A 121,896-nucleotide genomic window follows, 5' to 3' on the forward strand; every position below is an offset into this window, starting at 1 on the left:
TCATCTCTCTTGTTGGGGTACCATAAAATTGTTTTCATTGTAATTTTACTATTGCTGTGAATCATAATTAAATATATAATATCCAAGATATCTGATATACGACCCATAGGTTGACAATCATTGCTTTAATTTCATAAACTTCAGAATCCTACAAAAGCTAATCCTTCTGTTGTGTTAATAAATATTTTGAAGGAAATTAAATATTATCAAATGTCTTCTGTTCTCTCTTATAATCCATTTATTAACATTTCCTTATCTTTCATATTTCTACATGTCACTATCTCAAAAACAAAAAAGAAAATCAAGAATCCACTCTATCCATATCTGATGTTGAGATCTGATGCTTTCAAGCCCTATTTGTATCCACACCCTGGCATCTTTCAAAATTAGAATTGTTCATACATGATAAGCTTTAATGAACAGTACTAAAATTATAACTTCAGTGCAACTTTTAAAATATATATTCATTCGTATTTTATGTGTTGTGTTTTGTCTCCACGTACATATGTACACCACTTGCTGCAGTGCCCTATGGAGGACAGAAGAGGGACATGAGTGTCCTGGGACTGGAGTTACAGAGATTGTGAGTCAACACAGGGGTGGGTGGCTAGGACCTAAACCAGATACTACATAGGCAACAAATGTTCTTAACTATTAAGCAATTGCTACAGTTCCTTCAGTGCATTTGCCAACTAAAATATTTTATTTTATATTTCACAAAATCTTAAAGGCCTAACATGAAAATTTATGTACAGTAACAAAAATTAAATTCAGGAACTTTAATTGTGCAATTCCCTTGTGGGTTTTAATTATTGACTGGAATTTTTATCACTACGTAATTCATCTAATGCTAGAAAGCCAAGCTTCAACTCAAAATATTACTGCTTATTTTTGAATCCAATCTCTGGTTGAAGTTCACTCTCAGACATGTCTGGTTATTGAAGATAGTTCATGACCCCTAACATCTCATGACCTTGGGATATCTTAACAGTTCTTACTTTATATTGCTTGGTGAACAAAATCATGAATAAAACTCTATCAAACTACTTTAAAAAAAGCTTTAATCTACTTATTTTTATTTTAAAACTCTGAGTTGATATCAACTTAAAATACCATTTAGAATAACCCATTTGGTGGTAAGAAATAGTTAATACCTTTGTTTTATTGCTATGGCAAAATCCTATTGCAAAATTGATAATTTAGAATATATTTTAGTTTCAGTTGCTATACAGACATTATAAATAACTCTTATCCATAAAGGCAAAGAATTTCAGAACAAATGTAATTTTGTTAGTTATCAATGTGTGTTTTTATTGTGTACTCAGGATGAACACATTAGTAATTACCAGGATTAGATTATAATTCCTTAAATATCCCATTTGAAATACCATGAGGATTATGTCAAAAGTTCATTTATTCAAACTCAGGAATGAGTTTCTTTTCTTTTTTTTTTTTTTTTTTTTTTCTGAATGTGACTTGAAAATGCCGCATTGCATGGACAGGAATCACAAACACTGCGGAGCGTGCCCCAGTCACGGTGCGGAATGCTGTGTCCTGAGAAAGGAGCAGACTTCTCATGAGAACACTGCAATGTCATTCCGGCTGCTCTCAGACCAGAGTGCAGGTGGTTCTACAAAGCATCCGCTTGAGGCTTTGTGTTTACACAGTTGCTGCTCCGGGATGGTATTGATTGGGGAGGCGACTAATAAAACAAGCAGTCTTGCTTTCATCTGTGAGCAGTTGGGGGCTTTGTGAAGACAGGAAAGTGGTTTTAATTAGGACATGTTCCCTTCATGTGTTTCACTTTTTAATTCTTTTTCCAACTTGACCATTCTGACTCACATCCTCCTTGTATTTCAGAATTTCAGTCCCTGCACAACCCCCAGATGCTATGAAGAGAAACAGTTCTGAGAAAGACATCCATCCCTCCTCTGTCCTCTGATGAAACCTGAACATCAGTCAATCCCGTGTCCATTCTTTTCCAGGACAATTCCTTTACGTATGTTTTGAAACTGTGTGGATCAAAGAATATCACTTTAAAATAAATTGAAATTTGGAGTGAAAGACAAGAAACATAATTTTAACCTGAGATGTTCACCCATTTTATATGACAGCCATGAATTCAGCAAAGCACAATGTACCATGATCATTACTACCAATTCCTCACAAACACACACACACACACACACACACACACACACACAAAATTTAGAAAATCTTTTTAAGTCCATCAGTTCATATTTTTGTATCTTGCCTATTTTCTATAACTTTGTCATTAATTTGTATTTTCATATTTTTATACTTTTCTGATTGCTCTCTATTTCTATTTTATTCCTTTTTAAACTTTCAAAAATGCATCATTTATTTTATAATTAATTTATATCCAAGAAAATTTAAACACAATATCCAGATCCTAGAGATAGACTCATCAGATAGCTATGTAGACTATTCTGTAAGGAAAAGGATGATATGTTTTTTCCAAGGAAACTAAAAAATGCTTAAGGTTTGGGAAAGTGTTAAAATCTGACCACATAAATCAGAACACAAGCTGGGCATCTAAGAGTTCTCAGTGAGGGATGTACACTGTAATAGGGTTGATGTGATTACAAAAATGACAACTAGATAGGTAAGAAAGCAATTAGCACATAATTGCTGTATCATTTGGCTCAAATAGAAGACAAGTCTTTCATTTATCATTCATTTACAGTGTAGTAGGAACCTCAAGCCAAAGACAAAATTCATTTTGATAGAACTGAAGCTATCTAGATCTCAAATATTTTAAGTATAATATAGTTTGTATAATGGGGTTCAATTAATCTAAAAGAGCGTGATCGAAGTTGTGGGGAAAACAGAGAAGAGAGTATTTCCTTGGATTACAAAGTGCAGTCCTTGTTCAATACATACCTTTAGCTCAAAGGGCAAACATTCGCAGCCACCAGCTGAGGCTCCCCTACAAAACTCAGTGTTGTCTCAAGTGTGCAGAGCCCTGCTTCAGATGTTTGGTTTGTGTGCTTAATTTGAAAGCTGGGAACACAGAAGGGGAAGGTTTTGGAAGGACATATTAAAGGAGGGGGATAGTAGCTTTTAAGCAAAATATAGGCAAAGAAGTAGAATACAGGTGGCAGAAAGGCGTAAGCAAGGAAAACCCCCAAAATAGAATAATACCTTATGAGTTATTCATCAGGGGGGTCTTCCAAATAACACAGGTTATTGGCATTGTGCACTATAACTACACAATAAGACCCTATTGCTGACAACACCACAGACTTTGGGTATAGGGCATAACGAAACCATTCTCAAATGAACTAAGAAACTTCCTCCCTGCTTGCTAGCCTCCATAGCTCTGGAAGTTGCTGATGAAGATGCTCATGGAGAAAAGACATCAACAGTCTCACCTCATGCTAGACCCTATACGCTGCAATATCTACCCAGCAGGCAATGTTTTTATGGGGTGACTGTTTCTGGTTGGATTTGAGGCTTTTCAATAAAAAGTTATTTCATGCCTGGTACTGTAGAAAGCTCATCATTAGGGAGATCATAGACCCAGCTTAGAACCTGCTATTGTTATTTTTCTAAATGATCATGTTGTCAAATTGCCTTCCAAATATTTATGTTTATGACCACAGATCTGGACTGCTCTCAACTTTGGTCAGAAAAAATTCCCTTTGGCAGTGAATAGCAGTAATGCAGAGAGGTATAGCTGGTCAAAGTGTTGAGAAAAAGAGAAAGTGCAGTGCTCAGCTCTAAGTGGAACATTTACCTTAGTACCATCACTGCCAATGCTCAGAAAACATTGAAGAAAAAGATGCTGAATGTATATAAGATCTAGTGAATGGTGAGGAGTGTGAAATGCTGACTCTGGGACATGGCAGGACTGTTACAACCATGAAGTCACAATACCTGTGGTAGCCTTTACAAGACCTAAATAAGATCAAGTCAAGCCAACAAATTCCAAGAGTAGAAAATCTCCAGACCTGCCTGAGGAGCGGTTGGTGATAGAAAGTAATTGGGAGAGAGACAATCACTCTTTTTTGTTTAGTTGGATGTTTTCATCTTTGCTTTATTTCAACAGATTCTATTTATATATCTTCGTGCATGTTCATACATAAATTGTACATACATACATGCATGCATGTGAATGTGCTCAGGTATGTAACAAATAGAAAGAAATACAAAAAAAATGAGTCTATCCACTTGACAAGGGCCATGGGAGGCATTTAAAAGAGGTTAACTGGGAGGGGGCTTAACTGGGAGGGGGCTTGTAGGAGGAAAGAAAGAGGTGATGTAATTCTATTTCAATTCAAAAAATAAAACAAAATATAACTGAGAGAGAAAGAGAGAATCATTCTTTATTGAGAATTTGACCACTGGCAGGTTTTCTGTGTTCTAGTTAATGGCCCCACATGTATGCATACATGAACATATCTAACTGACTTGGTGCCCTAGTTTTTAAAAGAAAAAAACATGAAATTGTGGATTTGTATATGTGACAAGCTGAAGAGAAGACATGGGGTGTTATGATCAGATTTCTTCATGTGTACATATGAAATTCGCAAAAAGAAATTCTCTGTTCAGGACAACAGGCACGAGGGTTTAACTTGCTCTGTAGCCAATCCTGCAGCGTCTGAAGGATGAGGAACCTCATTAAACTGAATTATCATGTTGATTCCAGAACCAGACCGGCAATTCAACTTTGAAAATTGCTGATGAGCCTAGTGACTTTGATCAAATCACTGTAACTTGTGGTTCTTCTCCAAAACAGAGAAAAAGAGTTATCTCATAGTATTGAACAAACTAAATGAGTTAATAATACATGGGGAGAGGACCTGTAAGGGCTAAGATCCTGGCTCCAGCCTCTACCCAGGGTCCTAAAGGTGAAACGCTTCTCAGAAGCAAAGGAGGAGGATGTGAAAGGTCTTTATGGCAACTTCACACACAACTGAGGACCATGCTCTTCATTGCATGTGCTCCTTATTGCTCTGTTTCTACTCTAATAATCCTGTCCTACTTCTAACTTCTCCATGCTCTTCTTCTAGCTTCTTCTTCTCCTACAGGAGCTTTGAAGCAATAAGGAGCTGAGCGACTCACCAGGACAACACAAAGGTCCAAGGTCATAGGAGCAAAATCTTGACCAGACCTGGGTGGAGGAGGGGGTGCGCAGTGCCCAATGACAACTTTGAGACTTTGAGACACAGATCCATTGTTAGTAGACTGACAAGTGAGGAATTGGCGTCCTTTTTCTTAGTAACCTTGCTTGGACATCTGTGACTCTGACCTTGTGTAAGCTGTAAAGTTTTCTTTTTACAAAAAGCCTTTCATCTAGTTGAACTAGTTCTGAGGTGAAAATGAACTAGTTGTGTGTAGTTAGCAAGGCAGGCTTTTAGGTGTCTGTAGTCCCCGTGGGGAAAAAAAATATCTAGTTATGAAGCATGTCCCAGTATATGTTCTATATATTGAAACTATATAGCTAAGTAAAAATTATCTGTTTGTCAAAGGTTGTACAGTGCATATAAGGAAAATACCTACTTTTCCCCACTCACAGTCCTCTTGCATCTGTGACTTGGCTAGAAATCACTTTTTATGTATATTTAATTTTCCTAGCTCCTTCTTAAAGGATGGGACCTGGACAGTCACTTCCCCATCGATGCAGGAGTTTTGACTGACTTGCTCTACTGCAGGCTCAATGACTTCCATTGAGTCCATGAGCAAAATATCCACAAAATGTCAAGAAGTCATTGAGAAATCACCACGTTTTGTCTAAATGACTAATCAGAAAAGCCACATACAAATAAAGAGTTTTATAATACATTTCTGGTTCTGAATATCTAACTTGTATTTCTAATGATAGATTAGATAGACAGATGATAGATAGATAGATGATAGACTATCAGCATCTTTTAATATTTACACAAAAATCTTGTAGAAGCAAAAGGCTGCTTATTTTTGATAATGAGAAAACTACATTTTTTTTATTTTTTTAGAGTTTTTAATACTCAAACACAGAAGTCTGCTTCATTTCAGCTCCTTTACTGCCAAGCCAGGGGGAAGGGACTGTTTCAGCTTCTCGGCTTTCTCCTTGTCTGTGATGACCAGGGTGTAAAGGTACCTGCTGCAGCGAACCTTGAACTTCACATTATCCTTGTTCTTCTTGATCTTGACAGATTTGGCATCCTTCCGCCAGGCCGTGAGCAGGAAGTCCTTGATTTCCTCAATTTTCCGAGGCATGGCGACAGGCGCTCGGCGCTGGAGACCGTACCTCGGATTTAACCCCCTTCCCCGACTACCCCAAAGACTCCGAGAAAACTACATTTTACCTTTACTTTGTAGTCAACATATGAATCAGAAGGCATGGAACAGCTAGTGAATGATAACCAAATGACTGGCGGCTCAGCACAAACTCTGGCTTCTAAGTTTTATCAGTAGGAGAAGAGCTGACTGCTTCCAACAGAGGATTTCATGTGTTTGCAGTTTTTTAAAAAGCAAATTAGAAGTGTGTTTCTAGCCTATTTACTCATTTATTCTAAAGTCTTAGACTCTGATAGATATTTCTCCCTTGATTAATTCAGGGACAATCTCATTTCTTCTTATGTCTCAAGTTGTTCAGAAGCCTTACTTGACCCCATTGGCACAGTGTGAAGGATCTGGCGCCTCCACTTCTAAAGACCTTGATTCGGAAGAAGTACGTTACTCATCTCCTTATGTTCCGTTATCCAAAACTGACCCAACAGTTTACTTCTAACCATCGAGAAGCAGACGCACAGAAGTCAGCTGTTTGTTCACGGCTAGCGCAACACTCTCATTTACTTGACACTAAATACAATCATATTCAGTGATAAATAAATGACAAAGTTAGATGGGAAGATGAGAGTTTTCATTTATTCATGGTGGTAAAGAACAATATCGTGTGTAAAATCCCTAAACTAAAAAAATGTGAAGAGACCTCTTGCTCAAAAGATTACCTTGAAAAGAAAATGTATATTAGATTATCCTAGTATTTGCTATATAAAAGGGGGCTGCAATTATATGCATGTGTACCTCAAAAAGAAAGCAAAATTTTGAAAATAGGAAAAGGAATTCAAAATATAGGAAATTGTGCTTGACTCTATGAACTTTAGGCAAAATAATTAGAAAATTTTAATATTTTTCGGAATTTTAAAAGAATACTTTATCAATTCTTTTAGGTTTTTACTTAAGACACTCAGTGCATATTATTATCACCTCTCTTGTTTATGTTTTATATTGCTTCAGAGTCTGGAAGTCTGTGTCCCAAAGACATCTTGTTTCGTTACTTTACTCAGAATACACTCTGAATGCACCTGTTTGATTGCTACTGCTAAACAGTGGTTATTTTTATGAGAAGGTTGTTCTATTAATTTATATTTTATTTTATTATTTTAAGACATCATGGAATATCAGGGTGTCTTTGAAAGAGACTGAACTTTTCTCAGTTCTATTGTGCTTAACTTGCGTGTTCAAGGAACTCATTGTCCACCAAAGTCAGCCCATGCCACAGGCTCCTGGGTTCTTGTCCCACAAATTCAAGGAAGAAATTCAAATAAGCCACAGAGAGTGAATTTTTTTTAAAGAAAAAAAAAGAGTTATTATATATATATATATATATATATATATATATATATATATATAGAGAGAGAGAGAGAGAGAGAGAGAGAGAGAGAGAGAGAAGCTTAAGAGAGAGAAAAGAAAGCATAGCTTTTGTTTAGTAGGAGAGGTCATGGAGAGTTGGAGACCACTGAATGCCACTGCTGTGTAATTACCAAGTTAGTAGGTGGAGGAAGAGACCAGGGCAGGGATGGGTTGCTCAGATCAGTCTTCATCTTAGGTGTGGAGATCCTCCAGTTTCCGGTCATGTCCTTGGTATGGTTTCCAGGAAGTGGATATTATATTAGGGCAAAGTGATAAAAGAAAAACAGAACCCCCTTCTAACATCCCCAGTCTCTGGCCATGTTTGTACTAGAGATACTGTTGGCTTAGGCACTTCCAGCATCTCCAGTCTCTCCCTAGGACAAGGCTATATAGACAGTCACTTTTCATCAAGAAAGAAACTGGTCAATTTTCTTTAAAATCATTTTTACTGTAAGCTTTCTAGCCAATTTCTACCAAGTGATGCCATCATGGAGCCCAGGCTGGCCTCAAACCTGCTATGTAGGGAAAGGTGATTGCTGCAATATCTCAAGTGCAACGATGACAGATGTGCATCTCCAATCTCTGGTTTATATCCTGCCAATGTTGAATCTAGAGCTGTCTGCATGCCACTCTACCAACTAAGCTCCATTCTAGGAGGAAATAACACAGTCAAGTTGGTGGTTGGCTCTTTGAAAAATTTATTTTCCTCTCAACAACAACAAAAATATTTTAAAAGAAGAATTTTAGCAATAGATACATGAAATTTCATTTCAATTATTTATCAGTTAGAATAAACAACATTGCCCTATTATGTGGAGAAAATGCTTTGGACTCTGATACATTAGCATCAGTGACAAGCTACCTGCAACACTTAGAAGCAAGTTGCCTTCGACCTAGTCTTCAAGCCAAGTGTCTTGACTTTGCATAAACTTCCCATAGTTCATACTCAGCTTTGAAATCCTAACTCAAAAAGATCCCAGCAGTGGTACTGTAGCTATAAATCAACAGAAAATAAAACTTAAAGGAATGTTCATGCATAGTTGGACAGTTTAAATTATTAAAGTAGATAAAAAGAATGTAGAACATATTTCAAAAGTCCACTGCGGGGGGAAAACAATCTTATCTAGAGCCTTTGTTTGTTTTCTCTACTCATTTCAAAACTCTGCCTGAAATATCAAGAAAACATTCTCAAGAGAGAATGGGAAATATGTAATATTTGAGCTAAAATAGTTTGCCCAGAATACATGACTTCCTTTGCTGTTGCAGTAGTTCAGTAGATTTTCACAAAGTCACTACCTAAGTCACCCAGGAAATGAGAGAATTTCCACAGAAATAGCACGCAAAGTTTACATAAGAAACAACTTTTGAGAACCAGTTGGGGAGCAGCCAGCTCCTTCTTCATCCGCAATGGTTAGGACTACAGTCTCACTCCGCTCTGCCCTTTCCTGTAAGGCTGTGGAACCAACTGCACACCATCTGTAAGAGGATGCATAAAGCATCTATCATTCGTCGGTGACCAAAGTACTCAGAGTGGTCTAAAGAGATCTAAGAAGACAAAAGTGGTACACAAATAGTTAGGTTTGCAATTTTCTCTCATCCCAGCCTGCACTCATGGGTCCACACATATACAATCACTTGTTCTCATACTCAAGGCTTCATTCTTTTTTGACACCAGCTCACAACATCTCTAATTGGCTTTCCCAGGAGTAATAGAGCAGTGTGTTATGAAATTATAACACTAAATATAAATAAAATATAACAGCACATAAATAAGTCTAGTGACCCACCTCAGTTGTTATTCAGCCCGCACTGCTCTTAGCAGAAAATGTTGTAATACTATATAAAAATCTTAAGTTATGATCTTTAAAAGTGAACTTTAACAAATTTTGGGAACCAGTTTTGGAGAAACCTGATACTTAAAGATAGATTACATCTCTACTTATATTCAAAGATTTCTCTTACAACCAGTGTTTCAGAAATCATTGCCACAAATACCTAGGTGCCCTACCTTTCAGTCTCTATCAGAGCAATAATTTTGCTAAATGTTACACACCATGCACACCATGCTATGACACTGTCAATTTCTATACCTGATTCATGGGTGGCAATCTTCAGGCCATGAAAAGTTAGCATTATTTAAAGTCTTTGTTGATTTATTGGCTTCCAAGACACCTCATGAGGAAATTAGTGTTGCCTGAACTTTTAATTATTCAGAATCATATTGATTGTGAGCAGAAACCAAATGTAGTGCCTGTGTTATTTTAAGTAACAAGCTTACAATTCTGTGAGCAATAAAGACGAATCCATGAGGAGCCTAGGAAGGAACTCATTTTAAAAAGTCCTAGATGTCACTTCTAATCAGAAGTGACCCTCTCATGGTTGCTTGCAGTTAGCTAACTCAATAGCTGCTGATCTGAGAGATTTTCTTGACTGGCTATAGCTAGAGCTTCCAGAGTTTAAAAAATCAATACCCATTTTCTAAAGGGCAAGTAGGTTGGGTTGAGAGATATGTGAAGAGTTTGATTCAAACACCACTAAAATGCCAGATTTCCAAAGTAAGAATAATATCCAACATTTTAAAGATTGCTTATTATATGCCAGACCTTTAAAACATGTTCTCTAGCACAAATTACCTTAAGTTATTTGAATTTACAGATAAAGGGAAGAAAACTCTCATCTAGTGATGAAACTCTTCTTGGTTAAATTTTTTCACAAACAGAACCACACTCACATATACACTCTGATTTCAACACTCCCACAGCTGAGCATAAAGTGCTCGGCCTTTTTCCTCATCACTGAATGAAAACCACATGTAGTCAATCAACAGGGTCCATCCTCCATAGCAGTGGTTCCCAATCTTCCCAATGTTATGACCCTTTAGTGTAGTTTCTCATGCTGTGGTGACCCCCCCCCCAGCCATGACATTATCTTTATTCTTACTTCATGACTGTATTTTTGCTACTATTATAAACCGTAATGTAAGCATTTTTGGAGTGAAAAGTTTGTCAAAGGAGTCGCAACCCACAGGTTGAGAAACTATAGTATGTGTTTTCAACTTCAGGCCCAAATAACAAAGTAGACACACAGAAAAGCAGTCTATCACAAACTAAAAGGTATTCTAAATTATCTATCAAAATTGATCATTTTTAATAACAACAAAATATAGTTTCAGATTTTAGGATGTCAGTATTTCCTTTAACATTTCCATTCATTACATCCTAGTCCACAAATATATGTCTTCAAATAAGGCTGGTAATTTTGGTCCTGTCTGTAGTCCATCTCTCTTTGAAAATTATAATGTGCCACAATCAACGTTATGGTTGATGACTTAAAGATATTCAATATATTCAGTATTTGCGTCCTACAGTTACAGAAGGACAACTGCCATTATTGTATTTTGTTTTATGCTCTTTGTTTTTTCAGTTTCCATTTGTTTAGTTCAACTTTATTTATGTTGTGCTGTTCACTATAAAGGCCAAGCCATCTACAGACTACATATGTAAGAACTAAGCATTACATCAAAAGTACTTCCTAAAATTCCAGGTCTGTCACAATGAGAAAGGAAATTACCACTGTAAGAAAATTTTTGTACTAGATCAAGGCTCTTAGAGGCTAGGACTTGGGAAGCAAATGAGTGAATAAAAACCAGGAAACAGTATGAACTAATAGATATGTTGAATACATAGCAAGTGTCAAATCTACAGTTTATGAACAAGTAACCCAGTGCATGTCAGCTATGCCTCCATAGAGCCATGTAAAGAAAGAATAAATCGGGAAGTTGAAAAGGAAATAAAAGACAGAGGCAGAAAAAGGAGTAGATGCTTCATTTCCTGAAGAAAAAGCAAATATGACTTAGATGAGGAACAAAACCAGTAAATGCCCAAATACATGTTCACTGTGCTCTAAAAAGCAGAGATGGAAATTTAAGAGAAATGAGTTAGGCTCAAAGAAGTAAGATCTTTGGCTTTCCTCCAAATTAAATAGAATAGAAATCCACATTAATGAGCCCGTTTGTGATGAACTGGGGCAAATCTTGTGATTTGTGTGAGCTCGCTCACCAACTTCATTATCTTAATGTAATATACAGTGAAAATATCGCCAACCACAATTACAGTTAAAATGGAAATGCTCTGGCCATCTGTCTGAACCTCTGAAACCTGTATCATGCCTCATGGTATAATTTAGCTTGGAAAACTATGCAAAAAACAGTCCTTACTCTGGGATAGAATCTGTATTGGTCATAATGTAAAGATTAAAAACTAGCAGAAAATATTTATTCTTCTGTAGGTTTTAACATAATTGGAATATTTTCTTCCCTGGAATCTTAATATCTTCCACAGACTTCTATCCATCTCTTTTCACTAAATAGAACACCAACAGACAACAAGACAAGAGAAAAATGAAAACAAAAGGGATTTTGACTAAAAGAAAACATGAGCATTATCTAAGGAGCAAAGAACCGGATTCCAAACATTTCGGTGTCCTTAATTCATAACAGGACATTCTCATCTGTGAAAGTAATACATATTGTTTTTATCAGCTCCCTTCTGTCTCTTTGAGTCTCTATTTAGCTACATGCCTAGGAAACAGAATTTGTAATCCAAATTTGCTTGGCCAAGCTAAGCCTCTAGTTAAAATATTCTCTTTGTTTTTATACTGGTATGAATGTAAGACAGTTTCTATCATTTGCTCTCACACACTGTACACTAAACTTCAAGATCTCAAGTGTCAACAACAACTTGTGTGTTGTGTGATTTTTTTTTTGCCAGTGGAGAATGAGAATGAATTAGAAATAGTCCTGGCATGCGTGTATCATTATTGGTGGGTGAGATCTGATATGGTATATTTGGTAAATTATCACTGCCTTTGTTTGCAGAGCGTTTTCCAGTCATTCCATCATCTAAGACCCTGAGATGCTTAGATATCCCTGAGAATCCAGCAACTTATGTGCCAGTGGGCAGCAGACTGGGAACTCCAAGTCTTTGCTCCCACACGTCACCAGCATCTTTGCTAGTTACTAAATATTCATAACAATACCACTAATTATTATGTGAGTTTCTTTTTAAGTGCCCTAGAAGACCAGAAAGTATGGTGACTAGTTCTCACTCTGAAGACAAGCAATTGAGACTCACTCTTATAATCTGTCTCCTTATTTTTATTGCTCCAATAACAATAAAAAAGCTGCAAGTGTGTTTGTCTGTCTTTAGAAATACAGGTGAAGACAAAAGTCTCTGCTCAGAAGGCCGAGGCTGTGGCCTTCATCTGCAACCAACAGTTCTGTCTCTATAAGAACCAGTTCAACTGACTCCTGGCATTGGAGTCTCTGCTCACTTTGAAAGAAGACAGCCATTATCCTAGTAGTGCTTCATTATTATGATTGACACCATGACCAATTTGGGGAAGAAAGACTTTATTTGGCCTTCCCATCAGTTGATAATGGATGAAAGTCAGGGAAGGAAGTATGAAGGAATGCTGCTTACTGGATTGCTCCCCACGGCTTGCTCAGCCTTACACAACCCCAAACCACCTACCCATAAGTGATACCATACACAGTGGGCTGGGCCTTTTCACATTAACTACTTGCCAAGAAAATGCTCCACAAATGTACACATAACCATTTCTGATAGAGACAATGCTTGAGATTCAGCTTCCTTTCTTCTTTTTTTTTTTCAGATATGTTTAGGTTTGTGTAAAGTTAACAAAACTAGCTAGACAGCTATGCATTTGAATGATTGTAGATGAGCATGAATACATTTCAAAAATGTTTTCAAAAAAATGTTTTCAAACACAGTGATGGCTGGAGTCAATTCTAAAAAATTGCAGTTGAACTCAGATTGCAATTGACAGTGATCTTTTTCATTCTGATGTACTTACCTGTACTTAGAGATGACAATAAAAAGACAAGATCTTAATCAAACATTCTTCCTAGGAGGAGACTTTATAGACGTCCATGCACTTTGTACCCTCTATATGTACTTTGGGATATGAAAACAACATAGGCAGAATTTTAAACAAAAAAGGGACAATACTTGAAGCCTGATCCTTAAAAGCTCTGCTGGATAGGAGAATCTACTGCGAAAAAATAAACCATACTTTACACAGTATTAAAATGATAGTTGCTTAAAATGTCTGCAATTATATAGGATTCAGAAGGGCCACCCCCCACTGTGTTCCACTCAAATGAATGGAATGCACATGGTTAAATTACCACCTGCAGCGTGTGTGAGCGGACAGTGTACGCAGCTGTCACTGTAGCCCTGTAATTATGAAAGTATCTTTCCACTGTTGTACAATTAGCAGGCCCTATCTTTCTTTCTCCCACTAGATAATGTTTTTGCTGGTATCAAGAGCACATGACCTCCTCTACTTGTTAAGGTACTTGTGTCTCAATTGAAAATAACCAATCTAGAGGGTGGGGCTCTCACGTCTTCAACATCATTTGAAGGGCGCTTTTAAAACATTTTTATAAAAATAGAGAAGACTGCCTGTCTTGTTTCAGTTACCTCAGTAAACTCCAACTTGGATCTTGCCTCTCTCCCTATCTTACAGCTCCTTAATTCTTTGCACTACAAAAGTAACAACAACAAAAAAACTTTCTGTCTATGGTTTAGTACTTACCTTTGACCTCTGATCTACTTTTGATACTGAAAAATTTTCTCCAGGACTAATTGCCATCATTCCTTTCATCTTCAGGCTTCAAATTGTCATCTTCTAACCATAGCAATCCTGAACTCCCAATAGCTGTAGTTGCCAGACACTGGGTCTGGCAGGAGTCAGTCCTGGGTGAGGGCAGGGCTTAGGGAGTCCACCTCTTCCTTGGCCAACTAGTGACTTAGGATAGAGAGCAGGAGGCAGTGTTTGAAGTATCTACTGGTGACCCTCCCAGACTCTAGAACAAATGTGTGGTGACACAGATGCCCTGACTGAATTTAATGGGTCAAAAAAAAAAAAAGGTTAAGAATGTAGGAAAGGCATTTGTAAGAAAGAAAGGAGACTGACAGGGATGGAGGGAGAAAAGAGAGCTTGAGGGTGAGAAGAGTCAGAACCCATAGATGAAATTGTCAAACAACAAATTTAACTAATAAAATCAGCAAATCTGCACAATATAAAAGTGAGGATCAGATGCAAAAATTTGGTAAGTATGACAAAAATTAACCTAGAAGCTATTAAACTTTAAAAAATTGAAACAATTTAAGATTACTGAGAACTGGAAGGTAAATCAAAGCTTAGATTATTCTGATTAAATCATGATAACAAAACCAAAAACACAGTTGGGCGGTGGTGGCTCAAGCCTTTAATCCTAGCACTCAGGAGACAGAGACAGGTGCATCTCTCTGAGTTTGAGGCTAACCTGATCTACAAGAGTTAGTTCCAGAACAGCCAGAGCTGATACACAGAGAAACCCTGTCTCAAACACACACACACACAAAGAAAAACAAACAAACAAAAAAAACCTCCTAGAGCTTTGCCTATGTCATCAGACACCTAGCCCCAAAAGTAAGTGCTGACTGAAGCATGGACTACAGACCCTCCCACTGTGGGAACAGAGGTGGGCATTTTGCTAAATAAATAAAGTAGCTTGTGTAGTACTTGCTTCATTACTGTTAATATACTTCTATTTAGAGTCTGGAATATACTAATTTCATTAAATATTTAGCATATATATGAATATATAACATTTATAGTAAACCAAGAAGAGTCATCTGGGGCACTGGCATCCAGTAAATTAAATATTTAAAGTGAGAAAAGTTCTAGAAAAAAGTAAATTTCAGAAGTTAAACATCACACTTGTATTTCTGTAGCAAGTTTGTCATTAGAAGGCACCAATAAATAAATATCATTTATGCTTTCAAATATGCTTCTTCCTAGTTCTGAAAGAAATACAAGTACTATATGCAAATTTAAGAGACTTGTCATTATTTTACAATTTCACCAAAAATGTTCTACCACTTTTTTGTCATAGACAAAAGACAAATATTTTCAAAATTACTGGAGGAAAAATACAGGCTGTTTTAGGCTTTTATGGGGGAAACAAACAAGCAAAGCAAAAAAAAATGACTCTTAAAAATTTAAGGGGATCAGGGATCAGCATGATGGTTGAATTGTTGTCAAGCCTGATGTCCTGGTCCACACAGAAAAAAAAAAAAAAAAAAAAAAACCACTCCTGAAAGTTGTTCTCTGCCCTCTACATGTAAACTGTAGTATCACATCTGCCTGCACCCAAGGCACACACACACACACATGAACATACACATGCATACTAAATAGTATAGACATAAATGTTAAATATGGCTGTCTGAATGAGAAATGCCCCCATAGGCTCATGCATTTGAACACTTGTCCCCTTGTTGGTGACACTGCTTAAGGTTATTTAAGTGCTAGGATGTGAACCTTGCTGAAGGACTCATGTCATATGGGGCAGGCTCTGAGAGTTTACAGCCTCCTCACACTTCCAGCGCTCCCTCTCTGCTTCCTGTGTGCACTTGAGACGTGATTTCTCACGTTCCTGCTCCTGCTGCCTAGCCTTCCCCATTTATGGACATCTTGCCCTCTGGAACCATAAACCAAAGCAAACTCTTCTACAAGCTGCTTTTGCTCATGATATGTCATTACAGTAACAAAGAAAGTAATTGATGCAATAAATGAATGTAGTTTTTAAGGAGCATGTTTTCGTGTTGCTTCAGAGAAGAATGTCATAGATTTAGGACACAGAAATTTGACATGCGGTGTGTACCTAAAAATGGCTAACTTGTCACAATTAGATGACAGGTCTCTGCATATGTGACAGTCCTCGGTTCTCAGTGGTTTATCCCTATTACAACAATATAAGACACATGATTAGTATCCTGACTTTTAGATGAAGACTCTGTGATTCAAGGTCACTTAGTAATTCTCACAAATCAAATAACTAGAGTTTCAGGAAGGAACTGCATGCAGTGCCTGACTTCTGGCATTCTTTCCATTCATTAGATCATAGAATATTGAAGCCTTACCTCAAGCTGGCTCAGTCAAGACTGTTTTTTGTTGGGTTTTTTTCATTTATTCTTTGAGAATTTCATGTTCACTGCATTTTGATCACATTCACTTCCTACTGCTTCTTTGTAAGTCCTTTCAGACATCCCACCATATCCCCATCTCAACTTCATGTCCTTTTGGTTTTTATTTTTTACTACCAAATGAGTCCAACTAATGCCTTCCTATATTGGGTATGGACAATCTATGGGGGGCACACCCTGAAGAGAATTGACTCTCTTTTCCCTGATAGGCATCCATCAACTGCCACTAGCTCCTCAGCTAAAGGGCACGTGGTGAGGAAGCCCTTACCTATCCCATGCCTATATTGACTGTGTTGATCTTTTGAAGGTCTTGTGCTGGCAGTTACAGCCACTGTGAGTTCATGCAATGGACTTCCATGCCCAAAATACACTGTTTTGGAGCTGTCCTCCCCAACCTCTAGCTCTTAAAATCTTTCTACCCCTTCTTCTGTGATGTTCTCTGAGTCTTGGCAGTAAAAGGTATGATGCATATTTTCTCTGTATTTTGACAGGTTGTGTGTCTCTATTAACTATCACCAATACTTCAAAGCAAGACTTCTTTGATAAGAGCAGAAAGATGCTCTGAACTATAGGTATAAAGACAAATATTTGGAAGGTAGTTCAATACATTCCGCAAAATAATAGTATAAATTCTCCCCATAGGCCCAAGCTCTGTTTCTTGGCCAGGTTTTTTCTTGGCCAGTACTTTTGCCTTCTTTCTACTGGTCTTTTATAAATTTGCACTCCTTAATCAGTGCCTGATTGGTACTCTTCAGCCCTGATACCACTTCTTAAGATGCAGTCAGCTCTGGTCTTTGCAACCCCTGAGCCAGTGAGGAATTTTTACTGAACACACAGGAAAAATGCCTTAGTGCAAACAAGCCTGAGTCTAAAGGCTACACCTAAGTTACAAAAATGTCAACTTTGACTTCAAGAGTCTGTCACTCTGACACTTGGGTCTCTGCTTCTGTGCTCACTTCACTTTCAGTCCTGCAGTGTCTTCAAAACTGTAATGTGGGTGCTTGTAATTCTACGGTTTAACTTACATTTTAAAAGCTTGAAAAGGTAATAAAATGTGCTTGTCTTTCTGACTTCCTCAGCAGTTTAGATAATGTAACTTTTCCTAAAATGATGAAACAGTCCTTCGATGAACCAAGTCTGATCATTGAGTTCCTCCAGGACGGGAGTATCAAAATATCAGGAGTGTCAGAACAGTAAATGACTCAGAATGAGAAATGTTGCCATGTCTGAGACAGCATAATCTCACCTGTCATTTTAGACAGTCTAAGAATATGGAAAGTTAATGTATTAAATGTAATATATCATACTTTATGTAACAACACATTTGAACTATTTTCATTTCAAGGTATTATTGACATAATTTATATTAAAATATTTTTCATTTTAGTTAAATTTGGAATTTAATTTCAAACCCCATTGTGTTTATTCTACAGTATAATCATAAGTTAAATAAAAATACTCTTCTTCAGGCTGAGGAGGTGACATAGCAAGTAAAGTGCTTGTGTCAGGGAGGACAGATCTGAGTTCAGATCCCTCAGAAATCACACAAGGCCAAAAGCTAAAACACCTGTCTATAATCTAAGCACTCCTGTGACAAGATGGGAGGCAGGTGGAGACAGAAGTTTTGCAGAAGCCCTTGGTCATTTAACCTGTGATATGCAGCAGCAAATACAAAGGCATTCTCTCAAACAAGAAGCAAGGTCTGTCCTTTGACCTCTATATATGCAAACAATGTGGCACAAAGGTACACATGAGTGCATGCACGCGCACACACACACACACACACACACACACACACACACACACACCAGACCCACACAGTTTTAAGAATCAACCTTCAGTCATGCTTGCTTCATTTAAGGTGCTATATTGCAAGGAGGGCCCACTTGTTTATCCCAGCCTCCCCCAAAATAACTACACCAAAATTGTATTAATTAAATCACTGCTTGGCCCATTAGCTCTAGCTTCTTATTGGCTAACTCTCACATCTTGATTTAACCCATTTCTATTAATCTGTTTATCATCAGATAGCAGTGGCTTACCAGCAAATATTCAGCACTTCTGACCCTGGTAGCAGCTCCATAGCATCTCTCCAACTCTACCCTTCTTTGTCCCAGCATTCAGTTCTGTATTCCCTGCCTACCTTAGTTCTGCCCTATCAACAGACCCGAAGAAGTTTCTTTATTCACCAATGAAAGCAACACAAAGACAGAAGGACCTCCTACACCTGTGCTAATACTTCCTATTTCAGTGGGAAGTATTTGCTGTTGGCTCTAAGTAGCCAAGTTCAAAGATGCTAGAAGTTTTGCAATGAATAGCATGGCCTTGCCAAGAAGTCTTTCTCTAACCGGAAAGCACCAGTGAGATCACACTAGTGACATGAGAAAGAAAACAATGTCCGGATTTGCAGAGTTTGACAAGTGTATAATGTAAATGCTCCTTTCATGACTAATTTCAGCTTATTAAACTGACATTAAAAACACAGAGGGATAATAATTACTTGATTAGTGCAGTTCTCAGGATCTATAAATATATTTTATTACTTCAATATATACAATAAATTCATTGTGATGATTATTTTTGCCTGACAAAAAATGACCATGATAGGGAAAATCAAATTAAAGACTAATGTAGACTATTAGTTTCTATTTTAATTTTTATCAAGAGCTAGACTGTAGCAATAAAAAACTGATGCAAGTGTGCACATACATACATGTGTACATATTTGCCATAACAATAAAATAAAAATCACTGACAAATGCTCTGGAGGAAGAATTTTTTTGAAACAGAGTTATTTTCCCCTCGATTTCCTAGTACTGGCTTGAAACAAAACATGTTTCTCATTCTACAATATTCTCTTTTTATATAAAACTTTTCATTTTACCTTCAGATAGCATCTTGTAGAAGTTACCCTATTATCTATCTATAATCTAAAGCTCATAAATAGGAAGTATCTAAGTGCTATACATGAAAGGGGTTCTAATTTCAAAATATTAGGTGATTGTAAAAATACAATAAATGTGTAAATGTGTAAATATTTCAAGATTTCATGAAAAGAGTACCTGGTTACTTGATTTTCAAGTAAACTTATTTCTATTTAAAAATCTGAAGTATAACTGAAAAGCACTTATGGTAAAATAAAATGTAAAAATGGCTTAAAATACTTGAAAATGGAAACAAAACTCCTTGTAATGAGAACGTGGCAGCTTATCTTTTGAAATTACTTCTGAATTAAGAGAAATATATTTGGATTTTTTTATCACATTTGAAATATGTACATATTTTGAAATAGTGTTGTGATATTATAGTATTGCTCCTTTAAGAAGTTAAAAAATGCATTAAGGCTGAAATTCATTTCTAGTAGTGCCAAAATAAAGTACATGTGATTTTGAATCTCGAGAAGCAGGATTATCAAAAAAAAAATGGAAGCTTTAAAATTATGAAACAAAATACATGCCTTCATGGAAAAAGCACAAAACACGACATCTTAATGCCACCTATTGTTTAAAATGGGGTTGTGCATTAGAAATAACCCCCGAATTGCATACAAATAAATGGGCATTATAACTTGTAGTCACTCTAAGAATAGATATGCATACACTCAGATACACTCAAACCCTAGACACTTCCGAAAGGTTTATATAACTTAAATAATTTGTGCAATAAAAGGAGAAAATTGGACCTCCAGAGACTAAGAGCAAAATCAAACCATGGCAAAAAAAATCACCCTGTAAAACTTATCTTGGTGTCAACTTTAAATTAATGATCTTAAATATGTGTTACTTCGTTAAATAGCAACTTAGTTAGAAACCACACCTCCCCTATACCGACACCGGATTAAAGGGTCACAATTACACTCTAAGAGGAAAGTGTGATAGCCAAGCTTGCCACAAGATGGAGACATTTCACCATTAAAATGCAAATAAGCCCATCCTGGAGAATGGAAATTTCTCCCTTAAAATTGAAATGTGAAACAAATGCCTTTCCTTTCCACCCATAGTAAAGTGACTACTAGAACCCACATTATCAATCCTATTTTATGGCCAAATGTGCCAATTTAGACACATCATTTAGTTTAAGTGAAAACTTTTTAACATTTGTATAATCAATCTAAAATTCCAGTAGATGCGATTTACTAGCCATTGCTGAACACTGGGACAGTGAACTGCACTTTCCAGATCCCTACTAGACTGACACCACACTCAATGGCTTCCTCAAACACATCTATCCTGGTGGGATAATCCTACTGAACGCCTTCGGGACCACACAGCTGTTCTTGTCATCGAGACAGTAAACAGCTCAATGTTCTGTAGAAAGCTGATTATGTTACAGTAGAAATGCCTACAACAGACAGATAAGACATTCTCCTGACAGCTAGGGACATGTTCCATAAGAAACATCTCTGTTCGTGGTATGACTAACAAACAATTAATTCTCTCACACTTCTATCAAGTAAACAAACTTCTGTAATCCTGTAAAAAATATTCTTATATTTTTATAAATACAAGAATATATAAAATATATAGGAAATATATAAGATATATAAAAATAATCTTATATAGTGAGAATCACCTGGGTTAATCCCAGAGAATTTAAAAGAACAATTATAAACAAGATAAAAGAGTTCAAGGAGTTCAAAGAGAAGAGGATTAAACACCGGAACACTGGAGTACACTCAAAGAAGATAAAAAGAAACACATTTTTGAAGTCCAACAACCCAAACATAAGAATAAATAAAAACCAAGAAGACAAGTCATGATGTCAAAATGAATTCACTAAAGACATAGAAATGGCTGAAGAAAACTGAAGCAGAAATGAAGATAGAATTGAAAAATAAATATTTAATTAGAAAATACAGATTATGTCTTAACAGTAGAATGGGTTAAGTAGAAGATAGAATGTCATTAGAAACCAAAGCTAGAGTAGTTGAACCACTCATTTAAAGAGTATGATAAATTTTTCAAACACAGATGGGACAAATATGCAGAACGATGAGACAACACGAAAGAATAAACTTGGAAACTGTAAGCATAGAAGGAGAAGAATCCTAGGTTAATGGCATAGACCATTTCTTCAATAGGCTAATAAGAGAAAACATTCCCAAGTAAAAGAAATACATATCCATAAATGTAAAAGAAACACACAGAACACTAATAGACAAAGCCATGGGGAAACTCTCTATGGACTAATATAGCTAAACACTTATTATATAGAACAAAAAATGGGTATTGAGGGTTGAAAAAAATAGGCCATACTCATGCATAGGAAACCTTACCAGAAAAACAGCTGAATTCTCAGTGAAAGAGCTTTAAATGCCAGAGGAACCCAGAGTACATATGCCAACCTAGATTGCTTTACCCAGCAAAACTATTCACCATAGTTAAAACAAGAAAGAAAAGCTTTTCATGATACAGACAAGATGAAGTAATTTATATTCACCAAGCCAGTTTTACAGAGAATACTAGAAGGAGTACTTCTTGATGTAAAGAAGAAAAAGAGCAACAAAAGACTACAGCAAGAATGAAGATACATTTATTGAAAAATAATCTAGGACTAAGAACATAAAGAGCAAGGGGCAATTAAAACATACCCTTCAATAATAACTTGAAGTATCAACATCCTCAACTCCTAAGTGAAAGAACACAGGTTAGGGAAATTGATAAAGAAACAACAAAAGCTATCTTTATGCTATCTGCAAAAAACTCATCTTGCCATCCAGGATATACATCACTGTAGAGTTAAAGGATCAGGGGAAGTATTCCTGGTAAATGGAAGCAGGAAACAAGTAGGTGTCGTTACCATAATAGATGACCAATTAAGCTTCAAAATAATATTCATAAGAAGATATAAATAAGGATACGTGAATCTGGTTAAGAGAAAAATTAACCAAGAATACAGCTTGGCACAATTAATTTCATAAAAAGAATGTAACAAGTCTCCAAGATACAGACTATCCTCAGTTCTGTAAAAACTAAGTGATTTCAGTAGTTCACTTTCTCTAGCAAATAGGTCATCTGGAAAAAAAAAAGAATAGAGAGAGGTATTACTTCATTAAGTGCGCCTAACATATCAAATGAACCTAACATATATCTACAAAATATTCTACATAAGGACAAAAAAAATAGCAGCCTATTAAAGTTTCTTTAAAATAGACCATATATTGGGATACAAAACAAATGTCAACAAATGTAGAGGAACTGGTAACTTCACATATCTTATCTCTCTACATTGTAAAAACAAGGGGAAAAAAGTTTGAAATCAATAACAACTTAGGCCCTAGAAATTATACAAAGTCATGATGATTAAAGCACACAGTACTAAACAACAAAATGGGCCAAGGAAGAATTCAACAAGAAAATTTTGTTAAATACCCAGGGAAAAAAGGAAAATGAAAACGTAACTCATGTAACATGTGGGACACAGTCCTAAGAAGCAAGTGTATGGCACTAGAACCTTACATTCGAAACTCAGAAAATACAAATGTGTAGTTCTGCTTCTTCTTTGAGATCATTGGCTGCATTGGTCCATGAGGGTGGTATTAGGAATATTTTCTAACTTGATGCAAAATAATCCCAATCAAATCAAATAAGACCAAATTAAAAGATATCCATGTTTAACTGGACTCCTACATTCTCAGGTGGCCCCTAGGGGAACTGGAAAGCCACCAACCAGAGGACCACTGGCAGAAGAGAAAAAACCACGTGTTTATTTTGGGAGGAACAGTTTAAATAGCCTGGGAGAGTGGTCTTGACCTTTTCTGAGGAGGGGTCAAGGTTTGGTGGGCTACCTTGACCCTCCTCAGAGAGGGTTCAAGGTTCAAGGGGCACAGGGGCTGGACTTCTATAAATGGAGGCCGGAGACCGGGATTTACAGATGTAAGGAAAAGAAACGGGGAAGAGTATTCAAGACATTTGTGGGTACTAATGGAGACAGCTCTCCAGGAGAGAGACTTCGGTGAATCAGCTCAACTTTATTCCAGAGTATAATGAAAATATAGAATTGGGGAGACTTGGAACAAACCCTAATTTCCACTAAGTGGCATGCTCCTATCATGAGGCTTTGTGTGTAGCAGTAGGGTCCTATCAAAATGACCTGAGAGAGCACTTGCCTAACTACCTTATGGGTCAGCAGTAGAAGAGCATTTGCATCAAAGGTCACCCTTGAGATAAGTCAGGCATCCAAGGCCTAGAGATTTCCTCCAGATAAGGCTAGGTAGAAAGGAGGAAGCTTTTACTAGGGGGAGAGTGTCCTCCTTGTTGCTGAGTTTAGAGAAAGCTGCCAGATTATGGTAGACTACAGCCTCTGTTCAGTCAACAGTGCCTTCCAAAGCAGATAAGCAACATAATGCTGTAACTCAAGCAAATCAAACCCAATCCAGTAGCTGAGAAGAAAAACAAGCAAGCAGCAGCAGTAGAAAAGGAAGGCACAAATTAATAAAATAGAAACAGAAAGCAGACTTTTGTTGACTGGGGTAGTCAACAAACCTAAGAGCTGATTCTTTGAAAAAGAATGGAGGATTCTTAGCCAAATGAATCAAGAAAAAGAGCAAGAAAATGCAAATTAATAAAATCACAGAGGAACACTGAAACATTGAAACAAACACCAAAGAAATTCAGGGTTTAATGAGGGAATATTTAAAATCTACATTCAAAAATATAAAACAAAAGGACAAATTTCTAGATGCATCCAGATCACCAAAGTTGAATCAGTAAGAGGTCCACAGATTAATCATACTCATTAAAAAAAAAAATGAGGATAAAGAAACAGGGAAAAAAAATTTCAATGAAAAAAGCTTCAGTTTAAATGGATTCAAAGTGGAATTCTACCAGACTTTCAAAGGAAAGCTACAGCCAATAAGCAGCAAGTCATTCCAAAAAAATAGAAACAGAAGAAGCACTTTCAAACACTTTCTTCAAAGGCAGCATTACTCTAATCCCCAAGCTAGGTAAACACAGGAAAGGAAAGGAGAGAAGAGGGAGGAGAGGGGAAGGGGGGAAGGGAGGGGAGGGGAAAGGAGGGGAGGAGAGGAGAGGAGAGGAGAGGAGAGGAGAGGAGAGGAGAGGAGAGGAGAGGAGAGGAGAGGAGAGGAGAGGAGAAGGGAGGGAAGGGAAGAGATGGAAGGGGGGAAGGGAAGGGAAAAGAAGGGAAAGAAAAAGGAATGGAAAGGAAAGGAAGAGGGAGAGAGGGAAGGAGGGAAGAAAGGATAGAGGGAGGGAGGAGAGGAGAGAGGAAGGGAGGGAGAGAGAGAGGGAGGAAAGGAGGAAGGAAGGGGGGAGGGAAGGAGAAAGGGAGGGGGAAATCCCAAATAAAATCCCCATGATACTATAATAATATTTACAAAAATCAAACAAAAAAAGTTTATATGAGAGCACAAAAGACCTCTAAATGGCCAAAGCAATACAGAGCAAAAAGAATAATACTGGAGAAGTAACAATATCAGATTTCAATTTATGCTTATATTACAGCTATGGTTTAAAAACCAACCAACCAACTAAACAAAACAAAAACACATAAGCACACAAACAAAAAAAATCTGGTATTGACACAAAAGAAGACATACAGATCAATGGATCAAAAATAGAATACCCCTCCTTAATAAGAGTGCTCATAATAATAGTTTTTGATATTTGGAAAAGATAACAAGAATACACACCATCTTCAGCAAATGATGCTGGGAAAGCAGATATCTAAAGAAGAATTAAGTTAGATCTGTAACTATTCCTCTGCGCACACGTGTGCACACATGCACGCACGCGCGAACACACACACACAATCTAAATGGAAACAAATACCTCAGTCTGTAATCTGAAAAATTGAAATCTCTAGAACAAAGTGGAGATGCTGCCTTACAAGGTGTAGGTACCAGCAAGAGTTTTCTGAACAGCACTTTATTTACTCAAGAATTAAGGCCTAGCCGGGCGGTTGTGGCGCACGCCTTTAATCCCAGCACTTGGGAGGCAGAGGTAGGTGGATCTCTGTGAGTTCGAGACCAGCCTGGTCTACAAGAGCTAGTTCCAGGACGGGCTCCAAAACCACAGAGAAACCCTGTCTCGAAAAACCAAAAAAAAAAAAAAAGAAAAAAAAAAGAAGAAGAAGAATTAAGGCCAACAAATGGGAATACACAAAGCTAGAAATTTAGTTCAATAAAATAAACAATCAACCAGTGACAAGGAAGCCTATACAAAAATAGGGAGAATATTTGCTGACTATACCTCTGGTAGAGGATTAATATTCAGTAAACATAATGAACTGAAAAAGAAAAATGAATCCAGAAAACAATTTACCCAATAAAAAAAATAGGCCATAGTTATGACCAGAGAGTTCTCAGATGAAATAAAAATGGCTGAGAAATATCTTCAAATTTTCAAAATCCTTTGCAATCAGGGAAACATAAATTAAAACTATTTTGATAGTTCATCTTACCAGAGTTAGAATGGCTAAGATCAAATATATCAACTGACAGAAAATGCTGGCAAGAATGTGGGGAAAATAAAACTCTCATCACCTATTTTTTTAATTGAAAATTAGTTCAGGTACCATAGAAATTATTGTGGAGTATTCCAAAGGGAAAATAAACAAACAAAAAATTTAAAACAGATCTAATACATGATCCAGCTGTACTACTCGTTGATTTATAACCAAAAGACTTGATATCCTACAACAGAGATACTTGCATGACGATGTTGATTTTTGTTCTAGTAGAAATAGGTAGGAAATGCAAGGAGGCTAGATAACCATGATTCAACTGCTGGATGGATTATAAAAATGTCATCATATATAGAATGGAACTGTACTCAAACATAAAGGAAATGAAGTTGTGAAACTTGCAGGTAAATATTGGTACTAGAAAATATACAGAGTAAAGTAACCCAGACCCATAAATACAAACACTGCCTTTCTCTTTTACTTGAAGATACTAATTCTGAATGATTAGACTTGAGTATACAATACAGAATAACTGCAGGAGCCAGGAAAATGGAAAGGGAAAATGCTGGGAAATGTGAAAAAGGAGATCTGGAGAGAAGGTGATATAACACTGGAGAAACGGGGGAGGGGGGAGGGTAAAGGGGAAAAGTAGGAGGACTTAGCTGGAAGGGGATAGTGAAGAAAATACAGACGGGTGGGTGGAGTAGAGATACATAACGCTAAAGATGTTTGAAGAAGTCGTAGAGAAACATTATTTTACAAGCTTGCTTTAAAAATACATATAATACATACCACTTATGGTATTTTTGTTGGAGCGGCCTTTTTGTTAAAGTAGCTGCATATTTAGTCACAATGCCCCTATTAATAAGCCCCTCACCCAGAATCCTGCAAATAAATTCAATGTACTCATTGGTTAACTCAGCTTTACTTGGATGGAATCCTTCCTTTTTTTGTGATCAAAGCCCTATCTGGAATGAATAGACATTTGTATATGTCTCATCAGGAAGTCACATAACACTCTAGTAATCCTTCTTCTATTTTGAAATTCATGTATTTATTTTTCTCTATTATATTTTCCACATATGACAGAAAACACACGATACTTACCTTCCTTCTTTTATCTTATCATAACATATCCCCCGATCATACCCACTTTTCTACAAAGGACAGAATTCTATTTTCTTGTTACTAAATAATATTATATTACTTATGTTTGTATGTAATATTTTCTTTATCCATTCACATATTGAATAACAGGCTTATTTCACAGTTGATTTGTAAATAATTTCAGAATCACCATAGGCATGTCTACATCTCTTCTTTATGCTGATATTCTTTTGGCTACATACACTGATTATATGGTTGACTTAGTTTTAGTTTTGCAGGTTTTTTTTTTTTTTGAGAAACTGCTATGTTTTTACGGTGGCTATATTCATTTACATGCTTACCAACAGGGTTTCTTTTTTTTTTTTTTGTATCCTTGTTAACATTGTCGCTTTCACCTGTATTTTCCTAATAACCATTCTAGTTCAATGGGGTAACTCTGCTCAGTCCCCATGTCTTGCTCTGTGCAGCTGAAACACCTCTTGAACAAAATATGAGAAATGAGAAATGACTATTGGACTTTGGGGAATAAAGCTGCTTGTGTACCAGTGTGATGTCAAATGTCTTCATTCACTAATTGTAGAAGTCTTCAAAGGGCCAAGAGGGAAAATGAGCAAGGTCTAGACAAGCACGCAATCCCATGTCAATAATATCATTCGGGCACACAAAGACTGTAATATGGTCCTACTGAGCTAAGCCGTCTGAGGTTTTGTGAGACTGACCTGAGGATTCTGTAAATTGTGACAGACTTGAAATTGCAGGAATGTTCTAAAGCTGTTTGCTTTCCTTAGAGATATTAAAATTATTCACCACTTGATAAACCAAGAGAATGAGCAAAACATCCCTTACTGCTTCCCAGTAAGTCCTTCATTCCACATTTCCCAAGAAGAGAAAAAAACTGGGAATTCCAGGCACAGAAAAAACAAGGCAGGAATCAGAGAGTGGTGGAAGCCCCCTCAGCAAGCCAAGCACCTTTACAAACAATGATGACGACCTATCAGATCGCAAAATTTGAGTCAGAACCACCACTTTTCACATGAAACTACAAGAATCAGTTTCGCTGGTGTTAAAGCACATGTTCTGAGTTTGTTTTCAAAAGCAATATGATATATTTGCCAACAACAGTCACTTCCTAAATTCCGTGAGTAGCTTATCCATAAACAAAGGCAAATATGTGTTTATATATGATATTACACATAATGCTGGGGTTCATGGGGATAATAAACTAAAGTATTACATTGAAAAAGTCTTTTACTCTTTAGTTTACCCACATTGTGTCAGAAGTTCATAGCACTAAATGCCTAAAAAAAAAAAAAAAAAAAAAAAAAGAAGCTGGAAAAATCTCACACTAGTGAGTTAACAAAACACATGAAAACTCTAGAATAAAAAGAATCAAACTCACCCAGGAGGATTAGATAGCAGGAAATAATCAAATTGAGAGCTGAAATCAACAAAATAGAAACAAAGAAAACAATACAAAGAATCAATGAGACAAAGACATGGTTCTTCAAGAAAATCAACAAAAGAGACAAACATTTATTCAAACTAACCAAAAGAATATTCAAATTAACAAAATCAGAAATAAAAACAGGGATATAACAACAGACATGGAAGAAATCAAGAAAATCATCAGATCATACTGCTAAAACCTGTACTTCACAGAATTGGAAAACTGAAAGAAAATGGACAATTTTCTGGATAAATATCACTTACCAAAATTAAATCAAAACCAGATAAGCAAATTTAAGTAGACCTATAACTGCTAAAGAAATAGAAAAAGTCATCAAAAGTCTCCCAACCAAAAAAAAAAAGGACCAGATGATTTCAGTAAAGAATTCTATAAGATTTTCAAAGAAGAACTAATACCAATACTCCTCAAATTGTTCCACAAAATAGAAACAGAAAGAATATTGCCAAACTCTCTTTTTATGAGGCTACAATTACCCTGATATCTAAACCACACAAAGATATTACTAAAAAAAAGAATTACAGACCAGTCTCACTCATGAACATTGATGCAAAAATACTAAATAAAATCCAAGAACATGCAAAAAAAAATCCATCATGACAAGTAGGCTTCATCACAGAGATGCAGGGATCATTCAACATATGAAAATTTGTCATGGTAATCCACCATATAAACAAACTGAAAAAAAAATGATCATCTCAGGTGCTGAAAAAGCCTTTGACAAAATACAACATCCCTTCATGATAAAGGTCTTGAAGAGATCAGGGATACAAGGAACATACCTAAACATAATAAAGGCAATATACAGCAAGCCAACAGCCACAATCAAACTAAATGGAGAGAAATTCAAAGAGATCCCAGTGAAATCAGGAATAAGACAAAGTTGTCCATTCTCTCCATATCTATTCAATATAGTATTTGAGGTTCTAGCTAGAGCAAAAGACAACAAAAGGAGATCAAGGGGATACAAATCAGAAAAGAAGTCAAACTCTATTTGTTGATGATATGATAGTTTACATAAGCGACCCCAAAATTCTACCAAGGAACTTATACAACTCATAAACAATTCAGTAATGTAGCAGAATACAAGATAAACTCAAAAAATTAAGAAACCTTCTTTTACACAGATTATGATAAATGGGCTAAGAAAGAAATCAAAACAGTTCAGGATTTCAGGGTAAACTGACAATAGAGAGTGACTATACTGCAGGCTCATTCATCAGTGGCCTTGAAAGGAAGTGAATTTTCCCTGGTGGAATTAGTTTTTCTGCTTGTGTAGAAGAAAGAAGTAGTCAGAAGGAAAATACTCACGGGTTCCTGGGCAGTAGACAATGGCCTTCACTCTGGTCAGGGGACAAGAATAGAACGAATTTAAAGACAAACAAGTGCAAAGCTACATCACAGTTCTAGTGGGGAGAACGTGTGCATATTTTAAAAAAATTAACATCCCCCAGAGACTACGAGTCCTTGGAAGGGGAGTGGGCAGCTAAAAGGAGAAGATAAGCAATGAACATGAGCAAATGTCTTCATCAGCATCCAGACACTCATCATCGAAGACACAGTTAAGAAGTAGGCACAAGACAGAGATCGGGGCTCCATATAGACCCATAAGAGGAGAGTCCCATTCACAAGCTATGTATACTACTCTGTGTCTGAATATCTTTGTTTAACAGTAGGATGCAAGGTTGGCTGACTAGTGTGTGTGTGTGTGTGTGTGTGTGTGTGTGTGTGTGTGTGTGTGTTTAACAATTGTGTGTGGTGCCGCTTTTGAATCCATGGACTTCTGTATGATAGTTCAGTGCTTTACTAATGAATGGAATCCTCAGCACCCAGAACTTTCCCTTTTAGAATTTTTATTGCAAATAAACTTATAAAAACCTAAAATACTAGCTAGCTGTCTCTCTGTCTCTCATCAGGTAACAGTACAGACCATACATATGATAGACTCAAAGCAAATAGCCATATACAAACTCGGAAGATTTTCACTCTGATATCAACTGTCTAACAGTGTTTTGTTTAAGGATAGTTCTACAGTGCTTTTAATCATAAACACGCTGGCAACAAATGAGCAATTCCAAAATTCCTATGTGGAGTTGCAGAATAATATCACTTAAGTTATCAAAGACTGGCTCCTCTAACCTCAACCCACGTGAGTATCTTTTGTGAGTGGACACAACCTTATTTGAAATTGCTTGACATTTTCCATTGTTACAGCCCTTTCAGTACATCAGATTCACAGCTAATCTAGTCTGTTGTTGCTTAAAATATTTTAAAAACCTTTTCTCAGATTTGTCTGTTGCATGCATGTGTGTGTGGCTATACACACAATGTCTCAGAGCTGTCAGGAAAAAAAGATGTGGAATAAATGTAAGATTTATAACCAACAGAAAGTTTATAATGTAATATAGTAAAAGAACTCACGCTTATTAATAATCTTTAAAAATCCAGCATTAGATGTATGGTAGCAGAATAATGAAGTATTTGGGATACAGCATACTCAGAATTAAGCTCTTCATTAAAATGACAGTGCTTACACTGCATTTCTGGGTAGACTTTCAAGACTGTTATTAAATGTATAAAGAAAATTTGATTGGAACTGTTAATGCCCTTTTTATTATTATAGAAGATAAATGCTTTGTTAGAAATAAACTCATCTCATGCTTACTCTTTCAGCATACTAATTAATAGAACAGAAGTGTAGATTTGTTAATTAAAATAAGATACCTCAGGGAATTGAAATTAATTTGGTGTCCTACCAGACCGCCTTATATCAATCAATTTCCCAGATGTTTTGTTAGCATTATGTGAAAATAGATAAAGCCATTTTTTTCACAATGAGAAGGAACTTTCTATTTTAGACCAGTTACAATGCACAGGGTGGATTAATGTAGTTTTTCGTTAAGATTAATCTCCATGGGTGTGGCAAAGAATTCCAAATTTGCTTTCCGATATTATGTATGTAAGTCATTTGTTCAGCTGTGATCCCGTTTAATGGTTGCTGAAAGCAGTAACCATCTGCCAGATGTTCCCTGGCCTCTGTGAGAAGTGTTGAGGTGCTCATTTCTGCATCTATTGAGCACATGGCCAGGTCACCAGAAATACCACCACAATTTGCACCCTAATTAGCGATATCAAGCGCACATTGTGAGCTGCATTGTCATGGGCCATAGCTACCCTCCAAAGCTGGAAAAGTCTATTCAGACACAAATAGAACCGCCCCTGGGGGTCAGCGCTAGAAAACATGCCTCTCTGTGCAACACAGATTTCAGAAACAAATATTTTCTTTTTACTTGAGATTTTTTTTTTCTTTTTTCAATTCATGGTACAGAATATATTGCAGAACAAGGAATACTGACTTTGTAGTTCTCAATATTTTTAGGAGACAGGCCCTTCAGAAAGTCTGATTTAAAACTACACCCTTCTGCCTTAAATTTACCTTGCATAAACTGCCTCTTGCATCAGGGACAGTTACCTTTGTCTTAGCACAATTAAAAATTGTATTAAATATGATCAGTAACTTAACTGTGATACCTACATAGGGGAATATCAGACAAATGTTTTATTATAATATTAAACATAGTAAACATACACATGGTAAGAATTTCTTTCCTTCAATAAACTCTACATCACGTCTTTCATATTCAGAAAAGAATGGTGCATAACACACCATGCCCACCCCACACACACACATATACACACCACCACACACACCGCACACACACATATACAAAGCACGACACACAAACATACTACATATACCACACATTTATGGCACACACCTACACCTCACTTACTACACACAGATAACATACGTATCTATGCATACCATACATACACACCACACACACACATATTCGCCATATACCACACACATACACCATGCCACTCACTACACACATATAGATACACCACACACACAGAAACATAACTCACATCACACATATATTCACATACATCATTCACACACTACATACTACGCACATACCACATACTCAATTCACATACATACACCACACAGATCACACAAATACATATACACATCACACACACACACTCACATACACACCATACACACTATGCCATACACACTGTAGACCCTACCTACACACATTTACACACATGAATGGGGGAATCTCTGTAAGAAACGAGGCTCTCTGAGCAGTTCCTAGAAGCCCGTGAGTGTATTGCATTAGAGTCTAAACTCTCTGAGCAGATTTACAACTCTACCTTAGACAGGCACAAAACAGAGATTCAGATTGCTTGAAAATGCAGTTTATTGAGAAATTGTTGCTGTTGGCGATGCTAATGTATACTAAGAGAGTGTTGTGTAGGCTTAAAATTTATAAACGATTAATGATTTTAATGGGTAATAATTTATTCATTTTAATAAACATTTTATACAAATCTCAAAGCAAGGTTTATGAATTCATATCATGATTTGGAGGGGGATCAAAATTAAAGCCAGCATGTAGATTAGGTCCTTCAGGGAGAGAATATTTATTGATAGAATTGAAAAGAACATCAAAGATGTAGCAGAAGTAACATCACAATTAGAAGGCAAGAAAGACAAACCAGGAGAAAACAATGTCAAATATGCCAAAGGAGGAAGCTGTTTGAAAACAAAGGACTTGTCAACAGTCAAGGGCGGGGAGAGGCCCCGTGGATCAGGATTTCAAAGCACACTCGGTTTTGGCAAACAGAGGGTCTTGTTACCTTGGAAACAGCCATGTGAGAGGGATAGGCCTCTGAATTGCTGACTGGAAGGAAGCCTGAGGTCACTTCTCTACAGAGTGAATGGGTGGCAGGTGGGAATAGGAAGCAGAAAAGGCAAATATTGATATATATTTTAGGAAGCTGCTTTTGAAATGGAAGAAACAAAGGAGTTGGCATTGCCACTAACAGGAACACAAAGGGAGGCTGGGCTTCACATTTTCTTTCAAGTGATACTAAAATTCCTGCACAGAGCATTTCACATAGATTTAAGAACTTCCTCTCAAGGAGGGGAAGTCAATTAAACATTACAATGGATTACTACGTGTTCTTTGTAGACTTCCCCTCCTGGCTACATTCATCAAATTATTCCTTTCACAAAGCTCGAAGGTGAAGAGATAAACCAAAGGGCCCCTTTCGCTCCCCAAACAGCTATCATTTGTTGATTTTTCCTTAAACGACCTTTCTGAGAAGCATGTTACTGAAGCTACTGAGTCATTTTAAAAATTTTCTTGGGCGGAAAAATTAAACACCAGTCATATATAAGTCTCAATTCCATTTTCTTACCTTGAAATACTCGCGATCAAATTCTAATTCGATGTCCACATTTTCTTCCTTGCTATTTATTACTTTGTTTGTTTCTACCTAAGTCAATGAACTGTTTTCTGCTTTCTTTGGTCCACTAATTCATGTAACTGTAAATACTTTAAGGCCACGGGGGAAACCTTGGATAAAAATCTATGTGTTTATTATATATAATAATTTTTAAAACTTAGAAGTCTCAAGTATTTTTTCTCCTTAAATAAGCAGACTAGAGAATATGATAGGTTCTATCAGATGCGTAGGACCCACTTCCAAAACCATACTTTAGTTACAAACAAAAGCTGAAGCTGTTTTGTCTTGTATTGCTCTCTCACCCTTTCAAGGTTTCAGTGATAGCATGGCCCAGGTTTTTCATGTAAATGAATAATCAGGTTTCTAACTGTTGTGATCTTGCAGACACATAGATTATGCTTAGACACAGCATCTTCTTCAAAATGTAGCAATTGTACATGGAAATTATAATTGCTTATAAACTCCTCAGTGCTGTTCTGTCAATCCGCATAATAAAGCAGCCAAAAAGGGTGTTCAGAAGATAGAAAGGGCTGGCCTCAAGAAGTACCATGAATGTGATCTTTGACCTGGGAGATCCCAGGATACTCATCCTCCTTTTCACTCTCTGAAAAAACAGTTTGTGTCTGCTCACCTGCTTGCTTAATCTTCTGATTAGACACATGTTAATAGACACCTCTAGGTCTTCTAGGAGAAACAAGCTGATTGTTTTGTCATGTCTACCTAATAGTAAGGTCAGAAAGCTTTGTGCCATTGACACTTTAGGAGAAGCTCTGAATGCATACTGAGAAGTGGGTCGTGTAACTTTTAGTCTTCCTGGGCATTTGTCTTAAGAACATATTTAAAGCCAATGAAATCAACCATAACTCTCTGAAAAACACGGAGTTCCCAGTCTCAGCTCTGAATCCCACTAGAACTCTTGCCTTGTGGCTGGTGCCCACAGAGCACAGAGATTTTTCTTGGAAACTGAGGATTTAATAGGACACATTTGGAAAAACCATCTACTGAGTCTTGATAATATTTTTTCTCTCCTAACTTGTGTTATTTTATGGCCTACTTTCTATTGAATAGCCAACAAGAAACATGGTTGGTACCAAATTGTGTGGAAAATAATACGTATCATTAATAAAAGGGAAAATTTACCTTATTTTGCTATGATTAGCTAAATCAAGATAAATGGATCTCTAGTCCCTTAATACAGCAAAATCTGATGCAAAATATTCAGGTCTATTATGTTCTCCCTTTTTGTTTCCTTCTCCATACACAACACTTGACAGCCACGTACAGGCTTGTTTGACAAAAAAAAAAAAAAAAAAAAAAAAAAAAAAGTTTGTTATTTAAAAGCCTTAGTCTTGCCCCAAGACAATTTCTGTTATGCATTCAGCCAGACATACACAAATCCCAAATTGGAGCTTTAAAAAGGAATAAATAATTCTCAGAGTTGGAGTGTGAAACCTGCAGCTCGGTTTGAGTTTGAGGTCAGTTCCCATCTCCTGAATTGTATCCATGCTGCTTCTGAAGAAATGGGATGTAAATTCACAGAATCTTCATGTTGTTCTCCACCATAGCATTTCACTAAGAGATACCACACATAATACATCCAGGCAATATCCTTGTTTGGAATCCAGGTCTCCTTTGAGGCAGGGCCTTTCAGGCTGAGTGGTGCCCAGTGTTGTCATGAATACGGCGAGGCAGATTTTTGCATTAATTACAATGATCTTTCTAAGAGATGAAAATTTCTAGTTCTAAAAATGTCAGAAGAGTTTTTTTTTTTTCCAGGGCTTGAGGTGTTGGCTCTGTGTATAAAGTCCTTGGCGGTCGAGTATGAGGATCCGAGTTTGAATCATCAGACCCCATGGAAATGTCTGGTGTGTTTCTGGGCAGAGCAAACAGCTGTACCTGTCTGTCCAGCTGTGCTATGGACAGACAGAAGAACCCACAGAAGCTCCGGGACACGAGATTGTCTCAAGAAAGGTGGAAGGTGATGACTGACGCCAAGAGACCAACGTCCAAGTCATTGAACTCATCCTCTGATCTACAACTTGTGTTTTTACCCACATTTACACACAAAAAGTATGCACACACTTGCTCATACCCACACATGCTTGCGCATGCACACAAAAACATACTGTACATAAAAAAATGAAAAGAAAAATGTCATCTTTTGTCCCTAAAACCTAACGACATCCAGCTCTATGCCAGATAAGTGACCTCGTTTACTTCATGTTCTGGGACTTCGTACATCAATTTAAAGTTAATAGGAGACAGGAAGTGAAGGACAGAGGGCTACAGAAGCTAGTGTATATGTCTGTCATGATCTTTGTCCTCTTCACGCTCTCCAGAAAGCCAGTCACCTCTTCTTCTGGATCGTATGGTAATTTATGACATGCTCTCTGCTGAGAAACTGACTTCTGGACCAAGAAGTAATCTTTTTAGTTCCAACACTCCAACATTTATGAGCATCCACTTTATAATAAGCATCTCCAGTTTTCCCTGAGTCCTGGATGTGTACACACAGGCATGGAACCCAATGCCCTTTCTGGGAGGCAGACTGCACATTTTTGATATCTGATCCGTTAATGAAAGCCTCCTTCAGAGGAAGAGAGTAGCAACTGAGTCTTCTGAAGGGAGAAAGTTATGGGGAAGAAAATTCTCACAGGAAAAAAAAGACTCATTCCATGTGCTTCTGTTCCTCTTTAATTAGGAGAAGCAACCATATACCTTCTCTTTACAATGAAAAACATCACTCCCAATTGAAAAAAGCAAAAACAGTGATTTGAAGTTTATTCTAAGTGCTCAAGACAACAATGCCTAACCATACAGATATTGCAAAAATAAGTCATATCCTAACCCCATCACTAGGTCATTGTCTTCTTTACCCCTCCTTGAATAGATAGCAAGTATATTTCAAGATATTTTGAAAGTACATGCCTGATCAGAAGATTAAAGATGTTACAAAGTTCTAATATTATATCTAAATTATATCTAAATATTATAAATATCTGAAAATATTTATAATTTGGTCCTAATTTGATACTTCATTTATTTACTTAAATACTATTTAGTAACTAAAATATATTAGATTATCTATTTACTATTTAAGGAAATAATATTTTATTTGACTACATTTTAAAATAAAGAAAAATGTACAATTTCTTTTATGATTTTATGATTTCTATATACACACTTTCTATTGCTTACCCAGAGCAAGTCCTCTGTGTCTTAGCCATTCATTGATTTAAAAAAAAAATTGAAAACCAGTAAAAGATTTATAGCATGATGACATATCATACTGCAGAATGAAGTCATGTGGTGGAAAAGAAAACAAAGGACAAATAACCTTAAGTTCTAATCACTCACTAAGAGGAAACCATTCTCAGCACCAAGGTCTAATTAATTCTCTTGTCAGACAATCAATTGCTCAAAATGTCACCCCATGAGTGCGGGTTCCTTCACTTTGAGCCACACACACACTTACATTTAATTTTAAATGGAAGAAAATGAACATTTGTCTTATAGTCTATAAATTATATGAAAATATAGCTTTATTTATTTTAAACATCAATGGGTTTATTAATCTTAGGAAAAAGTGATAATGAGACTGCAAGGATGGCTTCAGGAAGGTAACCTTGGTAACAGTTTGGCTGGTTTCCATGGTTACAAAGAGTACAGCTGAGAGGCTCAAAGAATCACAATTTCCTTTGATTGGTAGATTCTGAAAATGATGATTTGGAAAGTGACAAGGGATTTAAAAAGAGGGGGAAAATCCCTTGTGAGGAATGAGACATTAAGTGTAATAATAGCACATTGATGGCCGGACACAAGACAGGCCTTTGAAATTTAATGAAACCTCCTTTTGCTCTTTCATAAAAAAAAAAAAAAAAAAAAAAAAAAAAAAAAAAAAAGGTGGAATATCTCAATCTATAGCAGCATGAATTCACAGACTGTCTGCCTTGCTCCTGATTAGCTAGCTAGAGTATATTATTGTCTATATGTTTTCAAAATTGGCTTAAAATCTATTAGTGGACTAAAAGTATAAATAAAAAGAAAAGTAAAATTTTCAAGACAAGGACTTAATGTACATAAAATAAGTATTTTTTGATGTTTTCATATTGTTTTGTAAAGTTTGTTAGTGAAAAGTAAATCAACAACTTAAAAACAATAAAATTAATATGAAGAAATCCAGGGCCATGTGTCTATTTCCTTAACTATTGGAATATATGTAGCCATATAATTTCATTTGTTACTTAGCTTCCTTTTGAAGAATTAACTTCTGGTACTCAGTATAAAAAATAATACTAACTTCAAATAACTACCTAAGCTACTACACAGCAGATTCTTGACTGATGATGGAAATGTCATATATTCAAAATGTATTTCCTAGTTTACCAAAAGAAAATAGTAGCATGGCACATTAAAGAATATCTGTGGCTGACAAAGAGCTGGTGAATGACACCTTATCATCATCTCTATAGTGTAAACCTTGTATTAGCTACCCCAAAGGGAGGAGGGGGGAATGACTGAATTTTACCGTTAAGAAAAAATCTATTGGTTTCTTACCATCTTCACCTAAATTTTAAAAAGAAAAAAATCATAAGTTGAACCAACCTGTATAAGTCAGCAATTCCTATAACACATGTATTTTATTTATTTGCTAATGTATTTATTTTTTGTGCATGCGTGTTTTGCCTGTATGTATGCCTGTGTGCCACATCCATGCCTGCTTCTCACAGAGGTCAGAAGAGGGCATCAGATTACTGGGATTCAAATTATGCAACTGGGAGTTACCTTATGAGTGCTAGAAATTGAACCCGGGTCCACTGGAAGAGTTGCCAGTGGTCTTAACTACTGAGCCATCTCTGCATCCTGAAATGTGATTTTTCAAAGTCTCTTTCTTTACCTTTAATGCTATTATTTTAAAATATTCCCTTCTATGTAAAACAGACACTTGAAGAAGTATGTTGCCAAGATAGAAAAATTCAAGTCATTAACTCTAGATATCTAGGTCCTCTTAAGTACATCAGTTTCAGAGGAGGTGAAAAAAATTGAAAGAGCCCAAAACTTTTCATTATTTTTTTCCAGAAAGAAGAATGTTTAAAAGAATGAAATATTTAGCCAAAAATAACTGCTTCCACTTACAAGAAAAAACAGTTGAAGATACAATAAAGTGGAAAACCCAAAATCCTGAGAGTAGAATTAGAAGTACTAATGGCCATAAATCTGTGAATGTTAATAGACGTTCCTCAAATAAACACATACAAGAGAAAACAAAGTCATGAGAAGATTTATCTCAAAAGAATAAAGGACTATATGAATCAAAAATGCTTTAAAAATGCTATAAACAAGCAGGTAATAAAGAAACACTTCTCCAGTCAGATAGGCAAGGCCGTCGAGATATTGATAAGGGGAGAATGCCTGGTATATTATTTAGGATTCTCTAGAGGAACAGAACATATAAAATGTATTTGTATATATCAAGGGAATTTATTTGAATGGGTTATGGGCTGTGATACAGCTGGCCCAACAATGGCTGTTTACCAACAGAAGATCGAATAATCTAGTAGTTGTTCAGTTCACAAGGCTTGATGTCTCAGCTGGTTTTCATTATAAGCCAGAATCCTGAAAAAGTAGGCTCTAATGCTGGTAAAGGAATGGATTTGCTGGCAAGGCAAGATCAAACAGTCAAAGAAAGCAAGCTTCCTTCTTCCATGTCTTTTAAATAGGTTACCAATAAAAGGTGTGGTCCAGATTAAAGGCAAATCTTTACACCTCAAAGTATCTGGATTAAAAGTGGATCTTACCACATCAAAGATTTAATTAAGAAAAAAAAATCCTTCACATTTATACCCAGTTAATTCCAGATGTAGTCAATTTGACAACCAAAAATAGTCATCACACCTACTGTGTGGTGGTATTACATAAATATCCAAAATGAAGAAGAACAGATGCTACAATGATATAAAGGAAATAAAATGCAATCTGTGTGTATTATACCCAGCCAGTGTGACCTATAATTTAAAGGCATGCGTTTTAGAACTGGCATGTCGGAAGTAAGTAATCCCTAATGTAAGATTGTGTCTGAATATTAAACAGCATGCTTAGGATAGACCATGTTTAGATGATGGTAATGAATAAAGTCATCATTGAGGTGAGGTAGTTCACCCACAAATATCTTAACAGCCTTCTAGACAGAGGAACCACTTAGAACAGATGTCCATAGTAGGAGAATTCCAAGGAGGTGTGAGCCGTAACAAAGATGCCAGAGCAAGTGAAATGGAATTAGAAGATGTGATTGAGAACAAGGTTCAGGACAGCCAGGCTACACACAGAAACCCTATTTCAAAAAAACCAAAACAAGTGATTAAATTACTAGGTAGTATAAGATCTTTCTGGCTCACTTCAGGTTGAATAGTACAATCAAAACTGATTTTCAGTGAGGAAGTTTGCTTTTTGCCTTGAAAATCAACACTAGAAGCAGGAATAAAGATAAAGGAACACACTTATGAGACTAATATAATAATCCAAGCATGAGGTTTTCATGTTGTCTAGAAAAGGAAATGGTAAAGAGTGGGGTATTGGTTGGAAGAAAAACAAATGATTCATATAAGAGATATATAGCTAAGAAGGAATTTATGATTCCACCTAACAGGGATAGGTTGCCATGAATGGACTGAAAAATTAAGAAGTTGTTTTTGAACCTGAAGAAGCAGTATGCAAGTGGGGAATTTTAAAGAAAAGCTTACACTTGAGATATTTTGGAGCAGTAAACATACATAATCTATTTAAAGAAATTAAACATAAGAAAATCACCCCAGAAGTGAATGAATAGAGAAAGTGACTAAGGTTTAAAATCTGAATCAGTCCAAAACAGAAAGGTTTTTCTTATCAGCAAAAATCTACAAATGTGATATGCTAAAAGACTATCGAAGAAAGTGTGTGGCACAATAAGTGTTGCCAGCAGGATGAGAGAAGAATCATTCTCAGTCACTAAATAATAGTAGGAATGTTATCATTAGCCTTATAAAAATCACGTTTGTAGCATGGTATAGATAAAGGTTTGAAGGGGGTACTTCAGAGAACATGTTAGAAAGAAAGTCAGAGGCTGCAAATGCAGAAATCTCTTTTGAAGAGATTTACTACACCGAATATCACATAAAAACTCATGACTGAAAATGGAACAGATCAAGAAAAATAAATGTTTGCAATAGAAGTAATTTCAGTGTGTGCACTGACAGACAAGACAGTGTTAGCACTGAAATTCGGAGAAAAGTAGAAAATTGTCCTGGTCAAATGTTCTTGAGTGTGGATGAGTCAATGAGATAAGTTATCCACACAGGAAGGAGGGACCCAGAAGTGTGAACTAGGGAGGGAAGAAGACAGATCATACACATGTCTTCTGTGTCAGGTAAAAATGGTACTGAAAATTTTTCAGTTAAGATACAAAGTCATCAACTGGGAATAAGGATAAGACAAGAAGCATGGGTGTTTGTTGAGAGAAAAGGTGTGAACCAGTCATACAGAAAAGCTTGTAAATGAAATCTTAGCCCCAGTAACACAGTTCTAACAAGCCACACCTCCCATTTCTTCCCAAACAGTTCTACTACCTGAAGATCAACGCTGGAGAGGAGACAAACATATTTGAAATGTTATATTGGAGGACTCCTGAGAAACAGTGTTTTGTTTTTGTTTTGCTTTTTTAACATCGTAACAAATATAGGCCTTGTTTTCCCACAAAACCTTTGCTTCTATTTTGTGAAGCGTGCTTTCACATGGCTGCCCCAGTTTGCTTTCTATTACTGTGGCAAACACCACTACCAAAAGCAACTTGGCAAGTAAATAGTCTATTTGGCCAGATGGTTACATCACCTAGGAAAACCAACACAAAAATTCAAGGCAAGAACCTAGAAGTAGGAACCGAAGTAGAGAGAAGTGCCACTTACTGGCTTGCTTTCCCAGATGGCACCCCCATCATAGGCTGGACTCTTTTACATCCATTAGCCGGCAAGTATATTCCCCACAGACCTGCTCATCTGACAATTTGAAGAAGAAAAATTCCTCAACTGAAGTTTCCTCTTCACAGATATGTCTAAGTCCATGTCAAGTTTACAAAAGCTACCCAGCACTGTGGTTTATAGGATTTCATCTCACTCTTAGCTATTGTTTAGCAAAGCATCCTTTCAAATGTGCAGTTTTCTCAATGATTTAGCACATAAATAGCACAAGAAGTAAATAATAAACATGTGCTGTTAAACATAAATTGACTGTGGTATGTTTTGCCTATATATTAAATGTATATTTATTGCAGTAATTACCACATTTTCATGGGAACTTTGCTCCTGGGGGACTGAAACTCATGGAAGCTATTTTTAATGCTAGAAAAAGGAAGAAAGTGTGCTGCACAAAACAACTGGTCTAACTGGCTGCCTCTGAACTGCAGCTGCCCTGGCTCTGTGTGGTACAGCTTCAGCCACTGAAGTCAGTTCTATACAGAGATACTGGGCTAGAGGCTGCAGTAACTGAAGGGCTCGTTGCAGTGTTTTGGTGATATTTGTGAAGATGGAGACAGATATTGAGAGGAAAAAGTAGCCACAAGGTAAATATAACTCAAATAATGACCAAATGAAAGACTTTGAAACGACAAAGGCGTTCTTATTTTGGTAGCTTGAAGTCTCTGGAGATTGGTAATATTTTGTTCATCTCTTCATTTGCTTCGTCTCTCCAGCCCTCCCCCTTCTTTCTCCTCTCTCTCTCTCTCTCTCTCTCTCTCTCTCTCTCTCTCTCTCTCTCTCTCAAATTTATACAAACCAGAAAGTCTCAAAATGCTCTCTTTCCTCTTAGACACTCAGAATAGCATCAGAGATGATAAAATTTTCATTGTGCACAGCAGGGAGTATTAGAACAAGGCCATGCAGACAGATTTATGTTCAAACACCATCGTACCTGAGTCTTGCTGATGTAAATGTACAAGGCTGAGACAATGTAAAGAGCAATAAGCCAGGTAAATGTCTGCTTCTTTTGTGGGATTTGCAATCTACTGGCGGGAGACGATTTATCCACATGGACAAACGAAGACACTGAGCACAGGTCTTCCAATTCAATCTTTTTTCACTCCATCCAAGTCAGTGTGAACTCTAGATAAATGTGGTGAGGAACCACATCAGATCTATTCTGCTGAATGCCTAGGGTTCTTTTCTCTCTGGTACTTTAAATTGTTATCGTTTGTTTTTCCAATAGAAAGAAAGCAGATTGAAACATTTCTTACTGTCAGCAAAGAAGCGTGATGCAATTTACTATTCTCATTACTCACAAATGAATATTGCAATAGCTATTACTCTCCTGTTGGAAAGTAACAGAAAGGGGGGGTGGAATTTAACATGTGTGTGTGTGAAACAATTAATTGTCCATCTCATTTGAAGACACATCATTGACACTAATTAAATGGTTTTTCAGAAAGGGAAGGAGTAGTGTCATTTTATTTTCAGAAGGTAGAAATTGACTTTTAATTGTCAGAAATAAGTAGATTATTGAATTCTGTTGTGATAGTGCACTAAGGTACACATTCCCCAGGGTGGGGCCATGTCATTAGATGTCAGTATTCTTCATGATGCCATGAACACAGTGACAAGTTAATGAGTGTTTCTAAATGCATACATTAATGAAATGCTGTGTCAAAACAGCCGGTTTGAGTAAACAGTAAATAAATGCACTCAGGTGTGATGTTTATGCACAACTGTGTAAATGAATAGTAGTGTTAAGGATAAGAAACATCAGTTCACATGAAAAGGTTGTTTTTTTTTAAATTTTTTTTTTTCAAATTTCATGGATAACTCTGCATCTTACAACTCTGGAAAAAATTTCCTTTAACTTATTTATTTATTTATATCCTGTTTGGTTCCATAATGTAATTGCCCACATGGAAAAAAATAAATATTAGATTTATGAGTAGAAATGCATGACTCAGGGACTGCTGAGGAGATGCTGATGGTTTCATCTCTTGGGAGATAAAGGTGCTTGTCACCAACTCCTACAAGTTGTTCTTTGACCTTTATTATGCCATAGTACACACACACACACACACACACACAATAATCAAGTCAATAAAATGAATAAATCTAAAGATTGATAGCAGGCCACATAAGTAAGTGTATGTAGGGGCCCAGTTATTGTTTAGAACTTCCTTTTATGGGGTTTGGGAGGAAGAATAGCTGGTTGCTAGGTAATAGAATTTGCATGGGTCCTCATTTTAACTGATAGAAAATTATGTGCCCACTGCACTTAGGTATGTCCTTTCCCATAACGAGTCTTATTTTAATCATATTCATATGCAATTAGAATAGCAGAAAAAGGAAAGCACAGCATTTATATTGTTGTGCAGTCACCTAGGTGTATGATGTGTTCTGGAGTCAGATGTGGTCTGTTACGTTCTCAGAGTCAGAGGCTGTGCAAGTCATCCTATACCCTGGAAGGCTGTCATAGATGGAAATACAATTCCTGATCTGTTCAAACGTTAGAGCTACATTTTTCCTCATTTTGTCATGTGATTTTTGTCTGACCCATACCCCACAAAACAAACAAGAAACCAGAAGAGGATAGATCCCCAAGCTCTTATGCACGTAAATAATTCTTTATTTTCAGTTGTGAATGAAACGTGATCATGGTAAAAAGAGGATTGTCATCAGATATCCACTTGAGGAGACATAATTTTGCTTCATTGTTATTGTTTTGTTTGCTTGTTTTCCTGCCAGCTCCTTATTTGATTTTCCTATCTGGCAGTATTTCTTCATTATTATTGGTTTTTTCTTTTTTTGCTGCCATTGCTGTTTTTGTTAGGCATGCTAATCTTGTAATAGCTCTGCTTAAAGGAATCAAAATTGGGAATGAGAAAACGCATCACCATATCAAGAGAAGCCACTGCCCCCAGTGGAGGGTGTGGCCATCTTGAACTATCATGGGGACTTTGGTTCTACTATGAACACAGCACTCTTAGGACTGGTAGCATTGAAGGTGAAATTGGACAGCAATTCCTCCAGAAGGAGACTAGCTGCAAAGCCCAAAGCAACAGTTGTTGATTATTAGGATACTTAGAACCATTGGCATATTTGAAACAACTGAATTTCTTAAAAGAGTGGCCAGTGCATCTCCATGAGGAAGAATATGAATCCAAAAAGAACATAGAAGGGAGTTCTGAGGGAGGGGAGAGGAATCTGAAAAGAAGCAAATAGTATTAGACCGGTGACTGGCCATGCAGAGAGAATGTAGAAGAGAAGAAATAGGCAGTGGCACACTGCAAAGAGCCATATCAGGTTTGAGCAGGTAGAAATGCCAGGTTGCCAAGCATGGTATAAAGAGCTCAGCTGTTGGTCACATGACCGTTTGCAATTGCAGGAACGGTGTGCCCTCTATGGGTCAAATGTTTAATCCTGGTTTTCTTTTCATTTCAAAGTTGATACTCTTTAGAATAGTCTAAATGACTGTCCAGTTATGATCACAATTTAAAACACTTGGTCAGATAGTGTAAATTAATTTCTTTATATTAACTTTTTTTGCAAATGCCAATAAAATCTATGAAGTTTGATTTTTTAAAAAAAGTACAAATATAGATTTTCTGTGGAATAACAGCTTAAATAAGATAATTAGATTCCGGCTCAGACTTAACAAGCAAAATAAGACAACAACAAAAAGTTGCCTATCAAGTAAGAAAATCTATGATTATAATATGTACCCTATTAAACTTCCTTTTTTTTTTTTTTTTTTTTTGTCCCTATACCTTCTGAGGCAACTGTATGACTTAGAGCAGACAGTGCCTTAGCGTATCCAGTGCCATAGCACTGCCGCTGACAAAGTGAACAAAGTCCCACATCCTCCTGGGAAGCTGCACTCAGAACCATAAGCTGACTCTTAAAGGTTGAAATTTCATTTTTAGTACCCGGTGAGTCAAATGTCTGTAGGCTTTGCTTAGTTCCATCAAGGTCCTAAAGTTTTGTGTTTCCCCATCCCCGTGATTGATCACGTTTCATTCACAACTAAAAGTAAAGAATTATTTACGTGCATAAGAGCTTGGGGATCTATCCTCTTCTGGTTTCTTGTTTGTTTTGTGGGGTATGGGTCAGACAAAAATCACATGACAAAATGAGGAAAAATGTGGCTCTAACATTTAAACAGATCAGGAATTGTATTTCCATCTATGACAGCCTTCCAGGGTATAGGATGACTTGCACAGCCTCTGACTCTGAGAACGTAACAGACCATATCTGACTCCAGAACACCTCACACACCTAGGTGACTGCACAACGATCTAAATGCTGTGCTTTCTTTTCTCTTTGCTATTTCTAAGTAACTCTTTCAGCTACCAAGCTTCTTCCAAGTAGGGCTTTTACCTAGGGTGATGGCTTCATCTCCTCCTGTTGTCTGAACAGATAAAATCAAACACTCTAGAACCAACCAGGCGCTGTACCTCTGTTGTCTGTAAGCTGACATGAAGCAGACAGCAAGGGTCGGGAGCTTTATTCCTTCTGTTCTCTCCGTGTTGAAACAGGAAAAGACTTTTCACCTGCCTGCCTTTGAAGAGGACTCAGACTGTCATGGCCTCTAAAGGTAAGGGTAAACATAGCCAGCGTCTAAATTTGGCCTCGTATATGTTATAACGACAACTGCATGGATATTGGAGCACTATAACCGGTCTGGTTGGTACTTTAAAAAGCTGTTATTTATTGCTCTTGAACACTGGAATTTCAATTATTTTACTTGAACGTTTACTTTGTCCTAACTGAAAACACACACCCCACACTTTTAGCCAAAAGAATGTAAAAAGTCTGGCTGTAAAATGTGTTTTTGTTGCTGTAAACACAAACCTAGCAATTTAATAAGAAAAGCTGTAAAGCAACTTTGAGTATTAGAAGGTTTAATTTAAACACAGAAATGGGATGAAATTCTAAGTCTAAATGAATCTGAAGGAAAGATTCCACATAGACATCCAAAAATGTTATTCAAACATTCATAATTGCTCATTTGTTGTTCAAAACCATGAGGCACTCAGCCCAGTGAAGAACAGAATATCAGTGAAGCCTCAACTTGATGCAGCAGAACTAAAGCTTTGTGCTTTATAAACTTAAAATATTTAAAAAATACTCTGGTAGTAAATTCAGCATAAAAAATCAATCAAAATGATCAAAATATCCAATGTAAGCATGAAGATCTATTAGGGACATTAGGAGAAAAGGGTGCAATTTCACTTAGAACCCTAAAACTATTGAAATATGTGTTTTAATTGAGACAGATTTCAAAAGATGAGAGATAAGGTTTTATCGGGGCTAATAATATACAATCACTTAAGATATTTCTAAAAATAAAATTATAATCCATTTGTATTCAATTATCAAAACAGAGCACTATTAAGCTCTTTAAGGAAATGTTTCAAAATGAATAAGTTTGATTTGTGAAACTTAGGGAAGTATCTAAAACTAGTCACAAGTGTAACCTCCCCTAAATTATTTAAATAAATGACTCAATCCAAATAAATGTGAGTCCATTCTTGTTCGCTTCGTGAACACATCGCTGACATCTATTAAACAAATTAAGTAGTCTTTATATTTTTCATTCTTATTTAATGTGGGTCTGGGAATCCCCGGGAAAGCTTGTAAACAGATGAGAAACTTCATCAGAAAGAGAAAAACAGCGACTTTTACCGTATGTGTGCAGAACAGTCTCTATGCTGACGACAAGCAAACACAAACCGTGACAAACATTCCATGAAGACTGAAACTGTCACAGGCCAAACACCTCTCGTTTTATAAATTAAGACCAGCGACAGAGCGGCCTGGAAGGAAAGAGTTGCAAAGTGTGTAAATTATTTATGGTTCACTTATACATTTTTAAAAGAGTAGATAGAAATTCAAAGCCCGATACCAATTCAAAGGAGATTTCTATTCATCTGGTGGTCCATGTCTTTGAAGAAAATGTGACCGGAAAGCAAGATTATGATTAATCTGCCAAGAAGACGTGATGTTCAGTAATGAAAAAGACTTTATTTGTGAATTAAAGCTGCACTAAACCTAGAGCCAAAGTTTAAGACAAAAACAAACATTCCTCTGGCCAATTGAAAACATTTAGCCCACGGTTTGGATAGAATATTTATTGTAAAATCAAAGAGACAGGAAGATATTGTTTAAATAGAAAATCTTGTTTGAGCAATAGCCTTATCTAATTTTTACCCCCGAAGAATGTTTGAGGCCATGTTTTTCAAAAATGTTTAAAGATATGACCATAACTCCATAGTGGTCTTTGGCCTATGGAACTGTATTGTCCGGTAGCATCTTCTGAGAGACTTGGGGTTAACAGGGCATTTCATAGACAAGTCCAAAGAAGCCTGAGCTCAATGCCATAGATCCAAAGAAATGTGTATCATCTGGAACCTCTTCAAGTGGTAAAAACAAAGACAAGGAAAGGCATCCTCTGAACCTGCTGTAGGGTCAGACACCTAGGAGCCCCAACAAGGGACGTGCAGTCCTTGTGGGAAAGCAACTGCAGCCTCATCACCTACAAGTTCTCTTACAGAGGGGTCAAAGGACAAGTTTCTTCATTTGTTTAATTCTCAGGCAAGTCCTGTACGGATGTCAAATTCCACAGACAAATGCAAACTAAGCAACCAACATCAATATTAATATAAACCCAGCCAGTTCCTACAACCTTAGGGGTAAATAAATAAATGAGTCATCTGGCAATTGCCCCTCATTAACACTTCCTGCATGCACAAACTTAACAAGCTTGTCATTACTAGAATCAATTTATTCCTCTGTCCAAAGGGCCATTTGTCTGTGTTCTTCATCCCTGTTCAGACTATGCTTGGGTTTTCTTAATGATAAGATAAGCTTATTATCTTAGAAAGAATCCTAGTGCACTTTTAAACTGTGTGATTACAAGATACAGAAAAATACCTCAGACAACAGAAATTTTTTTATAAAACTGGGTATCTTTGTAGAAATAAGGCCATTATAATTTATATTAAGTATTTATATGGCACCCCAGTTTTACTATATGCTCAATGACAGCAATCACTTAAATGTTATGCAGCTGCTATAAATTTATTCTTTGTATCAATCCAGAACCAATTCCTTTGTCTCATTCATGTACATGTTACTTAATAAAATTTCAGTCTGTCCATGATTGACCACAAAGATCATGGTAAATAAAATGTTGCTACCCAATAATGTTAGAGACTTTTAAACATACACCATGAATGAAATTACCTAATGATTGATATATTCTCAGAAAATGTTAATGCTGTTAAACAATGTGATGCTTGACTGTGCTTGCTTTTATGATGAACACTACTACAGTCTGAAAAAGAAAAGTTGGCCATTCACTTTCTTGTAAATCAACAGCTAAGATAATGCAACACAACACTGAGAAACAACTCAAATTTATTCACATATTTTTCTAAACAAAAGAACCTTGACACTCTATGAGGATGAGAATCATGAACACCAGTAGTCTATGGGAAAAAATTAGCATCTAATGAAGGAAATAACACAATGATGTTTATGAGAATGAAATAAGGAACTAGTAGAAAGCTAACGTTTAGAATTTTAAATAAAGATTCTCCTGCCTGGGGCTGATGCATAACATCACATAGAATAATACACAATAAATAAGAAACTCACAGAGTCCAATGTGAGATGACTGAAATAGAAGCAAATTTACTCAGCAGTGATATTGATACCAGTGAACTAACAAAGTGACCTTTATATAAGTATACGAAGGCACTCACAGAAAAATTATGAGCTTCTTTAAGCTTACTCGGTTTAACAGTGGGTTTTCAGAGGATATCCTCATACTATTAGGACTATTAGCTTTACCTAAGATCTTATCAAAAGGCAACTTTGCAAACCTTCCACCCCAATCTCTAAATCAATAGCTGGAGAGAGGCCCAACACCTATTTTGTTAGGTCCCCACTCCAGGTGGTTCTGATGAAGGCTGAAATATGAGAGTCATTCAATTAAACTGGGCTACAATATTATGACTATTAACTCCATAAAGTACAAGGCAGCCCCGTAATATTCAAAGAAAGGTATTTTTGACTTTAATCCCGGCACTTGGGAAGCAGAAACAGATGGATCTCTTTGAGTTCACGGCCAACCTGGTCTATAGAGCAAGTTTCAGAATAGGCTCCAAAGCTACAAAGAAACCTTGTCTCTAAATAAATAAATAAATGGTAATTAAAACTTTGAGGTAAAGTTCAAGTCTAGGCTATGAGTACAGGCTAACAGGTGTTACCTTGCACTTATACACAAACATATTTATACATGCGATGTATCTCCAGGTCACTTATTTAAGTCAAGTTATTTAACTTGTTCTCACAACTACCAACATTCTTCTGTGTTCCTTTTTCTCTGGCAAGGGGTGGTGGTATGGAGTAGTGAAGACAAAGGAAAGTGCACTAACATGAGAGAGGTATCAATCAAGGAGCAACTTCAATCTAAATCAAAAAGAGAAAAGAAAGGGAGGGAGGAAGGAAGGGAGGGAGAGAGAAAGGGAGGGAGGGAAGGAGGGCGGAAGATTAAGTAGAAGCAAAAGCAACCTAAATTTTAGCACACATATAGATATTCATCTCTTGCAGATTCCCAGAATCAAAAGCCTGGAAGACTGCCTGGTTTTCTTCCGGGATCTACAAACCCAGATCAACACTGTCGGGCAGCTTCTTCCCATCCCAGGAAACAAGCAAGGCAAGAGCCTGATGACTGTCAGCCAAGTCGTTTCCTGCCAACAGCCAGTCTCCCCCCTGGTCTAGAATATTTAAGCCAGGTTGGCATGCCTTTCCATTTCTACTCTTGTGTTCCCCTTAAAGGCAATTCAAACTCGTTTTCTTGTTTTTCAACCAATAATTTAATGGAATGCAGAATGCATTATAAATCATAAAGTTATAAAGTACTGTCTTTATATTTGTTATGTAGATGGGATTTTATTCGACACTATTGTCACCTATCCTTATTTACTTGACAGAGTGATGAGACTAAATAGCCTTGACTTTTCCGTTTAGCATGTTTGTCTACTTTCTGTTCATTGCTCAAGGTGTGGAGGCATTCTCAAGGAATTATTAGACTAGGCCACCTACAGCTATTAATTAGACATGTATTGAGCACTTGCATATTCAAGGCACATAAGAAGCATAAAACCTACCTGCTGTCACTCAAATATTTTATTAGTTAATGATCAAACAAAAACATTGATTAAAAAGTACAAAGCAAGGCACGAAAGCCAGGAAAACACACATCTTTAAGGGAGAAGGCAGTCGTGGAGACTTCGGGAAGGAGTTGAGACTTTTCAGCTGCTCTCAAAAACAATGTGAAAATCCAAGGGAAAACAATTTACCAAGGCCACATTACTCTCTTCTGATGTTCCGAGTCTCCAGGTCAACCTGCTTGGATGATTATATCACACTATTAGGTACTGTTGCTGTTCAAGCTGGGGCACTTCACGTCTTATAAAACTTTGTCATGTGGCACATAAATAGAAACTGTTGTTCATATGTGAATGTATTATTGTTGTTTTAACACATCACCCTACACAAGATTAGAATGACTCTAACACTAATATTGAGATGTCAGCACATCTGCTACTACACTCCCTTGTTTGGCATTCCTTCAAACATGAAGTCTATCTCTTTTATCAAAATCAAATCTCTGTGTTAATTCCCTTAAGGAACAAGAGATTTCTGCTATGCCTGATAGGGTTTAAGCTGCATGCAGCATATGTTCCTGGGAAAATGTTTATAATTGCAGATGCCTTCCCCAGAAACCCACTGGCAGACAAATGTTCTACAGAGACTGGCGAGCTCAGGGAGGTACGGAAAGGAGCTGGAAAAGCTAACCTACCATCTTCCATCTTCCATCTGCAGAAAGGATCAGCTGTAAGAGCTGGCTAGAGTTGATTAACTGCTGCAAGCTGTTTGGGAGTGTTGTCAGGCAAGGTTTTTGCCAAATATAAAAGTGATATACCAGCGCCAGAGGGCTGAGGTTTGATGATCACATATGGTCATCGCATATTCTTCTTCCACCCATGAAAGATGACATACCGTGGCCAGATGCTTGACATGAATACATGTTCTAACCTTCAATAAATAGACAGAAGAACTCAGGAGCTTCAGTTTCAAATGCAGTGCATTTTCTAAAAACATACCTCTGCCAATATTTTTTTCAGAAAACAAAATGTGCCATAAATTGTTAACATTTTTTCCTAAAGGAAATGACTTACTCATTTTGTACTAAAAGTATATGGGTTTACTTTAAGCTCTGGACATATAAAAAGATATGTGGGGATTTCAAAAGTATTTCATGTAAGTCTGTAGGAGAATGCCTGTTAAATGACTTTGTGTGTGCCGGTTTTCCTTTTATTGAAAATATGCTTTTTCTTCACATCCCATATCCTGATTCCATTCTCCCCATCCTCTTCTCCAAGTCTTGCCCACTTTCCCTCTCTTCCAGATCCACTCCTTTTCTGTCTTCCATTAGAAAATAAACATGCTTCTAAGGGACACCAAAATAATTATAGTATAATATGATATAATACATAATGAGATTTAAAAAACTACCACATTGGAATTGGACAAAACAGACAGAAGGGAAAGAACTCTAGGGAAGTCACAGGAAACATAAACCCACTCATTCACACACTTTGGAATCCCAGAAAAACACTAAACTATAAGCCATAATATGCATATAAAGGATTTGTTGTGTTAAACGGGGAGAAGGAAAACAAAACACACACATACATTATATATATGTGTGTGTATATATATATATATATATATATAATAAAAACTAAAAATATATGTAACTTTTTAAAAAGGGAAAGTCCTGACATTACAATGTGAGTCAAAGAACCTTCAAAGATGCCATTGAGTTCATTTTCTGTCGGCCATCTATTGCTGGGCATACAGCCTACCCTTAAGAATAGTTTGTTTCCCCAGTGATACTCCATTGGAGAAAACCAGATTTTCATTTGCAAGTGACTATCAGTTGGTGATAGCTTCTGGGTTAGGGATGGGGCATGTGTCTAGTTCTTCTTTCAGCGCTGGGGCACCATCTGGTGCAGACTCATGCAGACCCTGTGTGTGCTGCCTCAGTCTCTGTGAGTTCCTATGGTTTTGAGGATGTTGATTTAGAGCGCCTTGGTTTCTTGGTGTCATCTATCCCCTCTTGCTCTTAAACTCTTTCTACCTCATCTTCAGTAGGGTTGCCTGAGCCCCGAGGAGAGGCATTTGATGGAGACATCATTCAGGGTTGAGTGTTCCAAGATTTCTCACTCTGCATGTCTGTTTGTGAGTCTCTTTTGTATTTGTTCCCATCTGTTTCAGGAGGAAGCTTCTCTGATGATGACTGAGTAAGGAACTGATCTAGGAATATAGATGATTGTCTTTATAAGCCACTTTATTGCTACATTTTTTAAAAAAAGAACAATAGTACTTGTTTTTACCTTAGATCCCTGGGATATCTAGTCTCAGGTTGTTGGTTACCTAGGCAGTGTCTGGTGTGGTTCAGTTCATGGGCTAGGCCTTAAGTCTAATCAGATATTCGTTGGTTATTTCTGCAGGCTTTGTGCCACCATTTCACCAGCGTATGCTACAGCGTATGTAGATCAAAGGGCTTGTGGTTGGATCAGTGCTTATGTATCTCCTTGGATAGAGTGCAGAGTGCCTGTCTGTATCTAAGATGCTAGCACTCAGAAGTGAGGCTCTATGTACTTCACATAAGTCTATATAAGAATGTCTGTAAGCAACTTTGCATGTCATAACTCTCAACTGAAAGACATACGAACTAGTTAAAACTACGAATATTTGGAAATACTGCATAATTCAAGAAATAAACCAGAAAAATATAAGAAAAATCTTTCTACATTAAAAACTAGAAGGTTATTTAAACTCTTACTATATAATTTGTGAATAAAGTCTACCCATTAACTCTCAAGAACATTGTGTCAAACAATCTGAAAATAAATATATGTATATATAGTAGGATAAATCTAAGGAGATGCTAGTAGATACTTTCTAGATAGATCTACACATTGACACTAATGACTAATATTTACTCCTTTAGTGTCATAGTATAAATATTAACATTTTTTCAGTTATCAACAAAAGGGTAAAATCACACATAAACATTCTATTCATTTTTAAATTCATTCAATGAAATCAATACTCATAATCTTTATTTTTAAATTTTAAGTTATAATTTTAAAAACTGTCATGTTTTCATTGACTCAGTATTTTAAAAACCACTTTATTTGTCCTGGTATCTGGAGCATATTTTAATCTGTTTAAATTTTCTACTAATTCCTAGTATATCAGCCAGCAGGAGACAATGGAAAGGGTCCATTTAGGCCAGTTTATTAGTGGCTGAGGACTATTCAAAGGAAATTATAATAACCAAATCAACATTGTCAAAGGAAGGGTGCTTGCCCACAGAAAGAGATTAGTTCACTTCTTATTACACAGGATGACAAAGATGAGAGAGAGGAAAAGAGGGAGTAGAGGTTAAGGTGTCAAGTGGAATTGGTTCCTTTGTCCCTAAAGTTAGGTTAGCCTTGACAGTGGAGTAGCACTGGTGGCTAGCTGCATGCTGTGTTCTTAGAGCTGGTTCCTAATTTCTTGGGATGTCGATCTAGTTGACATTTTTATTTCTTCTTGACGATCCAATAAGACAATATACAATATACAAAAATCTGTAGTTCAACAAATACTTCATGCACATCTGGGAATTAGAGATGCAGCTTCCCTTTTCGTTCTGTAGTAGATCTCTATAGCTTCAAAATTTAAGACTAGAATTGGATCCATGACAGCAATATTCAAAGATGATAAACTCAGACATCTTATCCCTATTCTTAGTGTGCCAGTACTAATTTGATTCTTCTCAGAGCTAATAGCCACATAATTTCTGAAGTTCTTTCCCCGGGGATCTTTTTCCCACAAAGGAAATCTCCATTTTCTGCAAGAAAGCAAAAGTAATGTGATACACTCAAAATCTCACTCCACTTCAAGATGCTTTACCATGATTGTGAATATGCTTTTAGAAAACTTCAAGTCATGAAATGACATCTCTAAAAAATATTTGCAATTTTAAAAAGAGGTCACATTGTACTTTTTCATCATCAGTAAGACAAGCAGAAATGTTTCCCTCACCTCAGGATATACAGGGACAATGAAAGAGCGAGTACAGCTTCAAGTTTTCTGGAGTTGTAGAATTACAATCAATACCAAAGTTGATGAAAAAAAAATGCCTTGGCTTAAAGAATCCTGTGGAGTTTGCATGCATGAATAGAGCATACCGTGACAATAATGTTGATTGGATTAGAAATGAAGCTTTAGAAATGTGGTAATCAGCAGTGCAGTCAAGGCTTGTGATTTGGCTTTAGTAGGTCTATGAGCTGACTCAACTAAAAATACAAAACCCGAGGCTGTTCTAAATCACATATTACATATTTCCTTTGCAAAGGTCGTATATGGGCTGACAAGATGGCCGGGGTAAAGGTCATCTACTCCAAGCCTGGCAACATGACTTGCATTCCCAGAGTGCACACAAAGGTAGAAGAAGAGAAACAAGCCCTAAAATGTATCCTCTCACTACTGTATGGGTGCTGCGGTATGTACAACATACATCACGCACATAAACACACAGGATAACAAATAAATCTGTAAACTGCAAATTTTTTTTGCTTAATTTCTTTTTAATTACCTAGTCAAAATGCTGTGGCGGGTATTTGGTAACAGAACACTTATTCCGCTTCAGTTGACGTTCTGTTGGTGCTGGAAAGTTTTCTGTCTTCCCTAGCCTGAAGGAAAATAAGAATAAGAGCTATTTATAAACTGTCATCTTCCAACTTAAACAGATATTTCCTCCTTGAGAGGTGCATGGTGACAATTGAAGGAGTTGGTGGATAAATAGGCACTGGAAGAGGCTGGATGCCCATCCTGTGGCTTCATTTCCTCACTAGAAATTTGGGGACATTTTAAAAACGTCTTCAATATTACTATTCAGAGGTTATTTTAAAAACGTCCTTAAAATACTGTTTCTCATTTTCAGAAAGTTCGCATAACCACTGCTGTTTTTCTTGTTCTTGGCAAATCTGACTTGGAATTTTAAGAGTACTATAAATTATTAATTGGACAATAACATTTGGTGAAGACAGGCCATGCATTTTGTAAGTGAAACATAGCCTCATAGAGGAATTATAGAGTGATTATTTGAGTAACAAATTCTTCCTTATCAAATTTGTTATTTAATTGAAATATAGTACAAATATGTTTGTTCATAGATCCAAAATAAAAGTTAAATAATTTTCTTCTCAGAATTTGTTTTGATTCCTATGGTTAAGTCTTTGCCTTATGAATTGTGAGTGTTTGGAATGTTTTAATAAAAATGACAGATTTCATGCTGCATACTAAGGGCTGTGGCAGAATGGTTTCACTTCCTGTCTATTATCCTTTGCAGCTGGACCTGATAATCATTCATCAGCAGGTGGAGCTTCTCGGGAGTAAGTACATCGAAGTTTGCATTTATTAAAACTTCTGAAAAGGCTTTACTGTTCAAAAGAAATTTTTTTTTTTTTTTTTTTTTTTTTTGGTTTTTCAAGACAGGGTTTCTCTGTGGCTTTGGAGCCTGTCCTGGAACTAGCTCTTGTAGACCAGGCTGGTCTCGAACTCACAGAGATTCACCTGCCTCTGCCTCCCAAGTGCTGGGATTAAAGGCGTGCGCCACCACCGCCCGGCTCAAAAGAAAATTTTATAAACAATGGATGGAAAGGTCGAATGATTGCTTAACCTATTTTTTAAACAAATTAAACTTATTAGTCTAAGCACAACTAAAATATAAAAGTAAGTACTTCATAACAGTGACATCCACATTCTAATAAAATTAGTCTTAAAGTGACAAGCAGTAATTAATATCCCATTGAAATTTCTTAACATTCTGAGAAGGGGATATCACAGTTGAGAGCATATTAAAATTTAATCAACACAATTGCTATCATTTTATTCCTTCACAATCAACTCAATAAAATAGGCACACAGTTTATCAGTAGATAGATGTGTGTAAGGATGATTAATAATTTAAAATTACTTGAGTGTTTATAAGATTCTATATTACTCCAAAATATGGCAGAATTGAAGAAGTTGGCCAGTACCACTACTGTGGATGCTAAAATAAAATTTAGATACAGTAAAAAAAAAAAAAAAGTACTACTGTAAATTGTCCAAATAACTTGCAGAAGAACAATAGGGTTATTATTTGAGCAAGGATTTCTTCCTTATACAATGTTATTTGGTTGAAAGGTGTCACAACATGTTTGTTAATCGTTCTAGAATAAAAATTAGTTATTAGTTTTGTTCTTGGCTCTTGCTTTGACATCTGAACATGGAAAGAGATGTGTATGAAGATGAGACTATCAGTTCAGCATTTCTGCAGCAACTCTACATTCTCTTAATACTCCTTGACTTTTGACAAGTGGTGATGCCAATCAAAGCATGCCTTCATATGTGTTTTCCGATAGTGATACTCGGTACTGAGACTGCCAACAAATACGAGATCAAAAACAGCTCGGGACAAAGAATTTACTTTGCAGTGGAGGAAAGCATCTGTTTTAATCGTAATGTGTGTTCCACGCTGCGAGCCTGCACCCTGAGGGTCACAGACAACTCGGGTCGAGAGGTGATTACAGTGAACAGGCCCCTAAGGTGCAACAGCTGCTGGTGTCCCTGCTACCTACAAGAGGTTGGTCACTGCCTCTGAGCATCTTTGCTTTTTAAGATTATTCCTTTAAGTGACATTCATCTGGAGCTATGAGACAGTCAACATAAGAGTTGTTTGAATTTATATCTACTCTTTTAGGATAAGGAAAACATGAAGATTTGGTGAGGTACTTTTTCCATTTGTAACCCAAAACTACAGTAGCTAGCATTAGATTAAATGCTAAATGGAGTTCATGCTTCCTGTAAAAATGAGACATGACCTCCTGAACTAGTGTATTAAGCAAACAATTGCAATATCTACAGGTTCCCACTACACAAATACAGTCATCTTCTCTAAGAGTTGCAATGCCCAGGAGGTACCATGACACTTAACCTCTTCTAAGAGACCATCTTCCCTGGGTGTTATTCTCCTCAGGATAACATTTACCATTTGCACATTCAAAACCCACAGTATGCAATAGATTGATGTTATTTAATTGTTTTATTTTATAATATAATGTTATTGTCATTGTTAATAAAGCTGTAACAATAATTTTTATTGATGTTAAATACTACCCAATTTGATATGATGTCTCTGTGGACTCTAATATTACTTTATCCTCTATTCAGCATATTATATGTGTGTGTATGTGTTCTGAGATCTAACACATTAAATATATAATATATTTCTACATATTACACATGTTTATATATGTTTATACATAAATGTTATATGTTTATATATGTTTGGCAAGGTTGATTCATAGGGAGTTAAAGTACTGTGGGAAAGAGTGAATTTGTGTGCTTTTACTATATATATATATGTCATATGCTTGACTATGACATGTATGTCATATGCATGACATATGTCATATATGATTATATATGTGTCACATATATATGAATATATGTATGTATATCTTGTTTCCTTCTAAAGAAACATTGGCCTATTGCCCCCATTCCAAAGTATCTTACAAAAGGATTCTACATGGCTTACACTCAAATGCTGAAATAACGTCAGAAATAAAAAATGGGAACACTCAACAACTGGTAAAAAGAGGTTAAAATGGATCTGTGCTATGGATACAACTGAGAAGTAGTAATTGAGTTTGTCCGTGCTAAAAATGTTATGATTCACTGACTGTCACAGGTGAGGTGGGACGACAGCTGTGCCAAGGACACACAGGCATTTAGAGGGGAGTGTGACACACATCAGCAGAATGAATTCTTATCATTTCCATGACACAATACAAAATGTCAAAAGAAAACACCAATATTCATCATAAAAATATTATAATGATTCTTATAATACATCAGTGATTTCATAACAAATACTATGTAGATGTAAGTTGGCATTCTTCTGTAATTGATGAACAACAACCTTACGAAAATGTCATTTTTTATAATTTTCTCTTACAGCTAGAAATTCAAGCCCCTCCTGGTACTATAGTTGGTTATGTTGCACAAAAGTGGGACCCCTTTCAACCCACATTCACAATCCAAAATGCAAACAATGAAGATATTTTGAAAATTGTTGGTCCTTGTGCAACCTGTGGCTGTTTTGGAGATGTGGACTTTGAGGTATGAATGACAAAGAAGGTTTTGCTTAGGTCCTGATTTCTTGCAACATAATTCAATTTATAAAACATCCAAATCATGGGGCTGGAGAGATAGTTCAGTGGTTAAGAGCACTAACTGTTCTTCCAAAGAACTGGGGTTCATTTCCCAGCACCTACATGGCAGTTCACTACTGTCTGTAACTTTAGTTCCAAGGGATCTGGTATCTTCACCCAGACATACATGCAGGCAAAACCCAATGTACATTAAAAAGTTAGTTAAAAAATTCCAAATTATGTTAGGCAGTCATGGCAAATGCCTTTAATCCTAGAACTTAGGAGACAGAGGCAGGTGGATCTCTGTGAGTTTGAGGCCAACCTGGTCAACAGAGTGAGTTCCAGGACAGTCAGGACTGTTTCACAGAGAAGCCTTGTCTTGAAAAACAAAAAATAAAAAAACTCGAAATCATAATGTATCACTTAAATACATTTTAAGAATTGCATATTAGTGTAATACTCTAATAAATCATGTTTCCATGCCAATAACCACTAACAGACATTAGTCCAGAAATTCTAAGTCCATGGGTTTTTTTTAGCAAAAACAATGCTATGACTAATTGGCCCATTTTATCTGTCATAGATAACTGCACATGTAATTCAAAGAAATTTTAACAAATAAAAATGAGAATTATAAAATTAGAATTCTTGACCTATTTGCCAAATACAATAGATATCTATTGTACTTCCTTACATAAAACAATAAATGTCTTGTTATTTTTAACTTCAGCCTCTGAACTGTTGAACATCAAGATTATATATATATATATATATATATATATATATATACATATACATACATACACATACAGAGAGACTGTGATTTTTAGATACCCAATATGTTCAATATGTTGTGACCGTTAAAAGTCTTGGTAACCCTATGTTTGATGGGGTTGATTCATAGGGAGTTAAGAGCACATGGGGGACAGAGGGCATATGTGCATTTTGATCATCAAAATTACCTATGCCCTTTCCTGTTTGCCTGCTTGATGGAAATTTAGCCCCATTCAGGTCTCATTCCAGAAGCTACTGCACTAGAGTGTTACTATATAAAGCTATATTTGTAAGATTGTATAATAATACACTCTCAGATTTCCGGAACTGAATACTAAAATGAGCCATTGGAAATTTAACCTGCAACTACATATGCTCTTAACAGATTATTGTACACATACATTATATGTGAAAAGACCATTTGGTTCTAAAGTATCTACTTTTCATTATTTGTACGAATCCCACATAGGTCTGTTTTCCCGACTTCTGGAGGAACCTATACACACCAAGAAAACAGACTTTGTTAAGTGACTTGTCCTAGATCCAGAATTGTAAAAGGGTGTGATGTGTTTTTTGTTGTTTTGTTTTGTTGTTTTTTTCAAGACAGGGTTTCTCTGTGTAGCCCTGGCTGTCCTGGAACTAGCTCTGTAGACCAGGATAGCCTCGAACTCATAGAGATTCACATGCCTCAGCCTCCCAAGTGTTAGGACTAAGGCATGTGCCACCACCTCCTGGCTACATGACTTCTTAATAATATGACTGAAGTGAGGTTAAATACCAGGGTTTAGTTTCCATGCTATAGCTACGTCCTAAGAAACCTTCCCTATTTTTGATTTTCTATCACCATAGGGAAAGGAAAGGTCCATATTAAATAAATGTATCAGCTCAATAAACAGGATAAAGAAATAAATATTTGATGAATCAGATGTGGATTCCTCACTCAGTGGGCGTGATAGATTTCAATGTCAGACTCACCCCAATCTCCTGTTTACACACTAACTCAAAGTGATTTCTAATACTTATAGTTGGTTAGAAGGGAATGTGTTGACAAACATCCGAGTGTAACTTAAAAGTGTAATTTGACAATGCATTATGTTTAGAAGCTTCACTAATTACAGAATTAATAAATTTTTTAAATTTATGAATTATACCTAGAAAATACAGAATGCATCCAAATAGAAATTTTTAATATCTCTATGTGTATGCACATGCATACACACACACACACACAAACACACATAGTATCCATATACATACTTTATGATGGCCAATTCGGGTTTAAAATCTGAACACAGGTACCTTCATACTTAGCTACATAACTAAGAGATGTACCTGCTGCCATCTTGTGGTTGTGTAGCCTTAATTATTTACTCCATCTACATAGAAAACGAAAAGAAAAGCAAACTAAAATGGTCTACAAACTGTGGCATCTGAAATCCTTGAACACTCTGGAGGTGAGTATTCACACCTGTGCTGATACGCAGGCACAAACACCGTAGAGGTACTTTTTGAGGTGGCGAACAACACAGTGGCTCAAATTCACCGTGAAAGAAACAGACTGAGAAACGGCAACTATTCTCTTTTTTATCTGCAAAGCTCATAGCTCTTATTTTTCTTTTCAAAGGTGCAAACTGTTGACGAAAAGATTACAATTGGGAAGATTTCCAAGTACTGGTCAGGATTTGTCAATGACGTGTTCACAAACGCTGACAACTTTGGGATACATGTTCCTGCAGATCTCGATGTGACACTCAAAGCAGCAATGATCAGTGCTTGCTTTCTCTTTGTAAGTTTGGTCTAAGCCGCATGGATGAATTTCGTCCTTACGTGCCAGCCTCTATAGAGCTAATCCTCCTAAACCCAGTCTTGACCCACAGAACATGCTTTTTACACAGAAGGCAGTTTAAGATAGGATCATCATCCTTTGGAAACCAGAATTTAGAGCTTTACGTTTTGCTCAGGCTGATAACACAGGAGTCAAGTAACATCTTTGCCAAAATGCTTGACTAGTTCCTGCCTCGGGTCTCCCCCTATCATGAATATTTTGAAGTCACAGAAACCTGCGGGTGTTTTTTTGTTTGTTTGTTTGATTGTTTGTTTGTTTGTTTTTACATAAGCCAACATCTTCCCTCTTCCTTTTGTTGTTGGACAGAATTTAAGATCTCAAACCTAATGATTACATCAATCTATGACGCTGTTGAGTAAACTCAACCCATTTATTGTGTCTCCACTAAAGATGCTTATAAATAACATTAACTCAAAGTAATTCCATAGTTATATTTTCAATGGACATAGAGAATTAAGTACAAACTAGGTAATATATATACATAGAGATATATATCAGAATTATTTCTCCAAAATCTTTTGAGAAATAGGCTTAACTGTTTCCTACCATTAGTAGTTGGTCCCTATCTTTATCTACAAATCAAAGTAATTCCAGTTAATTTTTCCTGCCATCAAAATATTAATTCATAGTACTTCATCATTTCCTGTTTACCCTTCCTATTTTTGCTCATTCCACATTTCAGCAGTAACCTTTCAACACACACATACGACAAGCATGCACACAAAACACATACACACAGAAGCATACACTTATACACAGAGAGAGAGAGAGAGAGAGAGAGAGAGAGAGAGAGAGAACATTCTCAGATAAACACACATTCACATACCCTTTCTCTTGTTCATTAGATCTTGATAATCAAGTTGTTCACTTTATTTCTGTATTAAAAACAGTCCATCTGTGATCTTTATTGACCTACTTGGCAGACAGACTGGTGACAAAATGGTCCTGGTAAATAATAGATCGTTTCCAGATCTTAACCCTTGTTGATTTTTCTTTTTATTCACTTTCTGAACCCTTCTAAATATTTGTGCTTTGACAAGTGTGTTTTCCATCCTTGACTCACATTCTTTGGGAGATTAATGTGATATAGGCAGGTTGTTTCGATCCCATCAATATATAGTACATCATACATTCTCTGTGTGTCACAAAAGATTGTGGAATCTCAGATTTCACCTTGGTGCACCAGGGTCAGTTCTTGAACATGACGTCTAATGAGTCCTCTGTGCTCGATAAACTGAAATGAAGACTGATCTAGATAGTCCCCCAGTTGTATGTATGGGTAATACTCCAACAGCTAGGAAAGACACATACTTAACTGACAATAGAAAGAACTTTCATCCACTTCTTGTTAAATCAGAACCTCATGATAACTTTGTGATCTTCTAGTATAAGTTTTGAGACAGCTTCTTAAATATGTCACCAAGGTAGGTAATAAACACTGCAAAGGTGATGACTGCTATCATTTCTTCCTCTGCCTTATTATGTTTACAACTGATTTTTATGGTTTTGATAACCCCCCAAAATTTCGATTGATGATATTGGAATTACTTAGATAAAGATTTAAGTTCCTTACAATATGAAAATTCAACATTTGAGAATCACGAAACTTAAAACATCATAGTTTTTTCTTCCAATTAATCATGAATTGCTGAAACACCATTAGGAACATCACTGACTCACATAATCAAAACTGGCATGTCAAGCTCTTGATCCTAATTGTTGCCTCTTTTATAAATTCACTCATGTTCACTTTATTTGTTTGTAGGATTTTATGTTCTTTGAACACTCACTTGCTGGATTATAGCAAGCATGATGACGAAAACAATAAAATATGCAGAACACATTTCAGTAAGTAAAAGGCAAGTTTAAATGATCTCCTTCCTTTGAAGATGTCTAGGTTTGACACTCTCTAATTCTTTTTCATTTTCTTCTAGATGTCCCTTGGGCTCTGAATTTAATTTCTGAATGGCTTGAATATTCTAGTTTTTATAACTAAATGTTAATTATTATATTTATTAAAACACAGTGTAATGATACAATTAACCTGGTTGTGAATGCATGATAGCTAAATACGCAATTACTAGCATGAGTACAAGGTTACTTTGAGAGATTTCCATTCTCTTTTTATCCTTTTGAAGTTACCGCAATGGTAAGCATGAAAGATGAGAGCTAAGGCTTGCAGCATCACTGATGGGAATTCAATGTTTAGAAAATGCTTTGAAGTATCTCTGGTACTAAGGGTGGTTACTAATCAAAGGGCTTGAATTTCTAAAATATCTCTTCAAAAGTAGTTCCTTTTGACTTTCTTAATTTCTTTTTAAAATTTTTACACGTAGTCTTAACAAGTTAAAGTATAAGTATTATTTTATAATGCATTTTTCACATTTTTGAGAGAGAATCTCATGCATCGCAGACTAGGTTAATTTTCTTATTAAAGTAAAAATATTTTATTTATATCGGAAAAGTTGGAGATCAAGTAAATGATATGTGTAAAGATTTGGAGGAAGATAGATAGCTTCTATTTCTTGAAGTTGCAGAGGCACAATTATATTCTGTAAGGCAATTAACTAAAGTAGTGAGCAGACTCATTTCAGAGATTTAAATAGTCATACAGATAGACTCTAAATTAGCAAAAGCAGTCTTATCAACCAGCATTATAGCTAACTGCTATGAAGTTTCTGCCAGTTACAAGATCAGAGACTTCAAAATGAAGAATGGACAGTTCGGGAATTAAAAACAAACAAACCAAACCAAAAGAGTCAAGCCTTGATCCATGCAGCAGTGCAGAGGGAAGAAAGCATAGCAAATGCCACTGATTCAGGATGTACATGGTGCTGAGTAGCACTTCTGATTCCTATACCCTACTTGTCCATATGCTTCAAAAGCCCTTCAGCCAGGATCTTCTTCCTGAACATCCCAAAACATGGCATCAACTGGGAACCAAATCTTCAAATACATGAGACTATATGAGACATTCTCATCCAAACCACCACCTGAGTCCAAGGCCATACTGGGCTGCAAAATCATACCACATCTCAACCTCATAGCCCCCAAAATAAAAACAGAAAATAATATCTTAATTGAACTGGTGTTCTGATGTTTAGTAATTTTATGAATGATAGCTCACATTGCCTTGCAGATGTACTTACTTTTGCAAAAACCAGTCTTTGACTAAATAAGTTATTGCTAGTTTTAATTGTTATCCATTGGAATGATAAGGTGTTAGTTCTCTCCTAAAAGGGCCAGAGTTTTGTATTTCCAGACCCAGGAAGAATGGTAATTCGGGATAAATAAACAGACATAAGTAGAGCTGTTAATTTGAACATAGAGGAAAAGAAGTCAGCAAGAGATAAGTGCATTTAGAAAAGAGAATTCTTGCCGGTTGAAAAAGAAAGTGCCAAGTCTCTGATTCAAACATGCTGGACAAGTTTGATAAACACAGGAAGACTGACTGCAGTGGGGTCATCAAGAGGAAGTACAATGCCAATAGATTTTAACAGAGTGTTCTTTGTGAACCAGAGAACCTTGAAAGAAAATGCTAAAAGCTTCCCAGTACTTCTCTATGAAAGAGAAATTTGAACTGGTGCTGTGACAAGTACCTATAATCTTTGTAGTTGGAAAACAAGAGAATCTGAAGTCTGAGGCCAGTGTGTCATAGAAAACTCAAGATGAGCCATGTCTATCACCAAAGCAGTCATCATGATAGATAAGGAGATGCAATCACACAATACTAAAGGTGAGGTATAGAACAGTGATGGAGAACTCCCGTAGCATATGCAAGGATCTGAGTTTGATCACGAGGACCAAAGATGAAAAATAAAACTAGAATAAGAAGGAAGAATAGTTGCTACACAATCTGAAAAAACAGGTGACATATCAACAGCTCTCTAAAATTTTGACTCACTTGAAACTTAGTATGCATATAGATTTTTATATTTGTAATTTTTACTACCAAAACAACAAACTTTTAATGCCTTCATAACTTGACAGAATTACTATTTTAGTTACTTTATTACTTTATGTACATTGGGTTTTTTTTTCCTATATGCATATCTATACACTACTTCAGTGTTTGATGCCTATGGAGGCCAGAAGAGAGCATCAGATTCCATGGAATTGACACTACACGCTGTTGTGAGATGCAGTGTGGTTGTCTGTAGCTGAACATAGGTCCTCTGGAAAATCAACTTGTGTTCTTAACCTCTGAGACATCTCACCAGTTTTTAAACATTTCTAATTCAGTAGTTTGATGTAGGTGGGTCATCTGTCTATCTGTTGCTTTCATTGGTTAATTAATAAAGAAACTGCTTGGCCTGATAGGTCAGAACATAGGTGGGTGGAGTAGACAGAACAGAATCCTGGGAAGAAGGGAAGTGAGGTCAGACGCAATGAAGCTCCGGCCCAAGATGGACATACGCTAGAATCTTCCCGGTAAGCCACCACCTCGTGGTGCTACACAGATTATTAGATATGGGTTAAAGCAAGATATGAGAGTTAGCCAGTAAGAGGCTAGAGCTAATGGCCAGGCAGTGTTTAGAAGAATACAATTTGTGTGTTCTTATTTCCGGGGCTAAGCTAGCCATGCAGGAGCCAAGCAGGACAAAAAGCAGGCCTGTTCACCTCCTCACTACAGTAGTTCTATGTCATTATTTCTCTGTTAAAATTAGATGGTCTGGAACTATTGTTTATAATATTTAACTTTTCAAATTACATATTTTTCCTTTCCATAAAAATTAAAATTTTTGAGTTCTTTGTATATTTCGGAGATCAGTCCTCAGTCTGGTGTGGGGTTGGTGAAGATCTTTTCCCATTCTGTAAGCTGCTGTTTTGCCTTGTTGATTGTGTCCTTTGCTTTACAGAAGGATCTCAGTTTCAGGATGTTCCATTTATTAATTGTTTCTTTCAGTGTCTGTGATACTGGGGTTATATTTAGGAAGTGGTCACCTGAGCCAATGCGTTCAAATATACTTTCCACTTTCTCTTCTATGAAGTTCAGTGTGGTTAGTTTTATGTTGAGGTCTTTGATCCATTTGGACTTGAATTTTATACATGGTGATAGATATAGATCTATTTTCATTCTTCTACATGTTGATATCCAGTTATGTCAGCTCCATTTGTTGAATATACTTTCTTTTTTCCATTTTATATTTTTTGCTTCTTTGTCAAAAATCAGGTGTTCATAGGTGTGTGGATTAATATTCAGGTCTTTGGTGCAGTTCCATTGTCCCTTGTGGATGTTTTCAGTACTGTAAATCAGTAATAAGAGTTTGAAGTCAGGGGCTGTGATACTTCCAGAAGTTCCTTTATTGTACAGGATTGTTTTGGCTATCCTGGGTTTTTTTGCTTTTCTATATAAAGTTGAGTATTGTTCTTTCAAGGTCTGCAAAAAAAAAATTGCTGGGATTTTGATGGGCATTTCATTGAATCTGTAGATTGCTCTTTGTTTTGTTTTGTGTTTTTGTTGTTGTTGTTGTTTGGTATGCATATAGGAGGCTAAAGGACAACCTTGCAGTGTTTCTCAGGAGATGTCCACCTTGGTTTTTGATACAGGGTCTCTCATTAGCCTGGAAGTCACAAATTAGACTAAGCCTGCTGTCTAGTGAGCCCCAGGTCACAAACTCTCTTTACTTCCTTGGCAATGGCATCATGATTGCCTTCCAGTATGCAGAGAATTTTATGTGAAATGATAGAAACTGGACTCAACTCTTCATGATTGCACAGTAGAAACTGAACTGTCTTAAATCCCTAAAATTTGATTTTGAATCATTGAATACTTTCTTATTACATTTTTTTAAATTTATTAAATTTGTGTTTTGACCATTCTGTTCTTTGGTACAATGTATTGATTACTCTCCAGGCTTACCCTCACTTGCCTCCTCTGTCAATCTCATCCTTCCTCTACCAATCCCTTTACCATATTGTGTTTATGATTTGCTTTGAGACCTGGTGTGTTGATAACCAGAGTCATCTGTGTGACTGTTTGGAACTGTATATTAGAGCCTGGTTGGGTCACAGAAGTTGTGTAACTGATGGCAGTTTCTCCCACAATCAATGAACACTAACTAGTAAACAGGACCTTATGTCCCTCCTTCATTCATGATTGACTGTTGACAGGTCCACTTCTGTGAAGATGCAATACCAGCAAGTTCATTATTGGGATGGCTCTAATGTGGCACTTTCTACCTTTTCTTCAGAACTATCTTCCAGCTCTTACATTTGTTCCATGTATCTTCCTCAAAAATGTTGCTTGAGCCTTAGAGAAGGTGATATAAATGCACTGTTTGTGGCTAAGCATTCAACTTTCACTCATTCTCAGCTTCTTGATCAGTCATGTGTGACTTTGCCCTCACTGCCTTTCACCACAGAAAGGCTTTTCTGATTCAAGCTGAAAGTAACATTAATCTATGTCTATAAATATAAATAGTTAGGAGGCAGTTTAGTTTAACTAAGAAACACGAGAAGATTATTCTCAAGGTGTGGAATTTTCACTTTTTACTAGGACTTGCATTGCCAAAAACAGAGTCCATCCAGTGGACTCCAGTCAGAGAGCAGTTGGTTACCCCATAATAGTCATGGATCTTTTGCATAATTAGACACATCTTACCTGGCAGACAGGTACTGTCGTGAGTAAAAATTACAATTAGTTTGAAAAGGTTACATCTACTGATGCTTTCCCACCCCCACCCCCACCCCCAGTAGCCTGCACACCACCTTCTCGATGTATGAAATTTAACTAGCAGGGAGAAATCTTCCATCTCATTCCAGATGAGTCTCTATGTGCCTTATTTCTCTAATGACTCCTCCATTTTTCAATAGTTTATTGTTTAATCTCCACGAGCTTGTGTCTTTTTTAAGATTATTTTTCTGTTGACTTGGAGATTTATTCTATTGTGGCCAGAATTAATGCAATTTTTCTCCACTTGTAGAGATTTATTTTGTGTCCCAATATATGATCTATTTTAAAGAAATTTCCTTGAACTACTTAGAAGAATATGTACTCTATAGTGTTTGGGTAAAATATTCTAGAGGTATTTATTAGGTACACTTAATTTCTGATAATGTTTCTCTTTTTAAATCTTGTCTGGATGACCTGTCAGTCAGTGAAAGTGGAGTGCTGATGTTACTTAATGATGCTGTATTGAGGTTAATATGTAGCATACTGCCTAGTAATATTTGTTTTGTGAAATTGCTTGCACTTGAGTTTGGTATTTAAGAATGTAATGTCCTCTTGGTGGATTGTGCAAAACATAATAAAATGACTTTCTTTATCTCTACTCATTAGTTTTGGTTTTACTTTTATTTTATAAAATCTAGTATTGCAATACCTGTTTGTTTCCATCTTCTATTTGTTTGGAATACTTCTTCCCATCCTTTCTATCAAAAGTAGTGTTTCCCCTTGAAGGTAAAGTATGTTTCCTGTAGACAGCAAAAAGGTGGCTCATGTCTTTAAATCCATTTGGTTAGTTTTGACTGAGGTTTCTGTCCTGCCTCGTTTCCATAGTCGTTAAGTCCCAAAGAAATCACACAGAGGTTTACATTAGTTTATAAACTGATTGGCCCATTAGCTCAGGCTTCTTATTAACTCTTATAACTTATATTAGCCCACTATTCTTGTCTGTGTTAGCCACGTGGCTCGGTACTTTTTTTCAGGGAGGCAGTCACATCTTGCTTCTTCTGTGGCCAAGTCATGACTGTGGAGGAATGGGCTTCTTTCTTCCCAGAATTCTCCTGTTCTCATTGGCCTGCCTCTACTTCCTGTCTGGTTGTTCCACCTATACTTTCTGCCTGGCTACTGGCCAATAAGCATTTATTTAAAATATAATTGACAGAATACAGACCATTCTCCCACACCAGGTTAGCCTGTATCTTTTAATCAAGGAGTTAAAGCCACTAGTATTTAAAGTTATTATTGAAAGTTTTACATTGATTGCTGTCATTTTATTGTTTCTGTGGTTTTAGTTTTCCTAGTCCTAATTTGCATTCTAGTAACTGTGACATCATTTGTTTTCTTTCTGTAGCCTCTTGGATATGGGGACCATTCCCTTCAGTCTGAGAATCCCTTTCAGTAGTCTCTGTAGGGGTGGTTTTGTGGAGATAAATTTCTTTGACTGATTTTGTAAGTTTTTCTTTTCGCTTCAATATGACAGATAGTATTGCCAAGTATAACATACTAGTTTGACATATGTGATCTTAGGACTTGAAGAACATTGCTATAAGCTCTTCTGACTTTTATAGTTTCCATTGTGGGAAAACAGCTGATATTATTATAGATTTGCCCCAAATGTGACTTGTCACTTCTCTCTTATAGCTTTCAGTACTCTTTATTTGTTCTATATATTTAACATTTTCATTATTTAATGGTATGGGAAGATTTTTCCTGGTCTTATTTGGTGTTCTGTGTGCCTCTTGTACCTATAAGGGCATATCTTGCCCTAGATTTAGAGAATTTTATTCTGTTAACTTTTTGAAGATATGTTGTATGCATTAACCAGGACTTTTCCCTCCTCTTGGAACCCTATAATTCATATCATCTCAAAGATCCTACATATTACTTGGTGGAGTTCTTTCTAAAAATTACCCCTTTTTAATTGCATGATTCAATTCTTCTGCCTTATCTTCCAGCCATAATATTTTGTCTTCTATATAATCCTTCTGTTGGTGAGGCTTTCCACTGACATTTTTAAATTTACTTACTGAATTTTTCATTTCAAGTAAACTTCAATTTAGGTTTTTTTTTCCTGTATTTCTGTTTACTGAATTCATTCTACATATCCTGAATCATCTTTATTGTATATTCAGCCATTTGTTTGTGTTTTCTTATACTTAATCAGCATTTATCCTGTCCTCCTTAGGTTCACTCAGGGGTTTACTAATGTCCTCATTGAACTTGAGCTCTTCGAACCTGCTTATAATTGTTCTCTTAACCTGCATCTTAAGGACCATCTATGTTGTCTGGTTGAGGAATATTGCTGTAGGATTGATCATCTTTTAGGGAATATATTGTCTTGATTTTTTTGTATTACCTGTTGTTTTTACAAAGGGACCTGGAAAACTAGAGTAAGGTTGTTGGTGAGTTTATCACTTACATGTGCTGGGTGGTGGTGTCATTTTCTTTTTGCTGTTACCCTAACTTGACTGGTTTTGGAGAAGGTGGGGGTTGCTTGAATTTCAGTCTTTTGGTCCCTCAATGTTGTTTGTAAGTGAAAAGGCTAGGATAATTTCAGAAACTAATAGAATCCCTGGGGTCTTACTGGCTTCATGTATACCACTTGAGCAAAGTCCTGGGGATAGACAATGTAGGGCTTTGTTTGATATCATTGGTGCACACATAAGGGTTCCTTGGGCAAGGCCCCAGGATAAACAATTGAAGAAACTGGGGCATGTGACTGAAGTATTGGACTTGTGTGCAGCTGCTTAGGCTAAGTCTTAGAACGATAAGGATGGGTGGACCCAAGGATTTTTTTCTACCTAGACCCACCTTTGTGGTTGCTTGGCAACCCTCCAGGGCAGGGCTATGGGTATAAGAGCCACAGGGTCTCATTCTTATTAGGAGCTGCTGCCTATGTGGATGCTTGAGCAGGATTCAGGAAGTGGGTGGCTAAGCAAAGCATGGCCAATAATTTTATGTGTGTGTGTGTGTGTGTGTGTATGGTCCTAGGGTAAGGTCAAGGAGTTTCACAAGTGCTTTTTAGAACCTATGGCTTACCTTGTAAGAAAAAAATAATGCTCTTAAATAAAAATTGTCAGAAAAAATTACTCAAATTTTGTGTGTTACTTACATGACATTTATTTTTTTCACTGAAATCACATGAAGACTACTCAGTCATAAGTATTAAGGCTCCTTCTAACTGCTGATGATGTGTTTAATTACACTTCTACTGGAGATCACAGCACAGACACATCATATGAGGAAAAAGTGAGGGGGACAAACCACTGGGCATCACTGCCTCCGGCAGGTTGTCAGCCCTTAACCCACTAGAAGTCACATATAAAGATCTAGATATTGCAGATATAAATAAAAACTAAATTGATTTGAGTCTCCTTAAAGAACAGGAGGAAAATGCAGCGGGTTTCATTTACTGAGCCACTGCTTTGTGGCTGGCCATTATTGTTGGTGCCATAATATCCAAATCTACTTCCTGGGAAGTCTCTATCTATAAATATCTGCTTTTAGAAGATCATATACCCTGGACTATAAGAGATTTAAAGCTTTAACATTTGTTAACTCACCTGAAACAAAACTAAAACACGATAAAAAATGTTTTATAAATACATAAAAAGCTAACATTAATGAACATTTTAGACTACAAGACTTTTTACGCATTTCTCATCTAATTTTTGTGTAAAATAAAAAAATAGTTACTATAAGCTCACGGGTTTGAGTACAGAAATCAATCTAAGTAGCAGATGTTAAGTAACCTGCCGGACTTCACAGATCTGGTCAACTTGTGTCTACTTCTTAGGATGAGAATATGAGGGGGCAGAAAATGGAGGAGGGCAGGGGTTTTAAAACACAGAATGAGAATCTGGACTTGCAGAGAAAGAGTACCTTCATTTCCTTGAAAGAAGCGGTGTTCTCTTCCACTCTGCCTGCCAGTCTTATTTGAAAAAGCAACACAAACAATGAACTTAGAATCTTCCCTCGGAGGACAGTGTGCTTGCATTGTCCCCTTAGTAGTGGGCTTTGGCGTGACTCCTCCATAACTGGAGTTCTGCAACCTGTGAGACCAGCTCTTAGCGCTGCACCCAGGGTGCCAATAAAATGCCTTCAAAGCAGTGGGAATGGAACTTGTCTGAGGGTCTTTAGGAATAAGTTTCTATCCATCTGCAGGGGTGGACGGAGGACTCTCTTTTCCCCTCTCCTCCCCTTCCCTTCTTTCCCTTCCCTCCCTCCCTCCCTCCCTCCCTCCCTCCCTCCCTCCCTCCCTCCCTCCCTCCCTCCCTCCCTCCCTCCCTCCCTCTCTCTCTCTCTCTCTCTCTCTCTCTCTCTCTCTCTCTCTCACACACACACACACAGGATCTTAAGGTCTTGCACTCTTTATTTCCAGCTCTCATTCTCTCGAGACTCTTTGTTCATACAGTTTTTAATACATCCAATACAACAGACTTCAGACAATTTAAAAGGGGGTTACAAAAGCTGTTTCTCAGGGTCACAATGCATTCCTTGAGTGAACGTTAAGGGAATAAGGGACAAACGGAGAGTGCTTGTTAGCTGTCGGATTGGTGGGGTAAAAGAAAGTTCTGGCTAAGGTGTTATCTCTAACAGAGACAGGTTACCAAAGTTACAAGGGAGAAAAGCTCAACTTTAGGGGAATCACAGAAGGGGCCGCATACTAACCTATATTTTTTTGCTGTGATTAACAGTGTAAGCTAACCTTTTAGATTAATAAACCCTGAAGGTGTGTTTCCCTAACCCCAAACCCCGCCACTGTCCTGACAGGACAGTGTTGCATAGCTGAAAGCAGTTTGTGGGCAACCTATGAGCAATGGGGGGGGGGCTCTGAGTAACCATGACAACCAGCGTAAAGCAAGGGGCGAAAGAATGTATCAGCAGGTTCGACAGAGAGGCTGACAATAAGAAAACGTCCCAAATCCAAAAATATATTTTCTTATCCTATATGTAGCCCACAGGGTAAGGAAGAAATTAAAGGAGGGAAGTTTGTAACTTTTTATTCGAGACTGTGAGGCCAGGCTCTATCTGGCACTCTCGGACTGTCTGTGAAGTCTTTCCCACAGTGACTGGTGTAAAGCTGTTTCCCTCCGGACCTTGTTAATTGGTTAATTGCTTTCACCTGTTACGCATATACATTTCAAGACTTACACATGAGCGGTTTGTTGTCTGAGCCTAGAATCCTGTATCATAAATTGAGGTTAGAAGTTCTTGCAAGGTGTTAATTGCATAAGGAATTTCGGCAGTTCCAATGTCTTGCGCAGTTATCAACTGGACCTGGCAACAGAAACTGGCAAGTGATTTAGTTTCCCTGCCCACCTCCCCAGTCTACGCCTGCCCACCCCCACACACACACACCTAAAAGACTTTGGTTCAACAAGCCAGACATCTGCACCTCCGTCCTTGAGTACTATCTGTGAAAAGTCTAGCTTGCAATCCATACACAGAGAGACACCCAGTCTAGCTAATTTGTCCTTAATTGTCTTGCCAGCTAGCTAATGATAGAAAACAGGCTTCTAAGTTTCTTACCATTTCATGGAACAAGGGCTAAACTATAAAGACGTCTTTTATTCACCAGAAGTACACAATAAAGGAAGAAGTCATCCTTCCGTCAATTTACAGAAACAACAGTGCCCAATAAATGAGAAACACATTGCCAACAGTTGTGGGATTCATCTGCGCATGCTTGCATATTTCTGCACTGGAGGAAGCAACCAATGCATAAACTAGAAAAGTTCTCTTTGTTAAAAACTTTAGACAAGATTAATATTCATATTTAGTCAACAGTAGTAGATTTGAAGAATAATTCCTGATGTAACTTATGAATGTTCCTTTTGTTTACCATCTCCCTGAAGCACAAAATTAATTTAGCATAACTAAACCATCAGTAAATATAAGCTGAGTATTTCACTACTGAGACTTCATTCTCGAGTCCTTTGTGCATTTCAGGCTGACTTTAAACACCTTGAACGGTAGCAATAGAAAATGCAGAGGAAGAGTAAAAAGAATGAAACAGTTCTTACTTTTAAACCCACGGCACTTATTTAAAGCCCAATAATGTAAGGGAAGTAAAGGTAATGGTTTTAGTAATTTTTCCATGCTGCAGATGGCAGCAACACTTCACATTACCGTGAACACACTGTAGCCAGGCAGGGGGAATCTGGGAAAAGCATGTTTCCATTAGCGATTCACTTTGTGCTCTCTGTAATCTGTGAAAGCATGCAGGTTTCGGCAGTGGGAGGGTGAACTTTGATGTTCATTTCCTTATCAACAAAAAAGCAGGCTGTCTTTCTAGCTGCATAATGCACACCGCCAAGGTTTTGGACTTTCAGTTTTCAGGGAATAGATGCAATAAAATTCCAATCAACCTTGTAAGTGCACATCTTCCCTATTTTTCCATGAAAACTGATGAGCATTAGTCCAACAAGTAAAGTGAGAACAACCCTAACCATCAAGCTCAGAAGCTGGGTGTGATCACTCCTGTGATCCCAGGGAGTGAGGCAGGAAAGGTGCAGAAAGTTCAAGGCCAGCTTGTTAGATATAGTGAGTAAACCCCAAAGGAGCCTGAGCACCACAGCAAGGGTCTATGTTAAAAAAAAAAAAAAATTCAAGCATAAAACTAGATAAAAGTAGGTCTCAAAATCTTATTTCTGATTGTCACTAAGACTTAAACAACCTTAAGCAAAAATCTAAAGTTCCTGAGACTTTTGTCGGAAGCCTGTGCAGAATGGCTACTGTGTCAGGTCAGATCTCTTCCCCGGTGTGAGTCAATCATCAAGCTAGCATTAGGAGGTCTGCTAGTGAATTGATGTAAAAATAAGCATTTAAGATCATGAACTAGTATGAGCACAAAACCATGATGCATGCACCATGCAGAACCAGCTGTGACATCAGAAGGGAAAGGGGAATTAAAATAGAAAGAAATGGCTCTATCCTGGACAGGTGATTTTCATCCAAGTATGTATTTAAGCGCATGGTTAGATATTTTCTTAAACGTCTCTTTGTGGACCAGTTAAATTTCAGTTTGTGCACCTATTTTCTTGTCACTGTATACTTTTACAAAAACAGTCTATCTAAAAATTCTAGAAAAAGCAATAGTAGCTACCTATGCAATGTTAAGGAAAACGTCAATTTAGTTTGAGTCCAAACTCCCCATTTATCATTCTAAAGCTTCGGTAAATAAGCTTTTAGTGAATTCATGATACTCAGGGATCCGTGTGAAGATGCAGCAATTGCAAACTAACTGTACTATTAGCAATGTCATCTCATGTCCTAGAATCCTTCCAGCATTTCAAAGCATTTCTGCAGATACTAATGTCCTGAGCTTGAGCTCACAGGAACTCAGAGGGTTTCAGTCACTAGAGGTGAGCAGGTTGATGCCTCCCTCATACATAGAAAACTTAGAAATTGTTGGGAGCTGCGGGCTGTGTTCCTGTCGCCCCAGCTCCTGGTTGCCTGGCTAGCTTATGCCCCAAAATAATGACACACAAACTGTATTCTTTTAAACACTGCTTAGCCCATTAGCTCTAGCCCTTACTGGCTAATTCTCATATCCCGATCAACCCATCTCTAATAATCTGTGTAGCACTAGTCTTACGGGGAAAGATTCAGCATGTCTGACCTGGCGGCTGGCTGCATCGCGTCTGGCTCTGAGAGGAGCTGCCCTGCATCTGCCCGGGAGAGGGGAGCGTGGCGTCTGAGCTCACTTCCTCTTCCTCCCAGCATTCTGTTCTGTTTACTCCACCCACCTATGTTCTAACCTATGAGGGCCAAGCAGTTTCTTTATTTTTTAACCAATGACCTTCCTCCATCAAGAAATTAATAATTAACCAGAAATTAAACAACTTTATTCAGGTTTATGTTAGGTTGTAAATAGATAAAACTTGTAGATAATGGTGACACATGACACACACCTTTAATACTAGAACTTGGGAGGCAGAACAGCAGATCTCTGAATGCAAGGATAGCCTGGGCCACAGAGCAAGTTCCAGGACAGCCAAAGCTGCACAGACAAAAACTCTCTAGAAAGAAAAAAGAACATATACATACATATAAATGATAGACAGCATCTACAACTCATAAGAGATTAAAGCAAGTTGAGCTATACAAATGTTCAGAACCACAATTTGCTTGCAAAACCATAAAAAATTGCATACAAAAATGGAGGGAGAGATGGAAACAGAGAGGAGAGATAAGGTAGAAAAGTATGGAGGGAATCTAATTTCCTTATTGTAGAAGTTAGCCATCTAAAGGAAAGAGATATTCATTTTCTTCAGCTATGCATTTAACAGAATGACAGGTAAGATACAGGTCCACTACAAAGTATTTGAATGTGTAATTTACACCTGAACAAGCCTGTGTAGCTCTAACAGTGCTGCTGTAATGATCTCACAGAAATATTAAGATCCTAGACCTAATTTCAGAAGAAAAAAAAAAGCTTATGTAGCTTGGATTTTGTTGTGCTTTAGGTTTTTGCTTTTGTTTTGTTTGTTTTTCAGAGAAAAAATTCCTGGAGCTATATTTCTGAACTTGAGTTGGCAAAATGAGGCTAAAAAGTAAAGCTCGTCCTTGTCCACCCAACTCAGAAGAAATAGACACAGGAGCACAGATAGGAAGACACTTCTTGGGGATTCTTGGCACAATTCTCAATGCCACAAGAGAGCTAATGACCCTCACAGTTTCTCAGAATTCTCATAGGAGAACTCTGAGAATTTAGACACTTTGTTTCAGTACACAAACTTAGCCATTGCTTCTTTGCCTTCTAGTTAAGAACAAACATTGAGTGTTTTGGTTGGTTAATGCATTTTCAGATGGCATCTTGTCAAAATTAACTTAAAAACTAGCTATAGTCCTTGTATACATGACATGCAGAGAGAAATGAGGTGAGTAAATAGCATGAGAATGTCAAATTGCCTATTTGCAACAGCAGAAACACAGCTACACGTTCATCCACAAGCCACGTAAAATGTGTGCACTAGGATTAAAAGGATGACAGCCAAAATACCTCTACCCTCTAAAAATCTTCTGCTTTGCTCCATCTAACAGAAAAATAAACAGGCATTATAGAAAACGACATCAATAGTCTTCTTCTTCTTCTTTTTTTTTTTTTTTTTTTTGCTTGTTTGGTTTTTGTTTTGTTTTTATGGTTCTTTGTTTTGGGGGGTTGTTTTGTTTGTTTTTTTGTTTTTGTTTGTTTGTTTGTTTGTTTTGAGACAGGGATTCTCTGTGTAACAACCTTGGATGTCCAGGAACTCTCTCTACAGATGAGGCTGGCCTCAAACTCACAGAGAACCTTCCTCTGACTTCTAAGTTCTGGAATTAAAGGCATGCACCACCACCGCCTGGCCTTCTATTCTTAAACATGAGTAAACTAAGTACCATTATAATATCTGTGTACACGTATATACACATATACACCTGTACAGACACATGCACACACACACTCACACATACGTATGCATACATCCACAAGCGCATGCACACACATTCACTTATATACATACATTGGTGGCTAATCTTTGTTGTCAACCTGAATATATCTGGAATTAATTAAAACCCAAGCATCTGGACACACCTGTAAGGAATTTTTCTTCTTTAGATTACTTGTACTATAAAATCTATTAGAAAGCTGGAGTATTTGAGTTGGAAGACCCAACCTAAATCTGGGTCACACCCTCTAGTGGCAGCCCACATAGGTGGCAGGCCTTGTTAAAGGACATTCAAGAAAGACTTGCTTTGCTTTTTGCCTACTTTCCCTCACTCTGATAGGAAAGTCCATCTGTCCGGTTCCTGAGACTCTCCTTTGCTGGTGTTAGAACCTACTTCTTTGGAATTCCACCACAGACTGTAAACAGGCAGCTCTCCAGGACTTCCCTGGGACTTCAGCACCAGACTGTGACTCCGGAGACACCTAGTGTCTCATGGACTAAGTAACAAAAAGATCCTTGGCCTCTTGATCAGGAGAGAGCCATTTTGTTGGCCTACTTGCACCAAGCCTATAAGCCACTCTAGTAAATCCTTTTTCTGCATATATATATATATATATATATATATATATATATATATGTGTGTGTGTGTGTGTGTGTGTGTGTGTGTGTATAGTGCAACATATATACTTGTGTATAGCACATATATATGTTAGTTCATTCTATCATTTCTGTTCCTCTAGAGAACACCGACTAATACACATACATAAATGCATATAAACACACATGTATCCATACATACATGCACATAGTCAAAATACAGACACACACATATATACATTTATATACATATGCACATATGTAAATAACAGAGACAGATAGAACAGAGATCTAAGATCATGCACAACTAAATCTTTTTTTCTCAAACTATTGTTCCAATAAAGAAACAAATACAATCTGGGGAAAGGAAGAGAATAAAATATTAAAAACAATATTCTGCTGTACAATGGAAAATGGAGACATTTTTATATTTCTTAAGGAAAACTAGGAAACTGTAAAGTGAAAAGAAAAGAACTCTTGAAAACAAATACATATTACTGTGATAATGTAGGATCAAAGAAAATTTACGCATTTGTTTTTGAATGTGTAGTTTGGGCTCAATTTCTAAGAAATGATCTAATAAGTAAAACAATGAGCAAAGTCCACACATTACTCTTTCATTTATTTTTCTAAGATTAGCTTTATTTTCTAATGTGTGTGTATGTATCTGTGTGTGTGTGTCTGTCTATCTGCCTGTCTGTCTGTGGGTGTGTGCATCTGATTGCAAGTACTTGAAGCAAACAGAGGTGTGAACCCCAGAACTGAGTTTGTAGGCTGCTGTGAGGACCCAAAGTGGGGGCTGAAAACAGCTCCAGTTTTCTGCAAAATTAGTAGACACTGTTAAGGCTGAGCTGCTTCTCCAGCACAACTTTCTACATTGTATCAGATTTAATTAAAAATAACAACAGCATTTTCTCCATCTCTCTCCTCTCACCAACCTCTCCTATGCCTCTCCATGTCCCTCTCAAAATGATAGCCTTTTTCATATATATATATTAATATATGTATATACATACACAAGCATACATCTGTACAATCTTCTGAGTCCTTTTAGTGTGGCTTGTATGTCTATGTCTCTATAGTTGACCACTTGGTAACAGATAGCCACTTAGGTTGCTCATCCCTCTGGAGGACTAATTGTTCCCTCTCTCAGCAGTTGTAAATTGTTTGTATCTTATTATCTTGGAGTGAGCCCCATGAGATTTCCCACATCCACATTAGCATGGCAGTTGGTGCTGTCACTGTTCAGGTCTTGCTCAGGCAGTCATATTGTTGAGATTTCATGGGTGCAGCTTCCCTATCATATATCAAAGATTTATTTCACAGCAGACTTCCACTCCTCTGGCTCTTACAACATTTCTACCCTCTCTTTGGCAATGTACCCCGAGCCTTAGGTAAGAGTTTGAGTTACTGAGATATCAGCTGGGGCCAGGCAACCTTCAGTCAGTTTTTCCTCAAAATTTCGATGAATTGTGCTTTCTGTGATGTTCTCCTTCTGCTATAAAAACAAACTTTGTTGATGAGCGAAAAGATCTGCACTCACCTCTAGGTATGAAGATTTTAATACACTCAGGAATTTCAATTGTTAAGAAAAGTGTCAGTTATAGGTTGTCTTCTAAGTTCCATGACCTTACTAGCCCCATGTAGTTGGTTAGGTTTACACTACAAGTATGATTTGCCTCCTGTGAAGCAAACCTTTGTAGGAGGCAGCTGCTTGTTTGTCCCTGCCTCGCAGAACTGAAATAATCACACAGAAATTGTATTAATTAAAACACTGGTTGGCCCATTAGGCCTAACTTCTTATTGGTTAAATCTTACATCTTAATTTACCCCATTTCTATTAATCTGTGTACCACCACAAGGTTGTGGCCTACCAGCAAAGTTCCAGCACGTCTATCTCTGGCATCGGATCCATGGTGTCTCTCTCTCTCTCTGATTCTGCCTTCTTCCTTCCAGCATGTCATTTTGTTTTCCTCAACTACCTAAATTCTGTTCTACCCTATCAGGCCAAGCCAGTTTTTTTATTCATTAACCAATGAAAACAACACATAGAAAGAAGGACCTCCCACACCAAACCTTAAGTACAATTACCTGGTTACTACCAAGATGTGAGTGAAATTATTGCACCTTTTGGAATATCTTGCCATGCTGATCATTACTGTAGTTTATAGGAATCAAAGCTGGGTAAGACGATTTAATGGTTTCCTCCTTTGGCAACTTACATAGCACCTTCCAGTACTATTAAAGTTAGTCCTCATGGAGGAGACACTATGGTTCTATTCACCTGTACTCTTCCAAGCCCCATGTCTAAAGTACATGGGGACTTACCTTCAATTTCTGGCAGGCAGCAAAGGGAAACAGGAATAACCTATATTGTCTTAGAAGTCTCTTGGATTACCTTGACCAACAACTCAGAAGGTGGTTCCTTAGGTTTAATCTTGGTATTTTTGTTAGATAGTCTATGACTCTCAGGGTAAGCATTATCGTCCCAAATGTTGTGTACACACACACACACACACACACACACACACACGTGTTGACAGAGGTTTCTGTCCCACCAGGTCTCACAGTCATTCAGTCCCAAAGAAATACACAGAGGTCTTAAACTGATTCACCTAGTAGCTACAACTTCTTATTAATGCTTATAACTTATATTAGCCCATAATTCTTGTCTATGTTAGCCATGTGGCTTGGTACCTTTTTTGGCGAGGCAGTCACATCTTGCTTCCTCTGTGTCTGGATGACGACTGCAGACTAAATCCTTCCTCTTCCCAGAATTCTCCTGTTCTCATTGCCCTGCCCCTATTCCCCGCCTGGTCACCCCACCTATATTTTCTGCCTAACTACTGACCAATCGGTGTTTCATTGAACAAGCACAAGAAACAAATCTTCACAGGGTAAAAACATTGTCCCACAGCACTTCTCCCCCAACTTTAATTTCAAAACAAGAACTCTAAATCGAATCTCACTTGTCTATTATCCATTATCCATACTTGTAACCAACACTCTAAACAAAGAAAAACATTCATAATCCATTTTGGGGGGAATGTGGGCTTAGTTTTCCAGGCTACTTATGGCTGATTGGGAATGCTGATCATCTTACAGGCATCTGAAGAGAATTTAGAATTATAGTCAAGTCCTGACTGGAAAATTCTGTGAGGCTTGGTCATCTCAGCTAGCAGTCTTGAAACTGCTCTAGATGTAGAACTCAGCTCCCTCTCCAGCACCATGTCTGCCTGCATGCTGCCTTGCTTCTGCCATGACAATAATGGACTAAATCTCTGAACTATAAGCAAGTCACTCTATTAAATATTTACCTTTGTAAGTGTTACCATGGTCATGGTGTCTTCACAGCAATAGAAACCCTAAAAAAAATGGCCAACATGTAAATATCTCTATAGAATACTTCAATCACTGAGACAGAAAATGGGGTAGATGTTAGGGCTGAGGAAGGCTTGAAAATCACTACCCAGCTGCTGGGGAGATGGATCATTCAGAAAAGTGCTTACTATTAAAGCACATAAACCTAAGTTTGGATCATTTGCATCCACATAAAAAGCCAAGTGTCATAGCACATACCTGTCACGCCAGTGATAAAAAGGCAGGAAGGAGGATTCCTTAGACTAGCTGGTGAAAAAATCTAGTCTAATCAGTGAGCTCCAGGTTCAGTGAGAGACCCTGTCTCACAAAAGAAAGAAGAGAACAATTTAGGAGTATACCTTGGGTCTCTTTGTAACACACACACACACACACACACACACACACACACACACAGAGTCACTCTGTATGATGCAGATATGGATTCCTATGCTTTGTACATTCTATGTAATTGCAAAAGCAAAAACAGAATTTGCAGCTCAACTGTCTCAAACTGGAGAGATGCAGTAAAACCTCCAAATAGAAACTCGAAATCCTAGCATTAAACTTTCAAATTTAATTTCAAAGCTCAAACAACGGCATCTAAATTTTGAATACACACAGCTTAGCTTGCTTTACTCAAATTCAAACATCCTCCAGGTCCATAGATATCCCACATTTGTGAACGTTTTTCTGCACTCCTTAATATCGTCATGTTTTTTTATGTGTCCAAATTCCTTACTTTGTTTAATGATGAAAGGCTTTCTCTCTCAAAGCTACCTTCTCATTTTTAATCCATGTTCATTATCTTTTCCATTCTCTTCATGTCAGTAAATACAATGATAAGCTTATTGTTGGAAACCACCATGTTTGTTCTATTGTGTGGAATCCCTGCTCAACTTCTCCTCTCCTCCATTGTTGCTGGACTGAGCTGACTGAGAAGCCGGAGTCACTGTGTTTCTTTCTGGGTTTCTTTTCAAGCTGTTTCCATTGGGCATAGAACACTTTGTCTTACATGCAATTAATTTCAGTTCTGTTTATTTTTTTTTGTAAAATAATTAAGCAAGTGTTTAGTGAGGTTGTCTAAAAATAATCGTCAGCAGTTTAATAGAAGGTATGTCAATAGTAAAAGAAAAAAGAAGGCTTTTACTTAAACAAAAGTTCCAGTGATCGCTTGGAAATCAAAGATTTCCTGAGGGAACTGACAAAAAATATCTGTCTGTGACGAAGGGTGGCTATGGTACTGTGTGTTCCAGTGCTCCTGTTTCCTGTAGGTCACAAACACTACAGTTATAAATTCAAGCGTTAATATTGCGCCAAAGCTGAGGCTGTCTGGGAAAGGATGACAAAAAGAGTATAGAGTCTATGTTCTCTGAAAAACCAGTTAACAGATGGGACAGGATGAGGAGGAGGGGAGGGAGGGGAACGTGGTCAGGATGTGCTGTATGAGGAAAGAAAAAAGTCAGTAACAGTTTACAACACTAGCAAAGGAAATGTGAGCTCTGTTCTGAGTCACTTGGGTGCCTCAGAGCATTGATCTATAAAACTGATGCAGTGGTTGTAAACTCCTCCCAGGAATTTCCTGAAGATTAGGTAAACCACTAAAATGGCTCTGTGCTTAGAGTGACTCATGGAACTCAGTGAAACCTATGAACAAACCAGCTTCTACTTCCTCTATCTTCTAAAGTGGGTAAGCAATGATAGAAAAACAGAGGCAGCATTTCTTCTATGAAAAAAAGCTTCATGGTAATTAGAATTCTCTAGCCTCTCAGGATTGAAAGAATTTGACTGTTAACTTAGAGACCTTCACTGTGATCATCTTATAGGGGACATCCTCATCCTTCAGTGTGAGCTTATAGGGGACATTCTCACCTTGGGAAAAAGTCACATTATATCTCCTTCCAGGCAGAAAGCAGGAATGCTGATATTTGGAATGTGGCTGTCACCAAGAATGCGGAGTGCTTGCAAGCTCCTGCGGAACATTCTGTCATTCTTAGTTGGGTAGGAACAGTCCTTTATCTCCTTCCCACGTGGAAGCGTTGGAATTATTCATACACTCATCACAATGCCATTAATTTGGCACATACATGTGCTCCTTGGAATTTCTGATCCCTGCTGTGTGATACTAAAGTTATCATTCTTTGTAAAGAATAACAAGCTCTGAGAGCTGATAATGAAGGCTGAAAGGTCACTGAGATATGGGAGCAAGAGCCAGCCACAGGAAGTCTCAGGCTCTATCAAACATGGCACTCCAGCTATCTAAAAGATAACCTAATTTATAGAGATGAAGCAGAGGCCTGGAATAACTAGGGTATATATTGCCTGAAATGTTCTAAACATCTGCAACAGAAAGCCAGCATCAATAATGAACTAATGATACTTTTGCTTAGAAAATCTACTGAGAGAGGTTTAAGGAAACCTATATGCTGTTGTTCTTTATTCTGTGTTGTGTATGCTTAGCTTAGTAAAAAGAAAAATGTGGAGAATTTGCTGAATAGCAGACATACCAGCATTCTACACAGCACTTAGAAAGTGAGACCAAATCCCTGTGTGAAGGCAAGGTCCTTGTCACTAGTTGTATCAAGGTCCTCAGTCCTACTTATGTTACTCAAAGTCTACTGTGTCAAATTAATCAATTAAAAGCACATGGGAAAATGTCAAACCAGTTATGTCATACTTGGCAAACAACACAAATTTTTAAACCAATTGTTAGTTTGACACACAGACTCTATAAGTATATATTGAATTAAGTGGCATATTTACGTTGAATTAAAATAAACCACTCTGGATAACTGAACCATTAAAAAATATACAAGAGTTTCAGGTTTGAGATTGGAGACTAATGGGAGGGGAGGGGATGAAGAAATGTAATGTTGAGCTCTTCTTGAACCTCTCGTGAAAACTAATAGGGTGATAAGAAGAAAAGGTAGACAGGGAGAAATTAGAAACTCATAAAAAAGCATGAGAGAAAGCAGTGAATTTCCTGAAAAATTGAAGTATTAATGTAAGCTCTTCTGACTTTCTCCTTCCACATTTTTGATTTATCAGCTCAAGCTAAGCCTGGTGTATCAGAAATAATTACGCTGAAAGGAAAATGTGAACATAAATTGTGAAAGTAAAATATAAAGACAGAAGAAAGAGAACGGAGATAGACAGTTTCTGAAGACTCCAAGCTTAACTCCATCCAGCTAATTAGACATGGTTTTCCCAGATTATAATTACACTTTGGGTGCTTGAAATGAAGCCAGTTTATGGAAACTCAGAATTGTTGCTCCCAACACTGAGATGCTGGCTCAACCTAACATGTGAACAAGAGTTTCCAGAACAAGGGATTGAAGTCTTCGGGACCAGGTTGAGCAAACACATAAGCAGGATGAAGGATGCAAAGAGTAGATGCAGAGACCATCTCCTTCCACTCATACGATGACAAAGACCAAGCAAGTCTGACTGGCATTTCCCTTCTGCTTTACCAAGTTTCTACACAACTTAATGATTTTAAATGAAATAAAGTTTGAAGAGAAAACTCAAGCCCTAAGTTTGATATTGTTTTATTAGAAACCATGAGACTTACTTTGTATATGTTTACTAAAGATAGGTATTGAATCTTCTCTAAAAATGTATTGTTTGAGAATTTTATTTATGAAAATATGTTTTAATCAAATCCATACTCCACCCCAATCTTTCAAGCACCTCCCGTATCTCCCCATCACTTTCTTCTTCCAACCCGATGTATCCTTCTGTTCAAGCTATTGCATCCACATAATGCTGACAATACGAACATGGGTGTAGAACCATCTAGTGGAACATGAGAAAACAACCAGAGACTGCATCCCTGAAGAAAACCAACCACCCATAGTGACTCAGTTAGATGTGCAACTGTGCGATCCCTTTCCCTACCCATGCTGGAATCTTGCCTAGCTTGTTGTTGTGCAGGTCTTGAGTATGCACTCAAAGCCACCATGGGTTCATGTGTGCCACGGTCCTGTATTATCCAGAAAACATTATTTTACAGCTGTTCTCCATTATTGCTGGCCTTTACAGACTTTCTGCTCCATCTTCTCTAATGGTCCTTGAGGCTGAGGAAAAGAGGATATGATACAGATGTCCCATGTAGATGGAGTGATCTAGTTTCATATTTTCTCCACTTTGATCAGTTGTGAATCTCTGGGTTAAGTATCATCTACTCCAAAATGAAGCCTCTCTGATGAGGGTTGAGGTATTCACAGTCTATAGTGTAAAGATTTACAAAGGTGTGGATATAGGTGGAACTGTTCGAAGTATTTTGAACTCTATATTCTAATTATACTTATCTTGATAAATGTCTGGGAAAGACATAACTGTTGAAAGAAGGGTGAGTGAGTAGAAAGAAGGTTTCGGGGTGAAGAACACATCACGCTCTTGCAGAACCCAAGTTCAATTTCCAGCACCCCACCAGGCAGCCCACAACCTCCTGTATCCCCAGGGAATCTGACACCCTTTTTGGCTTCCAAAGGCAACTACACTCACACTCGCATATCCACCACAGACATACACGCATAAGCATAGTTTAAAATAAACTCTTAACAATGAAAGCAAAATTAGAACTACAGAGTGAGTACTATAAAGTGGAATAGTTAAAATACAAGAGTGTTGTATTGACAGATTGGGTTTGAGGTCAAAGATTAAATATGAAATAAATCAAACAATTCATACCTATATAGGGAGATTACACCTTAAACCAATGAAGAATTACTATAAGTAGCATTAAAATAAGTGAAGAAAGAAATAAATAGCCAGAATACTCCTATATGTAATATGAAAATTAAATATTACATAACATGAAAAATGGTTTCAATTAACACTAAGTTAAAAAATGGAATACATATATATTTACATATATTTTTATTTATGGAAGCTATCAGTGAAAAACTTGGAAAACACGAGACATCCATCAACAGCCTGAAAGTTTAGACCTATTTTGACATTTGTCAGATGATAAAGCCTTAAGATACAAGATGTCAAAGAAATTATTAGTACCATTTTCAGTGTTCAAGAAATCCTGAAATGTTTCAATTGACCAAAATGAGTGAATGGTGGCCACTCTGAGTAAATGGACCATGAATTTCAGTGGAATTCACAGTCAAAATGATTAAGAATTTTACCTTCTCAAGGAGAGCTAAAGGTATATTAAAGTGATTGCTTTTAAATTGGTTTAGCAATAGGAGTTCTATATACTTATTCAAGTGCCCTAGCTGTCTGGTTTTCATAAAGTATATCATTGTCAAAAGCTGGACAGTTTTGAACATTTAAAACTCAATTGTGTTTACACAATTTCACACCTCTAAATATAGTTTAGGAAACCCTGGTACTAAAAAAAAATCAAATAAACAAAAAGACAAACTTTCCAACAATTTTTGAAAGTTAGTAAAAGTTGAAAATCGAAGAGAATGTGTGTTTATGTGTGTGTTTGTGCACGTGTGAAATCAGCATCAAGCAATAGATTTAAGACATTGTGTGTCCTTGCACCCAGCCTCGCCCTGCTCCTGAGAGAGTCTCGGGTAGCCTTGAGTTGCCAGCAAAGAGCATTCACAGAGCCTTTGACAACATTTCCCCACCCATGCAACAGCACAGTTCTTGATAAAAAAGAACCTTAATATTAGTGTTTGGTTAGTGAAAGTCGATCTTAACTTCCGCCGAACACATATGCCGATGTCCTCTTTATCTTTACCTCAGTGAGTTAAAGGAACATATCTCACACGTGCATTGATCTTAGTGACTCACTGGTGGATGTATATTTAAGACTTGTATGATTCTGAACACCAGGAAGTAAATGCTACTTGTGTGGTTCAATGTCAATAAACCTCCTAGGAGTTAATGATATAGTTATATACAGGCAACACAGAAAAGCAATTTGGGAATTTTATAGATTCCACTTTAAAAATAAAAGCATCTGGAATTAGCATGGAGCTCACTAGGTAGAGTGATTACATGGTATATTTTAGGCCTGGAGTTCAATTCCCAGAACTCCATAGGCAAGTTCAGGCCTGCAATCCCAGCTCTGGGGAGCAGAGACAGAAGGATTAGAGAAATGCAAAGCTATCTTAGGCTACATAGGGAGCTTGAGGCCACTCTAATTCTAAGATCCTATATAAAAACAAAAACAAACGACGCCATCGAAACTTGGCTTACTTAAAGTTAACATATTATCACCTAGCAAAATCACATTAACAATAAATTGCAATATAAGTAAAGAAATTAGTAAAGCAGAAAGAGGGGAAAATGTTCACCTTTATCTTCTACAATGGTTAGCTTCAATACATTTAATATATTAACAACAATACAGCACAAAGATAGTACCTAAACTGAGACACTTTAGCCATGGGATAATAATTAGACTCCACACATACTTTTTCAAATCATTCAATTTCCCGGCTGATGGAAATGTATGCATTGTGCATTTCACAACTCCAAAAGAGTTTTAATCACAAAGAGTGCAGGTTGTATGCTGGGGTATATCTCCATGGCAAAAACTCACCTAGCCACAGCCGCAGGAGGTTCTGATTACAGCCAGTTAGAACATTGCTACTATTTTCCAGGTTATTCTCTTCCTAGGCTGTCTGTGTAACTGAGCTTTTTCCCATGGATACAACCACTCATTTAATACTGAAAATTGTCTTCCTAAACATAATCTTAATGAGAAAAATGGGTTAAAAAATAAGTAAAAGAAGCAGTAAATCAAATAATATCTCCATACTGATTTATGTCACACTGATACTGAGCACTCAATCTATGTCAGGAAATACATTACGCAATGCATCAGATCAAATATTGGTGACACTGTTATTTACACTTAGGAGATGGCCAAGGCAGGCACTGAGCAGAGTGGCAGGGCTTGGAAACATTATCATCTTCCCAGAGTTTATAGTTCAGTCAATACCGTCAATTCATGCACTGTATTTGGTCATATATGGTGACTTCTTAATGTAACAAATTTGAGCCTGGCCTTACACATGAATATGAGCACAGGTTCTGATGTATGTCTAAAGTCCTTGGGCAGCTGAGGAGAGAGCCTGAAATGGCCCAATCCTATAGCCATACTAACGAATATCTTGCATATCACCATAGAACCTTCATTTGGTGATGGATGGAGATAGAAAGAGAGACCCACATTGGAGCAATGGACTGAGCTCCCAAGGTCCAAATGAGGAACAAAAGGAGCGAGAACATGAGCAAGGAAGTCAGGACCGCGAGGGGGCCCCCCATCCACTGAGACGGTGGGGCTGATCTATTAGGAGATCACCAAGGCCAGCTGGACTGGGACTGAAAATGCATGGGATAAAACCGGACTCACTGAATATGGTGGACAATGAGGGCTGCTGAGAAGCCAAGGACAATGGCACTGAGTTTTGACCCTACTGCATGTACTGGCTTTGTGGGAGCCTAGCCGGTTTGGATGCTCACCTTCCTAGACCTCGATGGAGGCCGGAGGACCTTGGACTGCCCACAGGGCAGGGAACCCTGACTGCTCTTTGGACTGGAGAGGGAGGGGGGGAGGGGGAGGGGGCATGGGGAGTTGGGGGAGGGGGAGGGAAAAGGGAGGCGGGGAGGAGGCGGAAATTTTTAATTAAAAAAAAATTTAATAAAAAAATATATAAAGTCAGCAACTCTGAGAGATTGACCAGTTTGATAATAAGTTGGCAAAGACTTGACAACGCCATCAACCTGCCATGGTCCAAGGCAGAATGCGATGTCTCCACTGCTAGAGGTGCCTTCATTGTGCCTTTCCTTGTCTGGACGTCCTGTTCCTGGAGCCTAGGAAAAGCTAATACAGCTGAGGGGAGGCATCTAGCTACATTTATCTCATGGCAAAATTATTTTCACATCGTAAAATACGAAGTCTATGGATATTTTGTTATAGAATATGTCTCTTAGACAAGTATAAACTAACGCTCTCAAAAGGAGAGAATGGAGAGATAAGAAGAGAAGGAAAGGGGGAAGATGAGAGAAAGGCTGAATCTGTTAAAGATACTACAAGACAAAACATCGAAGTTATGAGATATTGAAATGTTGAGGCGAGAAGAGTGTAAGATCCCAGGGGATGGAGGTCACCAGGAAAGCAAGGTCCTCTAAACCAACTATGCAGGGATCATCTGAACCCACGGTGACTGAAGCAGCAAGCACAGGGCTGACACAGGTCTGCTCCAGGTCCTCTGTTCACATATTACAATATTCAGCTTAGTATTTTATGGGACTTTTGAATGTGTGAATGACTGTGTCTCTGATTCTTATGTCTTCTCTTGGGCTCTTTTCCTTCTATTGGCTTGCCTTGTCCAACTTCAATGTGCTTGTTTTGTATTAACAAATTATATTTTATTTTGGCATGTTGTGTTGCTATCTCTTAGAAGCCTGTCCTTTTCTAGTGAAAGGAGATGGAAGGGGAGTTGGGGAGAAATGGGAGGAGTAGAGAGAGGAGAAACTATATCAGATATATATGAGAAAAGAATGTATTTTCAATGAAAGGAGCAAAAGGGACATGAAGTTGGGTGGGAGTGAGGAGTATGTGGGAGGAGTAACACATTAATATGACCAAATACATGATACTGCATGTACAACAATTTCAATAAATGAATAAAATGTTACATGTTAAACATCAAAAGAGAGTAAATTATTTTAAAAAGAAATGCAAACATAAGATAAATTCTCTTGAGCTACTTTGAGTTCCAGTTATCTAGCACCCACCCCTGCACCTGACCTAACATCCTATAACTCTCAAAATCTTAAACTCTATTCTTAGTAGATCACTAGCTTTCACTAATACAAAAGCTGAGACTGTCATCTGAAACCCACAGTAGAACCTTCCCCCACTCCCTGTTACCCCCAAACCTGTGGTTTCTACCATTGTATTTGATGAATGTTTTTATTTTTTTTTACTTTCTTTGTTCTGTAACTATTAAAATCTCCTGTAAGCACATCCAGAGTAAAACATGGTATTTGGAGAAACTAAATGTGTATATAGGGATGTGGTCACTCATTTCTGGCTATAGAATAAATTATCTCTATTCCCTTAGAGGTAAAAACTGTGTGGTTTTTGTCAACACAAGCATGTGGAAATTCAAGTGAACAGAGGCACTTGCGTGCTAGGATCACATAACTGGATGCTACTCTCCATAACTTCTTGTGGAATATTTTTACACTGTATGAAAGTGTATTACTGCGATTGATGTAATAAAAAGCTGAATGACCAGTAGTAGGGCAAGAAAGGAAGAAGTGGAGGAACTGAGGGGCAGGAGAAGCCAAGAGACAGGGAGAGCAAACACGAGGTGCAAAGTAGAAGCGAGATAACACCACATGATAGAACGTAAATTAATATAAATGGGTTAATTTAAATTAAAAGAGCCAGTTAGGAAAAAGGTTAAACAAAGGCTGAGCTTTAATAATGAATAACAAGTCTCCAGTCATTATTTGGGAGCTGGATGGTGGGACAGAAAAAGACTTGTTACAATAACTGGATGCATTTATGCTAGCAAAGCAGGAAGTAAGATATTATCATCTTTTCTTTCTTTTCTCTTTTTTTTTTTTTTTTTTTTTTTTAGTTTTTCAAGACAAGGTTTCTCTGTGGAACACTCCTGGCTGATCTGGAATTTGCTTTTGTAGACCAGGCTATCTTTGAACTCATTGAGATCCACCTGTCTCTGCCTTCCAAATGCTGGGATTAAAGGCATGGGCCACCATCCTCTGTTTAGATATTATCATTTTAAGAGAATTGTCCAGAGAATAGTAAACAAGCTTCAATCCCTTCAGCTGTGGTCACATCTTCAACTCTCTATAAAATGTACATAAGCACTAAAATTAGGATAAAATGTAACCCAAAGAACACAGAATTATATTGCTTGACCTGAATATTTCAAGCAAGAGATTTCTCATAGTACAGCCTCGGAAACCTAACAAACACATTAAGAGCTAATTTACTGTAGAAAAAGTGTACTACCAAGGACCTGAAAATGTGTTTGGAAATTAGACATATTTTAAAGTAATGCAGACACATTTTGTTTTCCGTCTTCACCCCTGCCCTGCTTCTCAGCATTAGCCTCTTGAGACTCTCTGTCCACTCAGCACTGTGGCAAAGGAAGAAAGTTTCCAATTATGCTCAATCAGTAACCAGTAGCATCTGTGCTCTCATTGTTATCAAGATAATATTCACATTTACTGCTTTGGGCGGTTACATTTAACAGATTCCTTGTCAAACTCACCTAGTTTTCTAACTAAATTTAGGTCATTGCAGGGTGGAAGAAATTATGGCAACAGTGCTCAGGGCTGTCCAGGGGGAACACCTGCCATGGCTCTGATGTTATCCAGCCCCGAAAAAGACAGACGCTTAGACCATCTCCATACGATATGCCTAACAGGCTTTCAGACATTACATCTATTAAAACTGATCAAATCAAGTTGGCCTATCTCCAGTAAGAGAAAATTTTCTGCACCCTGATAAGCCCCTCTGCTGATGCAGCAATCCAATTCAGATCAAATCGAATTGGAGAAAAGCCAGGTTTAATGGATAAAACATTCCCAGATGCTTTTCCAGTCCACCAGAGCGGAGACTGAAAGGAAGACTGGAAACCATGTCTGTTTTCTGGGGGGCAGTTTAAATGTATTTAGGGGGGCATGGTGTGTGGCATCTAACAAGTAAGTAGCAAGGTTTCAATGAGCTTTCTCTCTAGTAGAAAAAAAACATTGATTTGACCCTTTACTTAAGAGGACATGTCTAGAAAAAAAAAAGGACATGTCTTATCTTTGCTAGCGACACTAAGCGTAGTAACGTGACTTTAGACACTCAGGCATCCTTTTCTGCTCAGTAGTTACTATTTTCAGACATAAAAGCAGGTAATTCCCAGCATATCCTAGTTCGATGCAAACTCTTCCAATCTTAAATCAGACCTGAGCCTCCCTTACAGAGTTCTCTGTGGTTTGATTCATTCTGAGCTCCGGTACTGTTTTTTATACCAGATAGATCTGGAGCTCTTCCCCTTCCTAAAGTTTGCCCTTATGATGGATGGATTTCTCTGCTTGCAATTTCTAAGATGAAGAGGTTTCCCTAGTTAAATTCTGGTGTATTCAAGCTAAGGCCACTGGAGGAACTGAGGAGTCACTTAACTGGGCTGTTCAGTCCCAAGTTCATTGACTGAAGAATTAGCTAGCATTTAGGGCATCTTAATTCAACCTATATCAGCTTGCTGAACTGTTTGAGTAAAGAGCTGCAATTGTACCCAGCACAAGATTTAAGGCTCTTCCTTACTGAACTGGGGCTCAAGTGAATGTTGGGCTGAAAAGAACACAGACAGAGGGAAAAAGACACCGTCCTAGTCAACCAGGTTCTCAAGATTTTGGGCTCCAACTGGGACCTGTTGGCTCAGTGGATTCTTCCAGTTTAAGAATCCACTTAAGATTAGATTGGACTAACCCATTGGTTCCTCTTAGGCCTCCAGACAAGAGTGAGCAAAGTATAAAACTTCTCCATCTCCATAATCACAGGATGATAATCACTTACAATGAATCCTCTCTGTAGAAATGCATATATCCTAGTGAGCAGGGTTTTCTGGAGGACCCTGAAGAATATATCTGATATCTAAATATTGCAATCTGCAGAAAGAAGACCCCAAATTGCCCATAGAACTTTAACAAGATGTCTATATTCTTGTTTGATTTATGATGTTTTCAGGAAGGTTTATATTTCCAATTTAAAAATTTGGGCTTGGGAAAGATGACTCAGAGATTAGAAGCTTGTACTGCTCTTGCAGATTCCAGGCACCCACGCCCACATTTAATAGCTTACAATTGCCTGTAGCTCTAATTCCATAAGATCCAAAGTCCTCTGGTTTCCTCATTCACCTGCTCTCTCTCTCTCTCTCTCTCTCTCTCTCTCTCTCTCTCTCTCTCTCTCTTGTAATAGGAGTAGCGGGGCTGCGTCCCCGGCACCCGGCCGCCTGCATTGCTAGCTTATGCCCCGAAATAATTACACGGAAACTGTATTCTTTCAATCACTGCCTGGCCCATTAGTTCCAGCCTCTTATTGGCTAGCTCTTACATATTGATCTAACCCATTTCTAATATTCTGTGTAGTACCACGAGCTGGCTTACCAGGAAAGATCTTAACCTGCGTCTGTCTGGAGTGAGACAATCATGGCGACTCCCTACTCGGTTTCTTTCTCCCAGCATTCTGTCTGTTTACTCCACCCACCTAAGGGCTGGCCTATAAATGGGCCAAGGCAGTTTCTTTATTAAATGAAAGTAACTCCTCTATCATCTCTCTCTCTCTCTCTCTCTCTCTCTCTCTCTCTCACACACACACACACAAACACACACACAAATAAATAAATAAATAAATATCTTTAAAATGTTTAGTTCTATGGACATAGTGAAGTGCTCCTGCTTTGAGAGGCATTGACATACAACTATTGTTAACGGTCTTAAAAATGCTTATAATCGCTTTTAAGTAAACTTGGTTAGCAACAATGGTATTTATATTTTCTGAAGTCATTGTCTATATTTCATGTTTTTCTCCTTTATTCCCTAAACACCTAAAATACAGATTCCATCTCACCATTTCAGTAAGATTGTGACCTTATTTTTATAGCAATTGGCAGCTACTAAATCATGACTAGGATGTTCAGGAAATCTATAAAAACATCTGTTCATTCTTAGAATTTCTTACTTCCCACTAAACCTAATGATAATTATATTTCAGGAAGTCATTGGCCATTTTTTGAAATAAGTAGGCATCCTTAGGCCTTAAATTCATTTTGCTTGCTTTTGTTGATTTGCATTTTGAGTGAATGTGGAATGGTGATGTGAGGCTCCTCTCTGTTAGCTATGAATATGTTTTATTACCATTAGTTAACAAAGAAGCTGTTTTGGGCAACAACTTAGCAGAGTAAAGCCAGGTGAGAAATAGAAACAGAGATATAGAGTAGGCAGAGTCTAGTAGATGTCATGCAGCTGCTGAAGGTGAAGAACACCACAGGAAACTTACCCGTAGCCCACAGCCTTGTGGCGATACACAAATTAACAGAAATGGCTTAATTTAAGATGCAAGAGCCATCTTGAACTATGCCTGAGACCTTAGCTAAACAGTGTTGTAATTGACATAGTTTCTGTGTGATTATTCAGCTCTGGGTGGCCAGGGAACAAACAAGCAGTCTCCATTTACAAAATGGCATGTGCAAAGTAAAACTGATAAAATCACAATAGGCTTCTGCAGGCATAAAATTGTAACTGTCGTCTCCCCACAGCAGCCAGTTGAAGCAACACACTTTTCTTACCACACCTAATTACTAGAAGGAACGCTATGCCTGGAGAAAACAGAAAGAGCCCCTAGGGTAAAAAGTACGATCGTGAGCTTCTACCTTCTTCACACTCGTGATATCCAGTCACAGGGTTGAGTTACGGCAAAGAATTACACAGTGTGATTCCTGATTGTACCTTCTTTTCCCCTATGCAACTGGAGAGGTCGGAACACAATAAACTAGACATTGTGGTCAACACAGCTATGTGTGGGCCTCTTCCACTGTTACAAGGTGTAGCTTGCTTCAGTCACACTTCTTTTGTTTCCTTCAAGTTTACAGCTTTTATCATTATGGTAAATCCCTTCCTCATTGAGTCTCAGAAAAGCAGGCTTTTCTCCTGTCCACACCCTTCCTTGTTCACATCTTACCTCTTACAGTTAGAAGTAAAGGAGCCAAAGTCTTTAAGGATGGGTGTGTCCCAAGTTTTAATGCCCACACATGCCCCACTGTGACATTTTAGAGTACGGAGTAGTCTATTTAGGTGGGCACAATTTCTGAGTCAAATGCTGATTCCTCATTCCAAAAAAGAAAAAAGCAAAAACCAACGTGACCAGAGCATCTTAAAAACAAAGTTGCCTTCACTTTGATATCCTAAAAGAATGCAAATTCAGTCAGTCTGGCTCTTCACCAAATCTCCTTTGCAATGCTTTTGGAATTTGAGCATGGTCAATTGTTTAAAGTAGGAACGTCCCTGTGACAAGTCTCCATTCCCTCTTCTGATTTATTTAGTCACCACCAACAACTTATTTTTCGTTATCAGTGAATATTAATTTTACAGGATGAATTTTCATTGTGACATTTTCATACATGCTCTGATTATATTCATGTTTGCCCACTCTTTTCAAATTTTACTCGTATCATCTCAGTATCTCAGTTTAGCCTCACACCGTTTAGGTCTTGAAATGTCAATAAAATAATCTCGTCTATGCTCATTTTTCTACTCCAACAAATACTAGGTCCTTCACATAGACTATTCTTTATATACAAGTACTTAATAGTGTCTCTCTCGTCCTTAAAATTAGATCATACCGTCTTCCACCTCCCATGATAAAATTGAATGTTTTCTTTACAAGACTTTAGAAACAACGGCTCCTTTTCAACCTCTCCAGCATTAGATTAGATAATACTAGCAGTTATAACTTATTTTCCTCAAACATGATTATCAAGATGTACTATGAAGGTACAACTCCTTTTTAGATTCCTGGCTTGGAAGTAACAGATTTGCTTCTGTTTCATAGATGACACTGGTACTATTTCAATCACTCCCGGAAACAAGGAAATATATTTCTAGGGCTTACAACCATTGCTCAGTAACAATTGCGTTCTGTTAGAAGAGGGAACATGAGTTTCGGTCTCTGTTGCAAGCTGAGGGAGCTCTGCCAATACCATTCCTTCTGCTAAGCTATATATATTAGTTTTCTTCAGTTACACCACTGTGTCTCTTCACATCAGTATTGCCTTCGGCTCATGGCTACTTCCTACTTTTTCCTTTAAAATTTAGTTGAGCCATCTATTATAGAAAGCTAGCATTCCTCTTCTTTCATAAGAAATAACTTCTTTGTGTAATATATATGACCTCATTGTAATAAATGACTGGATAATCTTGATGTACTTCTATACAATATTATTTTAAAATGTCATTTTTCAATAGGACCTCAAACACATTGAATTAAATATCTAGCATTTGAAATTATTTTTTTTTATTACAAACTTCAGGAAATAGTTTTCTTAAGTAAAAAGACCTAAGAGTTATAAGTACATATACTTAAATGCTTGGTTGCTCATTTATTTAAGAGGAGTTTTTGTTTTAGTTTTAGTGGAAATTCCCAGATGATGGTACAATTTTTTTTTTAACAGCTCAGTAGGAAACTTCTTTCTTTTCCTTTCTGAGAAGACTCCACACTGCATTTCCCTGCTTTTCTTGTAATCTATGTGACCCTTTACCCTCCTTCAGGATACAGGATACAAATAGAAGTGAAAAATGTTATCAGTTCATTGTACAGTTGCCCAAACCTCTGTGTGTGGCTAAGCCCTTTCTCTTCTTTTGTGAATAGACCATATGATAAAGCCTCTACCAACCTAGAAAGCTATATACTAAAGAGTCTAGACCCTGGGTCTTAGGATACCGCTAGGTATCCACATGCAGCACCAAACAGGGACATGTCCATTCAGTGGTTACCTGTTCAATGCTTTATTTTTGATCTCCTGTTATTCATAAGGAATGAATTCTAGGGACACAACATTTAAATCATTCACTAAGGTTAGTTTTTCCGAGTAAAAACCTCAGGTGAATGTGAGGCACGGAGACATGAGGAGGAGAAAGAAAACTCAAGTGAGTCACTACTCTACAGCTGCATCCCATGAAGCCCTGCCTTACCTATCGCCCTGTGGCAGAGACAGTCTCAGAGCCACTGGTAACAGCAGTTAACCTAGGAAACACCATGCACAAGGGCACTAAGAAGGCTTGTAGACAGATTGTGCTAATGATTTCAGCACTGTTAACTTTACCCATAAATAAATTTCAACTGCTTAGGCTTAAAAAAAAGAAAGACTCACAAATAACTATAACCGAATTATAAAACTGAAATGAAATGAACGCTTTTATGCAGAAGGGGACAGTAGTAAGGACCCTTCTTTGACCTGAGTAGGAAATCAGGTATAGAATAATGCTAAATATCCTGAGTTCATAACAGCAAGTCAATTCAAACCATGAATTACCTTGAGCTATGTAAATTCAGGGTCCATTTATCAAGAACTGGTGTGCCACACTCTCGGGGTCCTTTCATATGTGAGTTCACCTTTCTCAAGACTCGCTCTTTTATGGCTCACAGTAACATGGAAATGCCTTGCATCATTGCTTTCTATGAAAGAACAACACATCCTATACACACATGTTTATGTGTGTCCAGAAATATATACACATACACGAGTTGTTAGCCTTGTCCAAGATGATTTCCAGATTTTTTTTTAGTTGAATATACTTAGAAATGCACCAATCACAGGCAAGGAAGGATGAGCTCACTAATCAAAATTCACCTGCGAACCTCTTCCATCTTTGTTTCATAAACACAGCGCCCCAGAGAATACCAAATGACTCATAACACGTGACGCAGGAAAAAGGTACCTCCCAAGTCATGGGGAAATTTCTTAGACACGTACCACACCGGGCACACTAAATCAGAAACTTTGAAAGCACGACCATCAATTGTAACTTTAACCAGGTGATTCTTCTCAGGCTGTAACTGGAGAACCACCGTTGTATTCAACAAAAGCAGACGCTCATTTTCCCACGAGCAAGCGACCGTTCAGACCAGCCCCAAATGTGTTCAAGGTAAGGACAGTAATTTTCTACAGACTGTAAGAAAACGAAAGTAAGACCACTAACACCAAAAGGCACCAAACGATTGTAAAAGCCTTAAGGGGAAAAAAACAAAACAAAACAAAACAAAAAAACAAACAAAACAACAACAAAAACAGAAAAATGCTGCTAGGCAAAGATTTCAACAATCTTGAAAATGCAATCAGGGAGGATGGAACAGATGTGGTAACCGATTTACCACTTAGGAAAAGATGCAAAGCAGGAAAGTAACTTGACTTCCTGCATAGAACCCCCATAGGTGGAGAGGTTGTAAAGAAAGTTCCCAGAAGAGGCCACTCCCCCGGTAATGAATGACCCTCCCTTCCAAGGCAATCAAAATTTCACTTCCTTTTAGCGCCCACCAGCTGCTTGTGGGCGGGGCGGGGAAGGTGGACTGCCTGGCCTCAGCGCACAACCGGAGAATTCTGGAGTACAGGCTGCGGTCAGATCCCTCACGTCACTCAGTCCTTTCGCGAGGTTTCTGGGAAGGCTGAGCTATAGCTGCGCCACTAGCAAGGGATTGGGACTCAGGACTACTAGGACCCGCTGATCACATCCCTGACTTCAGCTTGCCCGGCTGCCAAATAAAAGGAGCCTCAGGTGAGCCCCAGCATTCTGTGCCACCCAGGACGGAACTCGCGATCTGTGTGCGCATAGGAGCAGGGTACCAGAATGGGGCGCGGGAGGTTTGGGGGGCGGGGTCTGAGCAGGCTGGGGACCCTTTGTATGGTCTGGAAACTGGGGGAAGTGGCCGAAAGACCTGGGCTAGAGACCCCGGAAGTGGAGAGGAGAACTCAGCCAGAGGCCATGTCTCCACCGTTGCTCAGTGAACCAAACTGGTATAATTTCTTTGAAAGTCCCCGCAGGACTTTCTTCAGCTTAGCACACTGCTTTACAGCCCAGAGCAGCCCTGAATTGGGGCTTGAAGCTGTGCTCACTTGTAGCTCTGCGGTAGCACTCTTGTCCAACGTGCTGAGTCCACAATGGATTCCCATTGCAGGAAAAGAAAGGTTAAAAAACAAACAAACAAACAAAAAACAAGAATCGTTCACCTGCTAGCTCTTTAACCAAAGTGTTCCCTTGGATTATGGCTAGAACCCAAACTGTGCTGTGCATAGCATTCTAGAATACCGAAGTAAGGAATACAAAGGGAGTAAGGAACAGAGTGGGCAAGACCACTAGCTGCGCTTTCAGGTTTCTGTTACACCATAGCCTTGAACTCTGACCCGGTTTCTTTACGTATACTAGCTCTTCTCTGAAACTGTTAACTAAGACAAGACTTTAAAATGTGTCACTTTTTAAAATCCCATCACTTGGGGCGAAGTAGAATCTCTGAGTTCCAGGCCAGCCCTGTCTACAGAGCAAGTTCCAGGACAGCTAGGGCTAGACAAGAGACACCCACCCCTGACTGGAGAAAAGCAGAAAAAAAGAACAGAGAGAGAGAGAGAGAGAGAGAGAGAGAGAGAGAGAGAGAGAGAGAGAGAGAGAGAAGGAAAGAAGAAGGGTGGAAGAGGAAGGAAGAAAAGGAAGGAAGAAAGAAATACAAAACAGCAATAACAAAAGAGTTTCAGTCACCTTGGCATAAGTTAATAAGTTTCATAAAGAAATAAAGAATCTAGTCAAAACAACGTTCATTCTATCAAATACTTGGCAAAGTCCCACACCAACAACTCTCTCCCTGGTTCCTGTGTGGGTTGATTTCTGTAATCTTGTTACTGGAAGTTGGGTCCGATCACCTCTCAGTTCCAAAACAAACAATTCTGCTTTCTTCCGGCTTGGCAACCTAAATGGTTAATTGCACCAAAGCTTAATGGAAATCATGCCAGGCAGGTCAGGTTGGGGCTCTTCCTTCAGTCAACAAGAGCTTTCTATCTGGTCGCTATCGACAACTGGGCCACTTTGAAGAAAAAACAAACAGGGAAATAGAGGGGTAGTAAGAGACACAAGAGTCTCTGAGTCTGGCCAGAGAGCATCAGACTCCTTGAAGGAGTTTACCGTAAAGTGGAGACACACCTGGGTGACTGTCTCGTGTGCCCCTATCATCGTCCTCTCTAAAGACGGGTCCTCCTCTGCTCTGTAATTCACAGATCATTCATTCCCCTGAATGAAGGGAGATTCTAGCTTCAGAATTTCTGCTGCTCTCCTCCCACCTGTCACACCCACACCCATAACTCCACGGCCTGGCTGATGATAGTTTCCTTTGAATGTGACTTTGATCTATCTCGAGGGCACCACTGCCACCCCTATGTAAATCCATGCCCCGCTAAACCTTTCTAATAGCGCCATTATTTTCTCTCAATGTTCTACAGGATATACTTAGATCTCTTCTCAGTCCCTAGGTTTGCTGGTGAAGTGTTTGTATAGAGCTTTGCATGGTCTATAGTATAGACATATAGACTTTGTACTGTCTGTATAGTATAGACAGTATATATGCTATATGTCTAGTACAGACACTATAAACTCTATACTGTCCATAAATATTGAAAAGTTTCTGCACCACGCCAAACCTCTCAGCCAATGCAACAATTCAAAATCAGACCAAATGAAACCGAATTAAAAAAAGCTCAGGTTTAATGGGTAAAACGCTCCCGGATGATAAGGGGAAGAGAGCTTGAAAAACCATGTGTCTGTTTTCTGGGGGGCAGTTTAAATACCCTGTGGGCTTAAGCATCTCTGGGGGACAAGCCCTGTTTGGTGGACCTTCTGAGATGAGGCATGGTTTGGGGAGAGAGAGATGGGGGAGGAGGACTTGAGCTTCCACCAGAACAAATACCTCCCCCCCTTTGAAACCACAGGATATTCACAAAGTGAATACTTCTTCAGGAAATATATATGTATGTATGTATGTATGTATGTATGTATGTATATGTATATATGCATGTGTGTACACACCACACTCTTGTAGTATAGCACTAAATAAACAGGGCTTGATAAAACCAGCTCTAATTAGTGTGTGTCAACAAGGGTTCTTTTCATTTTGAAATTAAATTCTTGGAAAAAAGCTTACCTAGCCATTAAACTATTGACCACAAGAATAAACTGGAACCCAAGGCTTTGATATTTGCTAACAAATTTCAATGAAAGTTGGAAGTCTTTTTTTTTTTCTTTTTCAGTGAGCCAAAGGCAAGAATACAAAGATGTGAAAAGTGAAAAAAACACGTTAATTCAGCCAGTTAGTGAACTGAGTGGCTGGCATTAAACAACAGCTTTTGTTCCTTGGGCTTAGGTACTCCATTTATAAGTAATTAAAAAAAAAAACTCAAATTAATGTAAGAGCATTGGGCTTCCCAGAGGGGCATTTTGAAATCATACAGGAACCCAGTAAGCATAACTGGGTTTCCAGATGAATTTCTGCTTCTTTAAATTTACTTCTTATTTTAGTAGAACATTTGACCACAACACTTTCCATGGGTTTCAGCTGGTGTATAATCTATTTTCTTTCAAAGTTTACAGCATTTCATTTAGAATTTAAACTTGTTTCCTTTTCATGATGATGAAATAGAGATGTGGATTTTGACAGGGAAACTTCCTGTTACAGGGGACATTGCACTGCTAAGCAATGTACTTGAACAAGTTTACAGTCAGCGGTGCCCTGTCCCCAAATGCTCACCAATACCTTGAAACACCCATTTGTGAAATATATGTGCATATTTATCTGCTCCAGTTTGACTGCCATCAAACCCACAATTTAACACTTGAAATGTGTTTGTGTTAAATGCTTTCCAACCCTTTCCAAACACATAAAGCCTACGTAAAAATTTAACTTAAAAAAGTACCTGAAAATTTTTTCACTTGTGGCTCATTGTGGTTCTTGCCTTGCTGTGTGGACTACTACATTTGTTTGTTTTCTCACCATGAGATCTTATTCAACTGCTCAGCACTTTGAGATGTTAGTGGTGGTTTTGAAGCTGTGAGATGCTGCTGAATTTTGTCAGGACATACATTGATGGTTAGGCTGTGGAGAAAATGTGAGCTGGTTTATCTCCTACAAGGGATAATTTATAAAGAAACATTGATTCGTAGGCATTTAATAAGTATTATAGTTAAATAACCTCAATATAATTTGCACTCTTTTTATAGGCATGGGTAATTAAAAGCAATAGGAATTTCAAGATCCCAAGAGACAGGGGTTTTCTGTACCATGTATGGATTGTGAAAACATGATCATGGGTCCTCATGGTTTCTTCCTGTCCCAGGTGGGAATGTTTTACAATTATGAAAAAAGAAAAAAAATCAGGAAGGAACTGAGGAGATGGCTCAGTAGATTAGCACACTTGTTGTGCAAGCAGGAAGTTTACAGGTGGGATCAGGAGGATCTACAGAGAAACTCAGCAGGTGTGGCCACTGCCTGCAATCCCTGCGCAGGCAGGAAGCAGAGACAATGACTCTCATAGTCTGGCTACGGAATTGGCCAGTTCCAGTTTAGCGAAAGGTGTGGCTCAGCAAATTAAAGTGCAATTGAATATAACAGATGTCAACTTTGGCCCTATAAACTGCAGCCCATGTCTACACACATGCAAACATACATATACAATTGCATGCATACCTCATTCATAATTAAAAGAAAAAATGTTTTAATTAAAATTATTAATTTAAGAAACCCCAGAAAAGAAGTGGGGATTTGTTATTATAACAACAAAACAGAAAGTATAAATAATTTTATTTATATTTACTTTCATTAATATGTATATGATGCTTCAGTGTCCTATAAATGTGACACATAATAGAGTTGCAGAGAAGAATTTATTAATTCGGGTATTTCTTGAAGTTCTTTATTCATTCTGGAGAAATTGTAACTCCCTAATGTGAGTTTGGATACATCATAAACATTATTTCCTTTTTTATTAAAACTTTCTGAAACTTCAAAAAACATGAGCAGAGTTGGTCAATGGTGGCGCATGCCTTTAATCCCGGCACTAAGGAGACAGAGGCAGGCAGATCTCTGTGAGTTCGAGGCCAGCCTGATCTGTAGTGCAAGTTCCAGGCAGCCAGGACTGTTACAGAGAGAAGCCCTGTCTTGTGGCGGGCACGGGGGGTGAGGAACAAAACGAAATAAGAGCAGGAAACATTATTTAAAAGTCATCAGGTTGGAATAATGAGTGACATGCTTCAACTAGGAATACAGCTGCCGGTTATTTTCAAAGCTGTGTGGACTAAACTCTGCTAAAGTGAAGGCAGAAAATCATTTCTACAGCTAAGGGGAGCAGTTTGGGTGAGCAGACACAGGGCAAATGCCTTGGTTCCTTAGACACACGAGGCTGTATTTTAAGTGGCACATGGACAGTCTTAGTGGCTGCCTAATATTTGCTCTAGATCTCACACATGTAATTTTAAATCTTGAGATGATGTTAGTACCCAAGGTGAATAAGAACCCACATTTTATTGTACAGAAGTTTTTCTAATAAGTGGTTCTCCTCCCGATCATAACTAAAGCCTCAAAATTATGAAATAAAATAATAAGAAGACATCAAAGAGAGAAAAGAGAGCCCTATTTGGGGATTTTTGCACAAGGAGGAAATGTTCTTTACCTCCCAGGACAAATGAAGCCAGTGTCCTCTTGGTTGGCTCATTATGCAGACAGAACCTTATGTCACCACATTCTTAAGATCAACCTGACATGGCTTGGGAATTCCCTTCTTTCTAGCATGCCATTCATTTCTGGCCTCACAGAAATTCCTAGACCAAAAAAAACTCATTCTGAGAAGGAATATTTTTAAACAAAGATCCCATAGTCAAGCTGACTGGACAGACTAGCGGTGAGAAACCTGATTCAGTAAATAAGGTAAAATGCAACTGAGGAAGATACCAGGGTTAATTCCAGCCCTTTAAACTCCAGTCCATGTCTACACACATGCAAATATCCATACACACAATGGAAAGAAAAATGTTTAACTAAATTGTTAATGCAAACTTCAGCTGTTGAGCTGGTTTATCTTGAACACTGCATGGTTTATGGAAAGGGAGCTGTTTTTACTGTATATTTGAAATTCAAAACTATGAAAGGATTTTTTTTTCCAGTTCTAGGCTCTATTTACAAAATCTAAAGAAACATGAACAGAGTAGTGGAGGTGCATGCCTTTAATTCCAGCACTCAGGAGGCAAAGGCAGGCAGATCTTGAGACCAGCCTGACCTACACAGCTAGCCCCAAGATGGCCAGGGCTACACAGAAAAGCCCTGTCTCAAAAGAACCAAAGTCAAACCAAAAGGAAACAGAAAACCAAAACGTAAGAAAGGTAAAGTTCTCTGATTGACAGCAAGATAAAAATGGCTAAAACCTACAATCCCTTAAAGTTTGTACTTAGTTGAGGCTATAGGCTTTTGTAAGCTGAATGTGTTAAAGAGTGCCCTAAGAAATAGGGGACGTTAGTAAAGAGATGGCTCAATGGTTAAGAGTATTTGCTAATCTTGCAAAGGATCAAAGTCTGGGTCCTGGAACCTTCATAGAGTCTCACAACCACCAATAACTCTAGTTCCAAAGGATCCATAGCTCTCTACTGACCGTTTCAGGCATCAGATGCACACAGTGAACATACATACATGCATGCAAAACCATTTAAACACAGACAACAAGAATAAATAAATCTTAAAAATATAAATGAAATGGTGCAGGTAAAAACTTTAAGGACATTTAACACACAAAGGACACCACCTATTTCTACTCCAAGATTTGTCTTTCTTTTAACTTGATATATCTGCTACTCTTGGCATATTTTATGAAAACTAATATTCCTTTCAATGCATAACCTTTCATAATGAAAATTTGATGTTGAGATAGATGATCATGGCATTCTATGTGTGTAGATTTCATATACATATACATGTATGTATATTTATATATATATATAAAGTAAGAATATATATTCATATAGTGGACTCTGAAAGATTAACATAGTCTGATATAACATATAACCTTATACTCAATTGTAATTACATATGCTTATTAGTTTACTATTAGCCCTAGGATTAATTGGAGAAAAAATTAAATATTTATATTTCTGCCCTTAAGGACTGATGATAGCCACTGGAGCTGGCTACTGGTCAGTTAATACAAAATCATGTTTCTATTGTTTAAAGTAAAAAGAGAAATTTAAATGGGTTACACAAGTTTTTTTTTTAGATTTATTCTAGTGTAAACCTATTGAGATTTACTTGATCACTGCTGAACGTCTTGCATATAAGGTACTTAAAATTGGTGTGGTAATACTTAGAAATAAGTATTTCATTAATATATGAAATTTTAGCTGGGCAGTAGTGTTGCATGCCTTTAATTCCAGCACTTGGGAGGCATAGACAAGAGGATCTTTGTGAGTTTGAAGCCAGCATACGCTCCAAAGCTACAGAGAAACCCTTCTCAACAAACAAAAACAAAATAAAAAGATAGGAAATTTTTTACCTAAAATTGCCAGTGATAAACAATTTTGAAATGAAGTAGAAGATGGTATTTGTTTCTCAAGAATAGTGATTTAATTACTTATATAGTCACATTTATTTATTGGCTGCTTTATTACTCAGCATTGCACAGTAAAGAAGCTAGTAAAAGGGCAGCAAATACTGGAGTGTGCCAGACACGAGGAGGCATCAATTTAATTCAGGAGAATAAAAGTTTTAAGGAACAGAATACTAAACCTTAAATTTGGAGCTCAAATAGGGCAAGTCCATAGATCCTGGATTTTAAAGTCCAATCCTGTGCCCTGGAATTCTCTCCTGCTATCTTGTTAGACGGTTCCTACAGCTGAGCTCAGAGATTCATATGTGAGCCACCTGCTTCTTTTAGAAGCGCTGTTTGTGAAGGCTGCCCATTTAGCTCTGCTGCCTGTTGGGTGTGTCTTTCACAGTGTTCCTTCTTGGATCCTGTTTCCAAAAACCCTTAAAAAAATGTGTCCACCATCATGACCAGCCAAAAACTTCTGAAATTCTACTAAAAATGAGAAGTATGGGGATGAGGATCAAACCCAAAAGCTTGAGTAAGCAGATCAGTCTAGACTGACCAGACCTGTGCCTGCAGAGTTCATGAGCACCTTGGAGCAGTCACATCTTTCCAATAAATCTGTAGATAATGGACTAACGTCAGATATTCTGTTTTCAGAACGGGTTAAACTATGGAAAAGCACAGTAAGTAATTCATGTTGAGTATTCCCTTTTCATAAAATCATCTGATAAGACATTACTTGATTGTAATGTTTTATTTAGCTCTTGAAATTGCTCTTTTGGTTCGCTGCTATGCTATTATCCTCAATGTATTACTTAGTGTTCTCGCATGAGAAGATAGGCACAAATGGGAGTGGTACCATTTAATTAGTGACAGCAGGTAACAGAGGAAGGTGTATGTTAAATGTACAGATATGTACATTGTGCAGAGCTTACTATGTCTTATCCAGAGGACTTTTCTGGGCTTTTGGACACAATTTGTATACATTAATGGTTATTTTAGTCATACTAATCAAAGAATAACATTTTTATATCAGTTCATTCTCTAAAGTATAGAGATGCATACTTTCATGATGTATTTTTTTATAATATACACATCTTTTAGGATTTAGTAATATTGATCATATTGTTCTTCCTCTTTTTTCCCCTCTCAGGAAAGTTCCAAATAAATATATCAAGTCTACAATATAAGATTTTGCCGTATTTAAATTCTGAGAAAAAAAACATTGCATATCTTTAAAAATATTACTAGACAAATCATTTTCTCAGAAATATTTCCCTTTCTCTTTTATCTTTGTTGAGAGAGTCAAAATTATATATATATATATATATATATATATATATATATATATCTCACTATAATCTAGTTTTGATGAGGACAGACCACTTGGTTTTCTTAATGAGTTTTGTATTGATCTAAATTGTCATAAAACAAAATTAAAGATGTTGAAATACAATTTGATAAATTTGAGCTATTTTACATGCTAGCAGTTCATTCAGCTTAGAGAAATTCATTTGATCACAGGCACCATCACTTTCTTACTCAATATATTCATATAGTTATATGCATATTGGTACATTTGTGCCTGAAGAGAAATAAAGTGTATATGAATAAGTTTATATAACATATATACAAATCTACATGTATACATAAAACTAAAATATTTTGTGATAGTTATCTCACAGGTTTATGATTTTTTTCTAAGCAACCTAGTTTAAATTTGAAAAAAACATAAAAGACATGCCATTCTTTCAAGCGTGTGAATCCATTTTCACAGCGTGATTGAAGCAAAAGTCTCCTTCACATTAACACTTTTGCAGGCAGAACTCATATATGGAGTTTACTTTGCCCGTTTCAGTTCTATGTAGTGGCATTTCATTTGTGTTTTTATAACTAAAGCTTGCCTGAAGATCAGAGAAGTAAAACATCCACACTGGTCAGCCTTACAGACCAGGCAGTGGTGACACACACCTTTAATTCCAGTAGCCATACTAGTTTGCCATAGAACTCAGGCAGTAGGGCTGCATGCCCTTAATCTCAGAACTAGAGAGGATCTCAGTCTCAGTCTCATTCTGAGGCTTCCTGGAGGCAGGATCACCATTTTCGAACTGAGGTGGTGGTAAGAGTCAGTGACTGGCTGCTTTGCTTTTCTGGTCTTCAGGTGAACCCCAATATCTGTCTCTGAGTTTTTATTAATCGTGCCCCAGTTCTGCATCACACACTATCTCAGCACTGTCTACTGTTCTTCCCAACGCACGTTAGACTTAAACTGACAAGCATGTACCTCTCCCTGAATTGCAGGCATGCAAACAGAGGCTCCTCACGCAGGAACACACTTGCCAGTTGGGTATGGCCCTCAGTATCCACCAGCAGCATTCCAAGGTAAAATACTTGTTGCAGATGGAAAAATAACGCTAATCAATTGAAATTTGGAATGGAGAGAAAGAAAATTTGTGGGCACATATGTCTTTATTTTAGTACTTCTTTTTCATGAAATTGTATTAAAGGAGTTTTGGCAGCTTCGCAGTTTTTTTTCTTTTGTTCCATGTATTTTCCATAGGGATATTTTTTATAGAGGGCAGTGAGGTGACTTGTAAATATACTCTAGAGTATGTTTATATTGAGCAACAGTATTTCACTTAAAACACATAATTTAGAATTAATTTTATCGACGGCTCATCTGTTGTGAGAATTGCTGCGAGAATGTCATGAGAATTAGGAAGTTTTCCGTGGGTCTTTTTGAGTCCTACGGGACTGGGGATTAATTGTATTCAGTGAAGTAATGGATAAATGAAGGCTACTTAACACTGGAAGCTACCTAGGATTCTTGTTTCCACTTTGTGAGACTTATAATGGACACCTTTACTCTTCGCCAAGCTTAAAGATGCAGATTCGTAATCGCAAAACCACAGTAAGAAGGGGCAGGTAGGTGGTAAGTTCAAGCATTTAGTGAAAGCCTGACACATGATTAAAAAAACAAAAACAAACAAACAAACAAAAAACCTCACAAATAAGACCCAGATGAAGCAAATCTGTGGAATGCTTACCTTGTATGTGTGAGAACATAAATTCAATCCCCATTACTAAAAAAAGAAAGAAACAACTTGATGTTGTAATTATGATGATTCTTGTTTTCCATGTCTCAGAAAAGTAGAGAAATCATATCATCATTTACTAGTGATATGAATTTTATGTCTTATTTTTAACCAATGCATAAAATAATGGAAAGCTTTTCATTTAGCAAATGCAATTGTCAGCATTATCTGATCTGTGCAAATGCCCAAGTAGATGCTTTGCCCAGATTTTCCAAACAACCTGGGAACTACCATCAAGGTGCTTTGTTTGGACACAAGGGTTATGCAGTCTGTTTTCTTTGCTGAGCAAAGAGATTGTCACAGAAACTGCTCTGGGAATTCTAGATTTTTTTTTTAAGATTTATTTACTATGTATATAGTGTTCTGCTTACATGACAGAAAAGGATGCCAGCTCTCATTATAAATGTTTGTGAGCCGCCATGTGGTTGCTGGGAATTGAACTCAGGACTTCTGGAAGAGCAGCCAGTGCTCTTAATTTCTGAGCCATCTCTCCAACTCTGGGAACTTGATCTTTCCAGATGTTTATAATAAAAGAATATGGTATGGCTAAGCTTCAAGGTTCTAATGTAGTGGTTGTCAACCATGGCTTCACTTAAGAGTAACTTAAATGTGTCTGGACAGGAACACCAGTAGACAACCTGTGAACTCAGGGATTGGTGATTTCTGAACTACCAGGTTTTTCTGCTGTGAGACCAGGCTTGAAAACCTCTGCTGAGTTCCCAAAGAACTGGCATTGGGAGATTTTCCAGCAAGTTTAAGATGTAAGCCAGAGAGTTAGAAAGTGGTTCAGTCCTCCTCATAGTTAGCTAAAGTGGGTATGTGTGTCTCAAGGGGAGGGTTCTGACATTTTCTTTCATTCCACCTGACACACCTCTCATCAGCCCTTCACACGGTGCGTCCTTCCTTTCTCATGGATGGGTATCAGCCACATAAAGTCATCACCTCCTGTGTCACCATCTTGTTCATAGATTCCCTTACACCAATGCTAATTTTTGTTTGTTAATGTATCGAAAGCTGACTGTAAGCCTCTTGAATCCATTCTCCTTGTACCCTGACTTCTTGATAACCCTTTGCTATGATAGTCAGAAATAATGAAGGCAATTAAAGAGCATCGTGAGGTATAGTAAATTTTCTAAGCCTTGTTTTTAAATGAGGCATGGATTTTTGTCAGAAGTGTTTTATTTATCCACTGTGGATTCTAAGTATTAAAGTTTGAGTGTCTTTCAATGTGAAATCATGGGAGCATATAATCCTTTGAATATGTATTCCATTCCTATGTAATAACTCACTATAGGAAGCTCACTGTAATTTCTTATTGGAGATTGTTCAGCATACTTGTATTAATTCCCTCTTTTCTCTAGCTACTAATTATTGAAAAGGTTCTTCAGGGTTGGAGAATTTATGTAGTGATTAAGAGCACTTGTTGCCCATGCAGAGGACCTGGGTTTGATTCCTAGCAACCAAATGGTGGTTCACAATGGTCTATACATCCAACCTTGGGGAATCTGATGCCCTTTTCTGACTGCCACAGACACCAGGCATGCACATGGTGTGTATGTATGTGTGTATGTATGTATGGTGTGTATATACTATATATTTACACACATAAGTGTGTATATATATATACATGGTGCGTATATATTATATATTTATACACACAAGTGTATATATATGGTTATATATTATATATTTACACACAAATATATATATATGTATATCTGAAAAAACCCATACACATAAGATGACAATAATAATTTGTCTCATTGCTTTTGTTATATTCTTTGGTTAAAAAACTGTATTTTCTAGAGCTTTTATGATAATAAATAGTAAGGTTTAAATTTATTACTATTGAAGCACGATTAATAAAAACAGAGAGAGAAATTGGAGTTCAACCTGAAGATCCGAAAAGCAAAGCAGCCAGCCACTGGCTCTTACCTTGACCTCAGCCAGAAATGGCGACCCTGCCTCCAGGAATCGCAGAATGAGACTGTGCATAAGTGTTCTTTCCTCCCGTGTTATAATCCTCTCTAGGCTTGGGATTAAAGGTGTGCACCACTGGGGTTAAAGGCATACACTGTCTGGTTTCTATGGCAGCTAGTATGACTACTGGGATTAAAAGTGTGCGACCATTGCCTTCTAAGGCTGACCAGTGTGCTCTTTTACTTTACCGATCCCCATGAAAACTTACTTATTTAAATACAATTGAAATGCCACTATATGCCATAAAGTTGTAAATCATTTTTTTTTCAATGGACAGAAGGAATATCAGAGGAATACACTGTATTAAAACTCTTGGCGAACAAGTATCTGGAATGTACTACGAAGAACGATTTGTCTTTCACTATATACTAGTGTTTCTCAGCGGTGTCTGATAATATTTAGGTTAAACAGTTCTTTCTTTTCCTGGAACATATTGTCTTTGCTGGATGGTGTTTAGTAACACTCCTGGATTCTACACACCCACCAGATCACAGCATCATCTTGCTTGCCAGATCAGGCAGATGGTCTCTATATTCTCAGTTCTTCCTTAGGGAGATGGAGCAAACTCTTTCCCGAGTCTGTACACATAGGATGTGCATCGTCTGAAACCCCAGAATCATCTTCTATTTGGAGTGTTCTGGGTCCTTGAAAACCTAGCTGCAGGCTTTCATTTTGGGTCTTCACAGAATGCCAGAAGGTTTATGTTGTGGACATACTTGTTTTCTCTCCCATTCCCAATTATTAGAACATATTTTCTGACAGATAAAAATTATAATATCATATAAATCCTGTATAGATAGGATTTCTGAGATGAGAACTCTCTAGATAATTGGGATACTTGTAATGAACTGACTTTTCTATGCAGTTTTGATTTATTTCACTTGCTTTTATTTCAGGACCTTCAGAACAGAATGGCTACCCCACACCCCAGCCTGGCTTCCAAAAACTCCAGAATCCTTATCCAGGGCCCCAGGCTGGCTTTCAAGGGCCCCAGGGTCCGTATCCAGGGCCCCAGGGTCCGTATCCAGGGCCCCAGGGCCCGTATCCAGGGCCCCAAGCTGGCTACCCAGTTCCACCAGGAGGTTATCCAGGTGCTGGCCCAAGTGGCTTTCCTGTCCAAAATCAGCCAGCATACAGTCATCCAGGTGGGCCTGGAGGGGCTCCGTGGATGCCAGCACCACCTCCCCCACTGAACTGTCCACCTGGGTTGGAATACTTAACTCAGGCAAGTGTATTACATGAACTATTCCATGAATCAAATAATTTAAGTGTCTAAGCTGCGGTAAGGAACAAAAAAATTCATAAAAGTCTGAAATAGAAAAATAACGTTTTATACCACTAGATACTTGTAATTCTTCTGGGTCAGATTTAGTTTTTAAGGAGAACATTAGCGTGTATAGTAATTGTGTTTCCTGTAATTTTGAATTTACCTTAAAAATGGTTATTAATCACTATTTTTAGTTCAGTTTTCTACCCAGTTTGTGTGTTGTGTCACTGAATCATCATAGGAAAGTCTCTGATATACAGGAGTTATAATTACCATGTTTCTCTGAAGGTATAAAAACTTGTATACCTTGTCCATGATAGTGGGCCTTGCCTCCTGACCTGGACTTTGGTACTAAACTGGATGTTCTTTAATGATGACCCCCAATTCACACCCTATTATATGACTCACATGTTTACCTCCAGTAAAACTCCTATCTACGTTGTTGTTTATGTCCTTTGAGTGATACAGTCTGTTAAATCCGACAGATAGAAAACAAGCCATGATTGTGCTGCACTACATGACAATGAGTTGCCGCAGTGTTGTTTTTCACCAGCACAGAGACTAAACTTTAATCTGCTGCTGTTTAGCCAACAAACACAACAAACGTAGTCCTGCGGCTACTGGCCTCCGTCCCTCAAAGTGGCTCAACTGTTCAGAAAGTAGCCTGGCTCTGTGGCTGCTGCCAAATATAGCTTTAAATTAAATCTCTGTTTTCGATTTACCAGTAAGACTCGGGAGTCAAATGCTGGGGTGAAAGCCTGCTAGCTCAGAGAGGTTGAGTAGCAAGTAGCTGGCCTTCTCACTTTGCTGGTATCTCCGAAAGAGAGCATCCTTCCACTCTGTCAAAACAAAAGAACCTATTCAGACACTCTAGGGCTCTCTATGATTACTTCCTGTCAACAAGTTGCTAACTTGGTTTCCTGACCCAAGGATGATTTTATTTAATTAATGCAAATGCAAACTCGGGGTTCACAGTATGATCATATATCCCACAATACAGCAGTATGACTTTTAGCATTTATTTGATAAATGAAATTAAGTGAAATAGGAGTAAAAGTATGCAATAAAAATATAAAGTATAATTATAATCCAATTATAAGCTTATAAACAAATAGCCTTGTGATGACTATCCAGATCTCAGTCAATCAGGTGTCTCTGTAGATGCTCTGTGTGAATTTAATTTTCCACAAGTTACTCAAAAGTATAGGATGGGGAAACTCATCTCATCAATTATTTGGTCATAAAATAGCTTCAAAATAGATATTTATAAAATTAGGATCCTACATATACCACGGAAAATCTATGCATACTACAAATGATGGCATTGGTCACACATGATATTTTTCCATATTGTAGAACAGAAATTATAAATAAATTAAAATGTTATAAATATTCCTTGAGAAACTTTTAGAAAGAATGCTATTTTATACATACAGAAACTTGTTATAAATCAGATGTATTTGACTAAAATGTTATAGTAAAGAATTTCCACAAGCATTTTGAAAATTTTAAAAATATTATCTTTTAAATGAAAAGCAATACAAATATGAAACACTGATAACTAATTTCAAGCACATATCCTCTCTTCTCTGTAACAGATAGATCAGATTCTGGTTCATCAGCAAATTGAACTTCTGGAAGGTACGTATGCCATATAATGATGGTGTTTCTAGAAGTAAAAACAGTTCATACAGTTTCAGGCCTGCCAGTCTCTTTCCCTAGAGCAGTCTTCTGTGGGAGGTTCAGCCAGGAGCTTACACATGCCTGTCTTGCAGTGGTTTTCCACCTTCCTAGTGCTCTGACCCTTTAATACAGCTCCTCATAGACTTATAAGCTTTCAGATACTATAATGTAAATAAGTCATATATATATATATATATATATATATATATATATATATGTAATTCTAAAGCAAATTAGTCTTTAGTGTTTAGGTCTTTTAAAAACAGGATGTACTTAATTTTCTTATTTTTACAAATAAAATGACATTTTATTTAATTTTTCATGTTCTTTGTAAAACTTAGATAATGAAATTACTCAGAATTTACATCTTTAGCGTGCATCACACATTACTGACATTTCTGTATTCAAATCCTAAATATACAAAAATGATGTAAACATAAAACTTTTGACTGTTTAAATTTTTACTTTTTTAGTAATCACAAGGAAAGTTAGAGGCTGTAAAAATTTTTAAATTTCATGGCCAAGCTCAAGATTTCTGAAATTGAGATATTAAAACAGCCATAGATAGGATGATAATTGATTGCTATAAATCAGTTGAGTTACAGCCAAATGTTGAGAGAAATTCCCATGAATGTAGGGTTCAGGGACTGTCTCAGCCCCACCAAAGGCACTTCAACGAGTTCACCATGACAAAGAACATCTCCAGATGCCCAAAAGTCTTTGCACATAGATAGCATATGGTGCTTGAGCTTCTACAAATTTTAAATAATTACTTGTGGTTCTGAACATATTTCTAATGAACCATGACTCTAGGATCAGAGGGCAATGAACAAGGAAGGACATCTATTCTCTCTTCCTAGCTGGACAGAAAGAGAAGATCGCAGTGTGAGAGTTAGAACAGCAAGGCCCACTACTTGAAGCTCTGTGGGTGGGAGGACTTAGCATCACTCTGTTCACCCATGATAGCATAACCTTTGTAGGGTGTGCATTGAAGGGGTGGCTACTAAGCACCATGCCTCTTGTCTAACACCTCCTTTCCACTTTGAATTTATTTCTGAGCTAAACATTATTTATTCCCTGTCCCAAAGTCCTTTGCAGATTCACTTTTGTTTTCACTCCCCTTTTCACAGCTGTGCTTTTAGAAGAATCCTTCTCGTTGCTTATGTCCAAATGGCAGGGAAAAGTGTGTGTGTGTGTGTGTATATATATATATACCACGAGCCATGGATTCAATTCATAGACTATAAACATAGCAATCAGTCTGTAAGCCCTAAACTCTGCCAGACTAGATGACTGGGTATTTATGCACATGCCTAGCCCCATCTTCCCCCTCAGCACTGCACCTCACAGACACTGAAGCTCCTTTGTGATGCAGTCCATGGAGGTGGACATGCAGCTTGATCCCTGAGGAAGCCTCACATACGGATGTCTTCCATCTTTCCTTCATACCTTAATGTTCTTCTCCTTTCCCACTGCTGTGTCCTAAGTGTTCCGGTCCAGAGCATCTCTCCACTGCTTGTCTCTCACTTCCTGCTGCTCCCTGCAGTCTCAGGCACCCTTCCCATTGCTAGGAGAGAGTCGCTGTTCCTAACAAAGTGGTGAATGGGACTTCCCCTGTGTGCTTTCAGTCTTAACAGGCTTTGAAACAAATAACAAATATGAAATCAAGAACAGCCTCGGGCAGAGAGTTTATTTTGCTGTGGAAGATACTGACTGCTGCACTCGGAACTGCTGTGGACCATCTAGACCTTTCACCTTGAGGATCCTGGACAATCTGGGCCAAGAGGTCATGACTCTGGAGAGACCCCTGAGATGCAGTAGCTGTTGCTTTCCCTGCTGTCTCCAGGAGGTCAGTGTGGAATTCCCCTATCAACTGAGAAGGAGAGCAACAGAGTTTTCTTTCTTTTTTTTTTTCGGTTTTTCGAGACATGGTTTCTCTGTAGCTTTGGGGCCTGTCCCGGAGCTAGCTCTTGTAGACCAGGCTGGCCTCGAACTCACAGAGATCCGCCTGCCTCTGCCTCCCAAGTGCTGAGATTAAAGGCATGCGCCACCACCACCCGGCCAACAGAGTTTTCAATAATCCATTAACCCTGGATGGTATGGCTACAGCATGCACTCTTGCTTTTGTAGATAGAAGTCCAAGCTCCTCCTGGTGTGCCCGTAGGTTATGTGACTCAGACCTGGCACCCTTGTCTGCCAAAGTTCACTCTTCAAAATGAGAAGAAGGAGGATGTTCTAAAAATTGTTGGCCCATGTGTCGTGTGCACCTGCTGCTCAGACATTGACTTTGAGGTAAGAAATATCACAATGTTCCTAGGATGTGCTTTCCTGACATGAAAAGAATATATTCCTATAGGATGTTCCTACTGCATTACTTAAATAGTGGGAACTGATGTTTGCTCATCTGATTAATGATTAACGATTACTCTGATTAAAGATCTGTGTAGATAAAAAGCAGAGAGTGGGGGCAAAAAAGAAGGAAAGAAAAGTAATAAAAAACATCTAGCATTTAAAATCTTTGTATGTTTTGGTGAGGAGATAGCCCAGTTGACCAATGCTTGCTGTACAGGTGTAACATTCTATGTTTGGATCTGCAGCATCTGTGTGCAAAGCATGGCATAGAGGCACATGCCTATGTTCCACTGCTGGGGATATGGAGACAAAAGACTCCTGGGGCTTGCTTCTGAGCTGCATCAGCAGTTGAAGACTCAGGCTCAAAAATAAGGTTGCGAGCAGTAAACCTGTGTCTAAAGACTTGGTTTCCACACAAATGCATGCTGATGTGCACATGCATGAGCAGCTACACACACAGTGTACACACACAAACACACTAACTTCTGTATCTCTATACTGTGTGTCACACTTTTTAAATAGAAGAGCAACCAAGCCACTAAAGTGGGTTTCCTAGGCTCTTTCTTTCTTTTTCCCTTGTTCTGCTGTTCTACGGAAAGTGTCCCCTTTTGATTTTTTGGGTTCTGACCAATATTGCAGTGTGCACTTTCCTGAGAAGAGGTGGATGACAGTCATTTGCATATATGCCACCTTCTTATACAGATACTGAAGACCCAAATGCAGATTATCTATGCCTTATTAGTGACAGTTTCAATGTGATTAGTTTAATAAAAGTTTTTATCTTTTTAAGGTTTTACTTGTTTCACTGGTTCCATTGCCCATAGTCAACAGTGGTTCTGGAAATATCAAATGGGAGGTCCCAGAAATAATATTTATAAGATGTAAATTACGCCCCATTTCCAGTAGAGTGAACTGCCCTCAGGCTGTCCTGCTCTATCCTGGCTACATGTGTTCCATCTTCCTGCACACCAGACCATAAGGTCTTCCATGAAGCTTCTTAAATCTCAGTCAGATATTCACTCTTCTGCTCTCTCACTGGATGATCAAGGAGCCTTTATGCATTAGCCCAGTGGTTCTCAACCTTCCTGACGCTGCCACCCTTTAATACAGTTCCTCACATTGTGCTGACCCCAACCGTAAAATTATTTGTTGCTACTTCATAACTGTAATTTTGCTACTGTTACGAATTGTAATATAAATATATCATATGCAGGATATCTGATATACAACCCCTGTGACATTGTACTTCCATAGGGATCACGACCCGCAGGTTGAGAAACCATTATCTGAAAGCAATCACATGACCTCGGCAGCCTTTATTTCATTTCATTTCACTTCTTCATTAAGGGAAGGATTAATAGAGAACAAGATCTTTTGAGAGGGACACCCATGCCCGTAACTTTCATCATAGGATATTATCATATTTTTCTATTTTACTAATGTTTCTTTTAAAACATTTAGTTTTCATGATTTATACAATACACACTATAACAGTAATGTATGAATGGTAAATTATTTTGCACTTGCTAATTACTGGTTTGTATCTCCAGTATTGTCAGTCTTGGTTTATGTGGCCCTCTATGCCTGACTATAATGTGTAAATGACAGAGAGTACTAAGAGGTTACAAAAGAGCATTTGTTTTAGAGCAGCTTATCATCACCGTGTCATATCTGATACAACTCTAATGGTTCATGACTTCAACCTGATATCACCATGCTCGCATCATGGCCTTTCATCCATCCGAGTTTCTGTGCATTGATGGAAGCTCATGACTTTTCATTCATGTTAGAGATAAACATCAGAGCATGGAAGGTGCCATCCTCCTCCAGCCACACCAAGATGCTGACTGCCTCTGAATGTCCCCGTGTTTCCTTGGTAGATTCTGTCTGAAGCAAGGGATTTAAAGGAGGCTGCTCCCTCCTTTGATGCATTTTGTTTGTTTGGAAAGGACACATCTCCTCCTGCTTTGACTCAAGCCTGTGTGTACATATTTTGGTGAGCATCCACGTGCCCTCTGTGGAGTGGCTTTAGTTTGTGTCCTACCCATTCTACTATAAATTCAGCCCTGGGCTTTCATCCCACAAAGCCCCCAAATCAGAACCCTTTTCACACTGGAAATTTGATTCCACACACTTCTTGCAATTTTTTACTCCCCACTTGTTATCAAGTCCTACCCCACCTTTGCCCTGGGAGCCTTCCTTGGAGCTTCTCATTGGTCCCTTCCACTCACAGCTGGTCTTTGTTGGCTTTTGCATCTCACGCCCTGCACTGCCTCCCACCTATGGGAAACTGTCAAGCCTACAAGAAAGCAAAGCTTCTTGAAATGGCATTTGAGCAGCAGTTGTATTGTTATTTTCCCAATAATAGAAATAATCTAGACAGTGCATCAGTGAGGTATTAAAGGTTTCTCTATTGAAATTTGTTTTGCCTTAAGTGTAAGAATTTGTATTGTCTGTTCCTGTTGGAACCAGAGAATGTTAGTTTTGTCAGTATACAATTAATAGTTGTAAGAACCTATAGTTTATATAATTTAATGCAATATTTGTTTCATTGAATCGCAACTTTGGAAGCATGTCTGCTGTTTAGTTTTGGAAATGCTTATGACTTTTATTTTTGCTCTGCAGCTCAAATCTCTAGATGAAGAATCTGTAGTTGGCAAAATTTCCAAGCAGTGGTCTGGTTTCGTGAGAGAGGCCTTCACAGACGCAGATAACTTTGGGATCCAGTTCCCACTAGACCTTGATGTGAAGATGAAGGCTGTGATGCTTGGAGCGTGTTTCCTCATAGTAAGTCTGTTCCCACTGGTCCTCTTTATCGGTGGCTTTCTTAGCGTCATTCCAAAATCATTCACCAAATTTTTGTATTCCAAAATGGTGAATGAAATGAACAGGTTTTTATATCAGTATTATGTCACCATTCAACTTGGTCTGAAATTCCATTTAAGATGACACTGGGCACACTCTAGCACATTTGACTGAGGAGACTGTTTGCCCATAAGACAGAGGTCTCGGGGCTTAGAGTTATTCTAAGATTCAAAATTGGTGCTTTGGGGGAAGATGGCAACTTTTTTCGGCACAGACAAGGTCATGAAGAATTTAATTAACTTGTTCATTTAAAATTAGGCAAACTTGTGGGAAATCCATCCTTACAAAGATAAATCCTGGCGAGGTGAGAGGAAGTGACAGTGAAATTGCTCAAGCCAAGCGATTAGCAAATGGCTAGAAGGGGAAAGGAAAATAAAAAAGATCCAAGAAATAAAGTCTCCATGATTTGATAGGACTCATGGAGGAAATGTCAGGTTAGACCCGCACAGGACAAAGCGGTCTGGGGAGACAGTGAGCCTGTTCAGGAGAGAGCTGCTGACCCAGCTACACCCCTCCTGCTGAGCTGCTGCAGCAACCCCAGGTCCAAAGCTGAACCTGGAACTCATGTTGCTAGAGACATTCCATTCCTAGAAAGGACTAGCAAAAGTTGAAGGAGCAAGATAAAAATAATTCAGCGCGGGTGGGGGGGAGTTATAAAAAAATGGTATCTGGAGAATTTATCAGGACATTAATGAAACTGGTCTGGAGCAGAGCAAAGGCAGAAGGGGTAAAATGATTGCTATTGAAAGGGAGAGGGGAAGGCAGAGCTGGTATGGCTGTATTTTCCCACAGTTCTGATGCTGCTGAGTTTTAATACCTTCCCTTTGTATGTGGGGATTGTTTTCTGTTTGGTTGTTGAAAACTCTTTTTCTTCTTTTTGTCTTATTCAGGATTTCATGTTTTTTGAAAAAACTGGAAATGAGGACCAAAGAGCAGGAGTATGGCAGTAGTTTCTTGAAATTCCTCAAGAGATTTAAGGACTTCATTCTGGTGGATATCTAAAAGAACACACATGGCTTTTTTTCTTTGTTGAAATAACTGTGTCGATTAACCTATGATGCCTATATCTCCTGTTGTACAATTGTGCTTTCGAATTATAGTTTATTTTATGTACTTTTGTCATGTATTTGTTTTTATACATCCTTAAAGTGTTCACTGGGAATTAGTGAGAAAATATATGAATGTTTACACATAGAAATGAGATTGTCTAAGAAAAATGCTTTGACTTACAATCTTTGATTTATTTTCTATTTTATAAAATCTTAAATGTTATTGTAATTTAACATGAAATTACATATTAAATGTAATTATAATTTATACAAAAGACTTGATGTTATTTATAAATACTATTTAAAGCCTTAAAAAGTTTCTGTTTCCTTTACCTTAGAATTAACTATTACTCAGTATAGTTATTATTAAGGAAACAATAAATGTGTTTTCTTTCCCTCTTTAGAAATTCAGCTTAGTTATGTAATTCTATTTATATACTTTTCTACCAATAATACCCTTATTACATAGTGATAATAGAGTTCAATATATAATAATGATACCATATATGTATGTGTATATATATCTATGTATGTGTGTATATATGTATGTACATAGATACATACATATATGTGCCCTTTGTACCTTTTGGGGACAGGGTCTCATAATGTAGCCCTGGCTATTCTAGAACTTGCTATATAGATCAAGCTCTTTGAAATCACAGAGATTCTTCTGTTTTTGCTCCCTGAGGACTGGGATTAAAGGCTTATGCCACCATACCCCACCTGATAAGACTTTTATTGACAATCCAGAAGTGACTTCCAATGAATAAAGGAAGTCACAATTTTATGCCCAAGGAAGACTCATTTTAAAGACTTAAAAAATTTCATAGTGGCACAATGTTGAAACTATTTTCTCATGGAATGTTTAGCTCCTATATTCTAATATTTCTAGGAAAAATTGGTTACTGCTCAGATGTTCAGTAAATAGAACATATATAAACCTCAACAGTTATTGATTACAATAATAGTCAAATGCCCCAAATAAAAATGTATAGATCTATTTTAACTTGTTTTTGTTAGGTCCAAAGTGGACCTACAAATGACAGTGCTGCTGGCGACATTCTAAATGACAGTGTGGATGGAGCCAGCTTAGGCTGGACTCTGACCCAGTTAACGGTTGGATTGCAGATTGCTAGAGGATACACAAAAACCTAAAGGCCTCGTTTCTTAGAAATCATGTGACAGTCATGCATTTTGCATGACAGGAAAAGCAATTATTTTCCTGTGGGGGCACACACAGAGGTGAAGCTATTTCACCTTGTCTGAAGGTCAGAGAATTTGAGGGTTTTTTGTTTGTTTGTTTGTTTATTTTCTATTTTAAAGTTGTTAACAATAGGTGTGGCTACAAAACAAGAGATCCTGACCTAAGGTGTGGTTACTTGGTGTTTTAGACATTACGATGGCCTACAGAGGTAGATCTGTCTCACCCTGACCAAAGGTCAGAGAATACTTCTCCTTTTGAAATAGGAGGTTTGA

At 37.6% G+C, this 121,896-nt stretch overlaps 3 protein-coding genes across 3 annotated transcripts; 2 read left to right on the forward strand and 1 right to left on the reverse strand.

The window, feature by feature from the left end:
* Positions 1-5,980: 5,980 nt before the first annotated feature.
* LOC130873760 (60S ribosomal protein L38-like) lies at positions 5,981-6,289 on the reverse strand. Its single transcript, XM_057768705.1, has one exon. It carries the CDS (start codon positions 6,223-6,225, stop codon positions 6,013-6,015), a length of 213 nt encoding a protein of 70 aa, XP_057624688.1. The 5' UTR covers positions 6,226-6,289; the 3' UTR covers positions 5,981-6,012.
* A 40,312-nt stretch (positions 6,290-46,601) lies between these two features.
* On the forward strand, positions 46,602-85,088 carry LOC130873460 (phospholipid scramblase family member 5-like). The gene is made up of 8 exons (XM_057768322.1): positions 46,602-46,614; positions 50,637-50,821; positions 56,503-56,545; positions 57,560-57,780; positions 59,157-59,318; positions 61,749-61,910; positions 63,736-63,818; positions 85,071-85,088. Exons 1-7 carry the CDS (start codon positions 46,602-46,604, stop codon positions 63,772-63,774), a joined length of 825 nt encoding a protein of 274 aa, XP_057624305.1. The 3' UTR covers positions 63,775-63,818; positions 85,071-85,088.
* Positions 85,089-99,092: 14,004 nt separating this feature from the next.
* Positions 99,093-120,725, forward strand: LOC130873023 (phospholipid scramblase 1). The gene is made up of 9 exons (XM_057767519.1): positions 99,093-99,299; positions 106,787-106,812; positions 108,431-108,511; positions 112,101-112,429; positions 114,070-114,112; positions 115,783-116,003; positions 116,285-116,446; positions 119,132-119,293; positions 120,262-120,725. The coding sequence occupies exons 2-9, from the start codon at positions 106,800-106,802 to the stop codon at positions 120,319-120,321; spliced, it is 1,071 nt and encodes a 356-aa protein (XP_057623502.1). The 5' UTR covers positions 99,093-99,299; positions 106,787-106,799; the 3' UTR covers positions 120,322-120,725.
* Positions 120,726-121,896: the final 1,171 nt, after the last annotated feature.

The sequence above is a fragment of the Chionomys nivalis genome, chromosome 4, assembly GCF_950005125.1.
Source record: "Chionomys nivalis chromosome 4, mChiNiv1.1, whole genome shotgun sequence".
Lineage (NCBI taxonomy): Eukaryota > Metazoa > Chordata > Mammalia > Rodentia > Cricetidae > Chionomys > Chionomys nivalis.

What these genes read in the sequence shown, in the direction of transcription:
- LOC130873760 (XM_057768705.1), bottom strand. Translation starts at nt 6,225, where the DNA reads ATGCCTCGGAAAATTGAGGAAATCAAGGACTTCCTGCTCACGGCCTGG.
- LOC130873460 (XM_057768322.1), top strand. An exon ending in GCAGGTGGAGCTTCTCGGGA is followed by an intron (nt 56,546 to 57,559) that starts GTAAGTACATCG and finishes GTTTTCCGATAG; the next exon opens with TGATACTCGGTACTGAGACT. An exon ending in TCAGTGCTTGCTTTCTCTTT is followed by an intron (nt 61,911 to 63,735) that starts GTAAGTTTGGTC and finishes ATTTGTTTGTAG; the next exon opens with GATTTTATGTTCTTTGAACA.
- LOC130873023 (XM_057767519.1), top strand. An exon ending in GGTTGGAATACTTAACTCAG is followed by an intron (nt 112,430 to 114,069) that starts GCAAGTGTATTA and finishes TCTCTGTAACAG; the next exon opens with ATAGATCAGATTCTGGTTCA. An exon ending in GCTCAGACATTGACTTTGAG is followed by an intron (nt 116,447 to 119,131) that starts GTAAGAAATATC and finishes TTTGCTCTGCAG; the next exon opens with CTCAAATCTCTAGATGAAGA.